Source organism: Impatiens glandulifera, chromosome 6 (assembly GCF_907164915.1).
Source record: "Impatiens glandulifera chromosome 6, dImpGla2.1, whole genome shotgun sequence".
Lineage (NCBI taxonomy): Eukaryota > Viridiplantae > Streptophyta > Magnoliopsida > Ericales > Balsaminaceae > Impatiens > Impatiens glandulifera.
The window spans coordinates 23,941,960-24,086,138 of record NC_061867.1 but is presented as its reverse complement, the minus strand read 5'-3'; positions in this window follow the sequence as shown (position 1 = coordinate 24,086,138).

Below are 144,179 nucleotides of genomic sequence, written 5' to 3'. Positions count from 1 at the left end.
TGAAAGATCAAAGCATCTGGCGAAGTCACTCTCTGAAAAATCAAACACGATCCCTCCAACCCTAGATTGAATGAGGGTGTCGAAATGAGGGGTACCACGGAAAACCCTAGCGTTATAAAAGAACTCCAGGACGGTTTCGGGGAAGATGACATGTTTGTCATCTAGGAAGGATTTTAGACCAGTATCTTCAAGTGACTTAATCATTTTGAAGATTTCATAGTGTCTGTACTTTGAGCTGAATGGAAATCAACTTGGAGAATGTTTGGAAACTGAGACATTTTTGTCTTAGTGAGAGGATAAGTTGATACTTGTGAATATTTTGTCTGATGTTTGTCTAAGTTATATATTAGTGGAGGGATGCCAGTATTATCCAGTGGGTGACAGTTGATGTATTTTATTGACCATAGTATAAAACATATTGCATGAAATAGGCATGTATACAACCTAGGATGTGAGTCATAGGCCTGGACGGTGAAAGATATCATATCTTCACGTCTTTTGATGTATGACCATTTTGCTTTGAAAATGTATCTTTTCAGAACAGATAACTCTAAACACAGATAATTATTCCACTTTTGTTCGGAGACCAAATAATCCGGAGTACATTATTTCCAAACCGGTCGGTTTTCAGTTATTTGTTCCGATGCGGTTAATTGGTGCATGCACTAAGTAACCGGTCGATTTACTGTAACTGATAGACCAAGCGGTTCTTCAATAGGTACCTTGGTGAATTTGGAATCCGACAGTTTAGGAGGAACTACCGGATTTGTCTGTCCGAACCGATTTTCCCTTTTGACATTTCTAAGAGATAAATTGATTTATATCGGTTAAACCAAGTATGTTTCTGAAGTGAGAAAACTTAGCTTCCTGCAGGGGCTTTGTGAAGATATCGACTACTTGTTGTTCTGTTGATACGTATTCTAGCGGATGTGCTTCAACATGACATGTTCCCGGATGAAGTGATGCCTTATGTCGATGTGTTTAGTTCTAGAATGTAGAACCGGATTATTTGTGATTGCTATGGCACTTGTGTTATCACAGAATATCGGAGATTCTTCGCTGGTGATACCGAAATCCTTCAGTTGTTGTTGGATCCACAGAAGTTGTGAACAGTAGCTTCTGACTGCCAGATATTCGGCTTCTGCAGTTGACGTGGAAACCGATGTCTGTTTCTTGCTATGCCATGAAACAAGCCGATCACCTAGGAATTGGCATGTTCCGTTGGTACTTTTTCGGTCAACTTTACAACCTGCATAATCTGCATCTGAGTAACTTGTGAGGTTAAAGGATGAGTCCTTTGGATACCACAGACCGACTTCAAGGGTTGCCTTTAGGTATTTCAAGATTCGCTTTGCAGTTGTGTAATGAGACTGTTTTGGATTAGCCTGGAATCTTCCACACACACCGACCGCAAATGGTATATCTGGTCTACTTGCTGTTAGTTATAGAAGAGAACCGATGATTCCTCGGTAAGCTGTCAAGTCTACTGCCTGACCGTCATCATCTTTGTCCAATTGGACTGATGAGCTCATTGGTGTAGCGGCTGAGGAGCATGTATCCATCCCAAATTTCTTTAGAAGTTCCTTTGTGTATTTGGGTTGACTGATGAAAGTTCCTCCTTCGAGTTGCTTAACTTGAAGATCTAGGAAGAAACTTAATTCTCCCATCATACTCATCTCAAATTTGTTAGTCATCAAGGTTGAGAATTTATCACATAGCTTAGGATCGGTTGTGCCGAAGATGATATCATCTACATATATTTGAACAAGTAGGATATGTTCCTTTTTCTCAAATTTAAATAGGGTTTTGTCCACCGAACCGATAGTAAAATCATATTTTAACAAAAATGCGGTTAGTGTATCATACCAAGCTCTAGGAGCTTATTTTAAACCGTACAATGCTTTTTTTAATCGGTATACATGATTAGGCTGGTCACCATTTCTAAAACCGGGTGGTTGTTCAACATATACTTCCTCACGTAGTTCACCATTCAAAAATGCACTTTTGACATCCATTTGAAAAACTTTAAAATTTTTGAAAGCAGCAAAAGCCAGAAAAATCCTAATGGCTTCAATCCTAGCTACAGGGGCAAATGATTCTTCAAAATCAATGCCTTCTTCCTGTTTGTAAACTTGTGCCACTAATCATGTTTTGTTCCTCGTGACCAAACTGTCTTCATTGAGTTTATTTCTAAATACCCATCTTGTTCCTATGACTGGATGATCTTTCAGTCTAGGGACTAGGTACCGGACTTTATTACTCTCAAACTGGTTTAACTCTTCTTGTATTCCCAAGATCCAATCCGGATCTGACAATGCTTCATCCACTCTTTTCGGCTCAATCTGGGATATTATTAAGATCTAGGTCGCGGCTGGGAACCGGGGTTGGCCGGTTAGCGCGTTTCACTCAAAGGGTGGTGATTAATCAGATTAGAGATTAATATCGGGGTTTCAATACTACACAAACTGTCACAAACCCTTGAACCAGGTTCAAGCGCGGAAGTGGTTTGTTTCAGGTTGAAGCAGCACACTCACGAGATAGGCAGAACCGGATTTGGATAAGACATGTTTGGATGTTGCTGGGTCGGCTTTGGATCTTAGTAATTCGGTTTAGGTAATGTAGAGTCGGTCGAAGCGGTTAGTGCAGATCGGTAATAAAGTAAAGTAAGCAAAAAGCAAGTAACAAGACAAATTTTATGGATGTTCGGATATAAAGCTCCTACGTCACCCCTTCCTCTCGAAACCGCGAGAAAGATATTCACTAAGGAATACAAACACAATCCGATCGAGACTTATTTCCTGCTCGATAACACCCGTACAATTTTAACCGAAATTGTAAATACACACTTGATCTCTTGATCTTAGAGAGATGAAACACAATTTTTTACTTAGGTTATATAAGATTCTTAGAACTTGTGACCCGTATTTATTCCTCTTCAGCTCCTCCTTTTATAGGTGAAATGTGTCAACGGTCACATTTAATTTCCTTGAATTTGATTGGTTGAGCAGAGGTTCAGTGATTCAGACCTGACGGTCAACTTTTCAGATCTGGAGCTCTAGTCTTCCAGTGTGTAGGTCAAACCGGCTAGGTTTGTCTTTTACTCAATGTGGTAACTGTCGGTTAGACAGTTGTCTGTACTTGAAAGATTGCCTTTCTAATTTATCCTGAAGTGAAAAAATCTTGTAGGACGGTCTTCTGCAGCCTGCAGACTTTCCTCAGACTTGTATGAATATGGAAATGTTCAGTCTGTTCCTTTGGTATCATTCTCAACAGATACTCGAAGTATCTTTTTATGTCGGTCGGTTATGTGTGTTAACCGGATGACTTCCGGTTATTCCTTGGCTTCTAAATGTCCGACTGTCTAGTGATTCTGGTCTTCTGTTTTAACCGATCTTGTCTTTCTTGTTCGGTCAGGTTTTTGGTCAGTTTGATAACTTGACCGGTTGAGTTTCTTGACCGGTGGAATTACTTGGCCTATTGAGTTGCTTGACCGGTTTCGTTGCTTGACCGTTCCTGCATAGGAAGTTTGTTTGTGTTATGTTCTATTAACCGGTCTAATTTTATCTAACAGATATGTAAACGGAATTAAAGTATTCCTCCAGGATTTGTCGCCTAGTTCGAACAGGTTTTGAAGGGTCACCTATAATTAGCTTAGGAGGATGATTTGTGTTCCTTCTAGATTCGGTTCAGGAGTGTCTACCAAATCACCGTTTACTTGATCAAGGCTAGACATATCGGTAGGCTGAACAAGGATGTCAGACCGACCGATTTCCTCAGTTTGAAGCGAGGTGTCAGCTTCCTGCCGTGTGACAGCTTGATCCGACTGGGTTTCATTATCACCTATTTGGTCATGGACAAACCGTCTGAAAACCGAAATCTCATCTTCACTATCAGAATGGATATTGTTGTTTTCCAATCTGTTGTGTAGATCAAAGGATGACGCAGTGTTGCTTTCAACCGATTCATTGAAAACGACATGAAGTGATTCGTCCACGGTTAACGTTCTAGTATTGTATACTCTATAAGCTTTACTAACTGTTGAGTAACCTAACATGATCCAAATATCGGATTTTGCATTAAAAGTAGATAGGTAAGTTTTTCCATTTATGTGAATGTAATATTTACAACCGAAAATCTTAAGATACCTAAGGTTAGGAACCCTATCAAAGTATACTTCATACAGTGTTTTTTTGTGGAACTTGATAATCAGAGACCGATTTTGTGTGTGACATGCAGTATTGATAGCCTCAGCCCAGAATTTCTGAGCAACACCTGAATCGGCTATCATGGTCCTTGCGGCTTCATTGAGAGTTCGGTTTCTTCTCTCGGTCAGGCCGTTCTGTTGAGGAGTCTTAGCACTAGACAACTCGTGTCTAATAACGGATTCATTAAGAAATGCAGTTAGAGTACTATTTGTAAATTCGGTTCCTCTATCACTTCTAATGCTATTGATGCGTGTTGATTTTTCATTTTGCAAACGTTTAAGCAGTATAATTAAATTTGATGCGGTTTCACGTTTGGATGCCAAGAATATTACCCATGTATACCTAGAATGATCATCAACAACTACCATTGTATAAAGCATACCTCCTAGGTTGACGACCCTAATCGGTTCAAATAGGTCCATGTGAAGGAGATCTAAACATCGATTAAATTGAATTTGTCCTTTACTCTTGAAGGTTGACTTAGTTTGTTTACCCATTTGACATGCTGAACAAACCTTATCCTTATTGAATACTATATCAGGAATTCCTTCAACTAGCTTTTTATCGCGGATATAGTTTAAGGTTTTCAGGTTTAAGTGGTTTAACCTTTTATGCCACAGCCAGGTTTGATCAGTTTTAGCCACCATGCAAACAGGGTATTCTACTTTATTTTCCAATCTACCTTGTATATATTTTCTAACCTATTTCCGGTTAGCAGTATGATACCTTGAGAATTTTTAACTAAGCATGCATGTTTGAGGAATTCTACAGTGTATCCAGCATCACACATTTGGCTAATGCTTAACAGGTTAAAATGCAGGTTTTCAACTAAGAGTACATTATCAATTGTTAAATTACCATGGACAATCTTACCCTTGCCCACAGTTCTACCTTTTGAGTTATCACCGAATGTAATCATTGCACCGGTTTCTATTTTGATGTCGGTTAGAAGATTGTTGTTTCCAGTCATGTGTCTGGAGCAACCGCTATCTAGGCACCACTCGGAGTTTCCTAGCGGTTTCTTCATATCCTGCAAAATATACATATTTACAACTATTTGGTACCCACATTTACTTGGGTCCGCAAGCGATTAGTCCCTTAGTTATCTAGACTTTAATAAGTCGGACAACTTTCCCGGTTATAGTTCTAGCTAGTTTTCCTGCACTCGGTTTGGGGTCTTTCTGTTTTCCTAAAGGTGCCTTATTCAGAGGTGGTCTTTGGTTTAACCTATGTGGTTCGGCTTTCTTACTTTTGGGCCGGTTGGCTATCCTTTTCTCAGGGTGAAGCCATTTTTCAGAGTTAGTTGGACTTACATAGATTAGTTCGTCTTCATCATAAGAGGCACTTAGTTCCTTATCGTCGGTTAGAGAGATTTTGACAAATTTCACAAAGGGAAGGTTGCCTTTTGTAAGCTTTATTTTGTCCAAATGGTTCCGGTTGGCGGGGTCGTTGTCATTGTACCCAAGACCAAATTTGCATTTGGGATGTCTTTTGTACTTAGACATCTGGTTCACCATGTCACTAGATCTTTTCCATGCGGCTATTCGATACTGGATTCGGGCATCATCCACTTCGGTCAGCTCTTGGACTGACTCCTTGAGCTGTTTGGTCTTAGAGGATGTTTCAGGTGCTATCTCGGTTTCCAGAGTTTTATCAGGTTGGATGATTTTTGGTTCGGTCAAGTTAGGTGCTATGGGGTTGGTTCTAAAGTTGAGTTGGGTAGGTATTAATGTTAATAGGTTCTTATATTCTGCCAGCATATCATTTAGTGCATTAAATAACTCATCTTTAGTAAATTCTTCACAGGGAGAGTCAAATACCTATTTCTCATTTGCCATGAGGCATGTGAGTTCATCATCACTGTCACTGTGAGCCCATAAGCTTCCTCCGTCATCGGCTATCAGTGCTTTCTGAACTTCACTTCCTTCACTGGTTTGTTGATAGTTATTTCGGTGATTCTGTTCGTCCGGTTTCCGGTCATCTCGCTTCGGTTTTCTACATTCCCACCTGAAATGTCCCAAACAATTGCAGTTATAACATCTAATATTATATTTATCACCGTAGTTATAGTTGTTGTTGTTTGTCGGTTGGCTTCTCTTCATGAATCTGCCAAATTTCTGTGCAAGCATTGCCATGGCATCCTCGGTGAACTGTTCAGCGGTTCTAATCGGTGCAGGTGCAACCGGTTCTGTGGACGTGACCAATGCTCTTGTTGAGGTTGAGGCTGAGACTTCATCTTCAGTCCTAGATCTCATTTCAAACTCATATGCCTTAAGATCTTCGAACACGTCGTGTAGCTTCATCTTGCTTAGACAGTTTGATTCCCTCATCACCATTGTCTTTATATCCCATGCACTTGGAAGAGATCTTAGCGCTTTCATAATAACTTCCTTGTTGTCATACTTCTTGCCAAGAGTTGATAGCTCGTCTATTACATCTGTGAACCGATCACTGTATTCTCTCATTGTTTCTCTCGGTCTCATCTTGATGTTTTCAAACTTCTGGGTAGCCACCATTATCTTGTTTTCCTTGGTTCTTTCATTTCCCTCATGGATTTGAATCACCGCTTCCCATATTTCCTTTGCGGTTTTGTAATCTTTGACCTTGCAAAACGTATTCCTATCCAAATCGTTAGTGATACGGTTTCTGGCATGGTTGTCCAGATTGTTTCTTCTCCTGTCTTCAGATGTCCAGTCTTTTCTGTCTTTATCAATCCTTACCGGTCCTTCAGTCGGGATGAACTGCATCTCATCATCCATGGTGATTAAGTGCAGGTGCATGCGTGCCTTCCAGTTGGCAAAGTCGTCACCTTCTACCATTGGTGGCCTATCAAACGGCATGCTTGCTTGAGTATTGAAACTAACTGCTCTGATACCAAATGTTAGGATCTAGATCGCGGCTGGGGGACCGGGGTCTGGCCGGTTAGCGGGTCTCACTCAAAGGTTGGTGATTAATCTGGTTAGAGATTAACACCGGGGTTTCAATACTACACAAACTGTCACAAACTCTTGAACCTAGTTCAAGTGCGGAAGTGGTTTGTTTCAGGTTGAAACAGCACACACAGGATGAATAGAACCAGATTTGAATAAGATAGGTTTGGAGTTTGCTGGGTCGGTTTTGGGATTCAGTAGGTCGGTTTAAGTGATGTTGAGTCGGTTAGTACATATCGGTTAGAATGTAAAACCGGCAGAAAGTAAAGAACAAGATAGGTTTTTATGAATGTTCGGAGATGAAACTCCTACGTCACCCCTTCTTCTCGAAACGGCGAGAAGGATATTCACTAAGGAATACACAAACACAATCCGATCGAGACTTATTTTGTGCTCGATAAAACCCGTACAATTTTAACCGAAATTGTAATCACACTTCCAATAAGCACTCAAGCTCTAAATCTTAGAGAGATAAAACACAATTTGTAACTTCGGTTATTGAAACTTTTTGGAGCTTGTGGCTGCTTGTAACTTGTTTCTAGAGCTTGTGGTTGGTAGAACTGGTAACTTTTTTGAAACTGTATTTACTCCTTTTCAGCTCCTTCTTTTTATAGGTGAAATGTGCCAACGGTCACATTTAATTTCCTTGAATCTGATTGGTTGAGCAGAGGTTCAGTGATTCAGACCTGGCGGTCTAGGCTTCAGACCTGGCGGTATAGGCTTCCAGTGTATAGTTCAAACCGGCTAGGTTTGTCTTTTACTTAGTATGGCAACTGTTGTTTGGACAGTTGCCTGCACCTGGAGGATTGCGCCTCTGATTTATCCTGGAGTGGAAAGATCTTGTCGGACGATCTTCTGCAGCCTGTAGATTGTCCTCAGACTTGTATGAATATGGCAATACTAAAGTCTGTCCCTTCGGTATCATCCTCAACAGATACTCGAAGTATCTATTTGTACTGGTCGGTTGTTTATGTTAACCGGATGACTTCCGGTTTTTCCATAACTTCAGTTTGACCGAATGTTCAACGATTTTGGCCTTCTGATTTGACCGGTTTTATCTTCTTGTTTGGTCAGGTTTTTTTCGGTTGGGTTGCTTGACCGGTTGAGTAACTTGACTGGTTGAGTAACTTGACCGGTTGAGTTCTTTAACTGTTCCTGCACAAGAAATTTGTTTTTGTTATGTTTTATTTAACCGATCTAATTTTATCTAACAAAAGTATTTAGTTGATATCCTTCTGGTTATGGAAGAAGGGATGATGTAGGATTTTATTTCCTAACATCCATTAAACTCCCTCTGTTCTTTACTTTGTGTTTTAAATTCAGTTGTTCAAATCTTCAAATCCGACGAACAATTCCGCACTTAAATCCATTTTAAGAGTTTGGAGGATTTTTGAAGAATATAAATAGATACTAATCCCTTACAGGATTATTATCGAAGAGTTTATCATAAGTTGTTAACAATAGTAAGACCCTAGTCTCTATTGCTAGCACCGATCCTATCATCATCCTTGTCAAGCTTGCTAAAAGAATTCATTGGAGTAGATGCAGCTGAATAACTCTCCATTATGAACTTCTTTAGCAACTCACTTGTGTACTTGGCTTGTTTAATGAATATGCCATCTCCATGTGGACGAACTTAAAGACCTAGGAAGAATGTCAACTCTCTCATCATACTTATCTCAAATTTGTCCTACATCAACTTGGATAATTTCTTACATAATTTAGGGGTTAGTTGACCCAAATATGATATCATCAATATAAATTTGGACAAGCAGAATATAATAATCTTGAACAAATCTAAATAAAGTTTTATCTAATGTGCCAATGATAAAATCATGATCAAATAAAAACTATGTTAAAATGTCATACCAAACTCTAGGAGCTTGCTTAAGAACATATAAAGCAAATGCACTTTTAAAAAATTCTATTTAAAAATGTAGTTTTTACATTCATTTGATAAACATTAAAGTTCTTAAAAGATGTATAAGTTAGGAAGATTCTAATTGCTTCAAGTCTATCGACATGTGCAAATGACTCCTCAAAGTCAACTCCTTCCTCCTGGATATAGCCTTGAGCTACCAATCGGGCTTTGTTTCTCACAACCAAGCCATCTTCACTAAGCTTGTTTCGAAAAACCCATCTAGTTCTAATAACTGATTGATCAGTCGGTCTTGGAGTTAGATGACACACTTTATTTCTTTCAAATTGATTCAGTTCATCTTGTATAGGATTGATCTAGTCGGTATCAACCAAAGCTTCATCGATTTTCTTTTTGGCTCAATTTGAGAAATAAAGGCAGAGTTTGCAAATTCATCCAATAGTTGGTGTTTGGTCCTAAGAGGAGAATTATGATTACCTATTATTAACTTAGGTGGATGATTTCTTTTCCATTTGAAGTTTGGTCCTAAGGATCAAACGTCCGGTCAAATGTCCCTGCGTCGTCCGAACTGTTAGCCGTTTGTTGATTTATAGTTCGGTCGTGTGGTTAAGCATCAACCGAATCAGCCATTTGACCAGACTTGTTGCTCCTAATGACTGAAGCTTCATCATCACTATTAGATTGGAAAGTAGTTGCTTCCAACATGTTAGCGACTTTAATGATTTTATCAAAATTTCTTTAACAGATTCATCAAAGACTATATGAATAGATTATTCAACAGTTAGAGTTCAATTATTATACACTCTATAAACTTTAATAACTAAAGAATAGCCTAAAATAATTCAAATATCTACCCTAACATCAAACGCAGCCAAATGATTTTTCCCATTGTTGTGAATAAAACACTTACATCAAAATATCATAAAGTATGAAACTTTAGGAACTCTTCTTTAAAATAATTCGTAAGGTGTTTTAACAAAATGCTTATTAATTATTGATTTATTTTGAGTGTAGCATGTTGTGTTTATGGCCTCTTCCCAAAGTCTTTGAGAGACACCTGATTCAGAAAGCATATATCTCAATGCTTCCTTAAGTGTCATGTTTCTCCTTTTATCAACACTATTTTGTTGTGGAGTTCCAGAACTACACAACTCATTTCTAATACTAGACTCCTTAAGGTAAGAAGACAGACGTCTATTGGTAAACTTTATTCCCCGATCATTTATAATTTTTAATATACTTAAGGATTTTTCATTTGAAGTTTTCTAAGAATTTTAATCAAATTTTCAACAGTTTAATTCTTAGAAGCTAAAAATACAACCCAAGTCAATTTGGAATAATCATCAATAATAGTAAGGGAATATCTAGTTCCCCTAAACTGGTGACTTAGATTGGACAAAAAAGATCCATATGCAATAACTCCTGACACCGGTTAGATCGAGGATTCCCTGTACTTTTAAAAGTTGATCTAACCTATTTTCTCATCTGGAAAACAGGACAGACCTTGTCTTTTGAAAAAATTAATTTTGGCATACCAGAAACTAAATCATTTGAACAAATGTTGTTAATGGTTTTAAAATTAAGATGGTTTTATCTTTTATGCCATACCCAATTTTGATCATTTTTGGCTACCATGCATAAAGGATTAGACGTCCTATTTTTCCAGTATTTGTATGAATTTCCTACTCTTCTTTCGGTCAACAAGGTGTTACTTGAAGATCCTTAACCAGGCAGGTATGCTTTTCAAAATCAATAGTATAGCCATTGTCACACATCTGGCTAATATTAATCAGGTTATCATACAAGTTTTCAACAAGTAGAAAGTTGTTAATAGTGAGGTTACCATGGATAATCTTACCCTTACAACGATCTTACCCTTGTTGTTATCACCAAAGGTGATCTTAAGCCTAGTGCACTTCGTCACTTCGGTTAAAAGATGTCTGTCTCCAGTCATTGGATTGGAACAATCACTGTTACGATACCAGACGGATTCCTTGAACCAGCTGACCTATTGTACCTACAAACAAACATATTTACAAATTTTGGTACCCACATTTAATTGGGTCCACGGTTGATCAGTATTTTGGGAATCCATATTTGGGTTATTTTAATAGATTTCTCATTTTGTGTAGTGCGAAGTGCATATGATTAAGGCTTGGCAGACGTCTTCCTACCAACAGCTGATCCGTTAACTTTAAAGGATGATTTTTATTTAAAACTTGTTGACTTCTTGTCAAGTTTTTATTTGCCAGACTTATTGGCTGCCCTCTTCTTGGGCTATAGCCAGCTTTCAGTTGGCTTAACGTAAGTAATCTCATCCTTTAACGTTAAATCTTCATAGCTTGGATCAATTCTTTTATTAGTTAAACTACCCCGATAAAGCTTATTTCCTTAAGCTTTCCTTTCATTGAGTTTAACTTTTTACATGACTTGTATGGGATGCCATTGTCATATCCTAATCCGAATTTACATCCGGTAGGCCTCAGTGAACTAATTTCCTGTCTGAATCTTTTCCTTGAGCTTCTAATTCTCAAATGAGAGCTTAACCATTTTGTTTTCAAAATCCTTCTTTTCGGTATTTTAAGATGAAGAGGTGTTATTAGATTTATTTTTCAAACTCATCTCATTGAAAGATTCTGACAACTACTTGTAATCAATGACCATGTCATTGAGTGCAGCAGTTAAGTCATCTCTTGTGAATTCTTCTGAGGTGAAGTGAAATACCTTAGATTCATCGTTTTCCATGAAGCATGTGACGACTTCATCATCACTTTCGCTAGATGATGAATCGTCTAAATCGTTGTTGGCCCATTTTCCCTTGCCTTCAGTAGCTATAAGAGCCTTTTACTCCTTGTTCTTCTTATCATCCTTCCTTTTATCATCCCTCTTCGGCTTCTGCATTCATCCTTAAAGTGCCCTAGTTTATCATATCTAAAGCACTTCAAGTTAGACTTATTATTATTATTATTATTATTATTATTATTTGAAGTGCTTGACTTATGATTTCGTCTTTTTCATGAATTTCCCAAATTTCTTCACGAATAAGGCCATGGCATCACTGCTAATTTTCTCAGCAAACTTCACAGCATGGGAAGTAGGTGGCTCCTTAGTAGTCACTAGCGCCTTGAACGAGATGAATATGGATGGCTCTTCTTCATTCCTAGAGTTTATCTCAAACTGTAGGACTTTAGATCGGCGAACAAATCATGTAGTTCAATCTTGTTGAGGTCTTTGGACTCCCTCATTGCCATCGTCTTTATATTGCATTCTCTGGGAAGAGAACGCATGACTTTGATTGCAACCTCTCTGTTGTTGTAAGTCTTGCACAATTTGAAGAGATCAACGATAATCTTACTTGAATCTTTTATCAAATTCAGTCATCTTCTTTCCGGGACGCATCTTGATACTGTTTGGAAATCATGAGTTTGTTTTCTTTAGTTTGCTCATTTACCTCACATAGTTAAACCAACCGTTCCCAAATTTCTTTGGCAGTGGTGCATGTGGTAATCTTACTGAACATATTATCGTCTAGTGTCTTGTAGAGGATGTTTTTTCCATGTTGTCGAGGTTGTTCTTCATTATCTTCGGCGGTCCACTCTGACCTTGGTTTCTCCTTCATTATAGGAGTTCCATTGGGGTTAGTAGTGAGATGACCTTCATAATCTTTATTGGGCCATCGGTGATGACAAACCACATGTCATCATCGAGTGTAGCCAAAATCTCCTGCATTCTCATCTTCCAGTTATTATAGTTTTCCCTCAAAAACATTGAGATTTTGTTGATGATAGACATGATTCAGGAATCTGATTGATGCTAAATAATAGAAGAATTGACTCTGATACCACTTGTTAGGATCGATGTTGACTATATAGAATAAGTTCTAAATATAATTAACAACTTTCAACTTTCGATTCTATATTAGTCCCGTGCTGGAGTAAGATCTATTTCTATTCTTCGCAAATGTATGCAAGATCTTTGACAGATTCAAGTGCAGAACTACTTGCTAGATTTGATGCGTTAGGAAAACGAATACAATGAGCGGAAAGAAAATAACACACGATGTTTTTATGGATTTTCGGAGATAAAAACACTTACGTCACCCCTTCTTCTGTTACCAGAAGGATATTCACTAGAAGACTTTAATTTATACAACAAATACACAAACCCAATCATAAAATACATGACTTAAAAATCGCATGTTTCTGAACTCCTAGCTAACTCTCTGTTGAATAGAACAACATTTATTCAACTTACAACACTGAAATTTCACACAGAAAAAATAGTAGATGAATTGTAGAATAATCTCAGGGAGATTGAGTATAGCGCTTAGTGATTATTAATTTTTATAGAGTATTCATCAATAATTAAAGAACCGAGAAAGATAGAGAGAGATCGAGAGATTCGTCCATTGTCCTTGGATAGCTATACATACTTAAAATCGAACCAATGGTAGAATCTTCCTTTTGGACACGTGTCAATAATATTATGGATGAACGCCAATAGTACAAGATCGTACAATAGAGGATATGCGTTTAATCGTGGGAACATTGGATTGTACTATAGAATATTCCTAAGAACGTGGTGTATGGGACAGTACAGAACGGGATTTGGAATAATTGAATACGTGGCACTTAGGAAATAAAGGCGTATTTAGCTGTCTGGCCAGACGGCTGATAAGGAGTTGTTGATTGTCAAGCTGATGAGCTGAGTAGATAATCAGATGCCTCTTCAGATGACTGCTGAAGTAGGGAATCAGACGCTTATTCAGACTACACGTCTGATGAAGTTGGACGACGTCTAATTGTTCTTTTCTTCAGACTACCACGTCTAATTAAATAAAATGACGTATACTTGTGCATTACTTCACACCACGTCCAATGTAATTTAGACGACATTCAATCGCGCATTACTTTAGACCATGTCTGATGTAATTTAGACGACTTATACTCGCACATTACTTCAGACCACGTCTGATGTAATTTAGACGACGTCTACTCGCGTATTACTTTAGACCACGTCTGATGTTCTTTACACAAATTCCACTCACACATTACCACGTCTGATGTAATTTAGACAACGTCTACTCACGCATTACTTCAGACCACGTATGATGTAATTTATACGACATCTACTCGTGCATTACTTTAGACCACATCTGATGTGATTTAGACGACGTCTACTCACGTATTACTTCAGACCACGTCTAATGTAATTTAGACGACGTCTACTTGCGCATTACTTCAGACCACGTCTGATATAATTTAGATGAAGGACATGGAAGACACCCTTCCCTTCTTGAAACAATTGAGAAGACACATAAAAATGAGGATGGTACATGGAGTGGAAACATGGCAACAAAAGTTGTGGTAATATTAATGTTTTATGTTCATTAAAAGATTGAGCTTTATTTTTTATACACAACTAATTATATTTTTTTTATGTAGAATTCATTTACTCAACTCCATCAAACTCAAGAATCTTTGGATACTAATGAACAGAAATCTGAAATGGAAGTGTGGATGGAGGTAGCAGGGGGTTCCAAGAGCGGGCCTGTGTTTGAAATAGGCTATATGAGCCGAAAACAGGTATTTGAAAATGGACAATTCAACTCACAACTTTCTTTAGAGTTAAATACACTTAAAGAAACCGTTAATACTTTATAAATTATAAATTCTGCGAAAGATAAAGAGAATACACTACAAAAAAAGAAGTTAAGAGATGTAACGTAGAGTATATAGAACAACAAGAGAGAATTAAACTGTTAGAGTACAACTATATTGATCTAGTTCAAGACAAAGTTGTTTTTTTCAAATTCAAGTGTAGTGTTTAGATGAAAATTTTAACACTATCCTAGCATTATGGATTAATTTAGGAAAACAAACGATCCCAAATATTCTCACTCGGGATGGCTAATGAAGAAGGATATTGATTCAATCTTTAATTTGGTAAATATGCTTCTAATTCAAATTCAATTCATATTATATTATCATAATGCTATTAATGTTAGTTATAATAATAAAAATTTAAGTATGGTTAATTATATGTTTAAATAATTAATAGGTAGATTTAAGTAGGTTGAGTTATAGGTTAGTATTTTATGAAATTTATTTAGTAAAATTTTAAGTGATTTAGTTTTATGTTCAATATATGATTTTTTAAATATTGTCAAGTGATTTAGTTTCATATTTAATGTTGTCTAATTAATAGGTTAGTGTTTTATAAAATTTATTTAGTAAGTTTTCAAGTGATTTAGTTTTATGTTCAATATATGAATTTTTTAATGTTATCAAGTGATTTAGTTTATTTTAATATTGTCTAATAAAAAGGTTAGTGTTTTATGAATTTTATTTAGTAAGTTACAAGTAATTTAGTTTTATGTTAAATATATGAGTTCTCTTAATGTTGTCAAGTGATTTAAATTCATGTTTGTCTTATAAGTGATTTAGTTTTATAACCAATATATATAAGTTGTATAATGTTGTCAAATGCTATTGGAGAATGCACCATGATGGGTGGGATGGGTCTTGGGCTTCAAGAGTGGTAAGAAAATTAGAATTATATATAGTTCATTATATAAACTAGATTGTAAATCTAATTTCTTATTTTGTTTAAATTATACAGGTTTGCAAAAATGGAGATGGATGGATTGAAGCTATTTGGAAATGCCGTTTTTGTAAAATTTGACATGTTTTTGTGAATATTTTTGGTCATAATTTTGGAACATAAGTAGTTGATGAATTTAATTTGCAAATATGTTTTATAAATTTTTAATGAATTATGTTGGTTTACTAAGAATTGATACATGAATCATTTCAAATTTATTTAAAATGAATTATAATATTAGTTTTGAAATAATGCATTGAAGGTTGCAAAAATTATGCAAATTTAAATCAAAATTTGAAAATATATTTTATAACATTATGCAAATCATGCATTTCAAATAATGTAAATGAAGTTGTATAAGTTATTATTTATAGTAATGCAAAGTTATGAATAATGTAATTGCAAGAATAATTGCAGTATTATCAAAAATATAATTTTAGTTGTGATAATGAAAAAAAATTAAAGATCAGTTACATAAATATAATAAAATGATAATGCTATAATTTAAATTGGATAATATAAAAAGAATTTATAACTAAATAATGCAAATCGAATTACAAACATATTCTTAATTCAAAAGTATCAATGAATAATTATTTCTTCACAATATATAAATTCTAATACAACAATGAATGAGTAATCAAGAATATATTTCAATTTAAAATTTTCAAAAAAATAGTAATTTCATAAATACAGTTATACAATTTCAGATTCATTAACATTAACATGCATATTATATAATTTAAGTTTAGATTCATCATGAATCAAAATGAAACTATATTAAATAGCAAACATTTCATAAATAGATTTTAGAAATTTAGAAATTTAGAAACAACATGAATTAAACTGAAACTAAATCATACATATTATATAATTTCAGTTTAAAAAATACATGAAGAAACATATTAGTCATCAAACTAGTGCATACATATCTTATAAATATATTTGAGGTTCATAAATCTAGAAGAAATTAATCTTAAACAATGAGATAAATAATATACTTCAAATTATTTCATAATAACAACAAGAATTAAAATAAATAAAAAATTCTATAAATCCTATACTAAATCTTTTTGAAGAAAAAAAATATATTTAAGTTAGAACACATAAAAAGACAGGTTCCGATATCGGCCAATGGACGTAAGTCGAGGTCTCGATATCAGTATGTAATAGAATAAATGTTACCCTAAAATGAACTCTAAAAAAATCTAAACTAAAAAGAACAATAAACAAAAATATACCCTAAAACGTGTACCTTGTACAAAAAGAATTGGTCTCTTTAACAAATAAAATGAATTTCCCTTGGGCTTTTCTATATATCTAAAAACTGATTCCTAATTTAAAAAAAATATATATAAGTTAAATTTTTATTCTTAAATATAATATAATGTTTAATTAATTCCTTTTTTTTTATTATTTTTTATTTTTAATTAAATTTAAATAATAATTAATTAAAAGACATATATTAATAAAACAATTAATAATACTATAAAAAATTAAAAATTATGTTATAAATTTTAATGTTAATATAATTATAAGTCAAATTTAATTTAAAAAAAAATAAAATACTGAAATAAAATATTTATAAAGTTTAAACATAAAACATAAAAATATTAAAATTTCGGATAATTAAATTATCAGGTTCATAACAAATTTAGTATATAAAAAAATAAAGGTGGTTGTATACCTATAAAGGTTGAAAAAAGTTTTTCTTTTAATTTTTACCAACGCATTAAGCGTTGGCATATAAGAGTTGTTGAAAGTATGTTTTGTTGTAGCCATAACTTATGGTTTCTATAGTTTCTAATTTGTCGAAGAATTAAATTAGAAATAAAAATTTAAATATATATATATATATATATATATATATATATAATTAAACATAAAAATAATTAATTATTTTTCTCACATTCTATTAATTATTTTTTATTTTTTAAACTATCCATTAGGGATGGAGGAAAAGACCTTTCTGAAAAAAAATAAAAATATTTATTTACTATTGAACAAATTTATAAAATGAGTTGTAATGGCTTGGAAAATATCTAATTTATTATATATTAAGATATTATTATTTGTATTAAATTATATTACTTTTAATCTAAATGATATTTTGTTCCTACTCTATCGTGCAACTGTGAAGATTATCAATGTAGTAACTATTAAAAACTCATAAAAATACTATAGTTGTTTGAAATTTTTTGAAAAGAATATTTAAATGATTATAAATTTGTATACTTTTGACCAAGAATATCATGTTTCATTGGTATTGAAAATACATTTTTATTTTTTTAATTATATGTTACAATCTATAAACCTAGCATACTAGTCATGCTTGCCAGATCGAGAATAGTCAACAACGCGGAACACTCATCTCAGAACACAAGATCGAGCGCGCCATAGCCTGCCTAAGACCAAGGGATCAACCAAGTGTCAAAAAGCGTCGTTTCACCTAGAACATTATCTCGTTCCACGCAATGTCGAAACAACGTATTTATTTCATTTGAATATATTAAAAAATATTATTCTCAGATAATCAACAAAATGACACGATTCTCGGCCATTTTAAAGATTTCTTCTTGAAAAATAAATTTATCATTGACTCTAACCAAAGATCATTTTCCCCATATCTCGAACGCATCATGGTTCCCATGGCGGGAGAAATCGCATGCACTGTCATTAAATATTTTATTTTTTTTCTTCTAAAATTGCATGTGTGGGATTGACATCCTAAGGTAGTGACTATTATAAAAGTATCCCTTCATCATTCTAAATAGGTGATAGAATATTGTGGACTGTTCCAAGAGCTTCACTAAGTTTATAAAAATATCTCTAAATGGTATACTATCATTTTATCTATAATATAAGTTACAAACACTCGGTTTAGAGTTTTTTAATTATTGTAGGACTAGGATAGGATAAATTATTTTTTTTATTTCATATTAATTGTTACTGGATAGGGGAATTTTCTATAAGCTTAGATTTTGATTTTGGATCGAAATCACAAAATCTGATTTTTTTTTTACATGTTAAATGAGGACTTCTAGAATGTGTAAAAACTTTGAGTATATTAAGGAGGATCTTTCAACATGTTGAGGAGGAGCTTTCTATATGTTGAGAAGGTAAAAAAAATCATGTTTTGGATGTTTTACCGTCTAGTTGGAGGTTGAAGTTTACCGAGGTCGCCTCCCTCCCTGTCAAGATGATCGAGATCAAAGGCCCTTTAGCTAAGCGAATGACCAACCTACATTTCGACCGAAGACTCTCGCTCGTTCGCCAACCAATACCCTTTTGTGTGTTGACTTGCTCTATGTGCCTGTTGACTGTAGATCACCCCACGCCCATAACTATAACTCGCGGGTCAAGCGCTTGACCCAATTGTCTTAGGGTATATTTACTACTAACTTTTTACATTTTAATGTCTTTATCATTTTTAAGGCTGTCTTTAATATTTTTTTACATCCAAAAATATATAAAAACGCTTTAAAATTATTTTTACAACAAAAACATTAAAAATATTCTACTAGGGGCCAATTTGGTTTCCCTTTTCTATTTTATCATTATATTTGTATATAGTATATACAACTTACACTCCCAAAAAATCAAAATGAATTTTTAATATTTATTAAGCAAAATATGTATTATTTACAAATTAACTTTATTGTTCATTGTTTTCAGGTTCAAACTCGATCCATTATGATATTAATTTGTGTGTTTAAATTTATTCAAATTTTAATATCTTAAATATCAATATGATTGGATAATTCTAAATAAAATAAATGTAAAATTAATAATTTCAAATATTACTTAAACATTTAAAGTAGAGACAATCACTTATATGGATATGGAGGACAAAATGCTAAGACTTTATCCCGAGTGTAAACAAATTCAAAAGTATGAAATGAAATCTTTAAAATGCATTTGATTACATAAAATATTTTTTTTTCTAATTTCTTATAAAGAAAAAAATGAGGGGCTACTCTTTTCTAAACCAAAGCTAGCCAAAAATTTAAATCAAATTATAATCATTTTTAAAAAAACTTTAAAAACGTTTGAATATAAGAATCAAACATGGTTTGCCTTAGGGTAATGTCAACCAGTCAAAATTTTATAAAAAAATATTTTAATTAAACAACATATTTTTACTTTTATTTTTAATATATTATTACTTTAAGATGAAAAAATAATAAGTAATTATAAATATACGTTATCACCCAGGTCTAATATTCAAAGAGTCATCTACCATTGCCAACTCTTTTAGTTCAACCACCTCAGCCTATAAGTGCACCCGATCTTGAGGAAGTCCACTTGAACCTAAATAAACTAGGCTTGCATCTCCCATTTAGTCTGGCTGAACAAAAACGACTGCTGACGCTGACGGTTTGATTGCCGAAAAAGGGTATTATTCCCCTATGTGGTGCTTTGTTTTGTCTCTGTGGACTTGCCTTGGGCTGGCTCCGTTCACGGTTCACCTACGAGGCAAGATGATTAGCACCGGGAGCTGCAGTCTGAGTTTAGCTATTGTCGACTGAAAACGGCCCAAGACCTCTCCCCACAGGTCCCCAAAATTAATCCTTCCTTCAAAACCACTGATAATGACGAATCCGGATCTAATTAAATAAACTTAAATTAAAAAGTGTAAAATATATGAAATTAAGTGATTTTTTATTTTATAACCAACAACACTAGTATTTCAATAATCTCATTATATATTAATAGATCTAATACATAAATTATAAATACTCAAGTTCAATGTTGAATTGACTCTCACAATATACGATCAAACATACCGCATACCACAATTTCAACGCTAAATTTTTAGATTGTAGGATCTACTCTAGAAAACCAACATACAAAATTCTTGTATAAGTACTTGTCAAACATATCAATAAATATTAAAACTAACATTTAGAGAATTTATGTAAGCATTAAGCAAAATATTTTTGCAGTCACTATAATATTTCCCAAGTCAATCCTAACATAAATATAATTTTAAAAATTATAATTGTTAACCTAGATATTTGAATTGGAATGACCCTTGAAATATTAATATATTTATTAATTCAATGGTACAATTGAAATTGAAAGTTTTCTTACACGACAAAAAAATAACTTAACAAATAAATGACAACATACGACAAAAGAGGGAAAATGAATTGGAATACAAAATTAAAATAAAAATCCAAATAATTAATTGTTTTAGAGTGGTGTAACTCATTTCATTTATTCACTGAATCGCGCAAAATACAACTTAGTGAAAACAAAAAAGGAGGGGAACAAACAGAAAAAAAAAAGTTGGCCCAAGTCAAAAACTAATTTCATGGGATCCCTCTTATTCCTATTTAATCTTCCTCGTTTCAAGGGGTCTTTCGACTGCTCCATTGATAAGAATATCCTTTCGAAGATGTGATTCTAGAGGATGAATTTGCATGGAAATTATATAAATATATATAACATTTTATAAAGAATCTCCTTTCCGTCTCCTTTCCGTCTTTGATTTTATAGAGAATCGTCTTTGTCTCTCCACTCGAGTAGGTGCTTTTGTCAAGTAGGCATGCCCCACCGCCAAAAGTAGTTTTCATAGTGGTGATAGATTGTATTTGATGAGAAGGAAATGAATCTAAAAATTACATAAGATCGTCTAGACTCAAGAAACCACACGACTTAGATAGCAAACCTCTACTACTAGCATAAGTAAATAATCGTACTTTCACATTTGAGGCATCCTAAAAAACAACCAACAAAATAAAGAGATTTTGAGAAATATTAGATTTAATCCTACACGTTTCCAAAAATAGAAGTGAGTGAACCCATTAAATGTTTTATATAGTAATTCATTAGACACTTCATATTTATAAATAAACAATAACAAAAGATATTTTTGAAATTTAGGAATTTGTGCATGAGCACTATTAATATATTTTAAGTAAATGAACATTAAAGAGAATACTTATGGTTATGGTTCTATAAAATATTAAATATAACATAAATTTTTATAAAATAAAAAATAATTTGCACATAATTACTTTTAATTTATTAAATCTCAATATGTTTTTAACCATATTTTAACAAAACTTTAATAAAAATTATATAAATTTGTCATTCCAATATCAGTGAGTGCAATTATTTTATATATATTGTAGATTTCCTCTACTCCCTTTATTTCTTCTATTTCACTATTAATAAAATATTATATGAATTTGTGATTAAAATATTAAGTAAAAAAATAATTGTGTAATCTATATGACATCTCCATAATTTAAGTTGATCATATCAACAACTTAAATAAGAAAAACAATAATTGTGTAATCTATGAGATCTCTATAATTTTATTTGATCATATCAACAATTTAATTAAGAAAACAAATTAATTGTGTAATTTAAATGAGATCTCCATAATTTAATTTGATCCTATCAACAACTTAAATAAGTGGATTGACAAGAATTTTACTTATTCTAGCTTACATAATGCATATTTCTTCACTAATGAGTGCTTTTAGAGAGAAAGGAGGAAGGAACACTTTATGAGGTTTTCCTTCCCAATATTTTCATGAGCCTAATTCAGTCCAACTCTGGGTGCATGAGACTTTTCAACCCAACCTTTGTATGCAAGTTCTCAATCAAAGGTTAGGTCGAGATAGTCTATATTCCTAGAGTTGGGTCGGATTAGGCTCACACGTATATTGAGGAGTAAACCTTAATATTGCATATAAATATGTGTTTAGTATAAGCATACTTTCTCCCAAATATTTGGTTATATGAAACTAAAGTTTTGCATCTTCATCTCTCACTATAAGCACTCACAAGCCATCACTATCGTGCTATATTATTAATGTTCGTGACTTGAGTTTTCACAATAGATTTATCATGCTTTTAAATTCCCTAAGACGTGACATGTTAAAAAGTTGTTTGGATACATCTTCATTTCTTAACAATCTAACAAAATCTAAAGTTCATATTCTAGACTAAATCAAAAAAAATATAAGATATAATATAATTTGTATACATTTTATTAAAGTTTAAGTGATAAATTTTTAAGGATTAAAGTTCAATAATTTTTAATTTGTTAAATTAGTTACAAATATATAAAATTTATATTTTATATTCTAAATATTTTCTTTAAATAAGATTTATATTGGACGTATTAAATATTATTGTGTAAAAAACAGATTTTCAAACACAAACATGATCCCTAATATGCTAAGCTCATTCTTGTCTCACGAGTTAATATTGCGAAAATAGATTATGAATTATGCTATAATATCTAGCCTTATATGTTGATGTACCATTATATTATAAAACAAGATGTAAAAAACTAACACTTTGAATTAGGCTTTTAACATTAAATTAAAGGAGGTCCTTTGACTAAAAATTAGTAAAAAAAACATTTTTTTGTTAATAATATATAGTTCATATCGAATGGCTACACAAAGGTCAAACATAGAGATTTCATTATTTATATTATTTTCATTTTTAATTATATTTATAATTGAAATGTAATATATCACTAGAAAGCAGACATTGTTTTTATTAAATTTAACTTATACTCTAACTATCTATCAAATGTCTCTTGATTGTACTCCAATCTCCAATCTCCAATCTCCAATCTCCAATCTCCAATCTCCAATCTCCAATCTCCAATCTCCAATCTCCAATCTTGGTCATCTTTATTGAAAACTAACAAATATACTTTCCATATTTATTCATAATTTGAAGAAAATCAATAATATGACAAATTTTACAACAATATGACATTTAAAATATCATCATATAATATTATTAAATTATGTTGACTCATATGAGTTTTGATTGGGCCTAAATTCGCGGTGTATTAAAATAAAATCCTAATTGTTTGAAATTAAGTTCATTAAACCTAGTTTTGTGACCTAAAATATGTGGTATTTATTAGAGTTTTATTAATATATATAATCTTTCTTATTATTCATCTCCAAATTGTAATCTCATATTTTAATCAAGATATTTATCCCATTAGACCCAGTTATGTGACCTATAACTGATCAAGATTTGAGCTCTACTGAAACAACAAAATTTTTGAGAGTCGTTGAAGTTATAGTAGTAGAAAAATAGTTCAGATAACTATTATGGAGGAGAATGCACATTCATCATTATAATATTGTAACAACTTATCTAAGCACATCCTGACATGAACAATATGCATATACTTACACTTGTTTTTAAATAATGTAACTACTAATGAGAACCATAAATAGTAACAAAAGAATGCTCTAATGTTAACACTTCTAATTAGAATGTTCATAAAAAAATATAACTTAAATTATGTGGAATATATTAAATAAAACTTTAATTGAAACATAAAAGAACTCATTTTCAAACAAATGGATCCTACTCAATTATACAGACTATTTTATTGTGTTTTTGTACATACACATACCATCCTCATTGCATTACTTCCATCAATTAAGGTGAAGTAAACATATATAATCAAACATATTAATTTTGAAAGAATTAACCATATTGATTACCTATCAATTAATGCTTTAATATATTCCTTATTAATTTTTCCTGATATCAAACAGAATATGTATAATATAGTTCATGCTAGACCAACCAAAAAAACATTTGAGCTATTTTGTATGAGTTATAGATTGAAAAAATCAATTTACCATACAAAAGGTTAATAAAAAATGAATTACTTATCAATAAATAAAAATTAATATATTCTTTATGATTTGACGATGATAGTTCTTCACATTCCATGCCTACACCATTATGATATGAAAAACACAGAATATGTAATGCGTAGTTTATTACTTATGTTTTCTTAAGTAGAAAAGATTTATACATCAACTTCATAAATCGAAATTTTATCGACCAGTTTAGTTGAATGGATGATTATATGTATTAATAATACATGAGAAAATTTTATATAAATATATTTCTTGATGACAAAATAACTCTCGAGAGATATTGAATTGATAATGCCAATTAGTCCCATGCCCAAGTACATATCATTTTTAATAATATTTTCAAAAAATGTATTACAATACAAAAAAAAAAACAATGAGTACAATCATTATAGTAATATTTATGTAAAAACAAATAAATGACCTACATAAACAATGATACAATGTTTAGTTCAACATAGTTCAATATTTATAACTTTTATTGAATTAATTTAGTATTGTCATATATTTTATTTGGACATACAATAGTTATATATTTCAATATCTCATCTATTATTCAATTATCGTGAACATATCATGACAAGTTATTCAAAAACTATCTCGGTGTGTTAATATGGTGACCTATGCAATTCCTGTCGTAGATGATGTTCTATTCACCTTTTTAGATGTCATTTAAAGTACTGAAAATATAAAATAAAAAGGTTCTATAGAAAATAAGATGCAATCTCTTAAGAAGAGTAAGAAGAAGGAGATTTGTTGTAAATGGATCTTTACTAAGAAAAAAAGATTTTTCTAGAAAAAATTAATGTTCATTACAAGGCAAGATTTGTAGCTAAAGACTACGCTCAAAAGGAAGGAGTTGATTATAATGAGGTATTTTCTCTTTTTGTTAAACACCCGTCCATTAGAATTTCATTGTCCTTGGTGGCGTAGATGAATTTGGAGCTAGCTCAACTGGATGTGAAAACCGCATTCCTACACGGTCATTTGAATGAGGAAATTTACATGTCTCAACCAGATGGATTACAAGTTGCTGATAAAGAAATTTGGGTTTGCAAGTTGAAAAAATTAGTGTACGAGTTGAAAAAATATCCTAGAAAATGGTACAAGTGACTTGAAATGCTTATGATGGACCACAAGTACAGAAGAAATAAATTCAATTATTGTGTGTATTTGCATAAACTACAAGATGAGTCTTATATCTATCTATTATTGTTTTAATGCTTATGATATACTGTCAACATTAAAAAACCAATATGAAATCGACAAATTGAAAACTCAATTGAGTAGAGAGTTCGAGATGGAAGACATGAGAAAATTAAAATTTAAAAATTGTTTAGATTTGATAAATATCTTGAATTTGAGTTGGTGCAGAAGAGCACCAATTGGAAGCACTAAAGAACTATTTTTTAATGATGATGAATTGTATTTAATATTGTGCCAATGTGGAGATTTTTTTTATGCACTATTAGTATCCCACATCGAATGATGATGGGAGTAGGGGATGTTTCGAGTGTGGCTTGTTTCAAAATTATCATTCTTTTGATTTAATGCACCCAATATTTGTATCTTTTTTTCCTTATTTTAAATTACTTAATTAAACTTATAACAAATCACTAATAAAATTTATTAAACTAAAAATATATAAATATGTGGTCAATATTAATCGTTTTAAAAATTATTGATATTACTCATTTTATAATGGTATATAACAAAAATTTTAAAAAATATTATTAACCATATTTATGTGGTCAATATTAACCGCCAGGTGATGAAGATTCTTCAAGAAAAAATATAATCAAACTCTTTCCCTGTGAATATACATACCATTCTTGGGAAAGTATGAGAATACTTCGTGCGACTACCATCAAGCATAGTGCCACGCCACTGATAGTTGTAGTGCCCTCAAGCACCTTTTCTAGGATTTGATCGATCAAAACATGTTCCCCAAGCCGAAAATAGTAAAGAATCCACTACCAGATACCGAAGTCAATATGTTCACCATTGGTGAAGTATTCCTGAACTCCAATGTGTTATTGGACCTGATCCATAACACCAAACTAGAGATCCGTATGATCGATCCCTGGTCCAAAGAGAAGTCCAAAACCCGCTATAGTGAGACCTCTAAATGGTGGAAGTCAAAAACGACTGCATACATCTACGCCCCGATAGACATTGCGACAATATATGGTGAAATGGATTTTCAACACAGTTTCATGAAAAATACACTGGCCAACGTTCCATCTACTTCCCAACTTGTTGTAAGAATTAGGGAGAGAATGAGCCTAGAGATCTTAACCTAAGAGACATCCTCCTAAGTTAAATGAGAAAGACAAATGCCAACATTTCTATATGGGAATTCTTGATGTACTCTAACGAGCACACGAAAGATGTCCTCAACGAGTTAAGCGAGGCCAACATCCTTGCCAACACCACCCATGAGGAACTAATAGGGATCATATTCGTTAGATCACAACACAACATGATCGAATTTAAAGACAAGGATCCACCATCAGCCCAATCAAACAATGACAAAGTCCTCTACATTTATGTGCAAATGTAGGGAAAGATCGTTTTAATGGTCTTAATAGACAATGGATCTACTCTCAATATATTTGCTTGGCAGACTCTTCAGAAGATTGGAGTATTCCAAGACAAGATCATACCATCTGACCTGTATGTCAAAGGTTTTGACAACTCTCGCCTTTAGATAATGGGTTCCTTCAAGTGCACCGTTCGAGTGGCCAACATCCCTTTCATGTTGACTTTTGTGAGATCAAGAAGACCATGACTTCATCAAGCCAAGGATTTAGCCTCTACCTTACACCAAAAGCTCATGTTCATAGATAACGACCAAGTCTTCATAGTCAATGACGCGGACGCTGCAACAACCATTGGGTCAACCCACATTGACACTGTTAAATGGGATATTTCTCTAGTATGGGTTTAAGCCCAAACGCCAAAGACATAACGTCTTCCCGCAACCATGTTGTAGCATGTATCACCACGGTCTATGATAAAACCCTACAAGATTCAAAGAAATCTTTAAGGAAAGGATATCCAAGCGACACATAGTAGGTGTACAACCCTAAATGGACAGTTCATTCGCGAAGGATAAATCACCCTATACTCTAACTTTTACCGAACCCTTACCTAAGATTTACAATGACGTTTTCCAGGTCTCCAAATCTTTTTATATTTTCCTTATAATCCAAACCCTTCTTTTAGTGTGATTAGGAAATGAATGGACTATTGGCATGATGCCCTCGAAAACTTGGCTCAGATTCCCAAGATAGTTTATGCAGCTCAAGAATCTAGCTCTCTCGGTTCTCAAGAGACCGACTCTCTTTTATCCATCGATACTGTGATCAATGAAAGTAGATATGTTTCTCCTCTCAAGTGTAGAGAGGTGTTAAATATTGTACATTTTAAGAAATCTAAGAATAATGATATTGTTTAATCATCTTCTCTTATATGTAATAAATCCCTCAATGTAACACAAGAAGTAGACTTCGAATCTATGAGTACAAATGATTTTTCCTTATACTCTAATTTAAATCAATTTAAATATGGCCAACGATCCTCAGATCATACTGATTGGCCAAAGTTTAAACCCTTTAGAACGTTTTGAAATTGTGGAGCTACTGAAGGACGACAAGTACGTCTTCTTCTAGTCATACAAGAAAATGTCAGACATTAATCCAAAGATCACACGACATCATATTCATATATATCCTGATGCTAAGCCAGTTTGTCAAAGCTCAGATAGAAGAAAGAGGAATTCGTGAATAAAATCTAAGATTATGCCGAAAGCAACTTGAAGATGGATTTATTAAGGTCGTATAATATTCTATCTAGATATCTAATGTAGTACCTGTCCTGAAGAAAGACGGAAAACTACGCATGTGTGTAGATTATCGGAATCTAAACAAGATCTACTCTAAAGATCATTTCTCACTATCACATATCGACATACTAGTCAACTATGCTGTCAGTCATGAACTTTTGTCATTCATTGATGTATTTTCAAGATACAACCAGATCCTGATGGCCCCGCAAAACAAGGAATACACCAGGTTTATAACAGAAGTAGTAACCTTCGTTTATAGTGTCATGCCTTTCGGTCTTAAGAAAGCGGGAGCCACCTATCAAAGGGAAACCACCATGATCCTTCATGACATGATCCATAATAAAGTGGAAGTATATGTCAACGACTTAATTGTTAAATTGAATAATCGAGAAGGACATGGCCTAAACCTTAAAAAAATTCTGAATAAGGAAATATCAGTTATGACTCTACCCAAAGAAATGCACCTTCAGAGTCATAACTGGTAAAATTCTAGGCATCTTAATAAAATAGAGGCACATCGAAACCGATCCCCCTAAAACAGAAACAATCACGACTATGTTGGTCCCTCGAAATGACAGAGAGGTCTGTAGATTTTTAGGTAAAATCCAATACATTAGTCGATTCATCAATATGATTACTATGACATGGGATTCATTATTTAAGCAACTGAAGAAATATCAAAATATTGTATAGGATGAAGACTGAGAAATTGTTAGATAAATAAGATAGTTAATTAGTAGGTAATTAACTATCTAAAGAACTTATCCAAATTCACCGTTTGTGCAGGAAATACAGGGATCGGTCACATTCTTAAATCAACCTTATCACTCTAGACCAGTCGACCGATATGAGCTTTATACAACAAAATCAAGTAGAAGATCGGTTCGAACGAATTTACCGCTCAACTAAAGGATCGGTAAACCTATACTTCAAAGATCGGTTTTCACTCTTCGGTAGTAAGACCGGTCAACTGATATTGAAACAACAAACCGGTAGGACGTCCGTTCGGCACAATACTTGGCGCAATCTTAAAGCTACCGTACAAAAATAACGGACAGTTTAACAGATCAAATCAAAGATATGGAACTACTGGAAGTTTCCATTTTGGTGCAATCAGATTACTTTGGGAATAGGCAGAAGGAAGCCTTCAAATATGCAGATGGTGTTATTTCCATTTTGATAGAAGTATGATGATAGCCTTTGGGAAGCAGAAGAGTGACAAAAGTGATCAAGTACCTAGTTTGGTATAAGTCCAACAACAGTCCCCAAGGAGCAGGTATTTGTCAAACCGCTCTAGATGATAAAATCAAGAGAAGACAAAAATGATCGACTGTATTGCTTCTTGGGAACATAAGTAGTTGATGAATTTAATTTGCAAATGTGTTTTGTAAATTTGTAATAAATTATGTTGGTTTACTAGGAATTGATACATGAATCATTTCAAATTTATTTAAATTGAATTACAATACTAGTTTTTTAAATAATGCACTGAAGGTTGCAAAAAATTATGCAAATTTAATTCAAAATTTGAAAATATATATTATAGCAATATGCAAATCATACATTTCTAATAATGAAAATGAAGTTGTATAAGTTATTATTAATAGTAATGCAAAATTATGAATAATGTAATTGCAAGAATAATTGCAGTATTATCAATAATATAATTTTAGTTGTGATAATACAAAAAAAGTTGAAGATTAGTTACATAAATATAATACAAATGATAATGCTATAATATAAATTGGATAATATTAAAATATTTACAACTAAATAATGCAAATCGAATTACAGACATATTTGTAATTCAAAATTATTATTTCATTACAATATATAAATTCTAATACAACAATGAATGAGTAATACGAATAAGTTTAAATTTAAAAATATCATAAAAATAATAATTTCATAAATACCGTTATACAATTCAGATTCATTAACATTAACATACATATTATACAATTTAAGTTTAGATTCATCATGAATCAAACTGAAACTATATTAAATAGTAAATATTTCATAAATAGATTAAGAATCAAACTGAAACTATATTAAATAGTAAACATTCAGAAATAGATTTCAGAAATGTAGAAGTTTAGAAATAACATGAATTAAACTGAAACTATATCATACATATTATATAATTTCAGTTTACAAAATACATGAAGATACATATTATTCATCAAACAGGTGCATACATATCTGATAAATATATTCGAGGTTCATAAATATAGAAGGAATTAATCTTAAACTATGAGATAAATAATATACTTCGAACTATTTCATAATATCAACAAGAATTAAAATAAATAAAAAATTCTATAAATCGTATACTAAATCTATTTGAAGAAAAAAAACATATTTACGATAGAATAAAAAAAAAAGACAGGTTTCAATATCGGTTGATGGACGTAAGTCAATGTCTCAGTATGTAATAGAATAAATGTTACCCTAAAATGAACTCCAAAAAAAATCTAAAACAAAATGAACAATAAACAAAAATATACCCTAAAACGTGTACCTAAATAAAGAATTGGTCTCTTAACAAATAAAATGAATTGGACTTGGGCTTCTCTCTATATATAAAAACTGATCCCTAATTTAAAAAAAATATATAAGTTAAATTTTTATTATTAAATATAATATAATGTTTAATAAATTTATTTTTTATTTATATTATTTATTATTAATTTAATCAAATTTAAATAATAATTAATTAAAAGAAAGATATTTAGTGTAACTTGTCGAAGAATCAAATTAGAAATAAATATATATATATATATATATATATAATTAAACATAAAAATAATTAATTATTTTTCATTTTTTAAACTAACCATTAGTGATAGAGGACAAGACCTCACTAAAAAAAATATTAATTTATTATTGAACAAATTTATAAAATGAGTTGTAATGGCTTGGAAAATATATGATTTATTATATATTAAGAGATTATTATTTGTTTTAAATTATATTATTTTAAATCTAAATGATATTTTATTCATAATCTATCTTGCAACTGTGAAGTTTGGGTTATCAATGTAATAATTATTAAAAAATCATAAATATACTAGGATATGATCGGCTTTATCGATAGAGACGTGGGTCTGGTTATTGATGAAGGCTTATGAAAAACGGTTTAAAAGAAATCTTGTTAAGGATTTAATTCGTTTTCTATTATACGCAAACCCTTGTAAACACTTGAAACAGAATCAAGGCGGAATTGTTTACTTAGATTTGAAGCTCAAGATGAAGAATGAGAAGATGACAGAAATAAAAAGACACAGCAGTTTGTTTATAGATGTTCAGAGCAAACTCTCCTATGTCACCCTTCTTCAACCACCGGAAAGATTCACTATAATATGATTCGAATCAAATACATTTTGCACACACTTAGCTCACTATTGTACATAACACACTCTGTTCAATTTATAAGATGAAAAATATCACTCAACTAAAGGTGTTTTTGATTCTAGCTCTCTCTTGATTCACACACAGTATAATCAGGAAAATAGCTTCACAGTATGAATATTCAAAGGCTTGATTTCTCTCTCTGTAATTCCAGCAAGCAAGATGATCGAGAGTTTGTCCGTTGTCCTTAGGATTTGATAAATATTGGGCAGAGACTAACGGTCGAATCTTTAGAATGATACGTGGCACTCTTCCATTGGAAAGCCTCTATTGTACACGGCAGATTCTGAGCATAAGGATTGTGGTCGTACACCAACTAGTAGTGCGCCGAATATTCCATCAGAGATGTACCTACAAAATAAGTAATATGAGGGAAATTCTCTTACGTGGAATTCGTTGGTTGGTTGCATATAGCTATCGTACTAATCTTCACTAGAATGTGGAGCAAGAGTAGAGTACAATTATAGCACGTGGGTAGGCGGGTGCTAGCTTCAAGCATACTGCTTAAGCATAACATTAGACGTATTTCAGTTAGACGACCTCGTCTAATGAAATCAAACATCCCCGTCTAAGAGCAGAATCCATTAGACCGCTTGGTCTAATGGGATTAGACTTACGTCTAATTACAATCACTTCATACTAATCTGAAGGAGTTAGACCACACGTCTAATCATTCACAAACCATTAGACTACACGTCTAACTCCACTAAGTTAGACTGCACGTCTAATTCCGTATACATTACACTGCACGTCTAACTCCACTGAGTTAGACTGCACATCTAATTCCGTATACATTAGACTGCACGTCTAACTCCACGTGTTAGACTGCACGTCTAATTCCGTATACATTAGACTGTACGTCTAATTCTGAATATATTAGACTGCACGTCTAACTCCGCTGAGTTAGACTACACGTCTAATTACAGAGTCTATTAGACTGCACGTCAAATTCAAAATATATTAGACTGCACGTCTAACTCCACTAAGTTAGACTGCACGTCTAATTACAGAGTCTATTAGACTGCACGTCTAATTACGTATACATTAGACTGCACGTCTAACTCCACGAGTTAGACTGCACATCTAATTCCGTATACATTATACTACACGTCTAACTCCGCTGAGTTATGTTGCATGTCTAACTCCGCTGAGTTAGACTGCACGTCTAATTCCTCTAGTTAGACTGCACGTCTAACACCGCTTAGTTAGATTACACGTCTAACTTCGCTAGTTAGACTGCACGTCTAACTTTGTGCATCCAATGCAAAATCGGTCTAATGAGCCTCATTAGAACCAAGTCTAATCAAATTGTTCTTTAATACACCTGCATCAAAAACAATTACATGCATAAAATATTTCATCATCAAAATCTCAATAGTCAAACTATTTAAACACTTAGTCAAAATAATTTGACCCAACAATTTCCCCCTTTTTGATGAAGAAATTTTAAGCCTGCATATATATAGCAAAATATGCATTTATCATATAAATAAACATCTGTTCACTTACAAAAAACTTCACAAACTCCAAAAACCAATATTCAGAGTATAATCAAAGAAACATTGTTTGAGAAACTTAAACAGAGTAGGAGAAAAGAGATTATTGTTCTTCCCTCTTTACTCGAGTATCGGTTGGGCTCATGTCTTGACCGCTTAACAGATTCAGAAATGGAGGAAGACTACGACTGTTTCCACTTGATCTCCCACCACGATCACCGCCACTGGCACGACCTCTTTGATCAAAACTAGATTGTTTACCACTACCACTGCTTCGGCCTCCTTAATCACCACCGCTTCGACCTCCGCCTCTTTTAGTTGGCCTAGGATTTTCATTATTGCTTGGCGCTCGTCTAGATCTAGTGTTAGTTGACACACCATCACTTCTTCTGCTTGACTCACCTTGGGTGATACGAGGTTGATCTCTTTCAACATCAGCTTTCGCATTCTCTTTTGCTTGAAACTTCCTTGCAATAGAGTCAGCAAATTTCAGTCGTTCACCATCTGTTCTTCTTAAACATCCTTGAATTTCAACCATCTGGTTTTTCATCAAACTGAGTTCATCCATAGTTTCTCTATGACGGTCATCATTGATGTGCCTTTCAAGGTCCATCATTTCAGATTGACGGCTGTAGAACTTCTTTTCAAATTTGGAGAAGTTTAAATTTGAAATGTGAGTCTCATATGTGTTCTTCGTCAGAGTATTATCCAATTTATTAAGAACTTTGACAACCTCAGCAAATTCCTTTCTCTCTTCTTTCTGGGTGTTCAAAGCCATTATCATATTTGATCCCATAGTAACCATGTTCTTCTGAAGAGATGAGAGAACATAAGTCATAGACTTGAGAAGCTTGATACCGTCAGCAGAAGATTCTTCATTACATGAATTTTCTTAAGATTCTGCTTCCATACTCTAAATAGGTTCAAAATGGGTATGAATCTACATGGATTGCTCCGGTTGATCCTTCCCAGACACATTACTAGCTTCATTCTACTCTTCTTCTAGCAATTCCCTTTCAGCTCTCTGAAATCTTTCATACATATCTCCAGAATAGTGAAGAGGATTGTTGACATTTTCATGAACACTTCCCGCAATGATCTTGGGGAATGGAAGAGGCTTAACATAACTAGCATATTGGTTTTGTTCCTCCTCAGATGAGGAACTCTCTTCTTCAGCATCTTTGTCTTTGGACGGTTCCCCCTCAGATCTGATAATTTCTGGCTGAGTAACTTCAGCCTCCTTCTCATGGACTTCCTTTGTTCTTACAACTGGAGATATCACAACATTTTCATCATCAGGAGCTTGAACAGACTCCTCAACAACATCTTCTTCAACAACTTCTTCTTCATGCGTTAGAAGAGCTTGTTCAGTCTCTTGAACAATCTCTTCTTCAAAGTGAGGATTCTCTTGAATAGGTTGATCCAATATACGCATTTCTTCAGCAAAAAGATTCCCAAATTCAATCAATAGAGCAACATCTAGCTCATTTGCATTATCATTACCATCAGAGATATCCATCGGTTCATCATCATCAAAAGGATTTACTCTAGAGCATTTAGCGCCATGAACGTATCGAGTAACAACCGAGACGTAATTGTCCATGATGTCGTCTAATCTTTTCAAAACCTTCGCTTCCACTTCAAAGCCTTTCTCAACGGGGTTAAAGTTTTCTTTTCTGGCTTCAAGTATGGGGAATACCACTCTTCCTCTTAAACACGCTTCAACAAGATCCTTTCTCTTCAGAGCTTCAGGCACATCTGAAGTTTTAGCCCACTTGAGAGCCTTCTTCTCATTGGCTACACGCTTCTTCCATTCACGGATTATTTTAGAATTTGTTAGAGCTTCATTAAACTTGACGGACATTCTTTCCAGGAGCCAAGATTCGAAAATTTCCATCTTTTCAGCCGCAATGGCTTTGACTTGATCTAACACGAGGTCAACAATGCACGTTGCCTCCGATACATCTTCATTAACAACAATTGTAATCTTCTTACATTTTCTAGCAATCTCGACGGGTTTTGGAGAAGGTCTAGGCTCACTGAATACAATTCCACTTGACAATCTTGTGGAACGCATCAACTCGTACGCCGATTGGAGTTTCTTGCATAGTTCACCAGGGAGCTCTACACGAGTGACCTTCCCGGATACTAAGGAATCCTTAGAAATGGGATTTAGCGTGGAAGATTCTCTGATAGGAACAGAGGACTCTTTTTCAGCAGATTTACCAGCAACAAGGGTAAGGATTGTACCTTGTTCTAGTTGAAACATCTCTGTAGCACCTACGACTACTAGATTAGGTTGAATAACAGGAGACTCAGCCCTGTTAACATTTTCAATGTTTGGGCTAGCTGACTCAACAGCAGACCCTTCAGCAGATTCTTTTTCCAGATTAAAAACAGATTCAACTTGTTCCATCAAGGAACATCAAACTTAGGCACATCGGCCAATGGTCTAGAGGAGGTTACCTCCATTGATTTAGATGCGCGAGGCGCCTTCGACTTCTTTTGTTTCGAGACACTGGATCTCGAGGGATTTCTCAGGATGGTTGCCAGAGAAGACATGAAGGACATGGGAGTGGAGGCAAGTACACCGGGACCTTGCTTGATTCTTGAATCGACTGATTCCGAATCTGTTAGGATCGGGGACGCCCTTGCTCTCCTACGTCACCCCTTCTTCCAACCACCGGAAGGATTCACTATAATATGATTCGAATCAAATACAGTTTGCACACACTTAGCTCACTATTGAATAGAACACACTTTGTTCAATTTACAAGATGAAGAATATCACTCAGCTAAAGGTGTTTTTGATTCTAGCTCTCTCTTGATTCACACAGTACAATCAGGAAAGCAGCTTCACAGTATGAATATTCAAAGGCTTGATTTCTCTCTGTGTAATTCCATCAAGAAAGATGATCGAGAGATTGTCCGTTGTCCTTAGGATTTAATAAATACTAGACAGAGACTAACGGTCGGATCTTTAGAATGATACGTGTCACTCTTCAATTAGAAAGCCTCCATTGTACATAGAAGGTTTTGACCATAATGATCGTGGCCGTACACCAACTGGTAGTGCGCCGAATATTCCATCAGAAATTTACCTTCAAAACATGTAATATGAGGGAAATTCTCTTACATGACATTCGTAGGTTGGTTGCATATAGCTATCGTACTGATCTTCATTACAAAGTGGAGCAGGAGTAGAGTACAACTATAGCACGTGGGTAGGTGGGTGCTAGTTTCAAGCATACTTCTTAAGCATAACATTAGACGTATTTCAGTTAGACGACCTCGTCTAATGAAATCAAACATCCCCGTCTAAGAGCAGAATCCATTAAACCGCCTAGTCTAATGGGATTAAACTTACGTCTAATTACAATCACTTTAGACTAATCTGAAGGAGTTAGACCACATGTCTAACTTTCACCAATTAGACTTCACGTATAATCATTCACAAACCATTAGACTGCACGTCTAACTCCACTGAGTTAGACTGCACGTCTAGTTCCGGTTCTACTTCAGACTTGTCTGAATGAGTAAGACAACCCGTCTAACTTTCAGTTTCTATTAGACTGCACGTCTAACTCCACGAGTTAGACTGCACGTCTAATTATGGTTCAACTTTAGACTTGTGTGAAGGAGTTAGACTACACGTCTAACTTTCACAATCCATTAGACTGCACGTCAAACTCCGTTGATTTAGACTGCACGTCTAATTCCGTATACATTAAAGTGCACGTCTAATTCCGTTGAGTTAGACTATACATCTAATTTTGTATACATTAGACTACACGTCTAACTCCACGAGTTAGATTGCACGTCTAATTCCGTATACATTAGACTGCACATCTAACTCCGCTGAGTTAGACTGCACGTCTAACTCTGCTGAGTTAGACTGCACGTCTAATTCCGAATATATTAGACTGTACGTCTAACTCCACTGAGTTAGACTGCACGTCTAATTACAGAGTCTGTTAGACTACACGTCTAATTCCAAATATAATAGACTGCACGTCTAACTCCGCTGAGTTAGACTGCACGTCTAATTACAGAGTCTATTAGACTACACGTCTAATTACGTATACATTAGACTACACGTCTAACTCCACAAGTTAGACTACACGTCTAATTCTGTATACATTAGACTGCATGTCTAACTCTGCTGAGTTAGACTGCACGTCTAATTACAGAGTCTATTAGACTGCATGTTCAACTCCATGAGTTAGACTGCACGTCTAATTCTCTAGTTCGACTGCACGTCTAACACCGCTTAGTTAGATTACACGTCTAACTTCGCTAGTTAGACTGCACGTCTAACTTTGTGCATCCAATGCCAAATCGGTCTAATGAGCCTCATTAGAACCAAGTCTAATCAAATTGTTCTTTAATACACCTGCATCAAAAAAAATTACACACATAAAATATTTCATCATCAAAATCTCAATAGTCAAACTATTTCAACACTTAGTCAAAATAATTTGACCCAACATATTATAGTTTTTTTAATATTTTTGAAAAGAATATTTAAATGATTTTGAATTTGTATACTTTTGACCAAGAATATTATGTTTCATTGGTATTGAAAATACACATTTTTTAATTATATATTACAATCTATAAACTTAGCATACTAGTCATGCTTGCAAGATCGAAACCAGTCAACAACGCGGAATTCTCATCCCAGAACACAAGCTCGAGCGCGACATTGCCTGCCTACGACCAAGGGATCAACCAAGCGTCAAAAAGTGATACTTCATCATGTTCCACGTAATTTAAAAACAACGCAGTTACTTCATTTGAATACATTAAAAAATACTATTCTCGGATAATCCATAAAATGAGGTAATTCTCGGCCATTTTAAAGATTACTTCTTAAAAAATAAATTTATCATTGACTCTGACCAAATATAATTTTCCCCATATCTCGAAGGCATCATCGTTCCCATGGCAAGAGAAATCGCATAAAGACTGTGCACGTCATTAAATATTTTCTTTTTTTTATTATGTAATTGCATGTGTAAGATTGACATCCTAAGGTAGTGATTATAATAACAGATTTCCTTCATCATTCTAAATATTCTAAATAAGTGATATAATATTGTAGACGGTTCCAAGAGCTTCACTAAGTTTATAAGAATATCTCTAAATGATATACTATCATTTTATCTATAACATAAGTTACAAACCAAATTTGAATTTTACATATTTGAGTTTTTGTGTTTACTGTTCTTTCATTTGTTGATTGCAAATAAATCTTGCATGATTTAGAAATTGTATGCTGAATTGAATTCAATCAGACACTTTAAAACAAAACGTCTAATATTTTAAATTTCAAAAATATCGGTTTGTTATTTTTGTGCTCTATATAAAAACTGCAACACGAGGACGATCCAAGTAGTTTCTAAATGTAACAGGAGTATTTCTAAACCATTTTTGAACGATTTTATGAATGTTCGCTTGATTTCACAATTTTGTATAAAACACTCAGTTTTGAGTTTTTTACTTATTGTAGAACTAACATAGGATAATTTTGTGAGTGCATATTAATTGTTACTGGATAAGGGAAGTTTTCTATAAGCTTAGATTTTGATTTTGGATCGAAATACAAAATCCAATTTTTTGGGGATGGATCAATTATTTGTGGAATTTCTCATGATACCCTTACATATTAAATGAGGACCTCTATAATGCATAAAAACATCAGTATATTGAGGAGGATCTTTCAACATGTTGAGGAGGAGCTTTTTATATGTTGAGAAGGTAAAAAAAAATCATGTTTTGGATGTTTCAATGTCTAGTTGGAGGTTGAAGTTTACCGAGATCGCCTCCCTCCCTCCCTGTCAAGATGATCGAGATCAAAGGCCCTTTAGCTATGAGAATAAGCAACCTACATTTCGATTGAAGGCTCTCGCTCATTGGCCAACCGATACCCTTTTGTGTTTTGATTTATTCTATGTGCCCGTTAACTGTAGATCACCCCACGCCCATAACCATAACCATAACTTGCGGGTCAAGCACTTGACTCAATTTACTTAGGGTCTATTTACTACTAACTTTTTACATTTCAATGTTTTTATTATTTTTAAGGCTGTGTTTGATATTTTTTTTAAATCCAAAAATATATAAAAATGCTTTAAAATTATTTTTACAACAAAAACATTAAAAATATTCTACTTGGACCAATTTGGTTTCCTTTTTCAATCTTATCATTATATTTGTATATAGTATATACAACTTACACTCCCAACAAATCAAAATTGGTTTTTAAGATTTATTAAGCAAAATATGTATTATTTAAAAATGAACTTTATTGTTCATAGTTTTCAGGTTCAAACTCGATCCATTATAATATTAATATGTGTGATTAAATTTATTCGAATTTTAATACCTTAATATCTATAGGATTGGATAATTCTAAATAAAATAAATGTAAAATTAATAATTTCAAATATTGCTTAAACATTTAAAGTAGAGACCATCTCTTATATGGATATGGAGGACAAAATGCTAAGACTTTATCCCGATTATAACCAAATTCAAAACTATGAAACAAAATCTTTAAAATGCATTTGAATACGTAAAATACTTTTTCCTAATTTCTTATAAAGAAAAAAATTAGGGGCTACTATTTTGTAAACATAAGCTAGCCACAAATTTGAACCAAATTATAATTATTTTTAAAAACTCGTTTGAATATAAAAAGCTACAACATGGGTTGCCTTAGGGTAATGTCAACTAGTCAAATTTTATAAAAACAATTAAAATAAACAACATATTTTAGCTTTTATTTTTAATATATTATTAGTTTATGATTAAAAAAAAGTAATTATAAATATACGTTATTAAATAAACTTAAATTAAAAAGTCTATAATATATGAAATTAAGTGATATTTTATTTTATAGCCAACCACACGAGTATTTCAATAATCTCAATATATATTAATAGATCTAATACACAAATTATAAATACTCACGTTCAATGTTAAATTGACTCTCACAATATGCGATCAAACATACAACATACCACAATATCAATGCAAAATTTTGAGATTAGGGGATCTACTCTAGAAAACCAATCTACAAAATTCTTGTATAAGTACTTGTCAAACATATCAATAAATATTCAAACTAATATTTTATAAATTTATGTAACCATGAAGCAAAATATTTTTACAGTCACTGTAATATTTCCAAAATCAATCCTAACATAAATAAGATTTTTAAAATCATGATAGTTAACATAGATATTTGAATTGGAATGACCATTGACATATCTTCTATGTAATGAATGATCGATAAAATATTAATAATTTCAAGGTCTCTATCACTTTCCATTTGCGATAATATATTTATCAATTCAATATGTACAATTTAAAGTGAAAGTTTTCTTACACGACAAAAATAACTTAATAAAATAAATGACAACATACGACAAAAGAGTGAAAATGAATTGGAATACAAAATTAAAATTGAAATCAAAACAATTAATTGTTTTAGAGTAGTGTAACTCATTTCATTTATTCACTAAATTGCGCAAAATACAACTTAGTGAAAACAAAAAAGGAGGGGAACAAACATAAAAAAAAAAGTTAGCCCAAGAGAAAGACTAATTTCATGGGATCCCTCTTGTTCCTGTTTAATCTTCCTCGTTTCAAGGGGTCTACCGATTGCTCTATTGATAAGAAAATCTTTCCGAAGATGTGATTCTAGATGATGAATTTTCGTGGAAATTATATAAATATATATAACATTTTATAAAGAATCTATGTTCCGTCTTTGATTCCGTAGAGAATCGTCATTGTCTCTCCACTCGAGTAGGTGCTTTGGTTGACTTTGATTTATGAAGGTCCCGTCCTAAACTTCTGTCAAGTGGGCATGTCACACCCGAAAATAGTTTTTATAGGGGTGATAGATTTTATTTGATAATAAGGAAATTAATCTAAAAATTACATAAGATTGACTAGACTCAAGAAACCACACGACTTAGATAACAAACATCTACTACTAGCATAATTAATTTCCTCTCATAATCGTACTTCCACATTTGAGGCATCATAAAAAACAACCAACAAAATAAAGAGATTTTGAGAAATATTAGATTGAATTATACACGTTTCCAAAAATAGAAGTGAGTGGACCCCATTTAATGTTTTACATAGTACATCACTAGACACTTCAGATTTATAAATAAACAATAACAAACTGATATTTTTGAAATATATGTATTTGAGCATGGGCACTATTAATATATTTCAAGTAAATGAACATTAAACAGAATACTTATAGTTATGGTTTTACAAACTATTAAATATAACTTTAATTTTTATAAAATAAAAAATAATTTACACGGTATTATTTTTAATTTATTAAATCTCAACAAGTTTTTTACCATATTTTAACAAAACATTAACAAAAATTATATAAATTTGTCATCTCAACATTAGTTAGTGCAATTATTTTATATATATTGTAGCTTTCCTCTACTCCCTTTATTTCCTCTATTTCACTATTAATAAAATATTATATTAATTTATCATATATTAACTCCTATAAGAATTTGTCATATACTTATCTTCTTAATTTTTATTTAGATAAACAAAATGATTTTAGTTTTAAGTTTAAAATAATTTAACTATATAAGAGAATTATAATAAATATATTTGAAGTCAAATAACTTTTTTAAATAATTACTAAATGAATATTAAAATATTAAGTAAAAAAGTAATTGTGTAATCTATATCACATCTCCATAATTTAATTTGATCATATCAACAACTTAAATAAGAAAAACAATAATTGTGTAATCTCTATGAGATCTCCATAATTTAATTTGATCATATCAACAATTTAATTAAGAAAACAAATTAATTGTGTAATCTAAATTAGATCTCAATAATTTAATTTGATCATATCAACAACATAAATAAGTGGAAAGACAAAAATTTTACATATTCTAGCTTACATAATTCATATTTCTTCAATAATGAGTGCTTTTAGAGAGAAAGGAGGAAGGAAAACGTTAGAGTCATATAACAAAAATATGTTGTGATTTTGCTTAGAAAATCTAAGAACATATTTATATGCAATATGAAGGTTTTGCTTCTTAATATGCGCATGAGCCTAATTTGGTCTAACTCTGGGTGCATGAGCCTTTTCAACCCAACCTTTGTATTCATGTTCTATATTAAAGGTTGGGATGTGATAGTCTATATGTTTAGAGTTGGGTCTGATTAGGCTCACACGTATATTGAGGAGCAAACCTTAATATTGCATACAAATATGTGTTTAATATAAGCATACAATCTCGCAAATATTCCGTTATATGCAACTAAAGTTTTGCATATTCTTCTCTCACTATAAGCACTCACAAGCTATCACTATGGAGCTAGATTATTAATGTTTGTGACTTGAGTTTTCACATAGATATGTTAGATTTTTCATGTTTTTAAATTCCGATCTAAGATGTGACATGTTAAAAAGTTATTTGGATACATCTTCACTTCTTATCATTCTAACAAAATTTAAAGTGCATATTCTAGATTAGATGAAAAAAATATAAGATATAAAATAGTGTGTATACATTTTAATAAAGTTTAAGTGATAAATTATTAAAGATTAAATTTCAATAATTTTTAATTTGTTAAATTAGTTATAAATATATAAAATTTATATTTTTTATTCAAAATATTTTCTTTAAATAAGATTTATATTAGACGTATTAAATATTCTTGTGTAAAAACATATTTTCAAACACAAACATGATCCTTAAGATGCTAAGCTCACTCTTGTCTCACGAGTAAATCTTGAGAAAATAGATTATGAATTATGCTATAAAATTTACCCTTATATGTTTATGTAGCTTTCAATTATAAAACAACATGTACAACACTCACAGTTTGAATTAGGGTTTTATCAATAAATTAAAGGAGGTCCTGTGACAAAAAAATAGTAAAAAAACATTTTTTTTTGTTAATAATTTATAGTTCATGTCGAATGGCTCCACAAAGATCAAACATAGAGATTTCCTTATTCATCCTCAAAAATATATTATTTTCACTTTTGCTTATATTTATAATTGAAATGTAATATTTCTCTAGTTTATTACTTGATTTTTCTTAAGTAAATTAGATTTATATATCAACTTCATAAATCGAAACTTTATTGGATTGAATGGATGATTATATGTGTTAATAATACATGACCAAATTTGATATAAATACATTCGTTTCGTTGATGACGAAATAACTCTAGAGTGAGATTGATTTGATAACGCCAATTAGTCGCATGCCCAAGTACATATCGATTTTATTAATATTTTAACAAAATGTATTACACTACACAAAAAACAATAAATACAATCATTATAGTCATATTTATGTAAAAACAAATAAATTACCTACATAAACTATGATTCAATATTTATAATTATAAGTTTAGTTTAACATAGTTCAATATTTATAACTTTTATTCAATTTATTGATCATTGTAATATATTTTATCTGGACATACATAAGTTATATATTTCAGTATCTCCTCCATTATTCAATTGTCGTGAACAGATCATGACGAGTTATTCAAAAACTAGCTCGGTATGTTGATATGGTGACCTATTCAATTCCAGTCGTAGATGATGTTCTATCCACCTTTTTAGATTTCATTCAAAGTACTTCAAATATAAAATGGAAAGGTGATATAGAAAATGAGTTGCAATCTCTTTAGAAGAATGGGAAAAAGGCTATTTGTTGTAATGAATCTTTACTAAGAAAAAATGATTTTTCTAGAAAAAATTGATGTTCACTACAATGCAAGATTTGTAGCTAAGGACTACGCTCACAAGGAAGGAGTTGATTATAATAAAGTATTTTTTCTTGTTGTTAAACAATTGTCCATTATAATTTCATTGACCTTGGTGGCGTAGATGAATTTGGAACTAGCTCAACTGGATGTGAAAACCGCATTCCTACACGGTCATTTAAATGAGGAAATCTACAAGTCTCAACTAGATGGATTCAAAGTTGTTGATAAAGAATGTTGAGTTTACAAGTTGAACAAATTAGTGTACGAGTTGAAAAAATATCCAAGAAAATGGTACAAGTGAGTTGAAAATCTTATGATGGATCATAAGTACAGAAGAAACAATTTCAATTATTGTGTGTATTTGCATAAACTACAAAATGAGTCTTATATCTATCTATTATTGTTTTAATGTTTATGATATACTGTTAGCGTTAAAACCCAATATGAAGTTGACAAATTAAAAGATCAATTGAGTAGAGAGTTCGAGATGAAAGATATAAGAAAATTTCAATTTAAATTTTTTTTAGATTTGATAAATATTTTGAGCGTTTGAGTCGGTGCAGAAGAGCACCAATTGGAAGCACTTAAGAACTATTTTTTAATGATAAAGATTTGGATTTTATATTGTGCCAATGTGGAGATTTGTTTTTTTGGCACTATTAGAATCCCACATCGAATAATGATGGGAGTAGGGGATGTTTCGAGTGTGACATGTTTCAAAACTCTCATTATTTTGATTTGATACAACCAATATTTGTATCTTCTTTTGTTTATTATAAATTACTTAATTAAATTTAAAACAAATCACTAATCAAATTTATTAAACTAAAAAATATAAATATGTGGTTAATATTAATCGCTTTAAAAATTATTGATATTACTCATTTTATATATGGTATATAACAAAAATTTTGAAAAATGTTATTAACCATATTTATGTGGTCAATATTAACCGCTAGGTGATGAAGATTCTCCGGGAAAAGAATCTAATCAAACACTTTCCCCATGAATAGATAGACCATTCTTGGGAAAGTATGAGAATGCATGGTGCGACTACCATAAAGCTTAGGGCCACGCCACTAATAGTTTTAGTGCCCTCAAATACCTGTTCTAGGATTTGATCGATCTAAACCTGATCCCCAAGCCAAAAATAGTAAAGAATCCACTACCGGATACCGAAATCAATATATTCACCATTGATGAAGTATTCCTGGACTCCAATGTGTTATTGGACCTGATCTATAACACCGAACTAGAGATCAACATGATCAATCCCTAGTCCAAAGAGAAGTCCAAAGCCCGCTATAGTGGACCTCTAAATGGTGAAAGTCAAAAACGACTTCACACATCTACGCCCTGATAGATATTGCGACAATATGTGGTGGAACGGAATTTCAACATAGTTTCATAAAAACCACACCTACCAACGTGCCATCTACTTCCAAACTTGTTGTAGGAATCAGGTGAGAGAATGAGCTTAGATCTCTTAACCTAGGATACAATCTCCTAAGTTAAATGAAAAAGACAAATGCCAACATATCTATATGGGAATTCTTGATGTACTCTATCGAGCACACAAAAGATGTCCTCAAGAAGTTAAGCGAGGCCAACGTCCTTACCAACACTACCCTTGAGGAACTAGTAGGGATAATATACGCTAGATCACAACGCAATATGATCGGCTTTAAAGACAAGGATCTTCAATCATCCGAATCAAACAATGACAAAGTCCTCTACATTTATGTGCAAATAGAGAGAAAGATCGTTTTAAAGGTCTTAATAGAAAAAGAATCTACTCTCAATATATGTCCTTCGCAAACTCTTGAGAATATTGGAGTATCCCAAGACAAGATAATACCATTCGACCTGTGTGTCAATGGTTTTGACAACTCTCGCCTATAGATAATGGGTTCCTTCAAGTGCACCGTTCGAGTAGCTAACATCCCTTCCAAGTTGACTATTGTGTCATCAAGAAGACCATGGATTCATCAAGCCAAGGATTTAGCCTCTACCTTACACCAATAGTATGCATAATCTACATTAGAATAGCTAATTAAATTGAAACTGGAATCCTTCAGATACCGTAGTCCCACATTTTGAGTTCCCTTTAAATACTACAAAATACTCTTAGAAGCAATATAGTAAAATTGTTTAGGGCTAGCATGAAATCTTCCGCAAACGCCGATTTAAAATAGGATGTTTGGCCAGTTGACTGTTAGGTAGATCAAGGAACCGATGGGTAGAGTAGTGATATCAATACTCTCACCATCTTCATCTGTTGGGTCAAATTATTTTGACTAAAATAAACTAGAGAATAAGCTTTTTCTATGCTAAATTTATTTTGATGATCTTTGTTAAAAATTAGTTTTGAATAAAGTTAAGTTATCTGTTTATTTCGTGTAGATGTATTTATAAGACTATGATATTTTAGACATGATCTAAAGTAGGCTTTCTTATACGTCAAACGTAATTAGACGTGAAAGTCTAACTCCTTTATACGAGATCTAAAGGAAAACGTAGTTAGACGGGTACGTCTAACTCCTTTAGACTCAGTCTAAAGTGAAACGTAGTTAGATGTGGAAGTCTAACTCCTTTAGACGAGGTCTAAAGGGAAACGTAGTTAGACGGGTACGTCTAACTCCTTTAGATGAGGTCTAAAGGGAAACGTAGTTAGACGGTAAGTCTAATTCCTTTAGACGCGGTCTAAAGGGAAACATAATTAGACGTGGAAGTCTAACTCCTTTAGACGAGGTCTAAAGGGAAACATAGTTAGACAGACGAGTACATCAAACTCCTTTAGACGAGGTGTAAAAGGAAACGTAGTTAGACGTGTAAGTCTAACTCCTTTACACGAGGTCTAAACGGAAGCGTAGTTAGACGGGTACGTCTAACTCATTTAGACGCGATCTAAATGGAAACGTAGTTAGATGTGAAAGTCTAACTCCTTTAGATGCCGTCTAAAGGGATGCATAGTTAAACATGTACGTTTAACTCCCTTAAACGTGGTCTAAATGAAAGCGTAGTTAGACGAGAATATCTAACTCCTTTAGACACGATCTAAAGGAAAACATAGTTACATGGGTATGTTTAACTCCTTTAGATGCGGTCTAAAGGGAAACATAGTTAGAGGAGGATGTCTAACTCCTTTAGACGCGGTCTGAAGGGATGCATAGTTAGACAATGACATCTAACTTCTTTAGACGTGGTCTAAAGGAGCACGTCTAATGCCTTAATTTAGCAGCCATTTGAAGAAAGCATACGTCTAACCACGATAAACTAGTTGTTTGCTACTCCTATCCACTCACTTCTTTGTAGTCTGAAAAGCCAGCTAATTATATCAAATGAATGAACGTCGCGTAGGCAAATATCCTTCCAACTCTATGTCCAATACAAGACAATATCAAAGGATATTCGGTACACTACTCGTTCGGTACGGCCACGATCCAATTGATTAGAGTTTGTGTACTCTTGTACTATAGGCGGCCGTCCAACGGACACATGCCACGTGTTCACAAAGAAAATTCGACCGTTGGTGTCCTTCTACTACAAATAAATGCTCAAGGACAACCTACTAATTTCTTGGTCACCTGATTCACAATCTTGCTCTTGCTCTTACTGACTTCTTACATCCTCCAAGATCAAGAGAGAAAATCAATTACTGTCTAGCTGTGAGAATATTGTAAGTTGAACAGAGGTTGTTCTGTTCAAAAGAGAGTTAGCTAGCTTAGTGAGTTGTAGTAGATTCAAAGTATTTATTGGATATCCTTCCGGTTGTGAAAGAAGGGATGACGTAGGAGTTTTATTTCCGAACATCCATTAAACTCCCTATGCTCTTTACTTTCTGTCTTTTAAATTCAGTTATTCAAAGCTTCAAATCCGACGAACACTTCCGCACTTAAATCCATTTCAAGAGTTTGGAGGATTTGTGAAGAATATAAACAGATACTAATCCCTAACAGGATTATTATCGAAGAGTTTATCATAAGTTGTTAACAATAGTAAGGCCCTAGTCTCTATTGCTAGCATCTATCCTATCATCATCCTTGTCAATCTTGCTAGAAGAATTCATTGGAGTAGATGCAGCTGAATAGCTCTCCATTATGAACTTCTTTAGCAGCTCGCTTATGTACTTGGATTGTTTGATGAATATGCCATCTTCATGTGGACGAACTTGAAGACCTAGGAAGAATGTCAACTCTCCCATCATACTTATCTCAAATTTGTCCTACATTAACTTAGATAATTTCTTACATAATTTAGGGGTTAGTTGACCCAAATATGATATTATCAATATAAATTTGGACAAGAAAAATATAATAATCTTGAACAAATCTAAATAAAGTTTTGTTAGGATCTAGGTAGCCTCTGGAGGACCGGGGGTTGGACCGGTTAGCGGTTCTTACTCGAAGGGTGGTGGTTAATCCGGTTAGAGATTAACACCGGGGTTTCAATACTACACAACCTGTCACAAACCCTTGAACTAGGTTCAAGCGCGGAAGAGATTTGCTTTCAGGTTGAAGCGACGCACTTGTATGATAGGCACAATCGGTTTTATATGATTGAGGTTTGAGATTTGATGGGTCGGCTTCGGTAATCTGGAAATTCGGCTTGGATAGAGTTAAGTCGGTTATAGTGGTATGAATAGGTTAGATAATGAAACCGGCAGACAGTAAATAACAAGACAGATTTTATGGATGTTCGGAGATAAAACTCCTACGTCACCCCTTCCTCTCGAAGCCGCGAGAAGGATATTCACTAAAGAATACAAGTACAATCCGATCGAGACTTATTTCCTGCTCTATAAGACTCTTACAATTTACACCGAAATTGTAAAACACACACTTTAACTTTAGCTATTAGGCTTTCTAGAACAGCACAATCTTATCACTTGTATAATAGATGCTCTTAGAATTTCTCACTTGTCTCACTGTATGTTGCTTGTCCCGCATTTACTCTTCTTCAACTGTCCCTTTTATAGGTGAAATATGCCAACGGTCATATTTCACTGCCTTGAATATGATTGGTTGGGCAGGGGTGCAGAGGTTCAGTGATTAAGAGATTCAGACCTGCGGTCGTTTCCTCAAACCTGATGGTCAACCTCAGACCTGGCATTCTGTTCTTCCGGTATATAAGACAAACCTGCTAGGTTTGTCTTTTACTCAATGTAGACACTGTCTGTTAGACAATTGTCTGTACTTGGAAGATCTCCTTTCTGACTTATCCCGAAGTGGAAAGATCCGGTAGGATTGTCTTCTGCAGCCTACAGACTTTCCTCAAACTTGTATGGATATGGAAGTGTTCAGTCTGTTCCTTTGGTATCATTCTCAACAGATACCCGAATTGTCTTCTTGTAGTAGTCGGTCATTTGACTTAACCGGATGGCTTCCGGTATGAGTGATGTAACCGGACTTCTTCCGGTTATTCCTTTGCCTTGTGGCCGGTCGGCTGTCTGATGTTTCCGGTTTTAAGCTTTGGCCGATCCTTTCTTTGTGCGGTCATGTTCCAGGTATTCTTGGTCGGTTTACTAGCTTGACCGGCTAGTTTTCTTAGCCGATTGTTTTGTTTGTCCGGTCCGGTTCCTTGTTCCTGCATGGAAGGTTTATTTAAGTTAGGTTTATTTGAACCGGTCTAATTTTATCTAACAATTTCTCCCTTTTTGATTAATTTATTTAAAATTATCAAAATCATGTAAGTTTGCAACTGTAGGCCGGTTGTTTTGTTTGTCCGGATTTTTGAAACTGACTTAGGAGAATTTTTCGAAAAATTTTGAGAAATTTTTTGGAAAAGTCTTATCTTTTATCTTATCAATTTCTCCCTTTTTGATTATTTTATTTAAAATTATCAAAACTAAGTAGAGATGCAAAAGATGGCCGGTTTCAAAAATAGCTTTATATATATGATAGATAACCGGAAATGATATATAGAAATACTAAGACAAGTAAAGGAAAAAGAGCCCCTATTCCGAGTCCGAGAAGTCATATATGTTCCACTTTTTCACCGGTTGCGGTCGACTGGCCGGTTCGGAGACTCGTTGCCTTGTAGACCGGGGCCGCAGTTGTTCTTCATCCTCCTCTTCGACTTGAGTAGCCTGCTGCGGTATACTCCCAATGGTCGTTTCAGTGACCTCATTGAGCAGGTCGGCTATTTAAACTTTCTTTGAAAGTTCCCTCTTTCGCTTTGTCGGAACTGAAACGGAAGAGGCCGCCTTTTTCTTTTTGTTGTCTTCTGCAAAGCCTTCCAGCCTTCGTCTTTCCCTTTCTAACCGCGCAACATCTTTCGCAGCTTGAGCGACTGCCTTCTTTGTATGTCACGGGAACTTGGCCTCTGCCCTTTTAATTCGCTCGGCTTCCTCTTCCTCTTCGGTAAGTTGCGATGGCCGCGGTGCCTCCTTCTCTTTTCTTGCTTCGGCGTCCAGCTCATCCTGGACCTTCTTAGCCGCTTGGGCATCAGCCTCTACAGCCGCGACATCCGCATTTATCTTAGCATTCAGCAGTTCGGCAACTTGCGCGGAAAGCGCCTTGAGTTCGGCCTCGAGACCCTCATTTTTCTTTTCAAGTTCGGAGACTCGTCCGAGTGTTGTGCCGACCAGGTCTCCAGCAACCTCCGTCAATCGTTGATCGGTCTCTCTTTCAAGCCGGTCAAAGTCTTCTTGTAACTCGGAAGTCCTATCTTCCAGAATCACGGTTCGCTTAAGATAATTGCTATGCAGAGCCGCTTCTTCCCGTTGATCTTCGTCGATTTCTGAGAACCGTTCTTCCGTTCTTTCCAAAAGTTGCCTTGTATTGTTGGCGAACTTGAGTGTCGAGCAAACGGTTCTCTTAAATCTCTCCCTCAATGGCTGAACCGCGGAGTCTTCAAACTCTTGAATACCGCTATCAACCCGTTCTTTTGTTGAGTCTTCAAACCCTTGAAGACGGCTCTCAACCCATTCTTTTGTGAAGTCTGATTCGGAGACTTCCGGTTGTGTAAGTGGAAATTGCCCGGTGAGAGGAGGGTCCGCCCTTTCATCGGATTCATCTGATGCCGAACTTGCCCTTGGAGGAGTTGGACAGTGATCTGGACTTGTATCAATCCGGGGAGCTGTATAGACCGGTATTTCCCTTTGACTCTACATTGCCTCCAGCCGGTCAATTTCTTGAATAAGGTCTCCTTTGGCTTTTTCAAGCCTTTTCAACACCCGCGGTGTTAAGGTGTCTTCCGGTCCCACTTCTTCGAACTTCGCCGTAAGCTTCCGGATGCGTATGATTAGCTTCCGTAGTTGTGCTTGTGGTTTTAAGAGGTAGGTTCGGTGTAATACCTCTTCAATTGTATTGGATTTTGTAAAATCCATGATCACGTCCTCCACTCTCTTCAGTCTATGGAGGCATTCAACGTCTGTGTAGCCCGGTAGGATTTGCCTATACGGCTTGCCGAACCGGTGCTCGTGCCATTCCAGGTATAACTCCTCAATCGTCTTGGCTCGCTGTTTAGTGCCCTTTAGGAGTTTCAGAGTTACCCTATCGGCCTCTACTTCTTCGTCCTCCTCATTATCTTTGTTGCCGCCTCCATCACCGGCTTCTTCACCGCCTTCTTCACCATCCTCTTCACCGCCCTCGGTGGCCTCAGGATTTGCATCAGGACCGACATTATCGGGGCTCTGGCCCGAATGCTCTTCTTCATTGGCCGATCTTTCGTCGTCGGTCTTTTCTGTATCGGTTCTTTCAGAAGGGGAAGCCGACTCTTCCTCCTCCGTTTACTGCGGCGGTTCCGAGAAAGTTACTTTCTCTTTTCCTTTGCTTTCGGCCTTTTCTTTGACCGATGCCGCTTTCTTGCCGGTTGCCTTCTTTCGGCCACCTGTGGAACCGGGGGCTGGCTGCTTCCGTTCAAGAAATTGTTTGGACCGGATCAGGCTTCTTGAGGAGACGGTGACGCCGGGACCAATGTTGAGATTGTGGTGAAGAAAGATCTTACCGAGAGGAACGGCGTATCCCCATGACCGGTTTGAGTCCGGTTTCACCATTTCCATCAAATTGTGGAACACTGCCTTCGCCCAGTTAACCTTTGTCCCTTCTATCAGGCCGACCAGCATCCTGATTTTGTCCTTGGTTAGGCTGCTATAGTTTCCTCCCCTTGCCAGAATCGCCCTTGCGAAGATATCACAAATTGGAATATACTCCGGTTTCAACGTTGATTTGCTACCTGATACCTTTATCGGCTCCTTAGACGCCGAGAGTATCTGGAAGTCTGCCTCAAAGGTTTTAATCTCTATGTCTGCCGTTGCATCCTGGACGGTTTTTGGAAGGCGCAGGCTCTCTGCCACCGATGCCTCGGTGAGCTCTATTTCAATACCGCATACAGTTGCGGTGATTTTGTCATCAGAGATAGTTGCGGTGTTGAAAAATTCCTCGACCGCATCTTTGTAGAGAACATGAGGACCGCCAAGAAAATATTCCAGACCGGTTTTGGCTACCCGGTCAATAACCTCCTTTGCCGCAGACGTGCCTTTCTGTCGGATTTCCTCGAAATCCACCTGAGTTAGGTGCTTAAACAAAGCCGAATTGCGCCCCATCTTAGAGAGTTTGAGAAAATTTGAGGAATAACCGCTTCAGAGAGAGTTCGAAAGCTTTAGAGAGAGAAAGCAGATTCGCGTGAGAATGAAATAAAATGGCCGAGAGTCCCTTTTATAGATGCGGTTTGGAAGCCCAACCGTCCCATCAACATTGGGTGGGAAATTTCCCTCCAAAGCAGATGAGCGGCAAACCATGGGCGGGAACGGAATAGGCGCCAAACCATGGGCGGGGGTTTTGAGCGGGAAATTTCCCTCCAAAACCTTTGCTTTCGCCATTGATGACGCAATCCTCTTTTGAGACCGATTGATGGTTTCTAAATTTAACCGGTTATTTAGAGTGAGCAGAGTTTTCCAATCTTTTGAGTTTAAGCGGTTTTGAAGCTAGATAGGAACGCGGTTGTTTTGATAATATTAATCAGTTACTTAGATATTTTAGATGTTAAGAAAACTCGGTTATTTAAACTGAAATGAGATTGTATTCAAGAAACATTGCAGAAAGAAGACCGACAGATAACTCGGTATTGGGATAAGCATACATAAACAATGGAAAAGTACAGTCTATAGAAGAAACATTCTGGAAATCCTTTCCTCCACCGAATTCTTGTCAAGGATGTTTGAAGAGGAGGCTGGTGTGCCCGGTCCAAACTCTGGCCGGTATGTGAGAATTAGTTTGCTGATGTGAGGTGCAAAACCAAGACCTTTCTTGGTTATTACCATGGATTTCAGACGTTGTAAGATGACCGTGGACCAGTTGATGGCCTTTTTGCTAAAGATGTTGGTCATCATGTTGTAGGTGTTCTTTGAGTACCGCTGATTAGGGGACTGACAAAGAATGGACCGAGTGACGATCTCAAGAAGAAGTTGAGCATGTCTCCCCAGAAGGTTTTTGGGCCATGGTCTTCCACCGGTTCCATGGTTCCAGAAAAGAGGAGTGAGTAGTAGAATTCGTCAAGCCCCTCCAGAGGTGGAAAAACAGAGAACCCTTCTGTGGGCAGGTTGAATAGAGAGGCAAACTCTCACCGTGGAGACAATGTAATTGCCCCTGATGCATGCGCTTCTGAAGAATGTTTTAACGTCCTCAATCAGAATTGGACCGGATTCTTCGAGGAATGAGGGATTCGAACATGAGTTCCTTTGCGTGCAGCCCGTCCCATTCCTCCATGCATGAATCGAAATCGATGCTTAAAAAATTTCCCAAGGTTCTGCTCGGCATGTTTCTAATCTTTGATATTAGAGAGAGAGAGGGTTTATGATTTGAGGTGTGTTGATTTCATTAGTAAAGCTCTCCTTTTATAGAACCGATTTTGGAGGGAAAATGTTTGCATTGAGTGACATTTTTGTCTCTTTAGAGAGGAGAATCTTTATATTTCCAAGGTCATTGGGAAGAGTGTGCTTTTTGACTATTTTCGGTTCTCGAGGTAGTTATTAGTTGAGAAGTAACCAAGTTGGTTGGATAGTAAATGTTCAGGTGGTTGGGGGTTATCTCATTAATTAAGAATTTCTCTTTCATTAATTGCATTAACACAAACGCGGTTAATCAAAAGAGACCGAAAATAACATAGATAATACCGAAAAGGCACATATAGAGCCGAATAGGGAACAAAGATAACACCGAATGGAAGCATGATAGAAGCCGAAGTGATCATGATGATGTTGGATAAAGATTCACCCGGTACGTGCAGCAAAATAACCGGGTGCATGAATGAGTGACTCAGTGTGCTTGGGAGTTGACGACACTGGTAGGATTGTTACGGCGGTTCCTCCTCCTCCAACCCCTCTCAAACCGATCATAAAATGAGTCGGTTATCTCTTTGGTGAGTACTTGGGCATGGTTCAGACCTTCGCCGGGACAGGTCGGAACACCAAGCTCTACAAGAAGGCAGCTTAGTTGAGGGATGAGGCCGACTGATCGGATACCAACCATCCAAATGAGGACGTCAAACAGCACCCTGGACCAGTTCACCGGTGTACCGGTGACTATAGCCGCCATCATGTTGAAGGTCGAGGTACAATAGGTATTTGTGACATCTCTCCCGAAGATGCTCCTACCGATCACATCATTGAGGAGCTGATATTCAGCCCTCAAATGTGATTTAGTACCGTGATCGTCAATCGGTTCGGTAGACCGGGCAAAAGTGAGCGAGACCTCGGCCTTTATGTTGGCCGGTACATCGAGGTCTGTCAACCCTTGCTTTGGCAGGCTAAAGCACCGCGCAAAATCCTTCTCGGTGAAGTCGAAGATGATACCTCCCACTTTAGATTAGATGTGGGTATCGAAATGGGGGTACCCCTGAATACCCTGGCATTGTAGAAAAACTCCAGGATTGACTCAGGGTATACGGTATGTTTATCGTCCAGGAAGTACTGAAGCCCAGTATCTTCCAAAAATTTGATCATTCTATATATGTCGTAATGCTCGGTGCTAGAGCATGATTGAAAATCAACCTGAAGAATGTTGGGAAACTGAGACATTTTTGCCTTAGAGAGAGGATGATCTTTTGTTTTGTGAATGTTTTGGTGAGTGTTTGCTTCACTTAAATATTAGTTGGGGGCTATCCTATTGTCCAGGAATTAAATGAGATGATATCCATTAACTGCAGAATATAAGATATTGCATGAAATAGACAAGTTTGCAGTCTAGGATGTTGGTCAAAGACCTGGACTGTGAAAGATATCATAAGATCTTCACGTCTTTTTAGGTGCGACCAGTTTACTTTGAAAGGGCAATGTTTCAGAACAGATATCTTGAACCCTGATAATTATTCCACTTCTGTTTGAAATTCAAATAATCTAGAGTAACCTGCTTCCGAACCGGTCAGCTATCAGTTGTTCATCCCGATGCGGTTATTTGGTGCATGCACCAAGTAACCGGTCGGTTTACTCTATCTGATGAACTGGACGGTTCTTCCACAGGTACCCCTGAAAATTTGAAGTTCAACAGTTTTGGAAGAATTACCAGTTTTGTCTGTCTGAACCGGTTTCCCTTTAAGCATCCTTAGGAAGGATCTGACTAATGTCGGTTAAACCGAGAGTAAGTCTGAATTGAGAGAACTTAGCTTCCTGTAGAGGCTTCGTGAAGATATCGGCCACTTGTTGATCAGTTGATACGTACTCCAGCCGGATATGCTTCAGCGTGACATGTTCCTGGATGAAGTGATGCCTTATGTCGATATGCTTGGTTCTGGAGTGGAGAATCGGGTTGTAGGTGATTGAAATGGCACTTGTATTGTCATAGAAGATCGGGGACTCTTCGGCTATGACACCGAAGTCCTTCAGCTGTTGTTGGACCCAGAGGAGTTGTGAACAGCAACTTCCGTCCGCCAAGTATTCAGCCTTCGCGGTTGATGTGCCACCGATGTCTGTTTCTTGCTGTGCCATGACACCAGTCGGTCACCTAGGAATTAGCACGTACCGCTTGTGCTTTTCCTGTCAATCTTACACCCTACATAGTCCGCATCCGAATAACTTGTTAGGTTAAAGGACGAATCCTTTGGATACCACAGACCGACATCAGGTGTGCCTTTTAGGTACTTCAGTATTCTCTTTGCGGCTGTGTAATGGGATTGCTTTGGATTTGCTTGAAATCTCTCACACACACCGACTGCAAACAGAATGTCTGGTCTACTCGCTGTCAAGTATAGGAGAGAACCGATCATGCCCCGGTATGCGATCTGGTCTACTGATTGGCCCTCATCATCCCTGTCCAATTTAATCGATGAGCTCATTGGAGTAGCCGCTGAGGAGCATGTGTCCATTCCGAACTTCTTTAGAAGCTCCTTGGTATACTTAGGTTGGCTAATGAATGTTCCTTCTTTGAGTTGCTTAACCTGAAGACCTAGGAAGAAACTTAATTCTCCCATCATACTCATTTCAAACTTGTTAGTCATCATTTTTGAGAATTTATCACATAGCTTAGGATCGGTGGAACCGAAAATGATATCATCTACATAAATTTGAACAAGTAGGATATGTTCCTTCTTTTCAAATTTAAACAATGTTTTATCCACCGAACCGATGGTGAAGTCATGTTGTAACAGAAATGCGGTTAGTGTATCATACCAGGCTCTAGGTGTTTGCTTTAGACCGTATAAAGCTTTATTTAACCGGTATACATGGTTTGGAAATGCAGCGTTTTTGAAACCGGGTGGTTGTTCAACATACACCTCTTCACGTAGGTCACCGTTCAAGAATGCACTTTTAACATCCATTTGAAAAACCTTAAAGTTTTTGAAAGCAGCAAAGTCAAGAAAAATTCTAATGGCTTCAATCCTAGCTACAGGAGCAAATGATTCTTCAAAATCAATGCCTTCTTCCTGTTTGTAACCTTGAGCCACTAATCTGGCTTTGTTTCTCGTGACCAAACCGTCCTCATTGAGTTTATTTCTAAATACCCATCTTGTTCCTATGACCGATTTATCTTTCGGTCTAGAAACTAGGTACCAGACTTTACTACTCTCGAACTGGTTTAGCTCTTCTTGCATTCCCAAGATCCAATCCGGATCTGACAATGCTTCATCTATTCTTTTCGGCTCAATCTAGGATATAAACGCGGAATTAAAGTATTCCTCCAGAAGTTGACGCCTAGTTCGAACAGGTTCTGAAGGGTCACCTATAATTTGCTCAAGAGGATGTTTACTGTTTCTTCTGAGATTCAGTTCAGGGATGTCTACCAAATTACCGTTTTCTTGATCAAGGCTGGACATGTCGGTAGGCTGAGCAGGATTGTCAGACCGACCGACTTCCTCGGATTGAACCGAAGTGTCAGCTTCCTGTTGTGGAACAGCTTGATCCGGCTGGGTTTCAATATTACCCATTTGGTCATGGACAAACCGCCTGAAGACCAGAGTCTCATCTTCACTATCAGAATGGATATTATTATTTTCCAATCTGTTGTGTAGATCAAAGCATGATGCAGTATTACTTTCAACCGACTCATCGAAAACAACGTGAATTGTTTCCTCCATGGTTGAGGTTCTATTATTATACACTCTATATGCCTTACTTACTGCTGAATAACCTAGCATGATCCCGGTATCGGTCTTTGCATCAAAAGCAGTGAGTTGGGTTTTACCTTTTATATGTATATAACACTTACAACCGAAAATCTTGAGGTGCTTAATTTTGGGAACCCTGTTAAAATAAACCTCATACGGTGTTTTGTTGTGAAACTTGTTAATTAAAGACCGATTTTGTGTATAACATGCAGTGTTGATAGCTTCAGCCCAAAATTTCTGAGTAATGCCGGAATCGGCTATCATGGACCTTGCGGCTTCCTTGAGAGTCCAGTTTCTTCTCTCGGCCAGGCCATTTTGTTGAGGAGTCCTAGCACTAGTCAACTCGTGTCTAATGCCGGATTCATCAAGATATGCGGTCAAGGTACTGTTGGTAAATTCGGTACCTCGATCACTTCGAATGCTATTAATGCGAGTTGATTTTCCATTTTGTAAGCGCTTAAGAAGTGTAATCAGGTTTGATGCGGTTTCTCGTTTAGATGGTAGAAATATTACCCATGTAAATCTAGAATAATCATCAATAACTACCATGGTGTAAAGCATGATAGAAGCCGAAGTGATCATGATGATGTTGGATAAAGATTCACCCGGTACGTGCAGCAAAATAACCGGGTGCATGAATGAGTGACTCAGTGTGCTTGGGAGTTGACGACACCGGTAAGATTGTTACGGCGGTTCCTCCTCCTCCAACCCCTCTCAAACCGATCATAAAATGAGTCGGTTATCTCTTTGGTGAGTACTTGGGCATGGTTCAGACCTTCGCCGGGACAGGTCGGAACACCAAGCTCTACAAGAAGGCAGCTTAGTTGAGGGATGAGGCCGACTGATCGGATGCCAACCATCCAAATGAGGACGTCAAACAGCACCCTGGACCAGTTCACCGGTGTACCGGTGACTATAGCCGCCATCATGTTGAAGGTCGAGGTACAGTAGGTATTTGTGACATCTCTCCCGAAGATGCTCCTACCGATCACATCATTGAGGAGCTGATATTCAGCCCTCAAATGTGATTTAGTACCGTGATCGTCAATCGGTTCGGTAGACCGGGCAAAAGTGAGCGAGACCTCGGCCTTTATGTTGGCCGGTACATCGAGGTCTGTCAACCCTTGCTTTGGCAGGCTAAAGCACCGCGCAAAATCCTTCTCGGTGAAGTCGAAGATGATACCTCCCACTTTAGATTGGATGTGGGTATCGAAATGGGGGTACCCCTGAATACCCTGGCATTGTAGAAAAACTCCAGGATTGACTCAGGGTATACGGTATGTTTATCGTCCAGGAAGTACTGAAGCCCAATATCTTCCAAAAATTTGATCATTCTATATATGTCGTAATGCTCGGTGCTAGAGCATGATTGAAAATCAACCTGAAGAATGTTGGGAAACTGAGACATTTTTGCCTTAGAGAGAGGATGATCTTTTGTTTTGTGAATGTTTTGGTGAGTGTTTGCTTCACTTAAATATTAGTTGGGGGCTATCCTATTGTCTAGGAATTAAATGAGATGATATCCATTAACTGCAGAATATAAGATATTGCATGAAATAGACAAGTTTGCAGTCTAGGATGTTGGTCATAGACCTGGACTGTGAAAGATATCATAAGATCTTCACGTCTTTTTAGGTGCGACCAGTTTACTTTGAAAGGGCAATGTTTCAGAACAGATATCTTGAACCCTGATAATTATTCCACTTCTGTTTGAAATTCAAATAATCTAGAGTAACCTGCTTCCGAACCGGTCAGCTATCAGTTGTTCATCCCAATGCGGTTATTTGGTGCATGCACCTAGTAACCGGTCGGTTTACTCTATCTGATGAACTGGACGGTTCTTCCACAGGTACCCCTGAAAATTTGAAGTTCAACAGTTTAGTAAGAATTACCAGTTTTGTCTGTCTGAACCGGTTTCCCTTTAAGCATCCTTAGGAAGGATCTGACTAATGTCGGTTAAACCGAGAGTAAGTCTGAATTGAGAGAACTTAGCTTCCTGTAGAGGCTTCGTGAAGATATCGGCCACTTGTTGATCAGTTGATACGTACTCCAGCCGGATATGCTTCAGCGTGACATGTTCCCGGATGAAGTGATGCCTTATGTCGATATGCTTGGTTCTGGAGTGGAGAATCGGGTTGTAGGTGATTGCAATGGCACTTGTATTGTCATAGAAGATCGGGGACTCTTCGGCTATGACACCGAAGTCCTTCAGCTGTTGTTGGATCCAGAGGAGTTGTGAACAGCAACTTCCGTCCGCCAAGTATTCAGCCTTCGCGGTTGATGTGGCCACTGATGTCTGTTTCTTGCTGTGCCATGACACCAGTCGGTCACCTAGGAATTAGCACGTACCGCTTGTGCTTTTCCTGTCAATCTTACACCCTACATAGTCCGCATCCGAATAACTTGTTAGGTTAAAGGACGAATCCTTTGGATACCACAGACCGACATCAGGTGTGCCTTTTAGGTACTTCAGTATTCTCTTTGCGGCTGTGTAATGGGATTGCTTTGGATTTGCTTGAAATCTCTCACACACACCGACTGCAAACAGAATGTCTGGTCTACTCGCTGTCAAGTATAGGAGAGAACCGATCATGCCCCGGTATGCGATCTGGTCTACTGATTGGCCCTCATCATCCCTGTCTAATTTAATCGATGAGCTCATTGGAGTAGCCGCTGAGGAGCATGTGTCCATTCCGAACTTCTTTAGAAGCTCCTTGGTATACTTAGGTTGGCTAATGAATGTTCCTTCTTTGAGTTGCTTAACCTGAAGACCTAGGAAGAAACTTAATTCTCCCATCATACTCATTTCAAACTTGTCAGTCATCATTTTTGAGAATTTATCACATAGCTTAGGATCGGTGGAACCGAAAATGATATCATCTACATAAATTTGAACAAGTAGGATATGTTCCTTCTTTTCAAATTTAAACAATGTTTTATCCACCGAACCGATGGTGAAGTCATGTTGTAACAGAAATGCGGTTAGTGTATCATACCAGGCTCTAGGTGCTTGCTTTAGACCGTATAAAGCTTTATTTAACCGGTATACATGGTTTGGAAATGCAGCGTTTTTGAAACCGGGTGGTTGTTCAACATACACCTCTTCACGTAGGTCACCGTTCAAGAATGCACTTTTAACATCCATTTGAAAAATCTTAAAGTTTTTGAAAGTAGCAAAGGCAAGAAAAATTCTAATGGCTTCAATCCTAGCTACAGGAGCAAATGATTCTTCAAAATCAATGCATTCTTCCTGTTTGTAACCTTGAGCCACTAATCTGGCTTTGTTCCTCGTGACCAAACCGTCCTCGTTGAGTTTATTTCTAAATACCCATCTTGTTCCTATGACCGATTGATCTTTCGGTCTAGGAACTAGGTACCAGACTTTACTACTCTCGAACTGGTTTAGCTCTTCTTGCATTCCCAAGATCCAATCCGGATCTGACAATGCTTCATCTATTCTTTTCGGCTCAATCTGGGATATAAACGCGGAATTAAAGTATTCCTCCAGAAGTTGACGCCTAGTTCGAACAGGTTCTGAAGGGTCACCTATAATTTGCTCAAGAGGATGTTTACTGTTTCTTCTGAGATTCAGTTCAGGGATGTCTACCAAATTACCGTTTTCTTGATCAAGGCTGGACATGTCGGTAGGCTGAGCAGGATTGTCAGACCGACCGACTTCCTCGGATTGAACCGAAGTGTCAGCTTCCTGTTGTGGAACAGCTTGATCCGGCTGGGTTTCAATATTACCCATTTGGTCATGGACAAACCGCCTGAAGACCAGAGTCTCATCTTCACTATCAGAATGGATATTAATATTTTCCAATCTATTGTGTAGATCAAAGCATGATGCAGTATTACTTTCAACCGACTCATCGAAAACAACGTGAATTGTTTCCTCCATGGTTGAGGTTCTATTATTATACACTCTATATGCCTTACTTACTGCTGAATAACCTAGCATTATCCCGGTATCGGTCTTTGCATCAAAAGTAGTGAGTTGGGTTTTACCTTTTATATGTATATAACACTTACAACTGAAAATCTTGAGGTGCTTAATTTTGGGAACCCTGTTAAAATAAACCTCATACGGTGTTTTGTTGTGAAACTTGTTAATTAAAGACCGATTTTGTGTATAACATGCAGTGTTGATAGCTTCAGCCCAAAATTTCTGAGTAATGCCGGAATCGGCTATCATGGACCTTGCGGCTTCCTTGAGAGTCCAGTTTCTTCTCTCGGCCAGGCCATTTTGTTGAGGAGTCCTAGCACTAGACAACTCGTGTCTAATGCCGGATTCATCAAGATATGCGGTCAAGGTACTGTTGGTAAATTCGGTACCTCGATCACTTCTAATGCTATTAATGCGAGTTGATTTTCCATTTTGTAAGCGTTTAAGAAGTGTAACCAGGTTTGATGCGGTTTCTCGTTTAGATGGTAGAAATATTACCCATGTAAATCTAGAATAATCATCAATAACTACCATGGTGTAAAGCATGCCTCCTAGGCTAACAACCTGAATCGGTCCAAATAAGTCCATATGAAGAAGATCTAAGCATCGGCTAGATTGTATATTTCCTTTACTCTTAAAGGTTGACCTAGTTTGTTTACCCATTTGACATGCTGAGCAAATCTTGTCCTGATTAAATACTATATCAGGAATACCTTCAACTAGCTTTTTACCGCGAATATAGTTTAAGGTTTTCATGTTCAGATGGTTTAGTCTCTTATGCCATAACCAGGTTTGATCAGTCTTAGCTATCATGCATATAGGATATTCTACTTTAGTTTTCCAGTCTACCTTGTAAATATTACCTATCCTATTTCCGGTTAGCAGTACAATACCTTGAGAGTTCTTAACTAAGCATGCATGTTTAAGAAATTCTACAATGTATCCAGCATCACACATCTGACTAATGCTAAGCAGGTTAAAACGTAGGTTTTCAACTAAGAGTACATTATCAATAGTTAGGTTACCATGGACAATCTTACCCTTGCCCATAATTCTACCTTATGAGTTGTCACCGAAGGTGATTAGATCATCGGTTACTGTTCTGATATCGGTTAGCAAATTGTTGTTTCCGGTCATGTGCCTGGAGCAACCGCTGTCCAAGAACCATTCAGAATTTCCTAGCCGTTTCTTTGGATCCTGCAAAGTATACATATTTACAACTGTTTGGTACCCACATTTACTTGGGTCCACATGCGATTAGTCCCTTGGGTATCCAAACCTTAACAAACCGGACGGTCTTCTTTGCTAGGGTTTTAACCGTCTTTTTGGCACTTGGTCTTGTGTATCTCGGTTTTTCTATAAAAGTCTTAAATGGTGGTAATCTTCGGTTCGGTGATCTTTGGTTTGACATATGCGGTTCACGAAAGGCTTTCATATGTTTGAGGATTTCGGCTTTTCTTTTCACAGGGTCAAGCCATTTCTCAGATTCGGTTGGACCAACATAGTCGTATTTTAGCTTTTCTTCCCTATAGTATGCGGTCTCCTCTTCTTCAGCGGTCCAGGAGCTTTTAAGGAATCTTATAAGGGGAAGATTACCTCTTGTAAATCTTACTTTCTCTACGTGTTTTCGGTCTTTGGAGCTATCCTCCGTGTATCCTAGGCCAGATTTGCAACGAGGATGTCTGTAATGACTACACATTTTCTTTACTATATCACTGGATCTCTTATATGCAGCCATCTTATATTGAAGTCGGGCATTTTCTTCCTCGGTTAGTTCTCTAGTCAGTTCACTAGATTGTTCGGTCTTAGGATCTAACTCGGTTTCTAAAGTAAGAGTGTCTTCAGGTTTTACAACCGGAGGTTCGGTTATAATGGGTACCTCTGGTTCTGTCGGAATGGGTATTATAGGATCGGTTCTAATGTTTATGTGCTTAGGCAACATGGCTAGTAGGTTCCTATATTCTTCTACCATGTCATTTAATGCATTGTATAGTTCATCTTTAGTAAATTCGTCGCAAGGAGAGTCAAATACCTGTTCCTCATTTTCCATGAGGCATGTAAGTTCATCATCACTGTCACTGTGAGCCCATAGACTTCCTCCATCATCGGCTATCAGTGCTTTCGGTACTTCACTTCCTTCACCAGTTTGTTGATAATTGTTCCGGTTATCTTGGTTATCCGGTTTCCGGGTATCCCTCTTTGGTTTCCTGCATTCCCACTTAAAGTGACCCAAACAATTACAATTATAACATCTTACATTGGATTTATCGTCGTAGTTATAGTTTGTTGGTTGACTCTTTTTCATGAACCTTCCAAACTTCTGTGCGAGCATAGCCATGGCATCCTCAGTAAACTGTTCGGCGGTTCTGATCGGTGCTGGAGCAGAAGCAACCGGTTCTGTGGGTGTGATCAATGCTCTGGTTGAGGTTGAGGCCGAGACCTCCTCTTCAGTTCTAGATCTCATTTCAAACTCATATGCCTTATGATCTTCGAATACATCATGCAGCTTCATCTTGTTTAGGCAGTTTCATTCCCTCATTACCATTGTCTTTATGTCCCACGCACTTGGAAGAGATCTCAATGCTTTCATGATAACCTCTTTGTTGTCATACCTCTTTCCAAGTGTTGCTAGCTCATCTAACACACCAGTGAACCGGTCACTGTATTCCTTCATCGTTTCTCTTGGTTTCATCTTCATGCTTTCAAACTTCTGGGTGGCTACCATTATCTTGTTCTCCTTCGTTCTTTCATTTCCTTCAAAAATCTGGATAACCGTGTCCCATGTCTCCTTTCCGGTTTTGCAATCTCTAATCTTGCTATATGTGTTTCTGTCCACGCTGTTGGAGATCCGGTTTCTTGCATGGTTGTCCAGGTTGTTTCTCCTTCTATCTTCAGCCGTCCATTCCTTTCTGTCCTTATTAATAATTATCGGTCCTTCGGTCAGAATGGACTCCATTTCATCGTCCAAGGTGATTAAGTGTAGATACATCTGTGCCTTCCAGTTGCCAAAGTCATCACCTTCTAGCATTGGAGGCCTATCCTGAAACATGCTTGCTTGAGTATTGAAACTAACTGTTCTGATACCAATTGTTAGGATCTAGGTAGCCGCTGGAGGACCGGGGGTTGGACCGGTTAGCGGTTCTTACTCGAAGGGTGGTGGTTAATCCGGTTAGAGATTAACACTGGGGTTTCAATACTACACAACCTGTCACAAACCCTTGAACTAGGTTCAAGCGCGGAAGAGATTTGCTTTCAGGTTGAAGCGACGCACTTGTATGATAGGCACAATCGGTTTTATATGATGGAGGTTTGAGATTTGATGGGTCGGCTTCGGTAATCTGGAAATTCGGCTTGGATAGAGTTAAGTCGGTTATAGCGGTATGAATAGGTTAGATAATGAAACCGGCAGACAGTAAATAACAAGACATATTTTATGGATGTTCGGAGATAAAACTCCTACATCACCCCTTCCTCTCGAAGCCGCGAGAAGGATATTCACTAAAGAATACAAGTACAATCCGATCGAGACTTATTTCCTGCTCGATAACACTCTTACAATTTACACCGAAATTGTAAAACACACTTTAACTTTAGCACTTAGGCTTTCTAGAACAGCACAGTCTTATCACTTGTATAATAGATGCTCTTAGAATTTCTCACTTGTCTCACTGTATGTTGCTTGTCCCGCATTTACTCTTCTTCAACTGCCCCTTTTATAGGTGAAATATGCCAACGGTCATATTTCACTGCCTTGAATCTGATTGGTTGGGCAGGGGTGCAGAGGTTCAGTGATTCAGAGATTCAGACCTGTGGTCGTTTCCTCAGACCTGATGGTCAACCTCAGACCTGGCATTCTGTTCTTCCGGTATGTAAGACAAACCTGCACTATCTGTTAGACATTTGTCTGTACTTGGAAGATCTCCTTTCTAACTTATCCCGAAGTGGAAAGATCCGGTAGGACTGTCTTCTGCAGCCTGCAGAATTTCCTCAGACTTGTATGGATATGGAAGTGTTCAGTCTGTTCCTTTGGTATAATTCTCAACAAATACCCGAATTGTCTTCTTGTACTGGTCGGTCATTTGACTTAACCGGATGGCTTTCGGTACGAGTGATGTAACCGGACTTCTTTCGGTTATTCCTTTGCCTTGTGGCCGGTCGGCTGTCTGATGTTTCCGGTTTTAAGCTTTGGCCGATCCTTTCTTTGTGCGGTCATGTTCCAGGTATTCTTGGTCGGTTTACTAGCTTGACCGACTAGTTTTCTTAGCCGATTGTTTTGTTTGTCCGGTCCGGTTCCTTGTTCCTGCATGGAAGGTTTATTTAAGTTAGGTTTATTTGAACCGGTCTAATTTTATCTAACAAGTTTTATCTATGTGCCAATGATAAAATCATGATCAAATAAAAACTATGTTAAAGTGTCATACCAAACTCGAGGAGCTTGCTTAAGACCATATAAAGCAAATGCACTTTTAAAAAATTCTTTTTAAAAATGCACATTTTACAATCATTTGATAAACTTTAGGAAGATTCTAATTGCTTCAAGTCTAGCGACAGGTGCAAATGACTCCTCAAAGTCAACTCCTTCCTCCTAGCTATAGCCTTGACCTACAATTCGGGTTTTGTTTCCCACAACCAAGCCATCTTCATTGAGCTTGTTTTGAAAAACCCATCTAGTTCTAAGAATCGATTGATCAGTCGGTCTTGGAGTTAGATACCACACTTTATTTCTTTCAAATTGATTCAGTTTATCTTGTATAGCATTGATCTAGTCGTTATCAACCAAAGCTTCATTGATTTTCTTTGGTTCAATTTGAGAAATAAAGGCAGAGTTTGCAAATTCATCCCAATAATTAGTGTCTGGTCCTCAGAGGAGAATTATGATTACCTATTATTAACTTAGGTGGATGATTTCTTTTCCATTTGAAGCTTGGTCCCAAAGGATCAAATGCCCGATCAGATGTTCCTGCGTCGTCCGGACTGTTAGCCGTTTCTTGACCTATAGTTCGGTCGTATGGTTAAGCATCAACCGAATCATCCATTTGATCAAACTTGTTGCTCCTAATGACTAAAGCTTCATCATCACTATTAGATTGGAGAATAGCTACTTCCAACATGTTAGCGACTTTAATGATATTATCAAAATTGCTTTAACAGATTCATCAAAGACTATATGATTAGATTATTCAACAGTTAAAGTTCGATTATTATGCACTCTATAAACTTTAATAACTAAAGAATAGCCTAAAATAATTCCAACATATATCCTAGCATCAAACGCAGCCAAATAATTTTTCCCATTGTTGTGAACACAACACTTACATTAAAAAATCATAAAGTATGAAACTTTAGGAAATCTTCTATAAAATAATTCGTAAGGTGTTTTATCAAAATACTTATTAATTATTGATCTATTTTGAGTGTAGCATGTGGTGTTTATGGCCTCTGTCCAAAGTCTTTGAGAGACACCTGATTCAGTAAGCATAGATCTCGATGCTTCCTTTAGTTTCATGTTCCTCCTTTTCTCAACACCATTTTATTGTGGAGTTCTAGAACTACACAACTCGTTTATAATACTAGACTCCTTAAGGTAAGAAGACAGACGTCTGTTGGTAAACTTGGTTCCCCGATCACTTCTAATTTTTAATATACTTAAGGATTTTTTATTTAAAATCTTCTGAGGATCTTAATCAAATTTTCAGCAGTTTGATTCTTAGAAGCTAAAAATACAACCCAAGTCAATTTGGAATAATCATCAATAATAATAAGGGAATATCTAGTTCCCTGTAAACAGGTGACTTGGATTGGACCAAAAAGATCCATATGTAATAACTCCTAACACCGGTTCTATTGAGGATTCCCTTTACCTTTAAAAGTTGATCTTACATGTTTTCTCATCTAGAAAACAGGATAGACCTTGTCTTTTGAAAATTTTAATTTTGGAATACAAGAAACTATATCATTTGAACAAATGTTGTTAATAGTTTTAAAACTAAGATGGTTTTATCTTTTATGTCATACCCAATTTTGATCATTTTTGGCTACCATGCATAAAGGATCATACGTCCTATTTTTCTAGTATTTTGAATGAATTTCCTACTCCGCTTTCGGTCAACAAGGTGTTACTAGCTGATCCTTAACCAGGCAGGTATGCTTTTAAAAATCAACAGTATAGCCATTGTTACACATCTAGCTAATACTAATCAGGTTATCATACAAGTTTTCAACAAGTAGCAAGTTGTTAATGGTGAGGTACCCATGGATAATCTTACCCTTACAACGGTCTTACCCTTGTTGTTATCACCAAAGGTGATCTTAAGCCTATTGCACTTCGTCACTTCGGTTAAAAGATTTATGTCTCTAGTCATGTGTCTGGAACAATCACTGTGAAGATACCAGACGGATTCCTCCAACCAGCTGACATGTTGTACCTACAAACAAACATATTTACATATTTTGGTACCCACATTTAATTGGGTCCACGGTTGATCAGTATCTTGTGAATCCATATTTGGGTTATTTTAATGGATTTCTCATTTTGGGTAGTGTGAAGTGCGTATGATTAAGGCTTGGCAGACGTCTTCCTTCCAACAATTGATCGTTAACTATAAAGGATGGTTTTATTTAAAACTTGTTGACTTCTTGTCAAGTTTTGATTTGCTAGACTTATTGGCTGCCCTCTTCATGGGCTTTAGCCAGCTTTCAGTTGGCTTAACGTAAGTAATCTCATCCTTTAATCTTAAATCTTCATAGCTTGGATCAGTTCCTTTTTAGTTAAACTACCCTGATAAAACTTATTTCCTTAAGCTTTCCTTTCACTAAGTTTAACTTTTTAAAAGACTTGTATGGGCTGCCATTGTCATATCCTAATTCGAATTTACATCCGGTAGGCCTCAGTAAACTAATCTGTTATCTGAATTTTTTCCTTGAGCTTCTCCTTCTCAGATGAGAGCTCAACCATTTTGTTTTCAAAATCCTTCTTTTAGGTATTTTAAGATGAAGAGGTGATATTAGATTTATTTTTCATACTCATCTCATTGAAAGATTCTGACAACTACTTGTACTCAATGATCATGTCATTGAGTGCAACAATTAAGTCATCTCTTGTGAATTCTTCTAAGGCGAAGTGAAATACCTTATATTCATCATTTGCCATGAAGCATGTGACGATTTCATCATCACTTTCTCTAGATGATGAATCGTCTAAATCGTTGTTGGCCCATTTTCCCTTGCCTTCAGCAGCTATGAGAGCCTTCTACTCCTTGTTCTTCTTATCATCCTTCCTTTTATCATCCATCTTCGGCTTTCTGCATTCAACCTTGAAGTGTCCTAGTTTATCACAGCTAAAGAACTTCAAGTTATCCTTATAATCACTCTTATTATTATTATTATTATTATTATTATTATTATTATTATTATTATTATTATTTGAAGTGCTTGACTTAGGATTTGGTCTTCTTCATGAATCTCCCAAATTTCTTCATGAATAAGGCCATGGCATCACTGCTATTTTTTTCAGCAGACTTCACAGCATGGGAAGTAGGTGGCTTCTAAGTAGTCCTTAGTGCCTTGGTTGAGGATAATGATATGGATATCTCCTCTTCATTCCTAGAGTTTATCTCAAAACGTAGGACTTTAGATCGGCGAACAAATCATGTAGTTCAATCGTGTTGAGGTCTTTGGACTCCCTCATTTCCATCGTCTTTATGTCGCATTCTCTGGGCAGAGAACGCATGACATTGATTGCAACCTCTCTGTTGTTGTAAGTCTTGCCCAGTTTGAAGAGATCAACGATAATCTTACTTGAATCTTTCATCAAATTCAGTCATCTTCTTTCTAGGACGCATCTTGATACTGTTTGGCAATCATGAGTTTGTTTTCTTTAGTTTTCTCATTTCCCACACATAGTTAAACCAACCACTCCAAAATTTCTTTGGTAGTGGTGCATGTGGAGTAAGATCTATTTCTATTCTTCACAAATCTTTGCAAGATCTTGGACAGATTCAAGTGCAGAACTACTTGCTAGCTTTGATGCATTAGGAAAACGAATACAATGAGCGGAAAGGAAATAACACACGATATTTTTATGGATTTTCGGAGATATAAACACTTACGTCACCCCTTCTTCTGTTACCAGAAGGATATTCACTATAAGACTTTAATTTATACAACAAATGCACAAACCCAGTCAGAAAATACAAGACTTAAAAACCGCAAGTTTCTAAACTCCTAGCTAACTCTCTATTGAATAGAACAACCTCTATTCAACTTACAACACTTAAATTTCACACACAAAAAATAGTAGATGAATTACAGAATAATCTCGGGGAGATTGAGTACAACGCTTAGTGATTCTTAATTTTTATAGAGTGTTCATCAATAATTAAAGAACCGAGAAAGATGGAGAGAGATCGAGAAATTCGTCCATTGTCCTTCGATAGCTATACATACTTGAAATCGAACCAATGGTAGAATCTTCCTTTTGGACACGTGTCAGCAATATTATGGATGAACGCCAATAGTACAAGATCGTACAATAGAGGATATGCGTTTAATTATGGCCATATTGGATTGTACTATAGAATATTCCTATTAACGTGGTGTATGGGACAATACAGAACGTGAGTTGGAATATTTGAATACGTGGCACTTAGGCAATAAAGGCGTATTTAGTTGTCTGGCCAAACGACTGATAAGGAGATGTTGATTGTCAAGCAGATGAGATGAGTAGTTAATCAAATGCCTCTTCAGATGACTACTGAAGAAGGGCATCAGGCACTTATTCAGACTACGCGTCTGATGAAGTTAGACGACCTCTGATTGTTCTTTTCTTCAGACTACCACGTCTGATTAAATTAAATGATGTCTACTTGTGCATTACTTCAGACCACGTCTGATGTAATTTAGACGACATTCAATCGCGCATTACTTTAGACCATGTCTGATGTAATTTAGACGACTTCTACTCGCGCATTACTTCAGACCACGTCTGATGTAATTTAGACGACGTCTACTCGCGTATTACTTCAGACCACGTATGATGTTATTTATACGACGTCTACTCACACATTACCACGTCTGATGTAATTTAGACAATGTCTACTCACGCATTACTTCAGACCACGTATGATGTAATTTAGACGACATCTACTCGCGCATTACTTTAGACCACGTCTGATGTAATTTAGACGACGTCTACTAATGCATTACTTCAGACCACGTCTAATGTAATTTAGACGACGTCTACTTGTGCATTACTTCAGACCACGTCTGATATAATTTAGATGAAGAACTTGGAAGACACCCTTCCCTTCTTGAAACAATTGAGAAGACACATAAAAATGAGGATGGTACATGGAGTGAAAAAAAACAACAAAAGTTGTGGTAATATTAATGTTTTATGTTCATTTAAAGATTGAGCTTTATTTTTTATACATAACTAATTATATTTTTTTTATGTAGAATTCATTTAATCTGTTAGATAAATTAGACCGGTTAAAATAAGAACTTAACAAAATAAATCTCCTGTGCAGGAACGGTCAATAATTTGAACGGTCAAGAATCTAATCGGTCAAGAATCAAACCGGTTATAAGAAGAAGCAAAGGATGTATCCAAAACCGGAAAGTTATCCGGTTAACCTGAAGCTATGAACAACCGGTAGACATCCTAAACCGAAATGCAGTATCCAACCGGAAAACCGATGAAGAGACTACTTAGAAAAAGAAGTCAAGATTATCAAACTAAGTACAATCTACAAATTGGTGCAAACGAACACTTTGAGTATCTGTGGAAGATGATACCAAAGGAACAGACTGTGACATTGCCATATCCATACAAGTCTGATGATACTCTGAAGGCTGCAGAAGATTGCCCGAAGAAACAGTTACCATTTTGGTACAAGTCAAAGGTGTAGTCTTCTAGATACAGGCAACCGACCAACCGGTAGTTGCCATATTAAGTAAAAGACAAATGAAGTCGGTTTTCTCCATGCCTTGGAAGCTTAAATCGCAATTAATGCAATGCTGAACCTCTACTCAACCAATTAGATTCAAGGATTACCCTGAAGGTATCTGTTGAAGAAATGTGACTGTTGGCACATTTCACCTATAAAAGAAGGAGCTGTAGAGGAGTAAATATAGTTCTAAGTTCTAACAATCAAGAGACAAAACAATTAAGAGTTTCAACAACCAAGAAGTTACAAGTTGTGTTTATCACTCTACAAGATTCAAAGTTTAAGTGTGCATTTGAAGTGTGATTACAATTTCTGTGAAAATTGTAAGAGTGTTTATCGAGCACTAAATAAGACTCGATCGTGTATAGTGTTTGTGTATTCCTTAGTGAATATCCTTCTCGCGGTTTCGAGAAGAAGGGGTGACGTAGGAGTTTTATCTCCGAACATCCATAAAAACCTGTGTCTTGTTCTTTACTTTCTGTCGGTTCTGCTTTCTAACCGACTCACACTGTTATAACCGAATTACATCATTCTAACCGATTCTCTAAATCTCAAACCCACCTCCTAATCTCCAAACCGATACTCTCCGAAACCTATCTCTATTTATCATGTGTGTGTGTTGCTTCAGTCTGAAACAAACCACTTCCGCACTTGAACTCGGTTCAAGGGTTTGTGACAGCCTGTGTAATATTGAAACCCGGTGTTAATCTCTAACTAGATTAAACACCAACCGTTGAGTGTTGTCAGAAAGAGTAAACCGGCTAGACCCCGGTCCACAATCGGCTATCTAGATCCTAACAATTGGTATCAGAGCAGTTAGTTTCAATACTCAAGCAACCCGAAGCAAGCAAGCATAACTTTCGAGAAGCCTCCAATGCTAGAAGGTGATGATTTCGCCAACTGAAAGATATGCATGCACTTGCACCTAATCACTATGGATGATGAGATGCCGTTCATACTGTCTGAAGGACCGATAAAGATTGATAAAGACAGAAAGGATTGGACAGCTGATGATAAGAGGAGAAACAATCTGGATAATCACGCCAAAATCCATATCTTCAAAGGTTTGGACAAAAATACCTTTTGTAAGGTCAGAGATTACAAAACCTCAAAGGAAGTATGGGAAACGGTGATTCAACTTCATGAGGGAAATGAAAGAACCAAGGAAAACAAGATAATGGTGGCTACCCAGAAGTTTGAAAACATCAAGATGAAGCTAGGAGAAACCATGAGGGAGTACAGTGATCGGTTTACAAATGTGATAAATGAGCTATCAACTCTTGGAAAGAAGTACGATAACAAGGAAACAATAATCAAAGCCTTAAGATCTCTTCCGAGTGCATGGGACATAAAGACGATGGTGATGAGAGAATCAAACTGCCTAAACAAGATGAAGCTACACGATGTATTCGAAGATCTTAAGGCATATGAGTTTGAAATGAGATCCAGGATCGAAGATGAAGCAACAACCTCAACCGCTACTAAGGCACTAGTCACATCTATAGAACCTGTAGCTGCTGCACCGAACAAATCCGCTGAACAATTCACTAAGCATGCAATGGCAATGTTTGCACAAAAGTTTGACATATTCATGAAGAAAAGTCAACCGACAAACAACACCTATAACTACGGTGATAAATCTAATATTAGATGTTGTAATTGCAACTATTTGGAACATTTCATGTGGTAATTGAGAAAACCAAGACAGGATGACCGGAAACCGGATGATCAGAACCAAAGAAACAACTACTCACAAACCGGTAAAGGAAGGGAAATTCAGAAAGCACTGATAGTCGATGATGGAGGAAGTCTATGGGCTCACAGTGACAGCGATGATGAACTCTCTTGTCTCATGGCAAACGAAGAATAGGTATTTGATTTTTCTTGTGAAAAATTTACTAAAGATGATTTAGTTAATGCACTAAATGACATGGTAGTAGAATACAAGAATCTATTAACCTTAGTACCAACCCGACTCAACTTTAGAACCGACCCCATAGCACCACCCCGGTCCGAACCTGAAACCGATAATATTCAAGCTTAGGAAATCTTAGAAATCGAGGTAGCACCTGAACTATCCTCTGAGACTGAACAGCTCAATGAGTCAGTTCAAGAGTTGACCGAAGAGGAAGATGCATGAACCAGGTATCGAACAGCCGCATGAAAAAGATCCAATGAAATGGTGAACCAGTTGTCTAAATATCAAAGACATCCCAAATGCAAATATGGTCTTGGATACAAAAACAACAGATCCGACAACCGGAACCGTTCCAACAAGATGAAACTCACAAAAGACAATCTTCCCTTTGTGAGATTTGTCAAGAGCTCTTCAACCGACAATGAGGCACAAAGTGACTCAAAACCGAAAGAAGAAATAAAATATTTAAGTCCAACTGACTCGGAAAAATGGCTTCATCCTGAGAGAAGGAAATCCAACCGGCCAAAAGGTAAACAAACCAATCCACGACCACATAGAATAAACCAAAAGCCACCACAAAATAAGGCACTCTTAGGACAACTGAAAGATGTCAAGCCAAGCACATGAAAACTAGTTAGAACCATAACCGGGAAAGTTATCCGACTTATTAAAGTCTGGATACCTAAGGGACTAATCAATTGTGGACCCAAGTAAATGTGGGTACCAAATAGTTATAAATATGTATATTTTATAGGTTATGAACGAACGGTTAGGAAACTCTGAGTGGTACCTGGACAGTGGTTGTTCCAGACACATGACTGGAAACAACAACCTTCTGACCGACATCAAAATAGAAACCGGTGCAATGATAGTCTTCGGTGACAACTCAAGAGGTAGAACTGTGGGCAAGGGTAAGATTGTCCATGGTAATTTAACAATTAACAATGTACTTTTAGTTGAAAATCTACATTTTAACCTGCTAAGTATCAGTCAGATGTGTGATGCTGGATATACTGTAGAATTTCTTAGACATGCATGCTTAGTTAAAAACTCTCAGGGTAGCACACTACTAAACGGAAATAGGTTAGGAAATATATATAAGGTAGACTGGAAAAATGAAGTGGAGCATCCTGTTTGCATGGTAGCTAAAACTGATCAAACCTGGCTATGGCATAAAAGGTTAAATCATCTAAACCTCAAAACCTTAAACTATATCCGCAATAAAAAAGTTAGTTGAAGGAATTCCTGATATAATATTTAATAGGGATAAGGTGTGCTCAGCATGTCAAATAGGTAAACAAACTAAATCAATCTTTAAGAGTAAGGGACACATTCAGTCTAACCGATGTTTAGATCTTCTTCACATGGATTTATTTGGACCGATTAAAGTCACTAGCATAGGTGGTATGCATTACACTATGGTTGTTATTGATGATTATTCTAGATATACATGGGTCACATTTTTGTCATCTAAAAGTGAAACCGCATCCAATTTAATTACACTGCTTAAGAGTTTACAAAATGAAAAATCAACACGCATAAATAGCATTAGGAGTGATGGAGGAACCGAATTTACAAACAGTACTCTAAATGCATTTCTTGAGGAATCCGGCATTAGACACGAGTTGTCCAGTGCTAGAACTCCTCAACAGAACGGCCTGGCCGAGAGAAGAAACCGAACTCTCAAGGAAGCCGCAAGGTCTATGATAGCTGACTCAGGGCTGAAGCTATTAGTACTGCATGCTATACACAAAATCGGTCTTTAATTAACAAATTTCACAATAAAACATCGTACGAAGTATATTTTGATATAATTCATAACATTCGGTATCTTAAAATTTTCGGTTGTAAATGTTACATTCACATTAATGGCAAAAACTACTTATCCGCTTTTGTTTCAAATCTGATATTGGGATAATGTTAAGATACTCAGCGGTTAGTAAAGCATATAGAGTATACAATACTAGAACTTTAACCGTGGAAAGCATATAGATCCAGCAGGTTTTAACTTGCCGATCTGGTATTTGACAGCTTCTCCGGACCTTGTCCACGCACAGACAACATAATTTAACCTTTTATTTTCATTTGAAAGGGTTTGAATCTGTTCTTTGAGCATCTCATTATCAGATGAGATCTCTTTAACCTTCTTTTCAAAAACGTTTGACTCTTTAGTTTGAAATAGAATCGGTTTGTTTACATCTGGTGGAGATTTACTTTCATTTAGGGATTCTGCTAGCTTTATGTACTCGATGACCATGTCATCTAGTGCAGCTCTCAGTTCCCTTAAAAACCTTTCGGAACAGAAGTCAAATACCTCAGTCTCCTGAGTCCTTTCTTCATCTTCTCTTGCCATGAAGCAGGCCACCTCTTCTTCATCACTTTCACTGGATGAGAAGTAGGAATCACGGTTGTTTCGTCTGTTATTCCCGTCACCAGCCATAAGAGCGTTCAACTCTTTTCCATCATCCTTGGATCTTCCCGTTTCGTCTTCCGGCATTCCGATGCATAATGACCTTTAATACCACAGTTAAAACACGTAACATTAGCTTTAGATTTTTTATTGTCATTAGAATTTGAAGAGTTTGAGTTAGAGTTCCTCTTCTTCATGAAGTCGCCAAACTTCTTCACAAAGAGAGACATGGCGTCGCTGCTCAGCTGCTGAGTTGCCATCTTCACATCCGGAACGGTTGGTGGCTCTTCAACAGTCACCAGCGCCTTGGCAATGATAACAGATGTGGGTTGATCTTATTCCATCCTACAGTTCAGTTCGAACTCATAGGCCTTGAGATCAGCAAAGAGATCAAAGAGAGATCTTGTTTAGATCTTTGGATTCTCTCATTGCCATCGTCTTTATGTCCCATTCGCTTGGAAGAGCACGCATGACCTTGATAGCAAGATCCCTGTTGCTATAGGTCTTGCCCAGAATGGATAGGGAGGAGACAATCTTGCTGAATTTGGTGTCGAAGTCGTTCATTGTTTCACCAGGACACATTTTTAAGCTATCAAACTGCTGAGTGGCAACCATGATCTTGTTTTCCTTGGTTTGCTCGTTGCCCTCACACAGTTGGGTGAGTCTGTCCCAGACCTCTTTGGTAGTATTGCATTCGATAATGTAGTTGAACATGCTTTCATCGAGAGATCTGTACAGAACATCAATAGCCATGTTATTGATGTTGTTCTGCCTCTTTTCTTCAGCGGTCCATTCAGCTTTCTCCTTATCGATCTTGATAGGACCTTCTGTGATGACACTCCACATGTCGTCATGAAGAGAAGAGAGATGAGCACGAACTCTTTTCTTCCATACAATGTAGTTTTCTCGAGAGAAAGTTGGAATGACTGTAGCATTGACATCTTTGGTTATGGTCGACATTTTTCAGGAAAGGCTTGAGAATAGAAACCAGGCTCTGATATCAATTGATAGGATCGGCTGTATCGATAGAGACGGGGGTTTGGCTATTGATGAAGGCTTATAAAAAACAGTTTGAAAGAAATCTTGTTAAGGATTTAATTCGCTTTATATTCTATGCAAACCCTTGTAAACACTTGAAACAGAATCAAGGCGAAATTGTTTACATAGGTTTGAAGCTCAAGATGAAGGATGAGAAGATGACATAAATGAAAAGACACAGCAGTTTGTTTATGGATGTTCATAGCAAACTCTCCTACGTCACCCTTCTTCCAACCACCGGAAGGATTCACTATAATATGATTCGAATCAAATATAGTTTGCACACACTTAGCTCACTATTGAACAGAACTCACTCTGTTCAATTAACAAGATGAAGTATATCACTCAGCTAAAGGTGTTTTTGATTCTAGCTCTCTCTTGATTCACACACAGTACAATCAGGAAAGCAACTTCACAGTATGAATATTCAAAGGCTTGATTTCTCTCTCTGTAATTCCAGCAAGCAAGATGATCGAGAGATTGTCTGTTGTCCTTAGGATTTGATAAATACTGGGCAGAGACTAACAGTCGAATCTTTAGAATGATACGTGTCACTCTTCCATTGGAAATCCTCCATTGTACACAGCAGGTTTTGAGCAAAAGGATCGTGGCCGCACACCAACTGGTAGTGCGCCGAATATTCCATCAGAGATATACCTTCAAAACATGTAATATGAGGGAAATTTTCTTACGTAACATTCGTTGGTTGGTTACATATAGCTATCGTACTGATCTTCACTAGAAAGTGGAGAAGGGGTAGAGTACAGCTATAGCACGTGGGTAGGCAGGTGCTAGCTTCAAGCATACTGCATAAGCATAACATTAGACGTATTTCAGTTAGACGACCGCGTCTATTGAAATCAAACATCCCCGTCTAAGAGCAGAATCTATTAGACCGCTTGGTCTAATGGGATTAGACTTACGTCTAATTACAATCACTTCAGACTAATCTGAAGGAGTTAGACCACACGTCTAACTTTCACCAATTAGACTTCACGTCTAATCTTTCACAAACCATTAGACTGCACGTCTAACTCCACTGAGTTAGACTGCACGTCTAACTCCACTGAGTTAGACTGCACGTCTAACTCCACTGAGTTAGACTGAACCTCTAATTCCGGTTCTACTTCAGACTTGTTTGAAGGAGTTAGACAACCCGTCTAACTTTCAGTTTCTATTAGACTGCACGTCTAACTCCACGAGTTAGACTGCACGTCTAATTATGGTTCAACTTCAAACTAGTCTGAAGGAGTTAGACTACATGTCTAACTTTCAAAATCCATTAGACTGCACGTCTAACTCTGCTGAGTTAGACTGCACGTCTAATTCCGTATACATTAGAGTGCACGTCTAACTCTGCTGAGTTAGACTGCACATCTAATTTTGTATACATTAGACTACACGTCTAACTCCACGAGTTAGACTACACGTCTAATTCCGTATACATTAGACTGCACGTCTAACTCCGCTGAGTTAGAATGCACGTCTAACTTCGTTAAGTTAGACTGCACGTCTAATTCCGAATATATTAGACTGCACGTCTAACTCCACTGAGTTAGACTGCACGTCTAATTACAGAGTCTATTAGACTGCACGTCTAATTCGGAATATATTAGACTGCACGTCTAACTCCGCTGAGTTAGACTGCACGTCTAATTACAGAGTCTATTAGACTGCATGTCTAATTCCAAATATATTAGACTGCACGTCTAACTCCGTTGAGTTAGACTGCACGTCTAATTACACAGTCTATTAGACTGCATGTCTAATTACGTATACATTAGATTGTACGTCTAACTCCACGAGTTAGACTACACGTCTAATTCCGTATATATTAGACTGCACGTCTAACTCCGCTGAGTTAGACTGCACGTCTAATTACAGAGTCTATTAGACTGCACGTCTAACTCGACTGAGTTAGACCTGCACGTCTAATTCTCTAGTTTGACTACACGTCTAACACCGCTTAGTTAGATTACACGTCTAACTTCGCTAGTTAGACTGCACGTCAAACTCTGTGCATCCAATGCCAAATCGGTCTAATGAGCCTCATTAGAACCAAGTCTAATCAAATTGTTCTTTAATACACCTGCATCAAAAACAATTACACACATAAAATATTTCATCATCAAAATCTCAATAGTCAAACTATTTCAACACTTAGTCAAAATAATTTGACCCAACAAATTATAGTTTTTTTAATATTTTTGAAAAGAATATTTAAATGATTATAAATTTGTGTACTTTTGACCAAGAATATTATATTTCTTTGGTATTGAAAATACATATTTTTTTAATTATATATTACAATCTATAAACTTAGCATACTAGTCATGCTTGCAAGATCGAGACCAGTCATCAACGCGGAATGCTCATCACAGAACACAAGCTCGAGCACGTCATCGCCTGCCTACAACCAAGGGATCAACCAAGCGTAAAAAAGCATTACTTCATCACGTTCCACGCAATGTCGAAACAACGCAGTTACTTCATTTGAATACATTAAAAAATACTATTCTCGGATAATCCACAAAATGAGGTAACTCTCGGCCATTTTAAAGATTACTTCTTAAAAATAAATTTATCATTGACTCTGACCAAATATCATTTTCCCTATATCTCGAAGGCATCATCGTTTCCATGGCAGGAGAAACTGCATGAATAATCGCATCTCGAAGGATAATTTTTTTGAGTGCATATTAATTGTTACTTGATAAGGGAAGTTTTCTATAAGCTTAGATTTTAATTTTGGATCGAAATCACAAAATCCGATTTTTGGGGATGGATCAATTATTTGTGGAATTTCTCATGACACTCTTACATATTAAATGAGGACCTCTATAATGCATAAAAAGGTCAGTATATTGAAGAGGATCTTTCAACATGTTGAGGAGGAGCTTTCTATATGTTGAGAAGGTAAAAAAAATCATGTTTTGAATGTTTCAACGTCTAGTTGGAGGTTGAAGTTTACCGAGATCGCTTCCCTCCCTGTCAAGATGATCGAGATCAAAGGCCTTTAGCTATGAGAATAAGCAACCTACATTTCGATTGAAGGCTCTCGCTCATTGGCCAACCGATACCCTTTTGTGTGTTGATTTATTCTATGTGCCCGTTGACTGTAGATCACCCTACGCCCATAACTATAACCATAACTTGCGGGTCAAGCGCTTGACTCAATTGTCTTAGGGTCTATTTACTACTAACTTTTTACATTTCAATGTTTTTATCATTTTTTAAATCCAAAAATATATAAAAATGCTTTAAAATTATTTTTACAACAAAAACATTAAAAATATTCTACTTGGGCCAATTTGGTTTCCTTTTTCAATCTCATCATTATATTTGTATATAGTATATACAACTTACACTCCCAACAAATCAAAATTGGTTTTTAAAGTTTATTAAGCAAAATATGTATTATTTAAAAATGAACTTTATTGTTCATAGTTTTCAGGTTCAATCTCGATCCATTATAATATTAATACGTGTGATTAAATTTATTCGAATTTTATTACCTTAGATATCAATAGGATTGGATAATTCTAAATAAAATAAATGTAAAATTAATAATTTCAAATATTGCTTAAACATTTAAAGTAGAGACCATCTCTTATATGGATATGGAGGACAAAATGCTAAGACTTTATCCTGATTTTAACCAAATTCAAAACTCTAAAACAAAATCTTTAAAATGCATTTGAATACGTAAAATATTTTTTTCCTAATTTCTTATAAAGATAAAAATTAGGGGCTACTATTTTGTAAACATAATCTAGCCACAAATTTGAACCAAATTATAATTATTTTTAAAAAAATCCTTTGAATATAAGAAGCTACAACATGATTTGCCTTAGGATAATGTCAACTAGTCAAATTTTATAAAAAAAAATATTAAAATAAACAACATATTTTAGCTTTTATTTTTAATATATTATTAGTTTATGATTAAAAAAATAAGTAATTATAAATATACGTTATTAAATAAACTTAAATTAAAAAGTCTATAATATATGAAATTAAGTGATATTTTATTTTATAGCCAACAACACAAGTATTTCAATAATCTCATTATATATTAATAGATCTAATACACAAATTATAAATACTCACGTTCAATGTTGAATTGACTCTCATAATATGCGATCAAACATACAACATACCACAATATCAATGCCAAATTTTGAGTTTAGGGGATCTACTCTAGAAAACCAATCTACAAAATTCTTGTATAAGTACTTGTCAAACATATCAATAAATATTCAAACTAATATTTTGTAAATTTATGTAACCATGAAGCAAAATATTTTTACATGTAATATTTCCCAAATCAATCCTAACATAAATAAGATTTTTAAAATCATGATAGTTAACATAGATATTTGAATTGGAATGACCATTGACATATCTTCTATGTAATGAATGATCGATAAAATATTAATAATTGCAAGGTCTCTAGCACTTTCTATTTGCGATAATATATTTATTAATTCAATATGTACAATTTAAAGTGAAAGTTTTCTTACACGACAAAAATAACTTAATAAAATAAATGACAACATACGACAAAAGAGTGAAAATGAATTGGAATATAAAATTAAAATTGAAATCAAAACAATTAATTGTTTTAGAGTGGTGTAACTCGTTTAATCTTCCTCGTTTTAAGGGGTCTACCGATTGCTCCATTGATAAGAAAATCTTTCCGAGGATGTGATTCTAGATGATGAATTTTCGTGGAAATTATATAAATATATATAACATTTTATAAAGAATCTATGTTCCGTCTTTGATTCCGTAGAGAATCGTCATTGTCTCTCCACTCGAGTAGGTGCTTTGGTTGACGTTGATTTATGAAGGGTCCCGTCCTAAACTTATGTTAAGTGGGCATGTCACACCCGAAAATAGTTTTTATAGGGGTGATAGATTGTATTTGATAATAAGGAAATTAATCTAAAAATTACATAAGATTGACTAGAGTCAAGAAACCACACGACTTAGATAACAAACATCTACTACTAGCATAATTAATTTCCTCTCATAATCGTACTTCCAAATTTGAGGAATCCTAAAAAACAACCAACAAAATAAAGAGATTTTGAGAAATATTAGATTGAATTATACACGTTTCCAAAAATAGAAGTGAGTGGACCCCATTTAATGTTTTACATAGTAAATCACTAGAAACTTCAGATTTATAAATAAACAATAACAAACTTATATTTTTGAAATATATGAATTTGAGCATGGGCACTATTAATATATTTCAAGTAAATGAACATTAAACAGATGACTTATAGTTATGGTTTTACAAACTATTAAATATAACTTTAATTTTTATAAAATAAAAAATAATATACACAGTATTATTTTTAATTTATTAAATCTCAACAAGTGTTTTACCATATTTTAACAAAACATTAATAAAAATTATATAAATTTGTCATCTCAACATTAGTTAGTGCAATTATATTATATATATATATATATATATATATATATATATATATATATATATATATTGTAGCTTTCCTCTACTCCCTTTATTTTCTCTATTTCACTATTAATAAAATATTATATGAATTTATCATATACTAACTCTTTTAAGAATTTGTCATATACTTATCTTCATAATTTTTATTTTGATAAACAAAATGATTTTGGTTTTAAGTTTAAAATAATTTAACTATATAAGAGAATTATAATAAATATATTTGAAGTCAAATAACTTTTGTAAATAATTACTAAAAGAAGATTAAAATATTAAATAAAAAAGTAATTGTGTAATCTATGTGACATCTCCATAATTTAATTTGATCATATCAACAACTTAAATAAGAAAAACAATAATTGTGTAATCTCTATGAGATCTCCATAATTTAATTTGATCATATCAACAATTTAATTAAGAAAATAAATTAATTGTGTAATCTAAATTAGATCTCCATAATTTAATTTGATCATATCAACAACATAAATAAGTGGATAGACAAGCATTTTACATATTCTAGCTTACATAATTCATATTTATTCAATAATGAGTGCTTTTAGAGAGAAAGGAGGAGGGAAAACTTTAGAGTCATATAACAAAAATATGTGGTGATTTTGCTTAGAAAAATCTAAGAACATATTTATATTCAATATGAAGGTTTTCGTTCTTAATATGCGCATGAGCCTAATTTATCTAACTCTGGGTGCATGAGCCTTTTCAACCCAACCTTTGTATTCATGTTCTATATTAAAGGTTGGGATGTGATAGTCTATATGTTTAGAGTTGGGTCTGATTAGGCTCACACGTATATTGAGGAGCAAACCTTAATATTGCATATAAATATGTGTTTAATATAAGCATACAATCTCGCAAATATTCCGTTATATGCAACTAAAGTTTTGCATATTCTTCTCTCACTATAAGCACTCACAAGCTATCACTATGGAGCTAGATTATTAATGTTTGTGACTTGAGTTTTCACATAGATATGTTAGATTTTTCATGTTTTTAAATTTCGATCTAAGATGTGACATGTTAAAAAGTTGTTTGGATACATCTTCACTTCTTATCAATCTAACAAAATTTAAAGTGCATATTCTAGAATAGATGAAAAAAATATAAGATATAAAATAGTGTGTATACATTTTAATAAAGTTTAAGTGATAAATTATTAAAGATAAATTTCAATAATTTTTAATTTGTTAAATTAGTTACAAATATATAAAATTTATATTTTTTATTCTAAATATTTTCTTTAAATAAGATTTATATTAGACGTATTAAATATTCTTGTGTAAAAACAGATTTTCAAACACAAACATGATCCTTAAGATGCTAAGCTCACTCTTGTCTCACGAGTCAATCTTGAGAGAATAGATTATGAATTATGCTATAATATCTACCTTATATGTTTATGTAGCTTTCAATTATAAAACAACATGTACAACACTCATAGTTTGAATTAGGAATTTAACAATAAATTAAAGGAGGTCCTGTGACAAAACAATTAGTAAAAAACATTTTTTTGCTAATAATTTATAGTTCATGTCGAATGGCTCCACAAAGGTCAAACATAGAGATTTCCTTATTCATCCTTCAAAAATATATTATTTTCACTTTTGCTTATATTTATAATTGAAATGTAATATTTCTCTAGAAAGCAGACATATTGGTTTTTATTAAATTTAACATGGTCATCTATGGTATTGAAAACTAACAAATATGCTTTCCATAGTTATTCATAATTTGAAGAAAATCAATAATATGACAAATTTTACAATAATATGACATTTAAAATATAATTATATAATACTATTAAATTATATTGACTCATATGAGTTTTGATTGGGCCTAAGTTCGCGATGTATTAAAAATAAAATCTTAATTGTTTGATATTAAGCTCATTAGACCTAGTTATGTGACCTAAAATATATGGTCTTTGTTAGAGTTTTATTAACACATATAATATTTCTCATTATACATCTCTTAATTGTAATATCATATTTTAACCAACATATTTAGTCCATTAGGCCCAATTATGTGACATATAACTGATCAAGATTTGAGCTCTACTGAAACAACAAGACTTATGGGAGTTGTTGAAGTTATAGTAGCACAAATAACAGTTGAGATAACCATTTTGTAACAACTTATTTAAGCACATCCCGACATGAAAAATATGCATATACTTACACTTGTTTTTGAATAATGTAACTACTAATGAGAACCATGAATAGTAACAAAAGAATACTCTAATGTAAACATTTCTAATTAGAATGTTCATAACAAAATATAACATAAATTATGTGGAATATATTTAATGAAACTTTAATTGAAACACAAAAGAACTTATTTTCAAACAAATGGATCATACTCAGTTATAGAGACTATTTTATTGTGTTTTTTACATACACAGACCATCGCCATTGCATTATTTCCATCAATTAAGGTGAAATAAAAATATATAATCAAACATATTAATTTTGAAAGATGTAACCATATTAATTACTTACCAATTAATTCTTTAATAGATTCATTATTAATTTCTCCTGAAATCAAACAGAATATGTATAATATAGTTCATGCTAGGCCATCCAAAAAAAATTGAAGCTACTTTGTATGAGTTATAGATTGACAAAATTAATTTTCCATACAAAAGGTTAATAAAAAAATGAATTACTTATCAATAAATAAAAAGAAATCTATTATTTATGATTTGACGATGATAGTTCTTCACATTCTATGCCTACACCATTATGGTCCGAAAAACACACAATATTTAGTGCGTAGTTTATTACATGATTTTTGATATAAATACATTCGTTTCGTTGATGACGAAATAAATCTAGAGTGAGAATGATTTGATAACGCCAATTAGTCGCATGCCCAAGTACATATCGATTTTTATTAATATTTTAACAAAATGTATTACACTACACAAAAAAACAATAAATACAATCATTATAGTCATATTTATGTAAAAACAAATAAATTACCTACATAAACAATGATTCAATATTTATAAGTTAAGTTTAACATAGTTCAATATTTATAACTTTTATTCAATTTATTGATCATTGTCATATATTTTATTTGGACATACATTAGGTATATATTTCATTATCTCCTCCATTATTCAATTGTCGTGAACAGATCATGACGAGTTATTCAAAAACTAGCTCGGTGTGTTGATATGGTGACCTATGCAATTCCAGTCGTAGATGATGTTCTATCCACCTTTTTAGATTTCATTCAAAGTACTTCAAATATAAAATGGAAAGGTGATATAGAAAATGAGTTGCAATCTCTTAAGAAGAATGGGAAGAAGGCTATTTGTTGTAATGAATCTTTACTAAGAAAAAATGATTTTTCTAGAAAAAATTGATGTTCACTACAAGGCAAGATTTTTAGCTAAGAACTACGCTCAGAAGGAAGGAGTTGATTATAATGAAGTATTTTTTCTTGTTGTTAAACAATCGTCCATTATAATTTCATTGACCTTGGTGGCATAGATGAATTTGGAGCTAGCTCAACTGGATGTGAAAACTGCATTCCTACACGGTCATTTAAATGAGTAAATCTACATGTCTCAACTAGATGGATTCAAAGTTGTTGATAAAGAAAGTTGAGTTTGCAAGTTGAACGAATTAGTGTACAAGTTGAAAAAATATTCAAGAAAATGGTACAAGTGAGTTGAAAAGCTTATGATGGATCATAAGTACAGAAGAAACAATTTCAATTATTGTGTGTATTTGCATAAACTACAAAATGAGTCTTATATCTATCTATTATTGTTTTAATGTTTATGATATACTGTTAGCGTTAAAACCCAATATGATATTGATAAATTAAAAGATCAATTGAGTAGAGAGTTCGAGATGAAAGATATAAGAAAATTTAAATTTAAATTATTTTTAGATTTGATAAATATCTTGAACGTTTGAGTCGGTGCAGAAGAGCACCAATTGGAAGCACTTAAGAACTATTTTTTAATGATAAAGATTTGTATTTTATATTGTGCCAATGTGGAGATTTGTTTTTTGGCACTATTAGAATCCCACATCGAATAATGATGGGAGTAGGGGATGTTTCGAGTGTGACATGTTTCAAAACTCTCATTATTTTGATTTGATACAACCAATATTTGTATCTTTTTTTCCTTATTATAAATTACTTAATTAAATTTAAAACAAATCACTAATCAAATTTATTAAACTAAAAAATATAAATATGTTGTTAATATTAATCGCTTTAAAAATTATTGATATTACTCATTTTACATATGGTATATAACAAAAAATTTAAAAATTGTTATTAACCATATTTATGTGGTCAATATTAACCGCCAGGTGATGAAGATTCTTCGGGAAAAGAATCTAATCAAACTCTTTCCCCATGAATAGATAGACCATTCTTGGGAAAGTATGAGAATACGTGGTGCGACTACCATAAAGCATAGGGCCACGCCACTAATAGTTGTAGTGCTCTCAAATACCTGTTCTAGGATTTGATCGATCTAAACCTGATCCCCAAGCCAAAAATAGTAAGAATCCACTACCGGATACCGAAATCAATATGTTCACCATTGATGAAGTATTCCTGGACTCCAATGTGTTATTGGACCTGATCTATAACACTGAACTAGAGATAAACATGATCAATCCCTAGTCCAAAGCCCGCTATAGTGGACCTCTAAATGGTGAAAGTCAAAAACGACTTCACACATCTACGCCCTGATAGACATTGCGACAATATGTGGTGGAACGGAATTTCAACACAGTTTCATAAAAACCACACCTACCAACGTTCCATCTACTTCCAAACTTGTTGTAGGAATCAGGTGAGAGAATGAGCCTAGAGCTCTTAACCTAGGATACAATCTCCTAAGTTAAATGAAAAAGACAAATGCCAACATATCTATCTGGGAATTCTTGATGTACTCTATCGAGCACACAAAAGATGTCCTCAACAAGTTAAGCGAGGCCAACGTCCTTTCCAACACCACCCTTGAGGAACTAGTAGGGATAATATTCGCTAGATCACAACGCAATATGATCGGCTTTAAAGACAAGGACCTTCAATCATCCGAATCAAACAATGACAAAGTCCTCTACATTTATGTGCAAATAGAGAGAAAGATCGTTGTAAAGTTCTTAATAGAAAACGAATCTACTCTCAATATATGTCCTTCGCAAACTCTTGAGAATATTGGAGTATCCCAAGACAAGATAATACCATTCGACTTGTGTGTCAATGGTTTTGACAACTCTCGCCTATAGATAATGGGTTCCTTTAAGTGCACCGTTCGAGTAGCCAGCATCCTTTCCAGGTTGACTTTTGTGTCATCAAGAAGACCATGGATTCATCAAGCCAAGGATTTAGCCTCTACCTTACACCAAAAGTATGCATAATTTACATTAGAATAGCTAATTAAATTGAAACTGGAATCCTTCAGATATCGTAGTCCCATATTTTGAGTTCCCTTTAAATACTTCAAAATACTCTTAGAAGCAATATAGTAAGATTGTTTAGAGCTAGCATGAAATCTTCCGCAGACGCCGATAGAAAATAGGATGTTTGGCCAGCTGACTGTTAGGTAGAGCAAGGAACCGATGATTCCTCTATAAGTAGTAATATCAATACTCTCACCATCTTCATCTATTGGGTCAAATTATTTTGACTAAAATAAACTAGAGAATAAGCTTATTCTATGCTAAATTTATTTTGATGATCTTTGTTAAAAATTAGTTGTGAATAAAGTTAAGTTGTCTGTTTATTTTGTTCAGGTGCATATATAAGACTATGATATTTTAGACGTGGTCTAAAGTAGGCTTTCTTATACGTCAAACGTAATTAGACGTGAAAGTCTAACTCCTTTATACGAGATCTAAAGGAAAACGTAGTTAGACGGGTACGTCTAACTCCTTTAGACTCAGTCTAAAGTGAAACGTAGTTAGATGTGGAAGTCTAACTCCTTTAGACGAGGTCTAAAGGGAAACGTAGTTAGACGGGTACGTCTAACTCCTTTAGATGAGGTTTAAAGGGAAACGTAGTTAGACGGTAAGTCTAATTCCTTTAGACGCGGTCTAAAGGGAAACATAGTTAGACGTGGAAGTCTAACTCCTTTAGACGAGGTGTAAAGGGAAACATAGTTAGACGGGTACATCTAACTCCTTTAGACTAGGTGTAAAGGGGAACGTAGTTAGACGTGGAAGTCTAACTCCTTTACACAAGTTCTAAACAGAAGCGTAGTTAGACGGGTACGTCTAACTCATTTAGACGCGATCTAAAGGGAAACGTAGTTAGATGTGAAAGTCTAACTCCTTTAAATTCAGTCTAAAGGGATGCATATTTAGACGGGTACGTTTAATTCCTTTGGACGTGGTCTAAATGGAAACGTAGTTAGAGGAGGATATCTAACTCCTTTAGACACGATCTAAAGGGATGCGTATTTAGACGATGACATCTAACTCCTTTTGACGAGGTCTAAAGCGAAGTGTAGTTAGACGGGTAAGTCTAACTCCTTTTGACGCGTTCTAAAGGAAAACATAGTTACATGGGTACGTTTAACTCCTTTAGATGCGGTCTAAAGGGAACGTAGTTAGATGAGGATGTCTAACTCCTTTAGACGCGGTCTAAAGGGATGCATAGTTAGACAAGGACATCTAACTTCTTTAGATGCGGTCTAAAGGAGTACGTCTAATGCCTTACTTTAGCAGCCATTTGAAGAAAGCATACGTCTAACCACGATCAACTAGTTGTCTGCTACTCCTGATCCACTCACTTCTATGCAGTCTGAAAAGACAGCTAATTATATCAAATGAATGAACGTCGCGTAGGCGAATATCCTTCCAACTGTATGTCCAATACAAGACAATATCAGAGGATATTCGGTGCACTACTCGTTCGGTACGTCCACGATCCAATTGCTTAGAGTTTGTTGTACTCTGGTACTATAGGCGGCAGTCCAACAGACACATGCCACGTGTTCACAAAGAAAATTCGACCGTTGGTGTCCTTCTACTACAAATAAATGCTCAAGGACAACCTTCTAATTTCTCGGTCACCTGATTCACAATCTTGCTCTTGCTCTTACTGACTTCTTACATCCTCCAAGATCAAGAGAGAAAATCAATTACTGTCTAGCTATGAGAATATTGTAAGATGAATAGAGGTTGTTCTGTTCAACAGAGAGTTAGCTAGCTTAGTGAGTTGTAGTCGATTCAAAGTATTTAGTGGATATCCTTCCGGTTGTGGAAGAAGGGATGAAGTAGGAGTTTTATTTCCGAACATCCATTAAACTCCCTATGTTCTTTACTTTCTGTCTTTAAAATTCAGTTGTTCAAAGCTTCAAATCCGACGAACACTTCCGCACTTAAATCCATTTCAAGAGTTTGGAGGATTTGTGAAGAATATAAACAGATACTAATCCCTTACAGGATTATTATCGAAGAGTTTATCATAAGTTGTTAACAATAGTAAGACCCTAGTCTCTATTGCTAGCATCTATCCTATCATCATCCTTGTCAAGCTTGCTAGAAGAATTCATTGGAGTAGATGCAGCTGAATAGCTCTCCATTATGAACTTCTTTAGCAGCTCGCTTATGTACTTGGCTTGTTTGATGAATATGCCATATTCATGTGGACGAACTTGAAGACCTAGGAAGAATGTCAACTCTCCCATCATACTTATCTCAAATTTGTCCTACATCAACTTAGATAATTTCTTACATAATTTATGGTTAGTTGACCCAAATATGATATTATCAATATAAATTTGGACAAGCAAAATATAATAATCTTGAAAAAATCTAAATAAAGTTTTATCTAATGTGCCAATGATAAAATCATGATCAAATAAAAACTATATTAAAGTGTCATACCAAATTCGAGGAGCTTCCTTAAGACCATATAAAGCAAATGCACTTTTAAAAAATTCTATTTAAAAATGCACCTTTTACAATCATTTGATAAACTTTAAAGTTCTTAAAAGATGTATAATTTAGGAAGATTCTAATTGCTTCAAGTCTAGCGACAGGTGCAAATGACTCCTCAAAGTCAACTCCTTCCTCCTGGCTATAGCCTTGAGCTACCAATCGGGTTTTGTTTCCCACAACCAAGCCATCTTCACTGAGCTTGTTTCGAAAAACCCATCTAGTTCTAATAACCGATTGATCAGTCGGTCTTGGAGTTAGATGCCACACTTTATTTCTTTCAAATTGATTCAGTTCATCTTGTATAGCATTGATCTAGTCGGTATCAACCAAAGCTTCATTGATTTTTTTTGGTTTAATTTGAGAAATAAAGGCAGAGTTTGCAAATTCATCCCAATAATTGGTGTCTGGTCCTAAGAGGAGAATTATGATTACCTATTATTAACTTAGGTGGATGATTTATTTTCCATTTGAAGCTTGGTCCTAAAGGATCAAACGCCCGGTCAGATGTTCCTGCGTCGTCCGGACTGTTAGCCGTTTCTTGACTTATAGTTCGGTCGTATGGTTAAGCATCAACCGAATCAGTCATTTGATCAGACTTGTTGCTCCTAATGACTAAAGCTTCATCATCACTATTAGATTGGAGAATAGCTGCTTCCAACATGTTAGCGACTTTAATGATATTATCAGAATTGCTTTAACAAATTCATCAAAGACTATATGATTAGATTATTCAACAATTAGAGTTCGATTATTATGCACTCTATAAAATTTAATAAATAAAGAATAGCCTAAAATAATTCCAACATCTACCCTAACATCAAACGCAGCCAAATGATTTTTCCCATTGTTGTGAACACAACACTTACATTAAAATATCATAAAGTATGAAACTTTAGGAACTCTTCTATAAAATAATTCGTAAGGTGTTTTATCAAAATGCTTATTAATTATTGACCTATTTTGAGTGTAGCATGTTGTGTTTATGGCCTCTGTCCAAAGTCTTTGAGAGACACCTGATTCAGCAAGCATAGATCTCGATGCTACCTTTAGTTTCATGTTCCTCCTTTTATCAACACCATTTTGTTGTGGAGTTCCAGAACTATACAACTCGTTTCTAATACTAGACTCCTTAAGGTAAGAAGACAGACGTCTGTTGGTAAACTTGGTTCCCCGATCACTTCTAATTTTTAATATACTTAAGGATTTTTCATTTGAAGTCTTCTGAGGATCTTAATCAAATGTTCAGCAGTTTGATTCTTAGAAGCTAAAAATACAACCCATGTCAATTTGGAATAATCATCAATAATAATAAGGGAATATCTAGTTCCCTGTAAACAGGTGACTTGGATTGGACCAAAAAGATCCATATGTAATAACTCCTAACACCGGTTCTATTGAGGATTCCCTTTACCTTTAAAAGTTGATCTAACATGTTTTCTCATCTAGAAAACAGGATAGACCTTGTCTTTTGAAAATTTTAATTTTGGCATACAAGAAACTAAATCATTTGAACAAATGTTGTTAATAGTTTTAAAATTAAGATTGTTTTATCTTTTATGTCATACCCAATTTTGATCATTTTTGGCTACCATGCATAAAGGATCAGACGTCCTATTTTTCCAGTATTTTGAATGAATTTCCTACTCTTCTTTCGGTCAACAAGGTGTTACTATCTGATCCTTAACCAGGCAGGTATGCTTTTAAAAATAAAAGTATCGCCATTGTCACACATCTAGCTAATACTAATCAGGTTATCATACAAGTTTTCAACAAGTAGCAAGTTGTTAATGGTGAGGTAACCATGGATAATCTTACCTTTACAACGGTCTTACCCTTGTTGTTATCACCAAAGGTGATCTTAAGCCTAGTGCACTTCGTCACTTCAGTTAAAAGATGTATGTCTCCAGTCATGTGTCTGGAACAATCACTGTGAAGATACCAGACGGATTCCTCCAACCAGCTGACCTGTTGTACATACAAACAAACATATTTACAGATTTTGGTACCCACATTTAATTGGGTCCACGGTTGATCATTATCTTGTGAATCCATATTTGGGTTATTTTAATGGATTTCTCATTTTGGGTAGTGTGATGTGCGTATGATTAAGGCTTGGCAGACGTCTTCCTTCCAACAGTTGATCCGTGAACTTTAAAGGATGGTTTTTATTTAAAACTTGTTGACTTCTTGTCAAGTTTTGATTTGCTATACTTATTGGATGCCCTCTTCATGGGCTTTATCTAGCTTTCAGTTGGCTTAACGTAAGTAATCTCATCCTTTAATCTTAAATCTTCATAGCTTGGATCAGTTCCTTTATTAGTTAAACTACCCTGATAAAACTTATTTCCTTAAGCTTTCCTTTCACTAAGTTTAACTTTTTAAATGACTTGTATGGGCTATCATTGTCATATCCTAATCCGAATTTACATCCGGTAGGCCTCAGTAAACTAATCTGTTATCTGAATTTTTTCCTTGAGCTTCTCCTTCTCAGATGAGAGCTCAACCATTTTGTTTTCAAAATCCTTCTTTTCGGTATTTTAAGATGAAGAGGTGATATTAGATTTATTTTTCAAACTCATCTCATTGAAAGATTCTGACAACTACTTGTACTCAATGATCATGTCATTGAGTGCAACAATTAAGTCATCTCTTGTGAATTCTTCTAAGGTGAAGTGAAATACCTTATATTCATCGTTTGCCATGAAGCATGTGACGACTTCATCATCACTTTCTCTAGATGATGAATCGTCTAAATCGTTGTTGGCCCATTTTCCCTTGCCTTCAACAGCTATAAGAGCCTTCTGCTCCTTGTTCTTCTTATCATCCTTCCTTTTATCATCCATCTTCGGCTTTCTGCATTCAGCCTTGAAGTGTCCTAGTTTATCACAGCTAAAGCACTTTAAGTTAGCCTTATAATCACTCTTATTATTATTATTATTATTATTTGAAGTGCTTGACTTAGGATTTGGTCTTCTTCATTAATTTCCCAAATTTCTTCATGAATAAGGCCATGGCATCACTGCTATTTTTTTCAGCAGACTTCACAGCATGGGAAGTAGGTGGCTCCTAAGTAGTCCTTAATGCCTTGGTTGAGATGAATGATATGGATGACTCCTCTTCATTCCTAGAGTTTATCTCAAAACGTAGGACTTTAGATCGGCGATCAAATCATGTAGTTCAATCTTGTTGAGGTCTTTGGACTCCCTCATTGCCATCGTCTTTATGTCGCATTCTCTGGGCAGAGAACGCATGACTTTGATTGCAACTTCTCTGTTGTTGTAAGTCTTGCCCAGTTTGAAGAGATCAACGATAATCTTACTTGAATCTTTCATAAAATTCAGTCATCTTCTTTCTAGGACGCATCTTGATACTGTTTGGCAATCATGAGTTTGTTTTCTTTAGTTTTCTCATTTCCCTCACATAGTTAAACCAACCGCTCCAAAATTTCATTGGTAGTGGTGCATGTGGTAATCTTATTGAACATATTATCGTTTAATGTCTTGTAGAGGATGTTGTTTCCATGTTGTCGAGGTTGTTCTTCCTCTTATCTTCGGCGGTCCACTATGACCTTTGTTTCTCCTTCATTATAGGAGTTCCATTGGGGTTAGTAGTGAGATGGCCTTCATAATCTTTATTGGGCCATCGGTGATGACAAACCACATGTCATCATCGAGTGCAGCCAAATGCTCCTACATTCTCATCTTCCAGTTATTATAGTTTTCCCTCAAGAACATTGAGATTTTGTTGATGATATATATGATTCAGGAATCTTATTGATGCTAAAGAATAGACTAATTCACTCTGATACCACTTGTTAGGATCGATGTTGACTATATAGAAGGAGTTCTAAATATAATTAACAACTTTCAACTTTCGATTCTATATTAATCCAGTGATGGAGTAAGATCTATTTCTATTCTTCGCAAATCTTTGCAAGATCTTGGACAGATTCAAGTGCAGAACTACTTGCTAGATTTGATGCATTAGGAAAACGAATACAATGAGCGGAAAGAAATAACACACGATGTTTTTATGGATTTTCGGAGATAAAAACACTTACGTCACCCCTTCTTCTGTTACCAGAAGGATATTCACTAGAAGACTTTAATTTATACAACAAATGCACAAACCCAGTCAGAAAACACAAGACTTAAAAACCGCAAGTTTCTAAACTCCTAGCTAACTCTCTATTGAATAGAACAACCTCTATTCAACTTACAACACTTAAATTTCACACAGAAAAAATAATAGATGGATTACAAAATAATCTCAGGGAGATTGAGTACAACGCTTAGTGATTCTTAATTTTTATAGAGTGTTCATCAATAATTAAAGAACCGAGAAAGATAGAGAGAGATCGAGAGATTCGTCGATTGTCCTTGGATAGCTATACATACTTGAAATCGAACCAATGGTAGAATCTTCCTTTTGGACACGTGTCAGCAATATTATGGATGAACGCCAATAGTACAAGATCGTACAATAGAGGATATGCGTTTAATTGTGGGAATATTAGATTGTACTATAGAATATTCCTATGAACTTGGTGTATGGGACAATACAGAACGTGAGTTGGAATATTTGAATACGTGGCACTTAGGCAATAAAGGTGTATTTAGTTGTCTGGCCAAACGACTGATAAGGAGATGTTGATTGTCAAGCTGATGAGATGAGTAGATAATCAAATGCCTCTTCAGATGACTACTGAAGAAGGGTATCAGGCGCTTATTCAGACTACACGTCTGATGAAGTTGGACGACCTCTGATTGTTCTTTTCTTCAGACTACCACGTCTGATTAAATTAAATGATATCTGCTTGTGCATTACGTGGTCTGATGTAATTTAGACGACATTCAATCGTGCATTACTTTAGACCATGTCTGATGTAATTTAGACGACTTCTACTCGCGCATTACTTCAGACCACGTCTGATGTAATTTAGACGACGTCTACTCGCGTATTACTTCAGACCACGTATGATGTTATTTACACGACGTCTACTCACACATTACCATGTCTGATGTAATTTAGACAACGCCTACTCACGCATTACTTCAGACCACGTATGATCTAATTTAGACGACATCTACTCGCGCATTACTTTAGACCACGTCTGATGTAATTTAGACGACGTATACTAATGCATTACTTCAAACCACGTCTTATATAATTTAGACGACGTCTACTTATGCATTACTTCAGACCACGTCTGATATAATTTAGATGAAGAACTTGGAAGACACCCTTCCCTTCTTGAAACAATTGTGAAGACACATAAAAATGAGGATGGTACATGGAGTGGAAACATAACAACAAAAGTTGTGGTAATATTAATGTTTTATGTTCATTAAAAGATTGAGCTTTATTTTTTATACATAACTAATTATATTTTTTATGTAGAATTCATTTAATCTGTTAGATAAATTAGACCGGTTAAAATAAGAACTTAACAAAATAAATCTCCTGTGCAGGAACGGTCAATAATCTGAACGGTCAAGAATCTAACCGGTCAAGAATCAAACCGGTTATAAGAAGAAGCAAAGGATGTATCAAAAATCGGAAAGTTATCCGGTTAACCTAAAGTTATGAACAACCGGTAGACATCCTAAACCGAAATGCAGTATCCAACCGGAAAACCGATGAAGAGACTACTTAGAAAAAGAAGTCAAGATTATCAAACTAAGTACAATCTACAAATTGGTGCAAACGAACACTTTGAGTATCTGCGGAAGATGATACCAAAGGAACAGACTGTGACATTTCCATATCCATACAAATCTGATGATACTCTGAAGGCTGTAGAAGATTGCCCGAAGAAATAGTTACCATTTTGGTACAAGTCAAAGGTGCAGTCTTCCAGATACAGGCAACCGGCCAACCGACAGTTTCCATATTAAGTAAAATACAAATGAAGTCGGTCTTCTCCATGCCTTGGAAGCTTAAACAACAATTAATGCAATACTGAACCTCTGCTCAACCAATCAGATTCAAGGATTACCCTGAAGGTATCCGTTGAAGAAATGTGACCGTTGGCACATTTCACCTATAAAAGAAGGAGTTGAAGGGGAGTAAATGTAGTTCTAAGTTCTAACAATCAAGAGACACAACAATTAAGAGTTTCAACAACCAAGAAGTTACAAGTTGTGTTTATCTCTCTACAAGATTCAAAGTTTATGTGTGCATTTGAAGTGTGATTACAATTTCTGTGAAAATTGTAAGAGTGTTTATCGAGCAGTAAATAAGACTCAATCGTGTATAGTGTTTGTTTATTCCTTAGTGAATATCCTTCTCGCGGTTTCGAGAAGAAGGGGTGACATAGGAGTTTTATCTCCGAACATCCACAAAAACCTGTTTCTTGTTCTTTACTTTCTGCCGGTTCTACTTTCTAACCGACTCACACTGTTATAACCGAATTACATCATTCTAACCGATTCACTAAATCTCAAACCGACCTCCTAATCTCCAAACCGATATTCTCCAAAACCTATCTCTATTCATCATGTGTGTGTGTTGCTTCAGTCTGAAACAAACCACTTCCGCACTTGAACTCAGTTCAAGGGTTTGTGACAGCCTGTGTAGTATTGAAACCCGGTGTATGGGAAACGGTGATTCAACTTCATGAGGGAAATGAAAGAACCAAGGAAAACAAGATAATGGTGGCTACCCAGAAGTTTGAAAACATCAAGATGAATATAGGAGAAACCATGAGGGAGTACAGTGATCGGTTTACAAATGTGATAAATGAGCTATCAACTCTTGGAAAGAAGTACGATAACAAGGAAACAATAATCAAAGCCTTAAGACCTCTTCCGAGTGCATGGGACATAAAGACGATGATGATGAGAGAATCAAACTGCCTAAACAAGATGAAGCTACACGATGTATTCGAAGATCTGAAGGCATATGAGTTTGAAATAAGATCCAGGATCGAAGATGAAGCAGCAACCTCAACCGCTACTAAGTCACTAGTCATATCTATAGAACTTGTAGCTGCTGCAACGATCAAATCCGCTGAACAATTCACTAAGGATGCAATGGCAATGTTTGCACAGAAGTTTTGCACCGGATGATCAAAACCAAAGAAACAACTACTCACAAACCGGTGAAGGAAGGGAAATTCAGAAAGCACTGATAGCCGATGATGGAGGAAGTTTATGGGCTCACAATGACAGCGATGATGAACTCTCTTGTCTCATGGCAAACGAAGAACATTTATTTGATTTTTCTTGTGAAGAATTTACTAAAGATGATTTAGTTAATACACTAAATGACATGGTAGTAGAATACAAGAATCTATTAACCTTAGTACCAACCCGACTCAACTTTAGAACCGACCCCATAGCACCACCCCGGTCCGAACCTGAAACCGATAGTATTCAACCTGAGGAAATCTTAGAAATCGAGGCAGCACCTGAACTATCCTCTAAGAATGAAAAGCTGAATGAGTCAGTTCAAGAGTTGACCGAAGAGGAAGATGCACGAACCAGGTATCGAATAGCCGCATGAAAAAGATCCAGTAAAATGGTGAACTAGTTGTCTAAATATCAAAGACATCCCAAATGCAAATTTGGTCTTGGATACAAAAACAACAGATCCGACAACCGGAACCGTTCCAACAAGATGAAACTCACAAAAGACAATCTTCCCTTCGTAAGATTTGTCAAGAGCTCTTCAACCGACAATGAGGCACAAAGTGACTCAAAACCGAAAGAAAAAATAAAATATGTAAGTCCAACTGACTCGGAAAAATGGTTTCATCCTGAGAGAAGGAAAGTCAACCGGCCAAAAGGTAAACAAACCAATCCACGACCACATAGAATAAACCAAAAGCCACCACAAAATAAGGCACTCTTAGGACAACAAAAAGATGTCAAGCCAAGCACAGGAAAACTAGTTAGAACCATAACCGGGAAAGTTATCCGACTTATTAAAGTCTGGATACCCAAGGGACTAATCAATTGTGGACCCAAGTAAATGTGGGTACCAAATAGTTGTAAATATGTGTATTTTACAGGTTATGAAGGAACGGTTAGGAAATTCTGAGTGGTACCTGGACAGCGGTTGCTCCAGACACATGACTGGAAACAACAACCTTCTGACCGACATCAAAATAGAAACCGGTGCAATGATAGTCTTTGGTGACAACTCAAGAGGTAGAACTGTGGGCAAGGGTAAGATTGTCCATGGTAATTTAACAATTAATAATATAATTTATTTGAAAAACTACATTTTAACCTACTAAGTATTAGTCAGATGTGTGATGCTGGATATACTGTAGAATTTCTTAGACATGCATGCTTAGTTAAAAACTCTCAGGGTAGCACACTACTAACCGGAAATAGGTTAGGAAATATATACAAGGTAGACTGAAAAAATGAAGTGGAGCATCCTGTTTACATGGTAGCTAAAACTGATCAAACCTGGCTATGGCATAAAAGGTTAAATCATCTAAACCTTAAGACCTTAAACTATATCCGCAATAAAAAGTTAGTTGAAGGAATTCCTGATATAATATTTAATAGGGATAAGGTGTGCTCAGCATGTCAAATGGGTAAACAAACTAAATCAATCTTTAAGAGTAAGGGACACATTCAGTCTAACCGATGTTTAGATCTTCTTCACATGGATTTATTTGGACCGATTAAGGTCACCAGCCTAGGTGGTATGCATTACACTATGGTTGTTATTGATGATTATTCTAGATATACATGAGTCACATTTTTAGCATCTAAAAGTGAAACCGCATCCAATTTAATTACACTGCTTAAGAATTTACAAAGTGAAAAATCAACACGTATAAATAGCATTAGGAGTGATAGAGGAACCGAATTTACAAAAAGTACTCTAAATGCATTTCTTGAGGATTCCGACATTAGACACGAGTTGTCCAGTGCTAGAACTCCTCAACAGAACGGCCTGGCCGAGAGAAGAAACCGAACTCTCAAGGAAGCCGCAAGGTCTATGATAGTTGACTCAGGTGTTGCTCAAAAATTTTGGGCTGAAGCTATCAGTACTGCATGCTATACACAAAACCGGTCTTTGATTAACAAATTTCACAATAAAACACAGTACGAAGTATATTTTGATAGAATTCCTAACATTCGGTATCTTAAAATTTTCGGTTGTAAATTTTACATTGACATTAATGTCAAAAACTACTTATCCGTTTTTGATGCAAAATCTGATATTGGGATAATGTTAAGATACTTAGCGGTTAGTAAATCATCTAGAGTATACAATACTAGAACTTAAACCGTGGAAAGCATATAGATCCAACAGGTTTTAACTTGTTGATCTGGTATTTGACAGCTTCTCCGGACCTTGTCCATGCACAGACAACATAATTTAATCTTTTATTTTCATATGAAAGGGTTTGAATCTGTTCTTTGAGCATCTCATTCTCAAATGAGATCTCTTCAACCTTCTTTTCAAAAACGTTTAACTCTTCAGTTTGAAATAGAATCGGTTTGTTTACATCTAGTGGAGATTTAGTTTCATTTAGGGATTCTGCTAGCTTTCTGTACTCGATGACCATGTCATCTAGTGCAGCTACCAGTTGTTCCCTTGAAAACCTTTCAGAACAGAAGTCAAATACCTCAGTCTCCCGAGTCCTTTCTTCATCTTCTCTTGCCATGAAGTAGACCACCTCTTCTTCATCACTTTCATTGGATGAGAAGTAGGAATTACGGTTGTTTCGTTTGTTCTTCCCGTCACCAGCCATAAGAGCCTTCAACTCTTTTCCATCATCCTTGGATCTTCACGTTTCGTCTTCCGGCATTCCGATGCATAATGACCTTTAATACCACAGTTAAAACACGTAACATTAGCTTTAGATTTTTTATTGTCATTAGAATTTGAAGAGTTTGAGTTAGAGTTCCTCTTCTTCATGAAGTCGCCAAACTTCTTCACAAAGAGAGACATGGCGTCGTTGCTCAGCTGCTGAGCTGCCATCTTCACATCCGGAGCAGTTGGTGGCTCTTCAACAGTCACCAGCGCCTTGGCAATGATAACGAATGTGGGTTGATCTTCTTCCATCCTACAGTTCAGCTCGAACTCATAGGCCTTGAGATCAGCAAAGAGATCAAAGAGAGAGATCTTGTTTAGATCTTTAGATTCTCTCATTGCCATCGTCTTTATGTCCCATTCCCTTGAAAGAGCACACATGACCTTGATAGCAAGCTTCCTGTTGCTATAGGTCTTGCCTAGAATGGATAGGGAGGAGACAATCTTGCTGAATTTGGTGTCGAAATCGTTCATTGTTTCACCAGGACACATTTTTAAGCTATCAAACTGCTAAGTGGCAACCATGATCTTGTTTTCCTTAGTTTGCTCGTTGCCCTCACACAGTTGGGTGAGTCTGTCCCAGACCTCTTTCGTAGTATTGCATTCGATAATATAGTTGAACATGCTGTTATCGAGAGATCTGTACAGAACATCAAGAGCCATGTTGTTGAGGTTGTTCTGCCTCTTTTCTTCAGCGGTCCATTCAGCTTTCTCCTTATCGATCTTGATAGGACCTTCTGTGATGAAACTCCACATGTCGTCATGAAGAGAAGAGAGATGAGCACGAACTCTTTTCTTCCATACAATGTAGTTTTCTCGGGAGAAAGTTGGAATGGCTGTAGCACTGGCATCTTTGGTTATGGTCGACATTTTTCAGGAAAGGCTTGAGAATAGAAACCGGGCTCTAATATCAATTGATAGGATCGACTGTATCGATAGAGACGGGGGTATGGCTATTGATGAAGGCTTATGAAAAACAGTTTAAAAGAAATCTTGTTAAGGATTTAATTCGCTTTATATTCTACGCAAACCCTTGTAAACACATGAAAAAGAATTAAGGCGGAATTGTTTACTTAGGTTTGAAGCTCAGAATGAAGGATGAGAAGATGACAGAAATGAAAAGACACAGTAGTTTGTTTATGGATGTTCAAAGCAAACTCTCTTACGTCACCCTTTCTTCCAACCACCGGAAGAATTCACTATAATATGAGTTGAATCAAATACAGTTTGCACACACTTAGCTCACTATTGAACAGAACACACTCTGTTCAATTTACTAGATGAAGAATATCACTCAGCTAAAGGTGTTTTTGATCAGGAAAGCAGCTTCACAGTATTAATATTCAAAGGCTTGATTTCTCTCTCTGTAATTCCAGCAAGCAAGATGATCGAGAGATTTTCCGTTGTCCTTAGGATTTGATAAATACTGGGCAGAGACTAACGGTCGAATCTTTAGAATGATACGTGTCACTCTTTCATTGTAAAGCCTCCATTGTACACAACAGGTTTTGAGCATAAGAATCGTGGCCGTACACCAACTGGTAGTGCACCGAATATTCCATCAGAGATGTACCTTCAAAACATGTAATATGAGAGAAATTCTCTTACGTGAATTCGTTGGTTGGTTGCATATAGCTATCGTACTGATCTTCAATAGAAAGTGGAGCAGGAGTAGAGTACAGCTATAGCACGTGGGTAGGCGGGTGCTAGCTTCAAGCATACTGCTTAAGCTAAACATTAGACGTATTTCAGTTAGACGACCTCGTCTAATGAAATCAAACATCCCCGTCTAAGAGCAGAATCCATTAGACCGCCTGGTCTTGTAGACACTCATTTTTTTTACCCCCCAATTTTATAGTTTATGCTTTTAATAAATCCGAGCCTATACAAGTTTTTTTTCGAATTCATTCACGGGCTAATTGCACGATTTATTTTAAAGACGGTTATTTTTAGAACAATTGAGTTTTTTTGAAAATAATTGATTTAGTTTTCTTTTAATTAAATTAGTTGTTACATTAGTTTGTTAGATTAGTTGTCGATTAGATTTTATTTTTTGAATAAGTTAGTTAGTATTTTCTTTTTTAAATTAGAATTGTTCCTTATAAATAGGAATAATTAAAAATAAAATTACTTTTTTTTGTGTTTTTAACAAAGTCTTTTTTTTGTAGGATGAAGGGGGTGTAAAGGGGATAACGGTGCAAAAATAGAAGATAACGGTGTCACACAATAATGAGAAGCATCCTAGGTCAAAGAAGGAAAGAAGAGATTGCTAAAATAAAGGAAGAAGTTGTCAAAGGAAAAATAATTCAGCCGTGTGTTGAAGAGAAGCATGAAGACTTGGTCATTTTTAATTAAAAATTAAAATGACCAAGTATTACATCCTTTATTAAATAAAGATTAAATCCCATTGGATGAAAACTTGACATTTATTGACATGTCAAGTGGAGATTGCTCCATTATTTTAAACATTTGTAAATGTTTTAAATTTTTTTTTCCAACGGCCAAGTGTGTTAAATGGGCCTTTGGGCCCTAGGGTTTCAAAGTTTTGCCTATAAATACCCCCTCTTAACACACTAGCTAGGGGCTTAAAAAAAAAAGGCTCGACCTTGACCTTCACCTTTCTCTCTCTTTTCACATTGCACTCTTTTCACATTATTTTTAAGAGCCAAAATTTTAATATTAAAGTGCCCTTAGGCTGCCCCTTTTGAAGAAAAAGAGTTCATACACTTGAGTCAAAAGCAACCATCTTTGTAAGCTTCTTGACTCTACCTTTAGTTTTTGTCTTTAATAAGATTGCTTTTGGTCTTTCTATTATATATCTTTAATAAGATTGCTTTTGGTCTTTTTATTATATAATATGATTGTATGTATAATTATTAGCTAATTAGGTCTTTAACTTTATGTATGTTTTATGTAAACTTTAAACCTAACATGTAAATAAAATATAATTAAAAAAAAGTTTAATGTAAAAAAAAACGGATTTCTTTGTATAAACTTTAAGGGCTTTTGAATTTGAAGAACCCTAAAAAAAAATTATAGTTTTGTAATTATTATTATATTATTATTATTTGAATAATTAGATCTAATATTAAACTTTCTAAGTAAAAAAAATAATAATAAAAAAAAATAACTTTTTTTTGTACAGTTTTATTATTATTATATTAAAAAAAATAACTTTTTTTTGTACAGTTTTATTATTATTATATTATTATTATTTGAATAATTAGATATGTTATTAATAAATTTCTATAAAACGTTAGAGCCATTTGATTTTAAAGAGCCTAAGTAAAAAAATAAAAATAAAAACAATTTGTTTTCTTTGTACAATTTTATTTTATTTTATTTTATTTAATTTAATTTAATTTAATTTAATTTATTTATTTATTTATTTATTTATTTATTTTTATTATTATTATTATTATTTTTATTTTATTAAAAATTTTTAATTTTTTAATTTTATTTATTTATTTATTTATTTATTTTTATTTATTATTATTTTTTTATGCAAACATGCTTAAAAAATGTAAAGCGTAAGAATGTTTTAAAGAAAGGCCAAAATTAATTAGTAGAGACCTTAGGGGCGTTGTGGGACATAACGTCTAAAAAACTCTTTCCCACACGTAACCAAACGCCGAACTCACAACTCATAAATTCCTAATTTTTGAAATTAAGTGGCGACTCTCTAGTCATGAGGTTAATTAATACTGAAAAAAGTTAAAAAAGGCCTATGACATACTTTCCATTAAAAAACTCCCAATCTCTCCCAGATTCGACGGGAAGGTAAGATATGGAGTTGTCTATAAAACCTCGTTTTTAAAACTTAAATTTTTTCAACATTAAAATTAATTCCCCTCACGTTTTCAAAAAATAATTTTTTTTAAAGAGTGTCCCAGAATTTTCAAACTAGTTGATCAAAAAATTCTTTTTAAAAAAAAATCGATCACAGTTTTCTGGCGACTCTGTTGGGGACATTCGACGTTTGACTTGAAAGTAATTTTGGCCAAGTATTTAAACTTTCTTATGCTTTAATTCATACTCCATGTTCACATTAATTGATTATTTGCATGAGACTTGGAGCTCCAACGTGGAGGTGTGTGGGTATACATCATTGGATGAAGCTCACACATCTATATTTTATGTGCTAAGGGTAGTCAATGTGAATGACACTCCCAACCCTATGCCTTGAATGCTTTTGTGTGATTTGAGAGTTGAGAAAAACAACATGAAAAAACCCTGATTAACCCTCTCTTCTTTTCAAATATCCCCTACTATTGAAAATGAGGGATTTTGAAATAGAGGTGAGGGGATGTCCAATTGAGAGCTCCTCTTACATCAAGAGATCCCTTTTGGGATAGTATCCTTGTCGGTGGAACAAATCTCTCTTAATCCATTTCCAACTTTAGAACAAAAATCCAAAAATCCAAAAAGCCAATTCTGCCAAGCCGTTGCCTCGTCTCGTCCTGTCGAGCAACAAAGCCACATCACGAAGCCCTTTACTTGACTACTATATATGATAAATACATGTATGGATATAGATATTTCTAGGCGCTCAGTTTATCCATTCAAAGTTTTAAAAATTCCATGAAACATGTGAACAATTTCGAAATTTTGAAGCTAAGCCAAATAATTTTAAAGTAGTAAAATCAAGGAAACTTAGAAAAGCTAAAAGAAGAATCTAATGTAACTAGTTTTCTTTCTTTGTGTCTTTCTACTCAGATTCTAAGCATAAGATATTATCAAGAAAGACGCGTGAAACACAAAGACGATCAAGAGAGACGCATGAGACACAAAGACGATCAACAAGGATGGAAAGACTTGAAGATTCAAAGATTTAGACTAGATTTCTTTATGCTTGAAATGTAAATCTCTTTATGAAGATACATGAGCGACATTGTAACGAAAGGATGAGGGGTGCTTGCTTTCTTTTCTTATTTTATTTTATGATTTGAGTTTGTGATTTTATCCATGACACTTAGGATTTTAATAAAATAACTCATTCTTATTTTACTCATTATTTTCTACATGTTATACATTGTGAATGGGTAAATTGAGCGTCTATTGCGTGTCAGGGATTAAATGCATACGAGCAGCGCATTGCTTGTCTTATCTTAATAAAGGGTCCAAACTCATTATACCCCCTTTTGAATACAGATATTTAATCTATGGCAACCTCGCGTGATCCAATCACAGGTCGTTACTCTGTACGTGACCCAGTTACCGGACGTTACGCAAGAGCTATGTCTGATTCGGAGGAGCAACCCACACCAGGACGAAGGACAAGTCACTTTACTAGCATCCAAGCAGAATCTATGGCAACCAAAGATGATTTGAAAGCTTTAGAACACAAGATAACACTTCTAATGGCACAAGTAGAAGCGATGGTTCCTCCTAATGATCCACGACCCCATCCCTCTAATCTGAATTCCTCTAAACCAACTGTTCAAAATCCTGAGAATGATGAAGGAGTGAAGGCAGAAGAATGGTATGACTCTGATGAAGAAGCTAAGGCGGATGCAAATAGACAGTTAGCATGGATCACCCAGATCAATAAAGGAAAGGCGCTAATAGAAGAGCGTGACGCTGAGTTTAAAGAGGTCAACGAAAGAGCAAGAGCTGGTGCAAAAATGAGAAGAGATAATTTGGCACCTCGGTCCATTGATGGACAAAATAGTTCAATATCTGATGTTATTCTCAACCAAATAGAGGAAATGAACAACATGAAGAAGATACAAACTGAAATCCTGAAGAAGCTAAGTGAACCAACTGCTAGAGGGACCTCTAGGGCCATGGAATCTTGGAGGTATAGTATGGAAGCTGCGAAAAACGCTTCCATACCTCTCGGACTGAAATTGTCAGATCTCCCAAAATACTCAGGAAAGAAGGATCCTGCGACCTTCATGAACGAATATGTCTTGAATATGATACCACACAATCTAGGAGAAATCACGATGACTCAATTATTTCCTAGATACTTGGCGGATACAGCTCTAGAGTGGCATACACGCCAGAATATTGCAAAATACCAGACCATAAAGGAATTGGCCAAGGCATTCATTAGTCGGTTCGCTATGTTTGTCAAGGTTGATAAACCTGAGCGGAAGCTACGTCAGATCCTCCAAGGGGCAAACGAAACTTTTGAAAGCTACCCGAATAGATGGAAAGAAGTCGCCTCTGAATTAGATGAACTACCTAGTGAGCAGGCCCAAGTCGACATGCTTTACGTTAATATGAACGTACAGTATACAAAGAAACTGTCAGGTGCAAAATACCGCTTCTTGGAAGACTTAACTAGTGCTGGTGAGGGGTATGATGATGCTCTTAGAAAGGAAGCCGAAGAAGGAAAAAAGCCATACGCAGCGCCCCCCAGGTATAATCCACGGAAGAAGGCAGAAATTAGCCATGTTGCCAACATCTGGGAGGAAAAGAATGATGGAGCAGCGCGTCCCTCAAAACAATCATTTCCCCAAAAACAAATGTTTCCACCAAGACAGGTTCACACACCACTTGAAACGGGAACTAGTAGTACTAAGCCTCCTCGCAGGACATTCGTTGATATGGGAATGTCGACATCCAAGTGTTGACCCCTCAACCCGGGAGAGAAATAATGGGAAGACATACCAATGAGTGGTGTAAATACCACCAAGCGAAAGGACACTCTACTGACTTATGTTTCTCCATCAAACATAAGATTCAGGATCTTATCGATGATGGAACTATCCCGGGACCCCAAGTTAAGTCCAACCCTTTGCCAGAGCACAATGTCAACCTTGTAGAGTTAGACGCAAAGATAGAGAGGATGTTAGACTCCCCTTGCCGATTGGAGGATGATATTTGGATGATTGCCACTTCTGATTTTGATGATTTCGAAGAATCTAACCAAGACAACTGGTGGGAAGACGAATTGGCCAAAGCTGATGAGAACATCCTGAATCACTAGTGGAAATGTAAGCCATTATAAGCAAATGTTGAATCTGCAAACGATTGGTGGTCTCAAACTGAAGAATGTGAAGTTGTTGTGAATCCGAATGATTTTTGGAAGATAGATGAAGATGTCATGCCCAATGAAACTGAGGTACATGCGACACGAGGAGGCACCGACTACCAGCCCACATTCATGAAAAGAACGCCTTCGGAGAAGCAAACTGAAACTAACAAAGAAAAGGGTAAAGAAGCTGATGTTCCACGCGCTCAGAATGCTGGCGACGCTCTCCTCACCCAACTAAAGAAAACAAATGCCAATGTGTCAATGTGGGAACTTTTGATGTATTCTATTGAGCACCGACAGGCTGTACTAAACGAGCTTTCCCAAGCTAGCATCTCAGTGAATACTTCCCAGAACAGCTTGTTGGAATGGTATGTGGGGTAGTAACAAAACCAAAGATAGCCTTTGCTGATTCAGATTTGCCTTCATACGGTGCAGATCATTCTAAAGCGTTATACATTTTTGTGAGCATGGAAGGGAAATCTGTTCCGATGGCTTTAGTTGATAATGGGTTAGCCTTGAATATTTGTCCGTGGAGAACATTAGAGAAGATCGGTGTCCAGAGAGAAAGTGTTGTACCTTCAGACTTATGTGTTCGCGGTTTTGATAGCGCGAAGAAAGAAATTATGGGTAGCTTCAAAACAATCGTGAAAATAGAAGGAGTATCATCTGAAGTAGAATTTGTCATCATCGATATGAAGCCGTCATATAATATCATTCTAGGTCGACCGTGGTTACATCAGATGAAGGCAGTAGCGTCAACCCTGCATCAGAAGGTTCGATTTGTATCGCAAGGAAAACTGATCACGATAAATGGTGAGTCGTATATTACTGTAGGAACTAGCTCAGCACATGCTACGTCTGAAGAGGTTCACCTCAACGACTTTACTGTGGGTATGATATCAGAGAAAGGTAACGATCCGTACATGATACCGGTGTTTGATTATTTCTCTCTGTTAGTGTTGAATTTGATGAACAAGATGAATTATTTTCCGGGTTTTGGTTTAGGTCCACAAGCTTCAGGAATACCAGGTTTAGTGTAGATGGTAGGAAATGTGAATCGTCGTGGTATGGGTTACGAGCCATCCGGGCTCCATGAGGAAAGCAAAGGTAAAATAGTTGGCACTTATATTCCAATCCCACCTACCTTGAATGGCCAATTCGTAAAACAAGGAGAAACTCTTCCTTACTTCCAATTCCCAGAACCGTTCATACACCCAACCTCCAAACGTCGATTTCCAGGATTGGAAATCTTTTCTGATTGCCTTCTTACTCAAACCCTTTTTTCTTTCGTGGTTAAGGGGGAACCAGATGATTGGCAGGACTTACTGGAAGGAATGCACGAACTCTTCCGTGAATGCGAGCCAGGATCAAGGAACAACTCTGAAGACGACGCATACACAAGACTTTCTGAGCCATTCAAGCCAGAAGAGTTGATCCACACGGATTCTGATAGTGAAGACATCATGGATAACGAGGAGGAAGATCCGTACTTGACGAAACATGCATTCGCTAAAAACAATTCGAACTTAAAATCTATCATTTCTAAATCATTCACATACAGATCATTATTTTAGTAACTCTAAGTTTGTGGGCACTTTGAACAATGATTTTAACAATGAAGAAGAAACTTTTGATTATATGCCTTCCGATGAAACATTTAAATCGGAAATGACCTATGAGATGAGGCAATATTTAGATAAACAAGAGGAGAATTTTTTCACTGCAAAAGAAACAATTGAAATAAATCTTAACATAGAAGAACATCCTCAGATTGTTTTAATCGGAAAAAGTTTAAATGATTTAGAACGGGAAAATCTAACTAAACTTTTAAAAGAAAACAAAGACGTTTTTGCATGGTCTTATAAAGATATGTCAAGCATTGATCCAGAAATCATCCAACACCGCATACCAGTTTATGAAGACGTGAAACCGGTGAAGTAGAAGCTCCGATGAATGAAAGTAGACATCGTGGTCAAGATCAAAGAGGAAGTTCAGAAACAGCTCGACGCAGGATTCCTCGAAGTGGTAGATTACCCATAATGGATCGCCAATGTAGTCCCAGTCGCAAAGAAAGATGGAAAGATTCGAGTGTGTATAGACTATCGGGATCTCAACAAAGCAAGCCCTAAAGACAACTTTCCACTACCACACATCGACGTGTTAGTGGATCATGCAACATGCCATCAACTCCTATCATTCATGGACGGATTCACAGGTTACAACCAAGTACTGATGGCTCCTGAAGACAAGGAAAAGACAACGTTCATCACAGAAGTCGGAACATTTTGTTATCAAGTCATGCCTTTCGGGCTGAAGAACGCAGGAGCAACGTATCAACGAGCTGCCACGATGATTCTTCACGATATGATCCACAAGGAGGTAGAAGTTTATGTCGATGATATGATTATCAAATCAAATGATCGAGAAGGGAACATCCAAAATCTTGACAAATTCTTACAACGCATCAGGAAGTTCCAACATAGGCTCAACCTGAAGAAGTGCACATTTGGAGTGATAGTAGGAAAGATGTTAGGCTTCTTAATCATGCAAACAGGAATTGAGGTTGATCCGAGCATGATAGAAGCGATCACGGCAATGCCACCTCCACGAAGCGAGAAAGAAGTGCGAGGCTTTCTAGGAAAGATCCAGTATATAAGTCGATTCATAAACAAGTTGACTATGACATGTGATCCTTTGTTTAAACTTTTAAGGAAAAATGAAAGATTCGTTTGGGATTATGCTTGTTAGAACGCATTCGAGAAGATAAAGGGATACATCAAGAATCCTCCCATTCTAATGCCGCCAAGACCAGGCGTACCGTTAATCCTATACTTAACAGTCACAGAAATCGCAATGGGTAGTCTACTAGCCCAAGAAAACAAGGAAAAGATGGAAGTCGCAGTCTACTACATAAGCAAGCGCATGACAGGCTACGAACTTAATTACTCGCCAGTAGAAAAGGTGTGTTGGGCTCTAGCTTGGGTCACTAAGAGGCTAAGGCATTATATGCACGCCCACCATTCAAGTTAGTATCAAGACTCGATCCAATTCGTCATTTATTCCAGAAAACGCTTTTGTCTCCGAGGTTAGCTAAGTGGATGATGATATCAGAGTACGACATCGTGTACATAATTCAGAAATATATCAAGGGGAGCGTTGTAGCAGATTTTCTCGCAGACAACCAATCGAAGTTGAAGACGAAGAGGAGTTAGCATTCCCAGACGACGAAGTGATGACTATGAACCCTGCAACATGGAAGCTATTATTCGATGGAGCTTCAGGAAAACAAGGTTATGGCATCGGGATACTACTCATCGATCTTATGGGAACATACAACCCAATCTCAGTCAAGCTTGAATATCAAGTGACTAACAATGAGGCAAAGTATGAAGCGTGCATCTCTGGCTTGAAGATTGCTCATGAAAAAGGAGCGAGACGTCTATAAGTAGTAGGAGACTCAAACTTAGTCATTTCATAAGCTAATGGTGAATAGCAAGTCAAAGGGGACAACCTCAAACCCTACCATCAACACTTATCGACTCTAATAGAAAAGTTTGAACATGTAACATTCACACATGCTCCGAGAAGTCAGAATCGATTTGCAAACGTTTTGGCCACATTAACAGCCATGACACAAATCCCGGAAGGAATCAAAATCAAGTCTTTGAAGATTCGTCAGAAACAGAAACGAGACTTCGAGAAGAGGACGATTGCCAACACTAAAGTGGCGCCCAAAACTTGGTTCGAACCTCTACATAAGTACGTTGAGCATGGAGAGTATCCTTCACACTTCCAAAAGAAACAGATGAGAGCTCTACGCCAATACACAACCAACTATGTGCTACTCGCAGGAAAGCTATATCGACTCTCCTTTGACGGTCAGAACATGTTATGCATCGACCAACCTCAAGCATCACAGATCATTGAGGAAGTACATGCAGGAACATGTGGCCCACACATGAACGGATCAGCACTCGCTAAGAAGATCCTTTGCTTTGGCTATTACTGACAGAACTTGGAACAAGAATGTGTAGAATATGTTAAGAAGTGTCATCAATGTCAAGCTTACGCGAACTTGAAGCACACCCCAGCATCTCTACTTTACAACATGACTTCACCATGGCCATTCTCGACACGGGGAATAGATATCATCGGGAAAATTTATCCTCATGCTTCAAACGGAAAACGAATTCATCCTGGTAGCTATCGATTATTTCAATAAGTGGGTCGAAGCTCAATCATATAAGTTTCTCAAGTCATCACATGTTGCCAAGTTCATACGAAAAAACATCATTTCACGTTATGGAGTTCCTCATGCTTTGATCTCAGACAATGGTGGACACTTCCAGGGAGAAGTACTCAAAGTACTAGATGAATACATGATTGAACACCACAAATCCTCACCTTATCGTCCTCAAACGAACGGCGCAGTAGAGACAACGAACAAGAACATCATCACTATCATCAAGAAGATGACTCAGACATACAAGGATTGGCACGAGAAGCTTCCATACGCCTTATGGGGATATAGAACAACCATTCGAACGTCAACGGGAGAAACGCCATTTGCATTGGTCTACGGAATGGATGCAGTGCAACCTATCGAAATCGAAGTTCCCACTTTAAGAGTTTTACTCGAGACACAAGTAGTGGAGGAAGATTGGTGTAAGTCACGGTACAATCAGCTAGCCCTTATGGAAGACAAGAGGTTAAACGCATTATGTCACACGCAAGCATACCAAAGAAGAATGACCAGAGCTTTCAACAAGAAGGTAAAACCTAGGAACATTCAAGAAGGCGATTTAGTTCTAAAGAAGAACTTACGGATACTAGACCCTAGAGGGAAATTCCAAACACCATGGGAAGGACCCTACCTCGTCAAGAAGGTCTTTTCAGGTGGCGCCACGAGATTGACCACCTTGGATGGAGAAGAACTCTCAACACCCTTCAATGTCGACATGCTCAAAAGATACTTCATCTAAAGCATGCGTGTTGAATCCCATACATCAAAGTTCATAACTTCATAAGTTGTGAACTACATCAGACCTGATCTCTCTCGAGAGTACGTAGGCAACCCATCTAGGGTGCGGTCACCACTATCAATTATCGAAAGAAGTTGATATACATTTCATTTCACATAACATGCATTCATTGCTCATTACATACATCAAAGTTCATAACTTCACAAGTTGTGAACTACATGAGACCTGATCTCTCTCGAGAGTACGTAGGCAACCCTTCCAGGGTGTAGTCATTACTATCAATTATCGAAAGAAGTTGATAGACATTTTATTTCACATCACATCGCATACATTCATTGCATATACATTAAAAAGGGAGTTAATCACACTTTGAGTTGACTCCTAAACAAAAAACTCCTAGTCAATACTAGGGGCATTTTTATTAAAATAAAAATGACTATAAGATCATCACAAAGTCCCACTTGAGAAAATATAACGTCCAAAGCTAAAGTATTTTTCTCTTCAACTTAGGATTTCAACGTTTTCACAAGAATTCAAACAAACATTTTCACAAGCATGTGCATGGAACTACGTTGGACCCGAATTTCCCTAGCTATGGGATACGTAAGTAACTTGTATAAGCCCGATCCTAAACATTTTCAAAAACCAAACTCCTAGTCAATACTAGGGGCATTTTTATTAGAATACAAATGACCACAAGATCCTCACAGAGCCCCACTTGAGAAAATATAACGCCCAAAGCTAGAGTATTTTTTCTCTTTGACTTATGATCTCAAAAGATTTTCAGCTTAAGTCAATTGCAAATCCAGCAGATACTTAAGAAAATTTCCCCATCTTAAGTCAATTGCAACTCCAGCAGAAACTTAAGAAAATTCCTCAACGAAATGCGGAATCACGATATATCCGTGATACAATTTCGGAACTACGTTCGGACCGGATTTCTCCTTTTATGAGAATACATAGGCGAATTTTCATAAGTACGGTCCCAAATTCCCAGCAAACCAAATCTTGAGCTAGGAAAAAATACATCCCCAATGAGTTAAGCCAACGAGAAATTGGGATCACAAATCTATCCAAAACAATCAAACCCCTTTGTCGAAACTAGGGGCATTTGTGGAAGATAAAAACAAGATAGACCCCTAAACTTTTCTAGTGCCAAGCGAACTGATGAGCGAGTGCAAGAAATAAGTAGGGATGCGGGAAAATACATTTCTCCCCAATGGATGTCTCATGACGAACTAATGTAATTAGTGGAATCCGAGTAAAGCGCTTTGCAAATGGATCTATCTCGAGCCTAGACAAAAGCTTAAACTACTGATGTTTAAGAGGGAGCTCATAAAAAGATGAATGCCCAAACTCGGAACCATCTCATCAACAAAGGTGATGTCTCGTCTCAATTGGAGGTCAAGTGCCAAAGATCTAAGAACTCAAGAAAAGTAAAATCAATTAAACAAAGACTGTGTTGGTTGAGATATGAAATACAATACTGTTGTTCATTTAGATTCTATCTAATTGCTAAGCAAGAACAAGGTATTTGAATCTATCAGATATACCCCGGTCATAAAGAAAAGAGGCCGAATAAAATAGAAAAATACTCGTAGAGGTTGAGATATTGAAATCACCATTTGTTGTTCATCTAGACTCTTGTCTAAATTGCCAATGCAAGAAAAAGAATGTACCGATTCTATTAAATATACCCTGAGTATAAAAGAGCCCAAGGCCATAGAATCTTAAGCACACCGACTTCCGAATTTGAGAAGCGAAACACAACCTCCTGACGCATGGTTGAAAGATTAAGCATTCGAGCGAACAAAAGTGACAGCATGAATCTCGAAGAACATCGATTACATGTGGTTTCCTCTCGACGCACTCTAAGGAAGAAAGTATGGAACCGATTCTTGAAAGTATTTCAAGACCGTTGAAGAAGACGCTAGTGCTTTGAAAATTAAGGAAGTCTAACTTCGAACTATAATCACTAAGCAAAATTGTGATTAAAAAGTGTTTCGCTAAACTGACCAGCGGCACTTAAATCTATATAATCACTAAGCAGAATTGTGATTAAATAGTATTTCGCTAAACTGACCAGCGATACTCAAATCCATATAATCACTAAGCAGAATTGTGATTAAAAAGTGTTTCTCTAAACTGACCAGCGACACTTAAATCTATATAATCAATAAGCAGAATTGTGGTTAAATAGTATTTCACTAGACTGACCAGCGTTACTCAACTCCATATAATCACTAAGCAGAATTGTGATTAAAAAAGTGTCTCGCTAAACTGACCAACGGCACTTAAATCTATATAATCACTAAGCAGAATTGGGATTAAATAGTATTCGCTAAACTGACCAGCAATACTTAAATCTATATAATCACTAAGCAGAATTGTGATTAAATAGTATTTCGCTAAATTGACCAGCGATACTTAAATCCATATAATCACTAAGCAGAATTGTGATTAAAAAGTGTTTTGCTAAACTGACCAGCGGTACTTAAATCTATATAATCACTAAGCAGAATTGTGATTAAATAGTATTTCTCTAAACTGACCAGCGATACTTTAAATCTATAATAATCACTAATTAGAGTTGTGATTAAATAGTTTTCGCTAAACTGACCAGCGATACTCAAATCTATATAATCACTAAGTAGAATTGTGATTAAAAAGTGTTTCGCTAAACTGATTAGCGACACTTAAACCTATATAATCACTAAGCAGAATTGTGATTAAATAGTATTTCGCTAAATTCACCAGCGATACTTAGATTCTATATAATCACTAAGCAGAATTGTGATTAAAAAGTGTTTCGCTAAACTGACCAGCAGCACTTAAATCTATATAATCACTAAGCAGAATTGTGATTAAATAGTATTCGCTAAACTGACCAGCGATACTTAAATCTATATAATCACTAAGCAGAATGGTGATTAAATAGTACTTCGCTAAATTGACCAGCGATACTTAGATTCATAATAATCACTAAGTAGAATTGTGATTAAAAAGTATTTCGCTAAACTGACCAGCGATACTTAAATAATCACTAATTAGAATTGTGATTAAAAAGTATTTCGCTAAACTGACCAGCGACACTCAAATGTATATAATCACTAAGTAGAATTGTGATTAAATAGTATTTCGCTAAAAAAAATACAATCAGCAAACTAAGTCAAGATGTGTACTCATGTACAATCTAAAGACTAGGTGAGGTGTGTGGAAATATGGTCGAAACCATCAGGCTCGATCTACACGATTGATAAACCAGGAGCGATACATATTCTAAACAAAGGTGAATCGTCCACGAGTGGATGATAAACCGACTTTGAAGAATGAAGGGTAAATTACACGGGTCTCCCGAGAGACTCGTCAGGTTTGTTCTCTTTTCATTCAAAGGATCCGAAATAAACTATAAGTTGGGTGTTTTCAAAACGAAGTGCCTATTTTCAAGCTTGGACATGCATTTTTCTAAAACCGAGTATTTTCTACAAAATTTGTCCAAGAGGGGCATTCTGTAGACACTCATTTTTTTAACCCCCAATTTTATAGTTTATGCTTTTAATAAATCCGAGCCTATACAAGTTTTTTTTCGAATTCATTCACGGGATCATTGCACGATTTATTTTAAAGACGGTTATTTTTAGAACAATTGAGTTTTTTGAAAATAATTGATTTAGTTTTCTTTTAATTAAATTAGTTGTTAGATTAGTTGTCGATTAGAATTTATTTTATTTTTTGAATAAGTTAGTTAGTATTTTCTTTTTTAAATTAGAATTGTTCTTTATAAATAGGAATAATTAAAAATAAAATTGCTTTTTTTGTGTTTTTAACAAAGTCTTTTTTTTGTAGGGTGAAGGGGGTGTAAAGGGAATAACGGTGCAAAAATAGAAGATAACGGTGTCACACAATAATGAGAAGCATCCTAGGTCAAAGAAGGAAAGAAGAGATTGCTAAAATAAAGGAAGAAGTTGTCAAAGGAAGAATAATTCAGCCGTGTGTTGAAGAGAAGCATGAAGACTTGGTCATTTTTAATTAAAAATTAAAATGAACAAGTATTAAATCATTTATTAAATAAAGATTAAATCCCATTGGATGAAAACTTGACATTTATTGACATGTCAAGTGGAGATTGCTCCATTATTTTAAACATTTTTAAAAGTTTTAAAAAAAAAAATTTCCAACGGCCAAGTGTGTTAAATGGGCCTTTGGGCCATAGGGTTTCATAGCTTTGCCTATAAATATCTTAACACCCTAGGGGCTTCAAAAAAAGGTTCGACCTTGACCTTCACCTTTCTCTCTCTTTTCACATTGCACTCTTTTCACATTATTTTCAAGAGCCAAAATTTTAATATTAAAGTGCCCTTAGGCTGCCCCTTTTGAAGAAAAAGAGTTCATACACTTGAGTCAAAAGAAACCATCTTTGTAAGCTTCTTTACTCTACCTTTAGTTTTTGTCTTTAATAAGATTACTTTTGGTCTTTCTATTATATATCTTTAATAAGATTGCTTTTGGTCTTTTTATTATATAATATGATTGTATGTATAATTATTAGCTAATTAGGTCTTTAACTTTATGTATGTTTTATGTAAACTTTAAACCTAACATGTAAATAAAATATAATTAAAAAAAAGTTTAATGTAAAAAAAACTATTTTGTTTGTATAAACTTAAGGGCTTTTGAATTTGAAGAACCCTAAGAAAAAAAATTCAGTATAGTTTTGTAATTATTATTATATTATTATTATTTGAATAATTAGATCTAATATTAAAGTTTCTAAGTAAAAAAAATAATAATAAAAAAATAACTTTTTTTGTACAGTTTTATTATTATTATATTAAAAAAAATAACATTTTTTTGTATTAGTATTATATTATTATTATTTGAATAATTAGATATGTTATTAATAAATTTCTATAAAACTTTAGAGCCATTTGATTTTGAAGAGCGTAAAAAAATAAAAATAAAAACAATTTGTTTTCTTTGTACAATTTTATTTTATTTTATTTTATTTTATTTTATTTTATTTTATTTTATTTAATTTAATTTAATTTATTTTATTTAATTAACTAATTTATTTATTTATTTATTATTTTTATTATTATTATTATTATTATTTTATTATTTTTTTTATTTTATTATATTTTTTTAATTTTTTAATTTTATTTATTTACTTATTTAATTTTATTTATTATTATTTTTTTATGCAAACCCTTTAATGCTTAAAAAATTTAAAGCGTAACAATGTTTTAAAGAAATGCCAAAATTAATTAGTAGAGACCTTAGAGGCGTTGTGGGACATAGCCTCTAAAAAACCCTTTCCCACACGTAACCAAACGCCGAACTCACATCTCTTAAATTCCTAATTTTTGAAATTAGGTGGCGACTCTCTAGTCGTGAGGTTAATTAATACTGAAAAAAGTTAAAAAAGGCCTATGACATACTTCCCATTAAAAAACTCCCAATCTCTCCCAGATTCGACGGGAAAGTAAGATATGGAGTTGTCTATAAAGCCTCGTTTTTAAAACTTAAATTTTTTCAACATTAAAATTAATTCCCCTCACGTTTTCAAGAAATAATTTTTTTTAAAGAGTGTCACAGAATTTTCAAACTAGTTGATCAAAAAATTCTTTTTAAAAAAAAATCGATCACAGGTCTAATGGGATTAGACTTACGTCTAATTACAATCACTTCAGACTAATCTAAAGGAGTTAGACCACACGTCTAACTTTCACATTTTAGACTTCACGTCTAATCATTCACAAAACATTAGACTGCACGTCTAACTCCACTGAGTTAGACTGCACGTCTAACTCATTTGAGTTAGACTGCACGTCTAATTCCGGTTCTACTTCAGACTTGTCTGAAGGAGTTAGAAAACCCGACTAACTTTTAGTTTCTATTAGACTGCACGTCTAACTACACGAGTTAGACTACACGTCTAATTATGGTTCAACTTTAGACTGGTCTGAAGGAGTTAGACTACACGTCTAACTTTCACAATCCATTACACTGCACGTCTAACTCCGCTGAGTTAGACTGCATGTCTAATTTCGTACACATTAGAGTGCACGTATAACTCTACTGAGTTAGACTGCACATCTAATTATACATTAGACTATACGTCTAACTCCACGAGTTAGACTGCACGTCTAATTCCGTATACATTAGACTGCACGTCTAACTCCGCTAAGTTAGACCGCACGTCTAACTCCGCTGAGTTAGACTGCACGTCTAATTCCGAATATATTAGACTGCACGTCTAACTCCACTGAGTTAGACTGCACGTCTAATTACAGAGTCTATTAGACTGTACGTCTAATTCCAAATATATTAGACTGCACGTTTATCTCCGCTGAGTTAGACTGCACGTCTAATTACAGAGTCTATTAGATTGCACGTCTAATTACATATACATTAAATTGCACGTCTAACTCCACGAGTTAGACTACACGTCTAATTCCGTATACATTAGACTACACGTCTAACTCCGCTGAGTTAGACTGCACGTCTAATTACAGAGTCTATTAGACTGCACGTCTAACTCCGCTGAGTTAGACTGCACGTCTAATTACAGAGTCTATTAGACTACACGTCTCATTAGAACTATGTCTAATCAAATTGTTCTTTAATACACATGCATTAAAAACAATTACACACATAAAATTTTTCATCATCAAAATCTCAATAGTCAAACTATTTCAACACTTAGTCAAAATAATTTGACCCAACATATTATAGGTTTTTTAATATTTTTGAAAAGAATATTTAAATGATTATAAATTTGTGTACTTTTGACCAAGAATATTATGTTTCATTGGTATTGAAAATACACATTTTTTTAATTCTATATTATAATCTATAAACTTAGCATACTAGTCATGCTTGCAAGATCGAGACCAGTCAACAATGCGGAATGCTCATCCCAGAACACAAGCTCGAGCGCGTCATCGCCTGCCTACGACCAAGGGATCAACCAAGCGTCAAAAAGCGTTACTTCATCACGTTCCACGCAATGTCGAAACAACGCAGTTACTTCATTTGAATACATTAAAAAATACTATTCTCGGATAATCCACAAAATGAGATAATTCTCGGCCATTTTAAAGATTACTTCTTAAAAAATAAATTTATCATTGACTTTGACCAAATATCATTTTCCCCATATCTCGAAGGCATCATCGTTCCCATGGCAGGAGAAATCGCATGAAGACTGTGTACGTCATTAAATATTTTCTTTTTTTTCTTATGTAATTGCATGTGTGACATCCTAAGGTAGTGATTATTATAACAGAATCCCTTCATCATTCTAAATATTCTAAATAGGTGATATAATATTGTAGACTGTTCCAAGAGCTTCACTAAGTTTATAAGAATATCTCTAAATGATATACTATCATTTTATCTATAACATAAGTTACAAACCAAATTTGAATTTTACATATTTGAGTTTTTGTGTTTACTGTTCTTTCATTTGTTGATTGCAAATAAATCTTGCATGATTTAGAAACTGTATGCTGAATTGAATTCAATCATTCACTTTAAAACAAAACGTCTAATATTTTAAATTTCAAAAATATCGGTTTGTTATTCTTGTGCTCTATATAAAAATTGCAACACGAGGACGATCCAAGTAGTTTTTAAATGTAACAGGAGTATTTCTAAACCATTTTTGAACGATTTTATGAATGTTCGCTTGCTTTCACAATTTTGTATAAAACACTCAGTTTTGAGTTTTTTACTTATTGTAGAACTAACATAGGATAATTTTTTTGAGTGCATATTAATTGTTACTGGATAAGGGAAGTTTTCTATAAGCTTAGATTTTAATTTTGGATCGAAATCACAAAATCCGATTTTTGGGGATGGATCAATTATTTGTGGAATTTATCATGACAACCTTATATATTACATGAGGACCTCTATAATGCATAAAAACGTCAGTATATTTAGGAGGATCTTTCCACATGTTGAGGAGGAGCTTTCTATATGTTGAGAAGGTAAAAAAATCATGTTTTGGATGTTTCAACGTCTAGTTGGAGGTTAAAGTTTACCGAGATCGCCTCCCTCCCTGTCAAGATGATCGAGATCAAAGGCCCTTTAGCTATGTGAATAAGCAACCTACATTTCGATTGAAGGCTTTTGCTCATTGGCCAACCGATACCCTTTTGTGTGTTGATTTATTCTATGTGTCCGTTGACTGTAGATCACCCCACGCCCATAACCATAACCATAACTTGCGGGTCAAGCGCTTGACTCAATTGCTTTAGGGTCTATTTACTACTAACTTTTTACATTTCAATGTTTTATCATTTTTAAGGCTGTGTTTGATATTTTTTTTAAATCCAAAAATATATAAAAATGCTTTAAAATTATTTTTACAACAAAAACATTAAAAATATTCCACTTGGGTCAATTTGGTTTCCTTTTTCAATCTTATCATTATATTTGTATATAGTATATACAACTTACACTCCCAACAAATCAAAATTGGTTGTTAAGGTTTATTAAGCAAAATATGTATTATTTAAAAATGAACTTTATTGTTCATAGTTTTCAGGTTCAAACTCGATCCATTATAATATTAATACGTGTGATTAAATTTATTCGAATTTTAATACCTTAGATATCAATAGGATTGGATAATTCTAAATAAAATAAATGTAAAATTAATAATTTCAAATATTGCTTAAACATTTAAAGTAGAGACCATCTCTTATATGGATATGGAGGACAAAATATTAAGACTTTATCCCGATTATAACCAAATTCAAAACTATGAAACAAAATCTTTAAAATGCATTTGAATACGTAAAATATTTTTTCCCTAATTTCTTATAAAGAAAAAAATTAGGGGCTACTATTTTGTAAACATAAGCTAGCCACAAATTTGAACCAAATTATAATTATTTTTACAAAATCGTTTGAATATAAGAAAAGAAGCTACAACATGGTTTGCCTTAGGGTAATGTCAACTAGTCAAATTTTATAAAAAAAAATTAAAATAAACAGCATATTTTAGCTTTTATTTTTAATATATTATTAGTTTATAATTAAAAAAAATAAGTAATTATAAATATACGTTATTAAATAAACTTAAATTAAAAAGTCTATAATATATGAAATTAAGTGATATTTTATTTTATAGCCAACAACACGAGTATTTCAATAATCTCATTATATATTAATAGATCTAATACACAAATTATAAATACTCACGTTCAATGTTGAATTGACTCTCACAATATGCGATCAAACATACAACATACCACAATATCAATGCCAAATTTTGAGATTAGGGATCTACTCTAGAAAACCAATCTACAAAATTCTTGTATAAGTACTTGTCAAACATATCAATAAATATTCAAACTAATATTTTGTAAATTTATGTAACCATGAAGCAAAATATTTTTACAGTCACTGTAATATTTCCCAAATCAATCCTAACATAAATAAGATTTTTAAAATCATGATAGTTAACATAGATATTTGAATTGGAATGACCATTGACATATCTTCTATGTAATGAATGATCGATAAAATATTAATAATTGCAAGGTCTCTATCAATTTCCATTTGCGATAATATATTTATCAATTCAATATGTACAATTTAAAGTGAAAGTTTTCTTACACGACAAAAATAACTTAATAAAATAAATGACAACATACGACAAAAGAGTGAAAATGAATTGGAATACAAAATTAAAATTGAAATCAAAACAATTAATTGTTTTAGAGTGGTGTAACTCATTTCATTTATTCACTAAATTGCGCAAAATACAACTTAGTGAAAACAAAAAAGGAGGGGAACAAACATAAAAAAAAAAAAGTTAGCCCAAGAGAAAAACTAATTTCATGGGATCCCTCTTATTCCTGTTTAATCTTCCTCGTTTCAAGGGGTCTACCGATTGCTCCATTGATAAGAAAATCCTTCCGAAGATGTGATTCTAGATGATGAATTTTCGTGGAAATTATATAAATATATATAACATTTTATGAAGAATCTATGTTCCGTCTTTTCTTCGGTAGAGAATCGTCATTGTCTCTCCACTCGAGTTGGTGCTTTGGTTGACTTTGATTTATGAAGGGTCCCGTCCTAAACTTCTGTCAAGTGGGCATGTCACACCCGAAAATAGTTTTTATAGGAGTGATAGATTGTATTTGATAATAAGGAAATTAATCTAAAAATTACATAAGATTGACTAGACTCAAGAAACCACACGACTTATATAATAAACATATACTACTAGCATAATTAATTTCCTCTCATAATGGTACTTCCAAATTTGAGGCATCCTAAAAAACAACCAACAAAATAAAGAGATTTTGAGAAATATTAGATTGAATTATACACGTTTCCAAAAATATAAGTGAGTGGACCCCATTTAATGTTTTACATAGTAAATCACTTGACACTTCAGATTTATAAATAAACAATAACAAACTGATATTTTTGAAATATATGAATTTGAGCATGGGCACTATTAATATATTTCAAGTAAATTAACATTAAACAGAATACTTATAGTTATGGTTTTACAAACTATTAAATATAACTTCAATTTTTATAAAATAAAAAATAATTTACACAGTATTATTTTTAATTTATTAAATCTCAATAAGTGTTTTACCATATTTTAATAAAACATTAATACAAATTATATAAATTTGTCATCTCAACATTAGTTTTCCTCTACTCCTTTACAAATTATTAATAGTGTAATTATTTTATATATATTGTAGCTTTCCTCTACTCCTTTTATTTCCTCTATTTCACTATTAATAAAATATTATATGAATTTATCATATATTAACTCCTTTAAGAATTTGTCATATACTTATCTTCATAATTTTTATTTTGATAAACAATATGATTTTAGTTTTAAGTTTAAAATAATTTAACTATATAAGAGAATTATAATAAATATATTTAAAGTCATATAACTTTTTTAAATGATTACTAAAAGAAGATTAAAATATTAAGTAAAAAAGTAATTGTGTAATCTATGTGACATCTCCATAATTTAATTTGATCATATCAACAACTTAAATAAGAAAAACAATAATTGTGTAATCTCTATGAGATCTCCAAAATTTAATTTGATCATATAAACAATTTAATTAAGAAAACAAATTAATTGTGTAATCTAAATTAGATCTCCATAATTTAATTTCATCATATCAACAACATAAATAAGTGGATAGACAAGAATTTTACATATTCTAGCTTACATAATTCATATTTCTTCAATAATGAGTTCTTTTAGAGAGAAAGGAGGAGGGAAAACTTTAGAGTTATATAACAAAAATATGTGGTGATTTTGCTTAGAAAAATCTAAGAACATATTTATATGCAATATGAAGGGTTTCCTTCTTAATATGCGCATGAGCCTAATTTGTCTAACTCTGGGTGCATGAGCCTTTTCAACCCAACTTTTGTATTCAAGTTCTCAATTAAAGGTTGGGCCGTGATAGTCTATATGCCTAGAGTTGGGTGATTAGGCTCACACGTATATTGAGGAGCAAACCTTAATATTGCATATAAATATGTGTTTAGTATAAGCATACAATCTCGCAAATATTTCGTTATATGCAACTAAAGTTTTGCATATTCTTCTCTCACTATAAGGACTCACAAGCTATCACTATCGAGCTAGATTATTAATGTTTGTGACTTGAGTTTTCACATAGATATGTTAGATTTTTCATGTTTTTAAATTCCAATCTAAGATGTGACATGTTAAAAAGTTGTTTGGATACATCTTCACTTCTTATCAATCTAACAAAATTTAAAGTGCATATTCTAGACTAGATGAAAAAAATATAAGATATAAAATAGTGTGTATACATTTTAATAAAGTTTAAGTGATAAATTATTAAAGATTAAATTTCAATAATTTTTAATTTGTTATATTAGTTACAAATATATAAAATTTATATTTTTTATTCTAAATATTTTCTTTAAATAAGATTTATATTAGACGTATTAAATATTCTTGTGTAAAAACAGATTTTCAAACACAAACATGATCCTTAAGATGCTAAGCTCACTCTCGTCTCACGAGTCAATCTTGAGAAAATAGTTTATGAATTATGCTATAATATCTACCCTTATATGTTTATGTAGCTTTCAATTATAAAACAACATGTACAACACTCATAGTTTGAATTAGGGTTTTAACAATAAATTAAAGGAGGTCCTGTGACAAAAAATTAGTAAAAAACATTTTTTTGTTAATAATTTATAGTTCATGTCGAATGGATCCACAAAGGTCAAACATAGAGATTTCCTTATTCAACCTTCAAAAGTATATTATTTTCACTTTTGCTTATATTTATAATTGAAATGTAATATTTCTCTAAAAAGCAGACATATTGGTTTTTATTAAATTTAACTCGGTCATCTATCGTATTGAAAACTAACAAATATGCTTTCCATAGTTATTCTTAATTTGAAGAAAATCAATAATATGACAAATTTTACAACAATATGACATTTAAAATATAATTATATAAAAGTATTAAATTATATTGACTCATATGAGTTTTGATTGGGCCTAAGTTCGCGGTGTATTAAAAATAAAATCTTAATTGTTTGATATTAAGCTCATTAGACCTAGTTATGTGACCTAAAATATATGGTCTTTGTTAGAGTTTTATTAACAAATATAATATTTCTCATTATTCATCTCTTAATTGTAATATCATATTTTAACCAACATATTTAGTCCATTAGGCCCAATTATGTGACTTATAACTGATCAAGATTTGAGCTCTACTGAAATAACAAGACTTATGGGAGTCGTTGAAGTTATAGTAGCAGAAATAATAGTTGAGATAACTATTTTGTAACAACTTATTTAAGCACATCCCGACATGAACAATATGCATATACTTACACTTGTTTTTGAATAATGTAACTACTAATGAGAATCATAAATAGTAACAAAAGAATACTCTTATGTAAACATTTCTAATTTGTAAACATATTAATTTTGAAAGATGTAACCATATTAATTACTTACCAATTAATTATTTAATAGATTCATTATTAATTTCTCCTGAAATCAAATAGAATAACTATAATATAGTTCATGCTAGGCCATGAAAAAAAAATTGAAGCTACTTTGTATGAGTTATAGATTGACAAAATTAATTTTCCATACAAAAGGTTAATAAAAAAAATGAATTACTTATCAATAAATAAAAAGAAATCTATTATTTATGATTTGACGATGATAGTTCTTCACATTCTATGCCTACACCATTATGGTATGAAAAACACACAATATTTAGTGCGTAGTTTATTACTTGATTTTTCTTAAGTAGATTAGATTTATATATCAACTTCATAAATCCAAACTTTATTGGCCAGTTTAGTTGAATGGATGATTATATGTGTTAATAATACATGACCAAATTTGATATAAATACATTCGTTTCGTTGATGACGAAATAACTCTAGAGTGAGATTGATTTGATAACGCCAATTAGTCGCATGCCCAAGTACATATCGATTTTATTAATATTTTAACAAAATGTATTACACTACACAAAAAACAATAAATACAATCATTATAGTCATATTTATGTAAAACAAATAAATTACCTACATAAACAAATTTGTAGGTTGCTTATAATGTTCACTAGAAGGCAAGATTTGTAGAAAAAATTATGTTCACTAGAAGGCAAGATTTGTAGCTAAGAACTACGCTAAGAAGGAAGGAGTTGATTATAATGAAGTATTTTTCTTGTTGTTAAACAATCGTCCATTATAATTTCATTGACCTTGGTGGCGTAGATGAATTTGGAGCTAGCTCAACTAGATGTGAAAACCGCATTCCTACACGGTCATTTAAATGAGGAAATCTACATGTCTCAACTAGATGGATTCAAAGTTGTTGATAAAGAAAGTTGAGTTTGCAAGTTGAACAAATTAGTGTACGAGTTGAAAAAATATTCAAGAAAATGGTTCAAGTGAGTTGAAAAGCTTATGATGGATCATAAGTACAGAAGAAACAATTTCAATTATTGTGTGTATTTGCATAAACTATAAAATGAGTCTTATATCTATCTATTATTGTTTTAATGTTTATGATATACTGTTAGCGTTAAAACCCAATATGATATTGACAAATTAAAAGATCAATTGATTAGAGAGTTCGAGATGAAAGATATAAGAAAATTTAAATTTAATTTTTTTTTAGATTTGATAAATATCTTGAACGTTTGAGTAGGTGCAGAAAAGCACCAATTGGAAGCACTTAAGAACTATTTTTAATGATAAAGATTTGGATTTTATATTGTTCCAATGTGGAGATTTGTTTTTTGGCACTATTAGAATCCCACATCGAATAATGATGGGAGTAGGGGATGTTTCGAGTGTGACATGTTTCAAAACTCTCATTATTTTGATTTGATACAACCAATATTTGTATCTTTTTTTCTTAAAATAAATTACTTAATTAAATTTAAAACAAATCACTAATCAAATTTATTAAACTAAAAAAATATAAATATGTTGTTAATATTAATCGCTTTAAAAATTATTGATATTACTCATTTTATATATGGTATATAACAAAAATTTTAAAAAATGTTATTAACCATATTTATGTGGTCAATATTAACCGCCAAGTGATGAAGATTCTTCGGGAAAAGAATCTAATCAAACTCTTTACCCATGAATAGATAGACCATTCTTGGGAAAGTATGAGAATGCGTGGTGCGACTACCATAAAGCATAGGGCCACACCACTAATAGTTGTAGTGCCCTCAAATACCTGTTCTAGGATTTGATCGATCTAAACCTGATCCCCAAGCCAAAAATAGTAAAGAATCCACTGCCGGATACCGAAATCAATATGTTCACCATTGATGAAGTATTCCTGGACACCAATGTGTTATTGGACCCGATCTATAACACCGAACTAGAGATCAACATGATCAATCCCTAGTCCAAAGAGAAGTCCAAAGCCTGCTATAGTGGACCTCTAAATGGTAAAAGTCTAAAACGACTTCACACATCTACGCCCTGATAGACATTGCGACAATATGTGGTGGAAGGGAATTTCAACATAGTTTCATAAAAACCACACCTACCAACGTGCCATCTACTTCCAAACTTGTTGTAGGAATCAGGTGAGAGAATGAGCCTAGATCTCTTAACCTAGGATACAATCTCCTAAGTTAAATGAAAAAGACAAATGCCAACATATCTATCTAAGAATTCTTGATGTACTCTATCGAGCACACAAAAGATGTCCTCAACAAGTTAAGCGAGGCCAACGTCCTTACCAACACCACCCTTGAGGAACTAGTAGGGATAATATTCTCTAGATCACAACGCAATATGATCGGTTTTAAAGACAAGGATCTTCAATCATCCGAATCAAACAATGACAAAGTCCTCTACATTTATGTGCAAATAGAGAGAAAAGCGTTGTAAAGTTCTTAATAGAAATCGAATCTACTCTTAATATATGTCCTTCGCAAACTCTTTAGAATATTGGAGTATCCCAAGACAAGATAATACCATTCGACCTGTGTGTCAATGGTTTTGACAACTCTCGCCTATAGATAATGGGTTCCTTCAAGTGCACCATTCGAGTAGCCAGCATCCTTTCCAGGTTGACTATTGTGTCATCAAGAAGACCATGGATTCTTCAAGCCAAGGATTTAGCCTCTACCTTACACCAAAAGTATGCATAAACTACATTAGAATAGCTAATTAAATTGAAACTGGATTCCTTCAGATACCGTAGTCCCACATTTTGAGTTCCTTTAAATACTTCAAAATACTCTTAGAAGCAATATAGTAAGATTGTTTAGGGCTAGCATGAAATCTTCCGCAGACGCCGATAGAAAATAGGATTTTTGGCCAGCTAACTGTTAGGTAGAGCAAGGAACCGATGATTCCTTTATAAGTAGTGATATCAATACTCTCACCATCTTCATCTATTGGGTCAAAATTTTGACTAAAATAAACTAGAGAATAAGCTTATTCTATGCTAAATTTATTTTGATGATCTTTATTAAAAATTAGTTGTGAATAAATTTATGTTGTCTGTTTATTTTATGCAAGTGCATATATAAGACTATGATATTTTAGACGTGTTCTAAAGTAGGCTTTCTTATACGTCAAACGTAATTAGACGTGAAAGTCTAACTCCTTTATATGAGATTTAAAGGAAAACGTAGTTAGACGGGTACGTCTAACTCCTTTAGACTCAGTCTAAAGTGAAACGTAGTTAGATGTGGAAGTCTAACTCCTTTAGACGAGGTCTAAAGGGAAACGTAGTTAGACGGGTACGTCTAACTCCTTTAGATGAGGTTTAAAGGGAAACGTAGTTAGACGGTAAGTCTAATTCCTTTAGACGCGGTCTAAAGGGAAACATAGTTAGACGTGGAAGTCTAACTCCTTTAGACGAGGTCTAAAGGGAAACATAGTTAGACGGGTACATCTAACTCCTTTACACGAGGTCTAAACGGAAGCGTAGTTAGACGGGTATGTCTAACTCATTTAGACGCGATCTAAAGAGAAACGTAGTTAGATGTGAAAGTCTAACTCCTTTAATTGCAGTCTAAAGGGATGCATAGTTAGACGGGTACGTTTAACTCCTTTAGACGTGGTCTTAATGGAAACGTAGTTAGAGGAGGATATCTAACTCCTTTAGACACTATCTAAAGGGATGCGTATTTAGACGATGACATCTAACTCCTTTTGACGAGGTCTAAAGGGAAGCGTAGTTAGACGGGTAATTCTAACTCCTTTTGACGCGTTCTAAATGAAAACATAGTTACATGGGTACGTTTAACTCCTTTAGATGCGGTCTAAAGGGAAACGTAGTTAGATGAGGATGTCTAACTCCATTAGACGCGGTCTAAAGGGATGCATAGTTAGACAAGGACATCTAACTTCTTTAGACGGGGTCTAAAGGAGCACGTCTAAAGCCTTACTTTAGCAGCCATTTGAAGAAAGCATACGTCTAACCACGATCAACTAGTTGTATGCTACTCCTGATCCACTCACTTCTGTGCATTCTGAAAAGCCAGCTAATTATATCAAATGAATGAACGTCGCGTAGGCGAATAACCTTCCAACTATATGTCCAATACAAGACAATATCAGAGGATATTCGGTGCACTACTCGTTCGGTACAGCCACGATCCAATTTCTTAGAGTTTGTTGTACTATGGTACTATAGGCGGCCATCCAACAGACACATGCCACGTGTTCACAAAGAAAATTCGACCGTTGGTGTCCTTCTACTACAAATAAATGCTCAAGGACAACCTAATAATTTCTCGGTCACCTGATTCACAATCTTGCTCTTTCTCTTACTGACTTCTTACATCCTCCAAGATCAAGAGAGAAAATCAATTACTGTCTAGCTGTGAGAATATTGTAAAATGAACAGAGGTTGTTCTGTTCAACAGAGAGTTAGCTAGCTTAGTGAGTTTTAGTTGATTCAAAGTATTTAGTGGATATCCTTCCGGTTGTGGAAGAAGGGATGACGTAGGAGTTTTATTTTCGAACATCCATTAAACTCCCTATGTTCTTTACTTTCTGTCTTTTAAATTCAGTTGTTCAAAGCTTCAAATACGACGAACACTTCCGCACTTAAATCCATTTCAAGAGTTTGGAGGATTTGTGAAGAATATAAACAGATACTAATCCCTTACAGGATTATTATCGAAGAGTTTATCATAAGTTTTTAACAATAGTAAGACCCTAGTCTCTATTGCTAGCATCTATCCTATCATCATCCTTGTCAAGCTTGCTAGAAGATTTCATTGGAGTAGATGCAGCTGAATAGCTCTCCATTATGAACTTCTTTAGCAGCTCGCTTATGTACTTGGGTTGTTTGATGAATATGCCATCTTCATGTGGACGAACTTGAAGACCTAGATAGAATGTCAACTCTCCCATCATACTTATCTCAAATTTGTCCTACATCAACTTAGATAATTTCTTACATAATTTAGGGGTTAGTTGACCCAAATATGATATTATCAATATAAATTTGGACAAGTAGAATATAATAATCTTGAAAAAATCTAAATAAAGTTTTATCTAATGTGCCAATGATAAAATCTTGATCAAATAAAAACTATATTAAAGTTTCATACCAAATTCGAGGAGCTTGCTTAAGACCATATAAAGCAAATGCACTTTTAAAAAATTCTATTTAAAAATGCACCTTTTACAATCATTGGATAAACTTTAAAGTTCTTAAAAGATGTACAATTTAGGAAGATTCTAATTGCTTCAAGTCTAGCGACAGGTACAAATGACTCCTCAAAGTCAACTCCTTCATCTTGGCTATAGCCTTGAGCTACCAATCGGGTTTTGTTTCCCACAACCAAGCCATCTTCATTGAGCTTGTTTCGAAAAACCCATCTAGTTCTAATAACCGATTGATCAGTCGGTCTTGGAGTTAGATGCCACACTTTATTTCTTTCAAATTGATTAAGTTCATCTTGTATAGCATTGATCTAGTCGGTATCAACCAAAGCTTCATTGATTTTCTTTGGTTTAATTTGAGAAATAAAGACAGAGTTGCAAATTCATCCCAATAATTGATGTCTGGTCCTAAGAGGAGAATTATGTTTACCTATTATTAACTTAGGTGGATGATTTCTTTTCCATTTGAAGCTTGGTCCTAAAGGATTAAATGCCCGGTCAGATGTTCCTGCGTCGTGCGGACTGTTAGCCGTTTCTTGACTTATAGTTCGGTCGTATGGTTAAGCATCAACCGAATCAGTCATTTGATCAGACTTGTTGCTCCTAATGACTAAAGCTTCATCATCACTATTAGATTGGAGAATAGCTGCTTCCAACATGTTAGCAACTTTAATGATATTATCAGAATTGGTTTAACAAATTCATCAAAGACTATATGATTAGATTATTCAACAATTAGAGTTCGATATTATGCACTCTATAAAATTTAATAACTAAAGAATAGCCTAAAATAATTCCAACATCTACCCTAGCATCAAACACAGCCAAATGATTTTTCCTATTGTTGTGAACACAACACTTACATTAAAATATCATAAAGTATGAAACTTTAGGAACTCTTCTATAAAATAATTCGTAAGGTGTTTTATCAAAATGCTTATTAATTATTGACCTATTTTGAGTGTAGCATGTTGTGTTTATGGCCTCTGTCCAAAGTCTTTGAGAGACACCTGATTCAGCAAGCATAGATCTCGATGCTTTCTTTAGATTCATGTTCCTCCTTTTATCAACACCATTTTGTTGTGGAGTTCCAGAACTACACAACTCATTTCTAATACTAGACTCCTTAATGTAAAAAGACAGACGTCTGTTGGTAAACTTGGTTCCCTTATCACTTCTAATTTTTAATATACTTAAGGATTTTTCATTTGAAGTCTTCTGAGGATCTTAATTAAATTTTCAGCAGTTTGATTCTTAGAAGCTAAAAATACAACCCAAGTCAATTTGAAATAATCATCAATAATAATAAGGGAATATCTAGTTCCATCTAAACTGGTGACTTGGATTGGACCAAAAAGATCCATATGCAATAACTCCTAACACCGGATGGATTGAGGATTCCCTTTACCTTTAAAAGTTGATCTAACATGTTTTCTCATCTAGAAAATAGGATAGACCCTGTCTTTTGAAATTTTTAATTTTGGCATACAAGAAACTAAATCATTTGAACAAATGTTGTTAATAGTTTTAAAATTAAGAAGGTTTTATCTTTTATGTCATACCCAATTTTGATCATTTTTGGCTACCATGCATAAAGGATCAGACATCCTATTTTTCCAGTATTTTGAATGAATTTCCTAATCTTCTTTTGGTCAACAAGGTGTTACTAGCCGATCCTTAACCAGGCAGGTATGCTTTTAAAAATCAACAGTATAACCATTGTCACACATCTAGCTAATACTAATCAGGTTATCATACAAGTTTTCAACAAGTAGCAAGTTGTTAATGGTGAGGTAACCATGGATAATCTTACCCTTACAACGGTCTTACCCTTGTTATTATCACCAAAGGTGATCTTAAGCCTAGTGCACTTCGTCACTTCGGTTAAAAGATGTATGTCTCCAGTCATGTGTCTGGAACAATCACTGTGAAGATACCACAAGGATTCCTCTAACCAGCTGACCTGTTGTACATACAAACAAACATATTTATAGATTTTGGTACCCACATTTAATTGGGTCCACGGTTGATCATTATCTTGTGAATCCATATTTGGGTTATTTTAATGGATTTCTTATTTTGGGTAGTGTGAAGTGCGTATGATTAAGGCTTGGCAGACGTCTTCCTTCTAACAGTTGATCCGTGAACTTTAAAGGATGGTTTTTATTTAAAACTTGTTGACTTCTTGTCAAGTTTTGATTTGCTAGACTTATTGGCTGCCCTCTTCATGGGCTTTATCCAGCTTTCAGTTAGCTTAACGTAAGTAATCTCATCCTTTAATCTTAAATCTTCATAGCTTGGATCAGTTCCTTTATTAGTTAAACTACCCCGATAAAACTTATTTCCTTAAGCTTTCCTTTCACTAAGTTTAACTTTTTAAATGACTCGTATGGGCTGCCATTGTCATATCCTAATCCGAATTTACATCCGGTAGGCCTCAGTAAACTAATCTGTTATCTCAATTTTTTCCTTGAGCTTGTCCTTCTCAGATGAGAAATCAACCATTTTGTTTTCAAAATCCTTCTTTTCGGTATTTTAAGATGAAGAAGTGATATTAGATTTATTTTTCAAACTCATCTCATTGAAAGATTTTGACAACTACTTGTACTCAATGATCATGTCATTGAGTGCAACAATTAAGTCATATCTTGTGAATTCTTCTAAGGTGAAGTGAAATACCTTATATTCATCGTTTGCCATGAAGCATGTGACGACTTCATCATCACTTTCTCTAGATGATGAATCGTCTAAATCGTTGTTGGCCCATTTTCCCTTGCCTTCAGCAGCTATAAGATCCTTCTACTCCTTGTTCTTCTTATCATCCTTCCTTTTATCATCCATCTTCGGCTTTCTACATTCAGCCTTGAAGTTTCCTAGTTTATCACAGCTAAATGTCATGGGCTAAAAGTAGATCCGTGTGGCACTAAGTTAGATCGAAGAGATTCTAACTTAGTAAGCCTTTTTGAAACAAGAAAACTCAATGCAAGAAGACTTAGAGAGAGAAACAAAGCTTTGAGAATAAGAATTATATTCAACTGTTACTTTACAAGGTGTGACTACATGTATTTATAGGTAAATTACAAGTACATCATTAAATGCATTAAAGATGGATAGGTGGGTGGTGGTTAAGGAGAAAGCATTAAAGAAGGCTAGGTGGGTGGTGGTTAAGGAGAAAGCATTAAATGCATTAATGATGAGTAGGTGGAGTGTGGATAAGACTAAGTCTTGTTTGGTTCCACTCTTCTCCCTTCTTGGATTTGGGCCATGACTTGGTGGACCTCTACTCCTCTTGATTGGGCCCTCCTACAAATGGGCCGTGACATACTCCCCCACCTAAGTCGTGGCCGCCCTCGGCTCGACCTTGGACCGGTATTCTTCGATCTTCTTTTTGAATTGCCACAAATGGTCTTCTTTTTCCCAGCTACTCTCGGCATCGGGAAGGTCTTTCCATCGTACAAAGTATTCGACATAAGGGGGAACACCCTTTCTTCTAATTTCTCTATGCGATATAATTTCCGTGATATCCTTGTTGAAGGATGTCGTGACGGCCGTTGCTGCTCGATTGGATTGTCCCCTGTCTACATTCTCCGTATCCTCGTGAAATGGTTTAAGTTTACTTATGTGGAATACCGGATGGATCTTTAGTTTGGGCGGAAACTCCAATCGATATGCCACCTTTCCCACGCGCTCCTCGATTGTGAATGGTCCTTCCTATCTATCTACGTACAAGCCCCTTTTGTACAGATCGTAGAGACTTGAATTGTTGTGGAAGTAACTTCATCATTACTTTGTCCCCCACCTTGAATTCGACTGCCCGCCTATTTTGGTCCGCCCACTTCTTCATTTTCCTGGAGGCCTTATCTAAGGACGCTCGAGCAAGATCTGCCTCTTCTCCTAAGGATTTGGCAAATGTATAGGCGGATGGGCTTTGACCTGCATAACCGGTCGCCAAACTTTGCGGAGTCGCTGGTTGCCTCCCTGTCGCTAGTTCGAACAGACTACGCCCAGTTGATTCACTTTTTTGCAAATTATATGAGAACTATGCCGTATCCAGAAGTCTGCTCCAGTCCTTTTGGTTGGCGCTTACGTAGTGTCTCAGATATAATAATAGCAAGGCAGTGACCCTTTTTGTCTGTCCATCGGTTTGTGGGTGGAAGCTGGTTGAGAATGCTAAGTTGGTGCCCATCAACTTGAACAACTCCGACCAAAATTTCCCAGTGAAGCGAGGATCTCTATCGCTGACGATCGTCTTTGGTACTCCCCAATGCTTCACAATGTGTTTCAAGAACAACTTGGTTGTATCGACAGCCGTGACGTCGGATGGTGTCGGAATGAAGGTTCCATACTTAGAAAAGCGATCAACCACCATTATGATTGACCCGTACCCATCGGACTTGGGTAGTGTTGTGATATAATCCATCGAGATGCTTTCGAATGGATGTTCTGGTACTGGTAATGGTTGGAGCAAACCTCCAGGTTGATGTTGTTCGATCTTCTCTTGTTGGCAAATAAGACAAGTCCGTACATAAACTTCCACGTCATCCCGCATTTTGGGCCAATAATACGATTCCTTCATCAGCGCCATGGTGCGGTGCATTCCTGGGTGACCCGCCCATTTTGAATCATGAATTTCCTTCAAGACGTCGTGACGCAAACTTCTCCACTTGAGTACGAAAACACGGTTTCCTTTAGTTATGAGTAATCCGTCGTCGACCCAAAATCTTCGAGTCTTGCCGTTTTGAGCAAACTCCATGAGTTTTAATGCATTGGGGTCTTTCTCTAGGCCCTCCTGTATGCGTTCCCTTATCTTGGTCTCCGGTTGACTAATGGCGGCCAACTCCGCCTTGCAGCTTAAAGGGTGAGCTACACTAATGGCGGCCAACTCCCGGCTTGTACTCCAATGAGTAATCGAACTCGGCTAGGAATTCTTGCCACCTAGCTTGCTTGGGAGTTAGTTTCTTTTGCGTTTGGAAGTAACTAGTGGCTACGTTGTCGGTCCGTACCATGAATCTTCTTCCAAGCAAATAGTGTCTCCATGTACGTAAGCAATGTACAACTTCCGTCATCTCTTTCTCATGGACCGTGCATCGCCGCTCCGTATCGTTTAACTTCCGGATTTCATATGCAATAGGATGCCCCTCTTGCATCAACACACCTCCAATGGCAAAGTCAGATGCATCGGTCTGTACCTCGTACTCTTTGGTATGGTCCGGTAGTGCTAACACCGGTTGTTTGGTGACTCTGGCCTTGAGACCGTCGAAGGCTTCCAAACACTTTTCATCCCACCTCCATGATCGGTCTTTCTTCAAAAGGTCCGTCAAGGGAGCAGCTATTTTTGAGTATCCCGTGATGAACTTGCGATTGTAATTCACTAAACCAAGGAATGAACGAAGTTGAGGTACGGTTTTAGGCGCTTCCCATTCTTGAATGGCTTTGACCTTGACCTCATCCATCATAATGCACCCTGACTTCACTCGATGGCCAAGAAACATCACTTGATCTTGGGTAAACGAGCATTTCTCCCATTTGGCGTATAACTCATTCTCTCGCAAGGCTTGGAGAACCAATCTCAAATACTCCACATGTTCATGCAAGGTGGACGAGTATACGACAATATCGTCAAGGTAAACTACCACAAACTTATCTAAGTAGGGGTAGAAGACCTTGTTCATAAGGGTGCAGAATGTGTCTGGTACATTCTTAAGACCAAAAGGCATGACAAGGAATTCGTAAGATCCATACCTCGTAACCATTGTGGTCTTCGTCTCATCCCCTTTTGCAATCCTCACTTGCCAATATCCGGACCGTAAATCGATCTTTGAAAATCACTTGGCTCCTCCAAGTTGATCGAACAACTCGCCAACAATCGGGATCGGATACTTGTTTCGAACGGTCAACTTGTTCAACGCCCGGTAATCCACACACATCCTCAATGACCCATCGTGCTTCTTTTGGAATAACACTGGAGCACCATAGGGCGATTTGGATGGTTGGATCATTCCCGCATCAAGCAACTCTTTCAATTGTTTCTGTAACTCCGTCAGCTCGGGAGGTGCCATTTTATAAGGCGTTCGAGATGGTGGCAATGCGTCTGCCACTAACTCGACTTTATGGTCCACGTCCCTTTTTGGCGGTAATTTCCTTGGGAGTTCATCAGGCATCGTGTCTTTGAACTCCTCCAACACTTCTTGGACTTCTTTGGGCACTTCTACTCCCACCTTAGAATCGTCCTCATCTTCCATCACAGCGAAAGCGGCAAAAGTCTCTTCACCTCGCTGGAGGCCTCGGTTAAATTGTATAGCCGATAACATTCCCACTCCATCTAGTTCCCTTCTAACCGGTATGACACTAGTTCTATCGTGATCCAAGATGACCAACGAGTCAGAATAGGGAATTATGCACGCACTTACCTGATCGAACCATCGTAGTCCTAGTACTACGTCGTAATCGTCAAGGGGGATTACTGAAAAGGAAACCTTCCCGCTCCAATCTCCGATTTGGATTTTCACTTCCTTAGCTTCACCGGTCACCGACTTGGCTTTCGTGTTCACGGACTTGATGGTCCCCCTTGATTGGATGATGTGGAGGCCAAGCGCCTTAGCCACTCCTTCACGCATGAAGTTGTGGGTTGCCCCAGTGTCGACAAGGGCTTTCACACGCTTTCCTTCGATCACCGCCTCAACGAACATTGAACCCCTCTTCGTTCCTTTAACTGGCTCAACAACGCTAGCCTTAACAACATTGAGAAACCTTAAAGATCCCAGTTGAGCCCCTTCTTCATCATCAGAAGATTCGGCTCCTTGAACTGCCGCAACTTTCTTCCCTTTGATAGGACACATGAACTTGAGGTGATTGGTGGCACCACAAATATGACAAGTTCTAAGCTTACCCGTTTCGTCGGCTTGCCTTCCAGGATTGTTGTTTGGTTGCCCCTTCTTGGGTTGGCGGTCTCCCACGCCTTTCTCCTTGTTGTCCTTATTGAACTTTGGTCTATCCATAGACGTTTTAAGCTCAATCAGCCTTTCTGCAATCGCAATTGGATCCGAGACGTTCTGCACTTTCGCCCTTTGTAGTTCTAACTGCGCCCACATCTTTAGGCCATTGACAAAGGTGAATAGTGCCTCTTGTTCGGTGCGGCTGGGTAACTCTAGCATCAACTCTTGGAACTCCCTCACATACTCCTTTATGGATTGAGAGTGTGTAAGTTGGCTTAAACGCTTTCGAGCTTCGAAATCCGCATTTTCGGGGAAGAATTGACGTTTGAACTCGGTCTTGAAATCCACCCATTTTTCCATTCGTAACGTACATCGTTCAATGTCAGCTTCACGTCTCCTCCACCACAACAATTCCATATCTATCAAGAAAAATGGCGTCGTTTGCAACTTGATGCGATCGTCAAGTATGTTGGATGCCTTAAAATACCTCTCCATATTCCATAGGAAGTCGTCCACTTCTCTTGCGCTCCTTGAGCCTTTGAATGAAGTTGGTTTGGGAACATCAATTCGATGAGGTGCCGCACCTCGAAGATCCCCTCCTCCATTCCACCCAATCCGCCCCTCCAAGCCTTCGATCCTCCCCCTTATTTCCCTTTGGAAGGCATCGATCATGCCTTGGACTTCTCCACGGATTGCTTCAAATACCTCATTCCAGATATCATCAACATTCACTCGAACCATCCCAAGCACTTCGTCTCGAATGCTATGTTTCGAGCTGTTGATGATTCCCATGATTTCGTTCTCCAGCTTTTCACCTTCCTCATCGAGCACCTTCACACTATCGGCCACCGTGCTAAAACCTTCGAGAGCTTCTTGGTGCTCGCTCATACCTTCCTCAAGCCGGGTCACCCGAGCTTCCATGGCAGCACTTCTCTCGACGGACTTGCCCCTCCTAGACACTTTGTCCGCTAGTTCGACGATCGGAACCTTCGTGACGTTGGCACTCGAATCCATCTCTTGCAACTTGAGTGCGGAAGCACAACCTTGCTCTAATACCACTTGTCATGGGCTAAAAGTAGATCCGTGTGGCACTAAGTTAGATCGAAGAGATTCTAACTTAGTAAGCCTTTTTGAAACAAGAAAACTCAATGTAAGAAGACTTAGAGAGAGAAACAAAGCTTTGAGAATAAGAATTGTATTCAATTGTTACTTTACAAGGTGTGACTACATATATTTATTGGTAAATTACAAGTACATCATTAAATGCATTAAAGATGGATAGGTGGGTGGTGGTTAAGGAGAAAGCATTAAAGATGGATAGGTGGGTGGTGGTTAAGGAGAAAGCATTAAATGAATTAATGATGAGTAGGTGGAGTGTGTGTGGATAAGACTAAGTCTTGTTTGGTTCCACTCTTCTCCCTTCTTGGATTTGGGCCATGACTTGGTGGACCTCTACTCCTCTTGATTGGGCCCTCCCACAAATGGGCCGTGACATAAAGCACTTCAAATTAGCCTTATAATCATGAATTTCCCAAATTTCTTCATGAATAAGGCCCTGGCATCACTGCTATTTTTTTCAGCAGACTTCACAGCATGGGAAGTAGGTGGCTCCTAAGTAGTCCTTAATGCCTTGGTTGAGATGAATGATATGGATGGCTCCTCTTAATTCCTAGAGTTTATCTCAAAACGTAGGACTTTAGATCGGCGAACAAATCATGTAGTTCAATCTTGTTGAGGTCTTTGGACTCCCTCATTTCCATCGTCTTTATGTCGCATTCTCTCGGCAGAGAACGCATGACTTTGATTGCAACCTCTCTGTTGTTGTAAGTCTTGCCCAGTTTGAAGAGATCAACGATAATCTTACTTGAATCTTTCATCAAATTCAGTCATCTTCTTTGTAGGACGCATGTTGATACTGTTTGGCAATCATGAGTTTGTTTTCTTTAGTTTTCTCATTTCCCTAACATAGTTAAACCAACCGCTCCAAAATTTCTTTGGCAGTGGTGCATGTGGTAATCTTATTGAATATATTATCGTCTAGTGTCTTGTAGAGGATGTTGTTTCCATGTTGTCGAGGTTGTTCTTCCTCTTATCTTCGGCGGTCCACTCTGACCTTTGTTTCTCCTTCATTATAGGAGTACCATTGGGGTTAGTAGTGAGATGGCCTTCATGTCATCATCGAGTGCAGCCAAATGCTCCTGCATTCTCATCTTCCAGTTATTATAGTTTTCCCTCAAGAACATTGAGATTTTGTTGATGATAGATATGATTCAGGAATCTTATTGATGCTAAAGAATAGACTAATTGACTCTAATACCACTTGTTAGGATCGATGTTCACTATATAGAAGGAGTTCTAAATATAATTAACAACTTTCAACTTTCGATTCTATATTAATCCAGTGATGGAGTAAGATCTATTTCTATTCTTCGCAAATTTTTGCAAGATCTTGGACAGATTCAAGTGCAGAACTATTTGCTAGATTTGATGCATTAGGAAAACGAATACAATGAGCGGAAAGGAAATAACACACGATGTTTTTATGGATTTTCGAAGATAAAAACACTTACGTCACCCCTTCTTCTGTTACCAGAAAGATATTCACTAGAAGACTTTAATTTATACAACAAATGCACAAACCCAGTCAGAAAACACAAGACTTAAAAACCGTAAGTTTCTAAACTCCTAGCTAACTCTCTATTGAATAGAACAACCTCTATTCAACTTACAACACTTAAATTTCACACAAAAAAAATAGTAGATGAATTACAGAATAATCTCAGGGAGATTGAGTACAACGCTTAGTGATTCTTAATTTTTATAGAGATCGAGAGATTCGTCCATTGTCCTTGGATAGCTATACATACTTGAAATCGAACCAATGGTAGAATCTTCCTTTTGGACACGTGTCAGCAATATTATGGATGAACGCCAATAGTACAAGATCATACAATAGAGGATATGATTTTAATTGTGGGCATATTGTATTGTACTATAGAATATTCCTAAGAACGTGGTGTATGGGACAATACAGAACGTGAGTTGGAATATTTGAATACGTGGCACTTAGACAATAAAGGCGTATTTAGTTGTCTGGCCAAACGGCTAATAAGGAGATGTTGATTGTCAAGCTGATGAGATGAGTAGATAATCAAATGCCTCTTCAGATGACTACTGAAGAAGGGCATCAGGCGCTTATTCAGACTACAGGTTTGATGAAGTTGGACGACGTCTGATTGTTCTTTTCTTCAGACTACCACGTCTGATTAAATTAAATGATATCTACTTGTGCATTACTTCAGACCACGTCTGATGTAATTTAGACAACATTCAATCGCGCATTACTTTAGACCATGTCTGATGTAATTTAGACGACTTCTACTCGCGCATTACTTCAGACCACGTCTGCTTTAATTTAGACGACGTCTACTCGCATATTACTTCAGACCACGTATGATGTTATTTACACGACGTCTACTCACACATTACCACGTCTGATGTAATTTAGACAACGTCTACTCACGCATTACTTCACACCACGTATGATGTAATTTAGACGACATCTACTCGCGCATTACTTTAGACCACGTCTGATGTAATTTAGACGACGTCTACTAATACATTACTTCAGATTACGTCTAATGTAATTTAGACGACGTCTACTTTATGCATTACTTCCGACCACGTCTGATATAATTTAGATGAAGAACTTAGAAGACACCCTTCCCTTCTTGAAACAATTGAGAAGACACATAAAAATGAGAATGGTACATGGAGTGGAAACATAGCAACAAAAGTTGTGGTAATATTAATGTTTTATGTTCATTAAAAGATTGAGCTTTATTTTTTATACATAACTATGTATATTTTTTTATGTAAAATTCATTTAATCTGTTAGATAAATTAGATCGGTTAAAATAAGAACTTAACAAAATAAATCTCCAGTGCAGGAACGATCAATAATCTGAACGGTCAAGAATCTAACCGGTTAGAAGAAGAAGCGAAGGATGTATCCAAAATCGGAAAGTTATCTGGTTAACCTGAAGCTATGAACAACCGGTAGATATCCTAAACCGAAATGTAGTATCCAACCGGAAAACCGATGAAGAGACTACTTAGAGAAAGAAGTCAAGATTATCAAACTAAGTACAATCTATAAATTGGTGCAAACGAACACTTTGAGTATCTGCGGAAGATGATACCAAAGGAATAGACTGTGACATTGCCATATCCATACAAGTCTGATTATACTCTGAAGGCTGCAGAAGATTGCCTGAAGAAACAGTTACCATTTTGGTACAAGTCAAAGGTTCAGTCTTCCAGATATAGGCAACCGGCAACCGGTAGTTGCCATATTAAGTAAAAGACAAATGAAGCCGGTCTGCTCCATGCCTTGGAAGCTTAAACCGCAATTAATGCAATAATGAACCTCTGCTCAACCAATCAGATTCAAGGATTACCCTGAAGGTATCTGTTGAAGAAATGTGACCGTTGACACATTTCACCTATAAAAGAAGGAGCTGATGAGGAGTAAATGTAGTTCTAAGTTCTAACAATCAAGAGACATAGCAATTAAGTTACAAGTTGTGTTTATCTCTCTACAATATTCAAAGTTTAAGTGTGCATTTGAAGTGTGATTACAATTTCTGTGAAAATTGTAAGAGTGTTTATCGAGCAGTAAATAAGACTCGATCGTGTATTGTGTTTGTGCATTCCTTAGTGAATATCCTTCTCGCAGTTTCGAGAAGAAGGGAAGACGTAAGAGTTTTATCTCCGAACATCCATAAAAACCTGTGTCTTGTTCTTTACTTTCTATCGGTTCTGCTTTCTAACTGACTCACACTGTTATAACCGAATTACATTATTCTAACCGATTCACTAAATCTCAAACCGACCTCCTAATCTCCAAACCGATATTTTCCAAAACCTATATCTATTCATCCTGTGTGTGTGTTGTTTCAGTCTTAAACAAACCATTTCCGCACTTGAACTCGGTTCAAGGGTTTGTGACAGCCTTTGTAGTATTGAAACCCGGTGTTAATCTCTAACCGAATTAAACACCAACCGTTGAGTGTTGTTAGAAAGAGTAAACCGGCCAGACCCCGGTCCGCCATCGGTGATCTAGATCCTAACAATTGGTATCAGAGCAGTTAGTTTTTATACTCAAGCAACCCGAAGCAAGCAAGCATGACTTTCGAGAAGCCTCCAATGCTAGAAGGTGATGATTTCGCCAACTGGAAGATATGCATGCACTTGCACCTAACCACTATGGATGATGAGATGCGGTTCATCCTGTCTGTAGGACCAATAAAGATTGATAAAGACAGAAAGGATTGGACAGCTAAGGATAAGAGGAGAAACAATCTGGATAATCACGCCAAAAGCCATATCTTCAAAGGTTTGGACAGAAATACCTTTTGTAAGGTCAAAGATTGCAAAACCTCAAAGGAAGTATGGGAAACGGTGATTCAACTTCATGAGGGAAATGAAAGAACCAAGGAAAACAAGATAATGGTGGCTACCCAGAAGTTTGAAAACATCAAGATGAAGCCAGGAGAAACCATTAGGGAGTACAGTGACCGGTTTACAAATGTAATAAATGAGCTATCAACTCTTGGAAGAAGTACGATAACAAGGAAACAATAATCAAAGCCTTAAGATATCTTCCGAGTGCATGGGATATAAAGACGATGGTGATAAGAGAATCAAACTGCTTAAACAAGATGAAGCTACACGATGTATTCGAAGATCTGAAGGCATATGAGTTTGAAATGAGATCCAGGATCGAAGATGAAGCAGCAACCTCAACCGCTACTAAGGCACTAGTCACATTTATAGAACCTGTAGTTGCTGCACCGATCAAATTCGCTGAACAATTCACTGAGGATGCAATGGAAATGCTTGCACAGAAGTTTGGCAGATTCATGAAGAAAACTCAACCGACAAACAACAACTATAACTAAGGTGATAAATCTAATATTAGATGTTATAATTGCAACTGTTTGGGACATTTCAGGTGGGAATGCAGAAAACCAAGACGGGATGACCGGAAACTGGATGATCAGAACCAAAGAAACAACTACTCACAAACCGGTGAAAGAATAGAAATTCAGAAAGCACTGATAGCTAATGATGGAGGAAGTCTATGGGCTCACAGTGACAGCAATGATGAACTCTCTTGTCTCATGGCAAACGAAGAACGGGTATTTGATTTTTCTTGTGAAGAAATTACTAAAGATGATTTAGTTAATGCACTAAATGACATGGTAGTAGAATACAAGAATCTATTAACCTTAGTAACAACCCGACTCAACTTTAGAACCGACCCCATAGCACCACCCCGATCCGAACCTGAAACAGATAGTATTCAACCTAAGGAAATCTTAGAAATTGAGGCAGCACCTGAACTATCCTCTGAGACTGAACAACTCAATGAGTCAGTTCAAGAGTTGACCGAAGAGGAAGATGCACGAACCAGGTATCGAATAGCCGCATGAAAAAGATCCAGTGAAATGGTGAACCAGTTGTCTAAATATCAAAGACATCCCAAATGCAAATTTGGTCTTGGATACAAAAACAACAGATCCGACAACCGGAACCGTTCCAACAAGATGAAACTCACAAAAGACAATCTTCCCTTTGTAATATTTGTCAAGAGCTCTTCAACCGACAATGAGGTACAAAGTGACTCAAAACCGAAAGAAGAAATAAAATATGTAAGTCCAACTGACTCGGAAAAATGGCTTCATCCTGAGAGAAGAAAAGACAACCGGCCAAAAGGTAAACAAACCAATTCACGACCACATAGAATAAACCAAAAGCCACCACAAAATAAGGCACTCTTAGGACAACAGAAAGATGTCAAGACAAGCACAGGAAAACTAGTAGAACCATAACCGGGAAAGTTATCTGACTTATTAAAGGCTAGATACCTAAGGGACTAATCAATTGTGGACCCAAGTAAATGTGGGAAACAAATAGTTGTAAATATGTGTATTTTACAGGTTATGAAGGAACGGTTAGGAAACTCTGAGAGGTACTTGGACAGCGGTTGCTCCAGACACATGACTGGAAACAACAACCTTTTGACCGACATCAAAATAGAAACCGGTGCAATGATAGTCTTTGGTGACAACTCAAGAGGTAGAACTGTGGGCAAGGGTAAGATTGTCCATGGTAATTTAATACATGGGTCACATTTTTGTCATCTAAAAGTGAAACCGCATCCAATTTAATTACACTACTTAAGA